Source organism: Planococcus citri, chromosome 2 (assembly GCF_950023065.1).
Source record: "Planococcus citri chromosome 2, ihPlaCitr1.1, whole genome shotgun sequence".
Taxonomy (NCBI): Eukaryota; Metazoa; Arthropoda; class Insecta; order Hemiptera; family Pseudococcidae; genus Planococcus; species Planococcus citri.
The window spans coordinates 24,967,526-25,111,704 of record NC_088678.1 but is presented as its reverse complement, the minus strand read 5'-3'; the positions used below and the strand labels follow the sequence as shown (position 1 = coordinate 25,111,704).

General features: G+C 33.9%; 9 protein-coding genes and 1 long non-coding RNA gene across 16 annotated transcripts; 7 read left to right on the top strand and 3 right to left on the bottom strand.

Moving 5' to 3' along the window:
- Positions 1-13,254: 13,254 nt before the first annotated feature.
- Positions 13,255-15,027, top strand: LOC135835155 (endocuticle structural glycoprotein SgAbd-2-like). Its single transcript, XM_065349298.1, has 3 exons — positions 13,255-13,413; positions 14,096-14,259; positions 14,646-15,027. Exons 1-3 carry the CDS (start codon positions 13,393-13,395, stop codon positions 14,887-14,889), a joined length of 429 nt encoding a protein of 142 aa, XP_065205370.1. The 5' UTR covers positions 13,255-13,392; the 3' UTR covers positions 14,890-15,027.
- An 8,999-nt stretch (positions 15,028-24,026) lies between these two features.
- LOC135835148 (speckle-type POZ protein-like) lies at positions 24,027-45,102 on the bottom strand. 3 transcript variants are annotated; one of them, XM_065349290.1, is made up of 4 exons: positions 44,962-45,102; positions 31,086-31,244; positions 28,268-28,370; positions 24,027-25,747 (listed from the first exon to the last, which is right to left on the bottom strand). In XM_065349290.1, exon 4 carries the CDS (start codon positions 25,573-25,575, stop codon positions 24,490-24,492), a length of 1,086 nt encoding a protein of 361 aa, XP_065205362.1. In that variant the 5' UTR covers positions 25,576-25,747; positions 28,268-28,370; positions 31,086-31,244; positions 44,962-45,102; the 3' UTR covers positions 24,027-24,489. The 3 variants fall into 3 exon arrangements, with proteins under 3 accessions (XP_065205362.1, XP_065205361.1, XP_065205363.1); XM_065349289.1 differs by lacking the exons at positions 28,268-28,370; positions 31,086-31,244; positions 44,962-45,102 and adding an exon at positions 25,986-26,541; XM_065349291.1 differs by lacking the exons at positions 28,268-28,370; positions 31,086-31,244; positions 44,962-45,102 and adding an exon at positions 25,873-25,989.
- Positions 31,740-34,304, top strand: LOC135835147 (uncharacterized). Its single transcript, XM_065349288.1, has 3 exons — positions 31,740-32,001; positions 32,442-33,172; positions 33,553-34,304. Exons 1-3 carry the CDS (start codon positions 31,987-31,989, stop codon positions 33,977-33,979), a joined length of 1,173 nt encoding a protein of 390 aa, XP_065205360.1. The 5' UTR covers positions 31,740-31,986; the 3' UTR covers positions 33,980-34,304.
- On the top strand, positions 42,301-46,108 carry LOC135835149 (uncharacterized). The gene is made up of 4 exons (XM_065349292.1): positions 42,301-42,639; positions 43,564-44,180; positions 44,981-45,236; positions 45,800-46,108. The coding sequence occupies exons 1-4, from the start codon at positions 42,631-42,633 to the stop codon at positions 45,905-45,907; spliced, it is 990 nt and encodes a 329-aa protein (XP_065205364.1). The 5' UTR covers positions 42,301-42,630; the 3' UTR covers positions 45,908-46,108.
- On the bottom strand, positions 45,301-90,216 carry LOC135835151 (uncharacterized). The gene is made up of 4 exons (XR_010556828.1): positions 89,921-90,216; positions 46,854-46,986; positions 45,762-45,989; positions 45,301-45,450 (listed from the first exon to the last, which is right to left on the bottom strand). It is a non-coding gene; the product is annotated as an uncharacterized LOC135835151 (long non-coding RNA).
- Positions 49,983-56,147, top strand: LOC135835146 (GATA zinc finger domain-containing protein 14-like). 3 transcript variants are annotated; one of them, XM_065349285.1, is made up of 6 exons: positions 49,983-50,248; positions 50,368-50,472; positions 50,644-50,747; positions 53,427-53,575; positions 53,663-55,260; positions 55,591-56,147. In XM_065349285.1, exons 4-6 carry the CDS (start codon positions 53,459-53,461, stop codon positions 55,901-55,903), a joined length of 2,028 nt encoding a protein of 675 aa, XP_065205357.1. In that variant the 5' UTR covers positions 49,983-50,248; positions 50,368-50,472; positions 50,644-50,747; positions 53,427-53,458; the 3' UTR covers positions 55,904-56,147. The 3 variants fall into 3 exon arrangements, with proteins under 3 accessions (XP_065205357.1, XP_065205359.1, XP_065205356.1); XM_065349287.1 differs by having other exon boundaries at positions 49,983-50,253; XM_065349284.1 differs by having other exon boundaries at positions 49,983-50,295.
- A 122-nt stretch (positions 90,217-90,338) lies between the features above and the next one.
- LOC135835150 (endocuticle structural glycoprotein SgAbd-8-like) lies at positions 90,339-111,870 on the top strand. The gene is made up of 3 exons (XM_065349293.1): positions 90,339-90,498; positions 95,852-95,994; positions 110,902-111,870. The coding sequence occupies exons 1-3, from the start codon at positions 90,481-90,483 to the stop codon at positions 111,215-111,217; spliced, it is 477 nt and encodes a 158-aa protein (XP_065205365.1). The 5' UTR covers positions 90,339-90,480; the 3' UTR covers positions 111,218-111,870.
- Positions 111,871-120,878: 9,008 nt separating this feature from the next.
- LOC135835145 (cuticle protein CP14.6-like) lies at positions 120,879-124,234 on the top strand. The gene is made up of 3 exons (XM_065349283.1): positions 120,879-121,039; positions 123,480-123,619; positions 123,711-124,234. Exons 1-3 carry the CDS (start codon positions 121,034-121,036, stop codon positions 124,012-124,014), a joined length of 450 nt encoding a protein of 149 aa, XP_065205355.1. The 5' UTR covers positions 120,879-121,033; the 3' UTR covers positions 124,015-124,234.
- A 1,589-nt stretch (positions 124,235-125,823) lies between these two features.
- On the top strand, positions 125,824-129,941 carry LOC135835143 (uncharacterized). Its single transcript, XM_065349282.1, has 3 exons — positions 125,824-125,981; positions 129,147-129,331; positions 129,449-129,941. Exons 1-3 carry the CDS (start codon positions 125,976-125,978, stop codon positions 129,666-129,668), a joined length of 411 nt encoding a protein of 136 aa, XP_065205354.1. The 5' UTR covers positions 125,824-125,975; the 3' UTR covers positions 129,669-129,941.
- A 7,706-nt stretch (positions 129,942-137,647) lies between these two features.
- Positions 137,648-139,796, bottom strand: LOC135835142 (speckle-type POZ protein-like). 3 transcript variants are annotated; one of them, XM_065349281.1, is made up of 3 exons: positions 139,231-139,796; positions 138,871-139,102; positions 137,648-138,800 (listed from the first exon to the last, which is right to left on the bottom strand). In XM_065349281.1, exon 3 carries the CDS (start codon positions 138,658-138,660, stop codon positions 137,866-137,868), a length of 795 nt encoding a protein of 264 aa, XP_065205353.1. In that variant the 5' UTR covers positions 138,661-138,800; positions 138,871-139,102; positions 139,231-139,796; the 3' UTR covers positions 137,648-137,865. The 3 variants fall into 3 exon arrangements, with proteins under 3 accessions (XP_065205353.1, XP_065205351.1, XP_065205352.1); XM_065349279.1 differs by having other exon boundaries at positions 137,648-139,102; XM_065349280.1 differs by having other exon boundaries at positions 137,648-139,102; positions 139,332-139,796.
- Between the last annotated feature and the right edge of the window lie 4,383 nt (positions 139,797-144,179).

Sequence of the window (144,179 nt, the reverse complement as noted above, 5' to 3'; positions counted from 1 at the left end):
ATGACAGTGACGGCGTAAATCAGAGATGTGTAAATGAAAATCAGAGATGTTTAAATGAAAATCAGAATAACGGTAAAAAGCAGCTGAGACGTTCGACCAGAAATGCTGCGAAAGATGCTGATTTTCGACGCCGAGAACAATTAGGAATTCAAAAAACACCTAAATCGAAGCCACCTAAAATTAGAGATCGAAAATTATTGCGCAGCTTGCACGAGAACATTTTGGATCAGAGAAGGGAATGGCGGAGTGCTGAAATTCGGATCGATTCCCAGGAATATCAGGAAGCACTCGAAGATGGTGATTTGGATTTTTTAAAAACTGACTTAGACGAAATAGATGCGAATGGTGCCGACGAAGCTATAGCTGGAAGCAGTGCACTGATGACAGGATTCGAAAATCCTGATGCATCGATAAACCAAAATGAACTGGAATATGAACTCGAAGATGAAATAAACCGATCAGAGAGATGTTTAAAAAATATTGCTGAATCCAAAATGGCCCAAATTTGCAGTTTTGACCCTGTGAATTTTGAGAAGAAAATTGATTTGAAAATTGAGAAAAAGCCTGATGAGCAATATCCAGCGCCATTATCTCAGGACGAGTTAATTTTTCGAAAATGGGCCTATGCTGCATCTGATAATCACGATAAAAATGAAGACACCATTAGTAGTCGAGTAGTTGACTCTGAAAAGGCGATTTCAAGAACCAGAGAGGATGTAGGTCACTTATATCTAGAGCTACGTGCTCAAATGGCCAGAATGAAATCAGATCTCAAAAAAGATCACGAGAAGAGGATCAATGACCTAAGATCAGAGATGAGAACAACCTTCAGAGCCTACAGGGAAACTACTGATCGAGTACTCACCTCTCACGTGCTCATTATAAACAAAATGAAAGAGAGAAATATGTACATGAGTAATTTAATGCATCAGATTCAAATGCAGTACTTAGAAGATCAAGAAAATATGCAGATCGAAAGAGCCGAGTATTTATCATGGAAAGATCACGTTGACGGTTTCATAGCAGAGCTTCATGATCCAGAAGAACCACCCTACCAGCCCCCTGTTGTGCCGACAGTTGTGCACAACGTAAACAGTAGCAATGCCGATAACACTGCCAGTCGCAGCAGTGTAAATCCAGGCAAAGGCGCAGATCTTTTCCGAGGAAGGAGAGGATCTAGAGATCGATCAAGGTCCCCCGCCCCCTACAGGGGCAACACCGATAACGACAGCCGCAGTAACGAGAGATGTGGCAACAATGGTAGCAGTAACAATAGCTATCGAACGCATGATAACAGACCTAATCGCGATAGATCATCGTCAAGAGAATCACGATCAAACAGAGATGATAGAAACAACGATCGAGACCATCGAAATGATCGAGATAGCAGAGATTACCGAAACAACGATCGAGATAACAGAGATAATAGAAACAACGATCGAGGCAGCCGTGATCGACGAGACAGCAGAAATGATCGAGATAACAGAGATGATCGAAATAGCGATCGAAGCAGTGATTATAACAACAACAATCGTAACAGCTTCGACGGCAGCAGTAATAGCAGTAACTATAATCGCGACAACAGAGATGATCGACGAGATGATCGACGCGATGATCGAGCGAATGATCGACACGGAAACGACGACGATCAAGAAGTGCAGATTGATCCTAGATGGATTCAGGCTGAACGTGAGCAGCAAAACAACCCCCCAGAACGTAAACTGAATTATAGAATCAGATTTGGGAATTCAAATTTCAACATAAGACCAGACAGATTGCGTGAATTTGGGGTAAGATATTCGGAAGATAATAAGTACCAAGTTTACAACTTCTTGCACCGATTTGAAAGACGTATGCAGCCATACCAAGTATCCCAAAGCCAGTATTGCGATGCCCTAATGGTCCTGATTGATGATAAGCTGATTCATATGGCACCTTGGAAAGATTTGCAAGAAAATAATACTGATTATTACCAATTGAGAAAAGATTTCATCGATTGTGCTTGGGGTCCTCAGAGACAAAATGAGGCTAGAAATCACTTCAGAAATATGCCAGTGTGCAAAACATCTTCGACCACACAATGCTCAGAATTGATGATATGGCTGAAAGTGCTCAAAACAACGAATTCACCATTCGAGGATATCATTATGATGATATACTACAAAATGACACCCAGTCTCAGACCACGTTTTACTGAGATTGAATTGCAAGATATCAACATTTTCGAGAAAAGACTGAATGGAATGACTCGTGTTGAAGAGTTTGCTCAGAGACCACCTGAACCAGAAAGGCCTGCTACTCAGACTCGAAATGTGCAACAAAGGTCAGAGAATCGCCGATCCAGTTTTGGCGGCACTGATAGGCGTTCCAATTCACAAACAGTGCGGAATAATATCAATGAAAACAAAGGCGAGCGCACAACTGACAAGTATAAAAAGCATACCTACGATAAAAACAAAAGTCAGACCAAATCAGAGACTGCCAAAACTTACCAAAAAGACAGAAAAGATGAGTCTAAGTATAAAAAACCGAAGGAAAAGACACATGGTGTTAATCAAATAAACAAGGAAGAAACACCATCAGAGAATGAAAGCTCAGAGGAGCAACAGTCCCCCCCCCTACCTCACCTGAGGGATCAATTGATTCAGCAGGATTGCCGTCGGGAAACGAGTAGCTGACGCGTGCAAATTAGCACAAGTGGAGCAATTCCATGAGCTACCACAAGAAGAGTTTGAACTCATTGGAGATTCACTCGCTGTATTTTTAGCAAATATAATACCACGACGAAGGCCTGAAATCACTCAGCCTTATCTCAAAGAACAGATCAACATCAGCGATCTGAAAACAGCCATCAGAGCAGCCACCTTTACGAAGAAAAAAGCCATTCTATCATTGGCTCAATATGAACTGAACTACTCAGACATGGCTTCGAGTGTTGTGAAAAATTATGCGAAGCAGATTATGGAGAATTTAAAGCAGAAAGGGTTCGAGAAAATTATTTTACTGTTTCCACTGGTAAAGCCAAAAACTTCTGCAAGTAATCCAGTATCAATGGACAAGTATTTTGCCTACAGAAGAGCGCTAGAGTCACTGGAAGACGATGTTGTGTCATTTTGGTGGTCTCCTGCTGCCTTATTTTTGGACTTGAAAAGAGACTCACAAGATCGATATAAGCGTCAATTTCGAGTTGATAAAGATTACAACATGATGCCAGTGATGCATAAATTCCATTTGAGCAGAAAAAATGGCAGATATTATCCAAGATTTGCACGCAAAACAGAGTTGTTCCAAGAGATGGATAAAATGTACAATTACGATTGGCATCAGAAGAAACCTCCTGAGAATGGCACTGAGCAACATGGCACTCAGACTGAAGAGAGTAGAGAAGTTATAACTGAGGAAGATGGCTTGCAATATGAAGTAGTAAAGAAGAAAACCCTGATCGAAAAGAAAAACTCAGACATTCCTAAAAACATCGAAAAGGAAGTCGCTGATGCTGTAAAGAAAATAGAGAAGTTAAAAAAGTTCATGAAACCTCAAGCGCTCCAAAAGCTACTCAACAAGATAGGAATCCCCTCCCCCCATGAGGAGGAACGAAACTTATCAGAGACGTTACAAACACCTGTTAAATCCGCTGGGGCATCAGAGAAGTTAAAAATAACAGTCAATCACGTGACTGGGGCAACGCCTAAGCCCCCCAACACAACATGTATATCTCAAAATTCAACACATGTGCCTCAAGACACAACTCAGAGTGCACAACCGACAGCAGGAACTTCAACGAATTCAATCCAGCAACCTCTTACACCTAAACCACCGCTACGCAGAGAGGAAATTGAGGCTCGAGTTAGAGAGCAAATCCTCAGAGAAAAAGATAAATTTGACACGTGTGTAGTGCCACTTACGATGGATGGCACCACCTACCCAGCGCAGCTCGATACCGGGGCAACCCCTAATGTAATATCAGAAGAAACTGCGAACATCCTGCTCAGAGATCACTATGACAGCGTTCAGTATATCATGCTGAAAAAACCTATTGTGTGCTGTTTGGCTGACGATTCAAAGGTAGAGACATACAGATATGTGATTGTGCCAAAACTCAAATTTGGAGAATGCGAGCTCAAAATTCCATTCTACATTATGAAAGGGTGTAACCAGACTTTTATAATTGGTACTAAAACCATGAAGGTACTTGGAATTAAGACTGATGTGGAAAATAAAAGAGCCACATGCTGCCCTCCAGGCCAAGAGAAGATTGAAACACTCAACTTTATGACTGAGGAGGAGTACAAAAAGAAGATTACACTCAGACGAATCAGAGTAAAGAAAAAGAGCGTTGAGCAAATTGATCACATATCCAAAAGAGCAAACACAGCTGATAAGTACCAGGAAATGGAGCCTGAAGATGTGGACGATGGTCCAGAAGTATTTTTGGAAACACTGAGATCGGATTTGGAGCAAGCTGTAAATGAAGAAACCATTACGAAGAAACAGGCTAAAAAAGCATTTGACATACTCAAAGAATTTGCCTGTGTGTTCAGCAAGTATCCGGGAAAATGGACAGGACCGCCGATGAAATTGAGATTCAAGGATCCCAAGAATATCAAAAGATTCCATGGTCCGAAGTATACTCCATCTAACAAACAGATGCCACTCGTGAGAGAAGCTCTCAGAGTGATGATAGCCAAAAAGATCGTTGAACCTTCGACCTCACCTTACATCAATGCGCTGGTAGCAAACATCAAGAAAAATGGCGAGGTGAGATTATGCTTGAATCCTATGGAATTGAACCCTATACTCGAAAATGACTACAATGAAGCTCCATTGCTTGATAGAATTATAACAACAGACGGACGTGCCAAAATGTACTGTTGCCTCGATTTTGTGGCAGGATTTTGGCAGATGGTACTACATGAAGCATATAGGAAGTATTGTGCTTTCATAGTAGATGGAGAAGTCCACCAGTTTATAAGGGTGCCATATGGATTGAAAGTGTCATCTGCGTTATTTGTGAAAATGATAAATACTATCATGAAAGCAAAAAAAGGCAGAACGAAGTACGTAGACGATGTGCTACTCAAGGCAATGACTTTCGAAGAGATGATGGAATTACTGGTTGATACACTGAAAATAATCAGAGACAATGGACTTAGGCTCAATCCAAGAAAATCAAAGTTTTTCAAGAAAAGTATCAACCATCTTGGTTTTCAACTCCAGCCTGGGGCAATTTTGAAGCAAAATAAAAAGCTCCAAAAGCTTGATGAATTCAAAAAGAAGCACACCAACAAGAAAGGCGAATTCAAACTCAAAAATGAAAAAGAAGTTATGGCATTTTTGGGAATTGTTGGATTCTACAAGCGCTTCATCGCAAATTATCAGCAGCTAGCAGTGCCACTTTATGAAGTGACTCGAAAAGAAAATTTCAAGTGGGGTGAAGAGCAGCAAAATGCATTAGAGATGTTGGAAACTGAGTATCGTAAAGAATTCAAATTAGCCACTCCCATTGATGGTGCAGATTTCTACCTAGAAACGAGTTTCACCCAAGATGCCATGAATGCGGTGGCATACCAGAAAGACAAAGATGGCGTAGATCACGTTGTGCTGTTTGTGAGCAACACATTTAAAGAGCACCAAAAGAAGTACACAATAATAGAGAAAGAGATGTACTCACTCGCGAATGCATTAAAAAAACTCGAAATGTGGCTTCATGGATATACTGTGCATGTCAGAAAGGACATAATGTCAGTTGTGCACCGATTTAACACATTGGCTCAAATACATCGCAAAGCAGCGGCGTGGATAACGCATTTTAACTGCCACGACCTTGTTTATGACCTGCCAAAAAGAGTTGGAAAATGGTGGGATAGACAAGCACCTGAATTGACCCTATACAGCACGAATTGGACTCATATGGTGCCACTTGGCGTTGTTTACAAAGATTTGGTCAAGGAGCAGTTGATTGATTGTCTTAAGAGGCTGGACTTGTACCAAAACAGAGATGAAAATTGGTCAAAAGTCATTCGGAGACTTCAAGCAGACGAGATTGACATGACTTCCAAGCAGAGAAAAGCGAAGAAACAGCTCGAGAAAAAATATGTCATTGTGGAAGAAGAAGAAGGTGTCAAAATACTGTATCGAATCAGAGAAGATGGATCTAAAGTGCCATGCATGCCTGATGAATTGTACAAAGATACCATAATGTACTTACATGAAGAATATGGTCATGTGGGAGCTGCCAAAATTGACTCGATATTTCGACGCATGTATTATTCGCCAAATGTGCCAAAATCTGCCAAATTGGCCACAAGCGAATGCCTCGATTGCAAGCACAATAAGAACTTTGGGCAGAAAAAGAAGCTAGAGTATGCTCAAATTGAGTCTTATGGCATAGCAGATGTCTTGTCAGCTGATTTAATTGGCTAAATCGCCAACAAAGCCAAGGACCCAAAATACATGCTAGTAGTAAAATGTGTATTTACTGCCAAAGTGTGGCTCAAAACCCTGATTGTGGCAACCAAAGAAGAGGTCTCAAAAGCGATGAAAGAGATACTCGAAGAGATAAAGAAACTGGGGCACAAGGTGCGCAAAGTAATCACTGATAATGGCACTCAGTTTGTGAGTGATACCTGGAATGATTTGCTCAAATCCTATGGTGTAAAAATAGGCCACACCACCAAGTACAATCCACAATCGAGCTTAGTGGAAAGAACAATGAGAATAATTGGCGACAGGCTGAGAGTAAAAATCAACCAATCAGCTGAGGACTTCGATTATACTCATCATGGATGGCACAAATATGCCAAACAGGTGGAAAATGAAATAAATAATACACCTACAGAGTTCGGAGTGAAGCCAAATGAAGTTTGGGGAATTCCTGATAACTTGGCTCAAGATTTGCCAGTGCCTAATACTGGAATAAATGCCAAATTCGAATTGAGTAAATTACGAGAAGAGCAACGTGCCAATAATGTTCCATCAATAACATCAGAAGAAGCTCTAAAACTCAAAATGGACCCAAAAAAGCTCATTGTTGACAAGAAAGGATTTATCTGGGTAGCTGTAGACGGAGCCTGTTCCCAAAATGGTACAGATGAAGCAATAGCGGGTATCGGAATCAGTTGGACACCTAGAGGAGACTTCAATGTTTCGGAAAGAGTTGTGCACCCAGAATATAAAAATTCGAATAATTTGGCAGAAATCATTGCACTGATAAAAGCGATGGAAATTGCCCTAAATAACCAGATAGAGAAGCTCAAAGTATTTTCGGATTCCAACTACTTGGTCACTGCAGTAAATCACAATTCAAAGAGATGGGTAGAAAATAACTGGAAAAATACCAACAAAAAACCAGTTCATCACAAAGCAGCATTCCAGCAGGTCATTGAACTCTCTAAAAAATTCAAGGAGTTCGAATTGAGACATGTAAGGGCGAGAAAACACGATCATAATAATTTCGTAGCTGATAAATTGGCCAGAAAGGCTGTATATACCCAAGAAGTGGTTGATGAGAATATTGAAAATATGACCCAGCAGCAGGCTTTAGTGAATTTCATTCGCGAAAAAAGAATGCAGCAGAGAATAAATAATGAGGTCGCTTTCAATAAATTACATGGGCCCCCTACCATTTTTGAAAATGGTGAATTGGTCATGTTAACTTCTCATCGTCTGTCATCATATGAAAAAGGACTTTCAAAAAAGCTATTTCAAAAACGCTATGGTCCATATACAGTTGAACAGCATGTAGGTAGCAATTGTTACATGGTCAAAAATGTAGCTGACCCTACCGACGAGCAGATTGTTAACACTCGCCAAATGACGTCATACCTCAATAAAAACCAGTTGGAAGAGCTCAAAAATGACCTAAAGCAGAGATCAAAATTCGACAACAGAGATTTGGTGGAAAAAATCAGAGATTTTTCGAAGAAAAAAACCACAAGTCAAAATGCTGAAATGGAAGAAGAAAATACTGATGAGGAGGAGGTCGATGACCCCAGAGATCCGGAATATTTACCAAGAGGTTCGCGAAAGCAGCCTGAAAAAACCCTGGAAAAAATTCGCCAAAATTGCGAAGCAGAGAGACCTAAAAGAGATGTTACAAAACACGATGCAGAGTTCCGCGAAATAAAAAAGAGATTACGAAAAAAGCTCCCCCCCCTCCTAGAGAAAAAGCTCGAAGATTGTCTCAAACAAACGTTTCCGGACGAAGATGAGTACAAAGAGAAGAGGGAAGCGGCGCGGGAGAGATATGAAACGCGTTCGAGAACGAAGCAGGTACCTACCAACGCTGAAAGCTCGAGCTTACGAGATAAAAATGCACCAGACGGCCATGATAATCCTCGTAACAAAAAGAAGCGAAAAAAGACAGTGAATTTTATTCACTTAGAGATGTTGGAAAGTTTTGAACGTGCATATTTTGTGAAAGCTTTCACAAGGTATTCATCCAAGGCCAAATTAAGTGAGAAATGAGCTTTTGTTGCGTTCAAGGCCAACTACTTTTAGCATATATGTAATTTAGGATATTTCTATCTCCGAGTGCAACATTTTTTTGATAAGATTACAATTGAGATAATTTAGGTACATTTAATCTAGATAATTCGCCATTTTGTAAGAACTCACCTATTGTTACGGAACTTTCGATGCACAACCGTTATGAGCCTGGTAATCATTCGTTGTATTGATGCTGTACTGTGCAGTGCGCTATTTGTTCGTCGTTCTTTAGCAGCAGAGAAGTTGAAAAACTTTCGTGTAATTTTTTCGTGAGTAACTGTAGAATTTTTCGTAATTTTTTCGTCGTAAGTTTTCTGAAATTAAGAAGCAGAATATGAGTAAGTTTGTAAATTAAAATTACAGTATAATTAAGCAGATTAGACGTGAGAATAGGTACTCACCTCGTGTTCGTCGTTTGAATTTATTTTTCAACAGAGATGGTAAAGATTTGTCCGGTATGTACCAAAGAGATGACTTATGGTGAACCGCTCGCCAAAACTTTAAGCTGTGAGCACCTGTATCATCGAGAGTGTTTCGTTTCGATGACGACGACGGTGGAAAAGAGCGGCGTGATCCCGATATGTATGACCGAAGGTTGCTTCCACCAACTCCATTCGAAAGAGTGGACCAAATTTAGCATCCTGGCACCGGTACATGCCATAGAGGAGAAAATGGCCGGTTTGGTGATCGAAAAAGGTTCCGAGAACCTGGAAATAACTGCACCGGTGGTCATCTCTTCCGACGACGAAGCCGAAAAAGAATCAACGTGGAAGCGAGCCAAGCCCCAGATGATGCTGAATGGTGAGGTCTCAATTACCTTGGTACCTGCGAAGCCGAAAACTGCACAATTAAAATCAAAGAAGAAAGTCAGTTTCGCTGCTGAATTAAAAATGGTGGAAAAGAAAATGGCGACGAAACTTCGGCTGGTAAGAAAAAAGAGATGTGTTAAAATAGCGAAGAAAAACGTACCTGATTCAGCTGTGAAGTTCGATCCAGCAAAGCAATATGGCGATAAGTGCACCGTCGTATTGCCAAAACTCGAGCCATCGGCGCCAGTCAAACTCGATAGGTCCAGCTTTCGAATCCCAAAGCTGAATAAAACGAACATCGAAGCTTCCAGTGGCGATAATCAGCAGTCCAGTTCTCCATTGGCTGAAACAGAAAAGAACAAAACGAGTTTAGAGACGATTAAAAATCGAGCAGAGATGCTGAAAAGGCTGATGCGAGAAAAGGAAGTACTTACCGAGGATCTTAAGAAGACCCAGCTTCAGCGTGAAAAGCCAATCGAAAAACCCCAGCATCCGGTTGTACAGGAGACTGGACCGCAGCCAGCAGCTCAACAGCGCCAAAGTGAACCAAGCCGCGACCCTCAGCATCCGACTCAGTCCATAGCTGGTCCATCTCCGGCGCAACGAGTGAGAGAGAAACGCGATCGTCGACATCAGGATACGAGAGATGAAGAAGCGCCGATCAGTCAGGTCTTGGATCTCCGCCCATGGTCTGTTCCAAACCGGAAGTACGAAAAGACCATCAAAACAGTTGCAGCTCCGGTTACCAAGGTCTACCTACCTGTGAACATTCATAACAAAACCAAATTAATTTTCCAAGAGAAGTTAAAAAGAAATTGGAGAATTCACGAAGACGACGTAAGGTTTATGAAGTATCAATACTATATTGGCCCGGTACAGGTATACAGATTCAAGGACACCGGAGAAATGGTGTTCGGGTTGAATGGATTTTGGTTATTAGGCGACGGCCTCAGCCACGGGGTGGTACGTGACAATGTATACCTCGAAACAGACGTCAGAAGAGCGGTAACACATTCGCGATTCTCGGGCACGACGATACCTGCTGGATACTTAGAGTCCACCATTAGAGAGATGAAAAGGGTACCGCGGTGGATGATTATGGCGATTGGCCAAGATGACGTAGCCCGGCGGACACTCGTTTCATGTCGAGAAGGAATAAAAGCGCTCCTGAGAACGATCGAAAAGAGAGGAGTCGAAAAATTGATTATTCTACCTATAGCGACGTACGAGGGCTGCAGTTCTAAAAGGAGAAAGGTGAACGAGTTTCTTCGATATGACGCGAACCGTTATTATAAAGGCGCCATTTACTACGTACGAGATGCAGAATCGATTGTGGCAAGATGTCCACCCAAGGGTGCCATTCGAGGAGCTCAATTTTTGTGCGAAGAGCAGCATTTCGAGCTGACGCTCAGTTTGTTAAAATTAACCAACGAAGTCAGAAGCAGTTGTCGATAAAAAGAGAGGTCGAGAAAGAGGGATTTATGGATATATTTTTGTTTATAGTTGTTATTGTTTACAATTTAATTTATTGACTTGTTTAGAACAGGCGAATTATCTATTTCTTTAATTTTTATGTGTTGTTGCACTCGGAATAAATTATTTTTTATGGTTACTTGTGACTAGAGTATTTATTTGACTTTTTGTAAATGTGTGTAAAATTTTTTTTTTCCAAGAGAGGTTGAAAAAATTCGCATGAGTGTGTGTTGAGGAATTTTGAACGAGTAATTATTTTCACGAAAAATAGAGAAGTTCAAAATTCAAGTTCGATAAAGGGTCGAGAAAGGCGTGAGAAGGTTTCCAGTTGCGAAAAAATGAGAGAAATCGCAACTTTCGAACTTGAAAAAATTTGCAACCGGCCAGCTGTCAGTGTACATAGACAGATGTCCCTAGCTGTCCGTGGGAATAGCCAAACGTTCCCAGCTGTGTGTGGGGATAGCAACGAGCGACCAGCTGTCCGTGACGATAACGCGGAACCAACGCAACACAACACGAGAGAAAACGAACACAACACGATCCAAAGCTAACGAGATCATTGAGTACGCGTAAACAGAGATGTAAAAACGAGGTACCTACTTCAGCAGAGATGAGATAAACAAGATGCCAGCTCCAGTCCCAAATAAACGACTTGAAAAAACCTCCAGATCGGAAAAAAGCACCAATTTACTGACAACAGAGAAAATAGAAAAGATCAATGGTGAAATCGATCAGAAAATAAAACGAAAAACCAACTCACCTGCGTCACGAAATGCTGGACAGTACAGTAAAGTACTTGATGGGCTCCGGAAAAACTGGACCAAGCTAGAAAGAAGAGAAACAAGTCACCTAATGTTACTGGATGTAATTTGTTCATCGCCGTTGTAAATCCACAACAAGGAATCAATGTAGAAAAGGAGAAAAAACTTACTATTTGCCATACGGTGGAATGACAACTTCACCGATTATGAGTAGGATTTGAGAACGGGAAACCTCTGGAACGTGACCGGAGCTGGTACAGGAACCTGGAACAGAAATAAATAGAGCTTGGCAATAGTCAACAAACGCTCAATTTTGGAAAATTTAGCAGAGAAGTTAGAAACTTACCTTGGCGTTGAGCTGAGTCAAAAATAGTCATCTCCGTCCGGTTCCGGTGAATTTATTTCGACGCCGATTGAATCCGGGAAAGTTGCTGCTGGAAAAGAAGAGTATCATCATTAGCTTAACATCTACAAATACGATATGGAACGCGTAATTAATTAAAAAGTACCTGTTAATTGCTCCAGAAGAAGAGTTCATTGACCTCGTGTTGGTAAACAAGCTGTTGGCACAAGTTGCGCAAAATTTTGGCCTCATGTCGAACCAGTTGACACACACCTCAACGTTTTTTTTTTATTATTTGTACACATTTTTCTGCTGTTTATGTAAATATTTCGTGTTTGTGAATTTTGTAGCACCTTAGCGACTAAGTTTTAACCTGTTTTAGTACTTAGATGACAAATTGTTTGCACCTAAGGTAATTTTAAGTCGCTAGTGCCGTGAAAGTTCAGCAGAGATGTTTCAAAATTGGAAATTTGACTTAGCGGAAGTCATGGATGGATGCCGAAGAACCTAGCTATTCAACATCTTGGAAGCTGCGGGTTCATAGAAGCGGGGCAGAGGGGCCCTACCGTCCGTTGTCCGATTGGCCAATTTTTGGCTTCAATGTACCAGCATCTCCGATGTCCACGCTGTTTCAATGGAAGCGGGGCATATGTACCGGTAGGGGATGCGCCCGCAGCTTCCACCTAGAGGGAAGTTGTGTTCCTGTCGGAGTGGCAGCACTGCTTACGAGTAGTGCACTCTGTCGAAGTAGTTCGAGACGCGCCACTCCGAGCTTTGAGCTTTGAAAGCTCGTTAGGTATATTTTCACTGGTGCTAGCGTAAGGTAGCAAGTTCAGAGCTTCCGCTTGTAGTCGATACTACAAGTGTATTTTATTCAATAATGTGTAGTGTGTTTTATTATAAATCTTCGCGTGTGTTATACCAGAGAAGTGAATAAATCATACGAACATTTAGCGGTCTTATGATCATTTATGAGGTGTCTCAACATCACTGCAATTTGATATCTTTCGCAAGGATATCGGGCAAGTTTAGGTTCCCTGGGCTTACTATATGCACGCTGGTCTTGCGGAGGTCTCCGTCAAAGTAAAGATCTCCCAAACCACCACAAATTACTCCCCAACCTTAAGCAAAATAATCACTAAATACGGGTAATACTTAGGTATCTACCTGCTACAAAATGATCATACTTATAGATGATCGAATTATAGAAAAAAACGAGTTTTTATTGGTTTTCATCCAAATCACACGGATTTAAAATTAAACCTGTATTTGTAAAAGTTTTTTTTTGCACGAATCCACGTGCACTTGTAAAGTAATTACATATACTTTTTAAACCGATGGTAAAAAGTAACCACAAAAAAAAATATATTAAAATGTCTGTCACTCATGGAAACGTTTTACGTTTTACTATTTAAGGAACCGAAATCACTTGCAAGAGAGTCAGTACGATTTAACGAACTTTACGTGAAGTTTCTTGTGATTTAATTGTGTTACGTTGTTTTCATAATCAATACAAAAAATGGCTTTCTTCAAATCATTGGTGAGTAGAATTTGTACTTATCAGTGCATTTAGTTTTGAAAATAAATCATTTCCTTTCCATTTTCATTCTTTAAAATAAAATAGGAATTTTTAAATAGGCATGTTGAATAAAAAAATTTTCTACGAAGAGAGGAAATTTGAAAAGCTTTAGACTCGAAATTGAAATATTAACAAATTAAATAAAGGCCTGACTATACTTGCAGGAGAATGAATGGAAAAGTTAGGTAGTTACAATTTCAAGCCAAATAGTTCATTTTCAGTTTGAAAAAATGCCAGAAATTCATTGCTCTCATTATCCATATTGAAAATCATCTGGTTCAAAATGGTTTTTTTGTTTTTTTGTTTTGCTTTCTCAGCACACTGGTACTTATCTTCAAGCTCAATTTTTTCCAGATAATTAGTTGACGTCGAGGTTTAATCTATTGGGATGATGCAAAATGAACTTTTATTCCTTTTTCACTAGTCTTTATATTCAAAAATCTGCCTAAAATATGAAATAGATGCTCTTTTTTTTTTACTTCTTATTCAGGTAAACATGGATTTTCAATCTTGATTACAATTTTTCAAATTTTCAGTTCATTAGTGCGTTTTTAATTTAGAAACCTCCATTTATCCAATTTATAGCAATATTAGTTTCCCTCTGTATGATGGTATACCAACTTGAAGTACCTATTATTTGCAGGTCCTCTTCGGATTAGTTTTCGGTATCGCTTCCGCTGCTCACTACAGAATGATGCCCAGACGAATTATTCGTGCCGCTCCCCAAAATATTCAAAACCCCAATGAAATCCTAGTACAAGGCTACTCCAACGAAATCGACCCATCCACTGGAAGCTTCCAATACGGGTAAATATTTGATTCAATATTATTTTTCTTAACTCTGTGGAGAATTGTTTGATTTTCATAATGTAATTGCAAGCATTCAGGTCTTTTGAAATTTGCCTGATTAGAAAATTCCTACTTTTGATTTTCGAAATGAAATTTTTAAAGCATCAAAAAATTTTCTTTTGAACAATGACTTGTCTTCAAAATTTCTGAAAAAATTATACTCAAGTACACCTCGGAGTAAGTTTTCCGATTTTTTAAAAATTACCTACGAATTTCTAAAAATTCAAATTTTTGAATGATTCGAGATGATCAGTATCAATAACTCTTCGCTTGGTTAAGATCCTACACTTTATTGTTAAAATAATACCTATTGATTTTAATTCATCGAATTAATTCGTTCACAGTTACCAACAATCCAACGGCGCCTCCGTCTCAGCTAAAGGATACCTCAACCAAGCCGGTAAACAAGTCATCGAAGGCAGCTACTCTTTCGTCGATGCCGCCGGAGTCCCAGTACAAATCCAATACGTAGCTGATGAAAACGGTTACCAAGCTGTTGGTGACTCTATCCCCCAACCAGACCCAGTTATCGCCAAGGCTGTCGCTTACTTGAAATCGTTACCACCTTCCAAAGAAGACCAACAATAAATCACTACGATCAGTCACTAACATGTTAAGAGTTTACCTATTTACTAGTTAAAATTTGCAGTTTTGTTAAAATATTCTTGTACTTAAATTAAAATCCAAAATAAAATTCCAAATATTCCAATAAATTCATTTTTTTTTCAATTGATTGATTAGATTGATTTCAAATTTTACAATGCACTCGAAACCTGGCGTGGGGGCATTGGAGAGGGAGGGAGTAGCTATAGCTTCCTGCGTTGAGGTCAAAACAAAACGGAAATTTTTGCCATGTGACATAATAATTTCTAGAGCATATACCTTAGAAAAAAACAAAAGCAGTTAATTTTTGTTTGAAACATGTTAGTATAAAATGATGGAAAAAATCGGATGTTTAAAACATGTGGGTATAAAAAGAAAAAAAAACAGGAGTAATGTAAAACAAAAAACTGAAAATTTTCTATTTTTATAAATTTGTTTTTCATGAAATTAATATTGAAATATGTACAAACGAAAACTGACTAAAAAATTTGAAAAAATGTGATTTTTGTAAAAAAAGAAAGTTGGTAGGTGTAAAAAAATCATGTTTTAAATAGTTTGTTTTAAAGGTCTTTTATTGTTTAAAACTGTTAGGTACCTATACTTATTATTATTTTTTTGTTTTGAACATGATTTAAACACCACGTTGTTTGAAACGTCCAAACTCTGAGCGTAACAGCTCTAGTCTTCAAACAAATCAAAAAATGTCCGCTTTTCTCACTTTTTTTGCCTTTATGGCTGGAACAAAATGAAACGAAATGAAACACAATCAAACAAAACAACTTTTAATAGCTTTAATGGAACATCAAAACATAAGGAAATAGTTAAATAATAAGTATAGATATCTTAGTTCAGAGAACGAAACGAAAATGGAAGAATAGACTGAGTACCTATACACAGTGCATATGCTGTAATGTATTATATTGTATGCAGTTGCACCTACAATGTACACTATCTATTGAAATTATTATGTATGTATTATATGCAATATTGTACATACGTATAAGTACATATAGGTACCAACATACATGTTCATAATGTATAATAATAAGTATTGAAAATCGTAGGTACCTACGATTTTAATCGTGTAAAATAAATGCAAAATAATAACGAAAAAAAAAAAAAAAATGAAACACCTTATACTTAACTACTTGTTTATTAATATTTTGAACTTCAAGTTTTTTATAGGTAAGTCATACGAATTACGAATCACGAATTGCGAGGTTGATATTATTTATCAACCATTATTATGCTCGTCCAGTACTCAACTGACTAAAGGACTTTTTTCTGGTCGAATCGTTCCTCGCGTAATGATCCCTGTGCTACCCCAATACTAGTATCGGGTAGTATACCTATCGTTGGAAGGCGCGAAGGTATTAAGGGTAGTTTAGCTGTAGCTAGCAGCTAGCTATCTACCTTGACATTATACGTAATTTTAAAAAAATAATAATTATAGTAAATAAAATTTTAGTTTTCCTCAATAGGAAGATTCTGTTTGCAGCCAAAAAATCGCTACGACAAGAAAGCTATGCTAGACTGAAATGTGACCATTTGCTCCCTTCTATTAGCCGAGATGAGCTCGCCATAACAATTTCAAAAGAATTATTCCATGGATAGAATTTAAGAAATTGGCCTCCAAATAGGTGGGTACAGCACTAAGTCGAAGACATGCGCGAAACTAAAATTTGACCATTGTGCTCCCTTCTACTACTTATAGTGAGGACTTCTCCATAAAAATTTCAAAAAAATCTCATGTATAGAATTCGAGTAATAGCCCCTTTGAATTTCAGAAGGGTCCAGCACTAAGTCGAAGATAATGAATTCAGCATACAGACCACTTTAGTTGCTTACTGCTGAACCCTTTGAAGGTTCTCTATAGGTTCCCATGTTGGAGAAACAAATCGCTTTAATGGGCGTAGTAGAGTATACCCTGCTCAATTGACCAAATCACGAAAAAGTTGAGCTTTCGAAGAAAAATCATGTTGGAAAATGAACGTTTTGAAAAAGCTCAAATAATTCATTTCCAACGAAACAAATTAATATAAATTGGAAATTGGAAATTTTTTTCAAAAATAATTCAACAACATGAGTTAAAAACATTACCCAAGATCACTTTTTGAAAATATTTTTAAAGAATTACCTAATTAGGAAAAAAATTGTAATCAGGATAAAAAAGTGCTTTTGGTTAGTATTTGTTACTCATGTTGTTGAACTATTTTTGAAAAAAAATTCCCTTTCATAAGTACTTATTAATTTGTTTTGTTGCAATTGAAGGATTTGAACTTTTTCAAGGCTTTCATTTTCCAACAAGATTTTTTCTTAGAAAGCTCAACTTGTTCGTGATTCGGTCAATTGGGTAGGGTACTCTATTACACCCTTTAGAGCAATTTGTTTCCCCTACATAGAAACGTTAAAGAACCTTCAAAGGGTTAATTTCAAATTTCAATCAAACTTAATTAAATATTATGTCAAATACATATTTAAAATATACAATCATTCCAATGCTGATAAGTGATAATGTGTAGGTACGAACTCGTGCTTCATTAATTATTTTCATGCTTGCCAACTGTCAATGACGCAAAAACGAAAAAAAAATCCATACCTCCTATTTATTAGACTGTGACAAGCTAGAAAAGTGTTTTTCAACTTAATTTTTGCTGAGAAGACAGTAACTGAGTAGACTGTAATATTTTATATTTTACATTTATGTTGGCTGAAAAACGCATGACATAGTTGCAAACATAATAGCCAAGTTCTCAAGGTTAATGTTATCCACCATTGACCTGATCGATTCAGATTCAAAGTACCTTTGCGGGATTGGCTTGGTAAGTGGTTAAGAATTTTCTGTGGTGTTTAAGAATATTTATCAGGTTGAATAAATAGGATACTTTTTCGATGGAGGAAAAAGTCCACCTTATACTTCCTAGAAATTTGTGGGTATAATTTATTAATTTATCTCAAATTCAACGACTGAAAATATTCAGAAGCCTGCCGAACAGTGGAGTGATGGGGGTGCCTCGACAGAAAAATACATATCATGCGAAAAGTTGAAAACTTTTGTAAAAAATTGGCTGAGTTGGAAAAAGTTGAGAAATTTGGGAATGTTGAGAACCAAAATTACAGAGTCGAAAAATTGACTTCTCACATCAAAAATTATGTTAGATATTTCACTTGAAATTTCCCAAAATAAAGGTACATTCCAATGCATTTCAGTCAAAACTGTCAGAAAGTCCCAACTTCTGCCTAAAATATCGAAAAATCACATATTTTTTGCCGAAAATTCGAAAACAATAATTTCTAATTTTTTGTTAAAATTTGTTGTTTTTGAAAATATAAAAGTTATGTCCTGAAAAAAGAAGCGAAGAATTGTGAATTATTTAGAGCCTCCGTCTTTGTCTCGCTTTGGGCAACATTTATATTATATTTAAAAATATTATAATTTCCTGAAAACTGAAAATGCTAAAGCCATGAAAACCAACTTTTTGCATTATCAAAAATTCAATAATTAAGTATGTTTCACGTTTTGAATTATCAATTTTCCTTTTCTCTTCTCTGACCAAATTTGGTGGGTTGGAAAATTGACTTTTCGCAACGAAAATATGTTATTTTATTTTTGAAAAATTATTCATTTTCGAACGCTTTTGACCTCGCTTCGCTCGGACTTTTATTTCTATTTTTGAGAATATTATACTTAATGAAAACTACCTATATACCTAGTGAAATCAATATAAGCAAAGTGAGGTCAAAAGCTTTGAAGACATAATTTGACAAAATAAAACATCATTCTCAATAGAAGTAAGTACCTACTCAGTTAATCAATATTCAGAAGATTTCAATATTTTCGAAAATGTACCTATAATACTTGGGTAAAAGCACGCTCGAAGTGAATGCAGAAGCTCTTGAAAATTGGCAATCCTGCAGAACGAAAACAACATTTTTCATTGAAATTATAGGTACCTATCGTGTATGTACATACGAATACGTATAGATTTCATTACAATGTTCATCTGAGTTTTCAATACTAACAGCAAGCTGTCACTTTTCAGGTTTAATTGTAGTTTTTAAATAGAAACTAGAGAGTAAGTGACTATAGTTCTTACGAATACATACATATAAAGAGAACTCACATACTGGTGAAGCTCAGAATCATATTGATTAATTGATTAATGTTTCCCAGTTGTTATTAATACTCCTTGTTGTCATCGCCGTTGTCAGCTCCGATGGGTAACCATAATTTGTTTTCCATCTTGATCGAATATAACTTGAAGAAGAATGAAATTTCACCGTATAATTCCGGATGTTCTGGAGGATGCAGTGAATCTTCTCCCACAACTACCTACATGGTACGTACCTACATGACATAACTTTTGAGTATTACAGATCATTATTATCCTAAATGCTTGGGAAACATTGATAATAATTTCAATTTGAAAATTATACCTACTACCCAACAATAAAAATGCATCATAATATGACATTTTTTAAATGAACTTTTGTGTTTCAAGAAGTGAAAAAACTATACATTTTTATAAGAGAAGTTTTCATTTTTTTGGGTTAAAAAATTGTAGAATTTACATACTAGGTATTTTTTTTTTTTAGAAATTGCGATAAAATAGAAAATTGAACAAGCTTGGGCAAAGTGAAGAGAAAAACTTATCTAATTGAAATTGATAATTTGTATTTCGATAAGTAAAAAAAATCTATACCTATTTTTGATGTGAGGATTTTATATTTTTTTGATTTTAAAATTCTAGTACCCTAAGTAGGTACCTATTTAAAAATTGAACGATGATTTTTCCCCAACAATTTTAATTTCAAAACAGGAAAGCAAACAGACCCGACTGAAGCGAGGGCAAAAGGTTTTGAAAATTTATATTTTGAGAAGTAGGTATAGAAGTAGGTATTTTATAAGTATGAGCAGTAAACATTTCTTTGGTTTCATAATTATAGTATTTGAACGATGTTTTTTTTCTCGTAGTAATTTTTCATTTTGAATCAGATAAGCGAACAAAATCGAGTCAAGCGAAGGCAATAGCTTTCGAAAATTTGTGTATTGAGAAGTAAAAAAACAATGTTTTTCACGAGGAGTCAATTTTTTAAAACTTCGAACTCGAACAGATCATTTTATAGGTATGTAGAGTAAAATTATCAATCTAATCAGTTTTACTCCAGTAAAATTTTCAACAAACCGAAATTTTCAAAAATTTATATCGAGTATAAATTTTTCTACTTTATCACATTGACAGTTTTTTTGAGTTTCTTCAATTTTTAAACATTTTTAAAAACATTACCTAACCCTAAACAGTTTTTCAAAATTTTGTTCAAATTATAAAAGTTGCTAATTTTTGCATATATGTAGTCAGTTTTTCAATTTTTCCAAAAAATTTCATGTTGTCAAAATTGTATCTATCTATTTTTTGTAGGTAGTCAATTTTTCCGTAAAATTTACCGATTTCAAGGAGATATGGTCAATTTATGGGAATCACTTCCAGTTTTTTTTAAAGCTACCCAGAAATTGATAAAATGTCAACTTTTCCTTAACTTTGCAGAGTTTTGCCAAAAAAGATGAATTTGCCAACTTTTTCAACTCTACAATCTAGTGTCAAATAAAAACAAAAATCGAGAAAATCACCAAACAGTTAGGGTTTGACGTAAAACAGAGGTGTTTAGGTGATGAAGAATACATCAAATTCCCTGCGTAAAAAACAATTCAGAGTGGTAACTAATCTCAAATATGCATTAATGTTGAATAGTAGGTAAGTAAGTATATATAAATTAATTACTTAGGTATAACGTCTATAGGTACTTAAGAAATAAACGATCGAATTGATTAATGTAAGTATAAGTAAATTACTTACTACGAGTAATCAGTAATCATTTTGAAAAAGTGACTTACCATGATCTGGAAGTATGAGCGTTGTACTTCTTCGTATGCATGTCACCAATATTAGGTAAGTAATTTTCAAATCAAAAATTTTGAAACTATATACTTACATAGCAAACTAGGTAAGCTCTTTTTTAGAAATCTGTTTAATGGGAATAAGCTAAATGAACTACTCGTTTATGGAATGAAATTGCTCCATATGAGAGGAAGAGTTTCAAACTTATACTTAGCTGAAGCCATCTGGTACTCTTGGAGGGGAATTTGGTTACACAAAGCATAGATATGATTGGTCCTAAAATTCTAAAATGCTGTACAAATAATGGCCACTATTTTACATTTACAGGCTAAAATAATTATGAGTAGGTAGGTACATTCATTTTCAAGTGTTCAACCAACGTCGTTTTTGTTACAATCATTTATTTACACTCATTATCAGAGTGGCAAGTGTTGAGAAATGACAAAAATAGGTAGTTATAGTAACACGTGTACTCACCTACCTATGCGTTCGTTAATGCCAGAACATTCATCACAATGGTTTACATTGACAATTGACATCATTTTCATTAGTATTTTCTATTGTATCAAACATTTGGGTCTGGCATGAGCCTTTTTATAAAATATACCTTTGAGAATATGCCATGTGCGAGTCGCTGCAGTAGTGCATCTCCTTTTTTAAAGTTAGGTACCTACTATGTACCTATATATCGGTGTGTTAATTTGTAATGCACATTTGTTCTTCTACTTGTGTTTTCTTCTTTTTTTTCTGCTTCCTTCCTTCTGTCGCCACCCTTCATTCGTTCTCTTTCTCTCTGCTTCTTTCCTCTGTATGGGTATTATCATTTATCAATTAACAATTATTATCAATCATGTCCATACGATAATCATTATTGCGGATTTCAAAAAACCGAAAAATTTTTAATCGTTTTATTTTTTTTTTCAGTTTTTTTCTAAACATGAAATAGACAATTGGAAAATTTTCTCATCAAAAGTTCACCAAATGGGATTTTATATCCATTTCAATATTACTCGTATGTGTTAGGAACTTGTTCAAAAAATGGCTTTAAAGAAAGTGAGAATTTCTCTTCGTCACGTGAAAAACAAAAGAAAAATTATCTATGTAATACAATTTCATCATAATGATCGACTCTTTGGTACCTGCTACATATGATATGCATCTGAATTTAATAAAATTCAATAAAATACGAGTATGTAGGTACTTAATAAAGTGCTTATTAATTATTATTGAGATAAATCCAAAAGAAAAATTATAATTAGTGCATGAGGGATAGACCTGCCGAATAACAAACAGGAACCACCAAATGACCTTGTAGTACGTACAATTATTACAAATGAAATTTACCCGTATGATTTCATTCATTATCAGCACCTGAAGAATCGCATCACTTCACATTTTGATGTGCAAAGTGGGTAATTGGTGGTAATTTTAGGGAATAACTGCACGTACCTACATATACATATAATAGAGATCTAGTATCTTGAAATTGGCAACAAAAAAAGGAAAAGGAAATGGGTAGGTGAGCATTAAACCATCATATGTACTTTCGAATTAAAATCATCATACCAGAATAATTCGATTGAAATCGTCTTTAAATTTTATGACTAGACTTCCCATCCGTTGGATAAATAACAATAAAATGTATTTAATTCGCGAATTTTTTATAAACAACAGCATACAAAAAATTATAGTAACTACGATGATCCTGTAGCATCCATAATTTATTTATAATTAATTTTTCTTTCAATGTACGTTATAAGAAGAGAAGTTCATTTTTGGCCCCTCCAAAGCGATTTGAAATTCCAGGAGAAAATTAAGAAATCACTGGGGGCTCCAGTGCTCCACAATTACCCAAAATTAGTGGTTTCGATTTGCGGAAGTTTATTATTGATATTGAAGGAGTTATTCACATTTGTTAATTTTTCTTTTAAAAAAATCAAATTTCACGAAAAAGTTTTAAAATTTCTCTTAAAACGGTTTTTTAACTTTTTTTACATTTTCAAAAAATTTTCCAAAAATTCAAAAATGAACTACAGGATTTAAAATTTTGGTTACGGGGGTCTTAAGACACGCTCTTTTGATCAACTTCGCTTGCATTAATTCAAATGGTGGAGTGTCACCTCAAAAAGGTCCCTTGATGAATTGCGTAAGAAAAATTCGGAGATTTTGCAGTTCGAACTCGCGGTGGATATTTGAGTCGATTGAAAGTTACACAAAAAAAGCTTCAAGTCAAGCTGTTCTGAGAGAATTTTTGAAAAAAAAAACGTGACTACATACTAACCTGTTTTAAGAAAAAAGGCCCGACGCTTATTTTCGGGTAAATTTGTGTTTTAAAAATATGTTCTAAAATTTCAAAAATTTGATAATTTTTACTGACCTTTCTAATTAAATGAATAGATTCATTCGCACATGATTCATTGATTCATTAACAATTGATCAATTCGTATTTCGTTCGTGTATAATTTACCAAAAATTAATCAAATAATTCGATTCGTTCGCGATTGATTTATTAACAATTGATTTATTTGTTCGTCAATTCAAATTCGTTCGTGAATGATTCACCAAAAATTGAATGAATGAATCGATTCGTTCGCGAATGATTCATCAAAAATTGAGTAAATGAATCGATTCGTTCGCGAACGAGTCACTTATACGAATCTATTCGTTCGCGAATGATTCATCAAAAATTGAGTGAACGAATCAATTTATTCACGAACGAGTCACTTATACGAATCGATTCGTTCGCGAATGATTCATCACAAATTGAGTAAATGAATCGATTCGTTCGCGAACGAGTCACTTGTACGAATCGATTCGTTCGCGAACGAGTCACTTGTACGAATTAATTCGTTCGCGAATGATTCACCTAGAAATCAATCAATTTGTTCAATCGCCGATCGATTGTAAATGATTCTATTCGATTGTAAACAAATCAATTGCTGTACAAGTGTTTCAAAAGAAGCGAATCAATTCGTTCGTAAAATATTTTTATTTAGAGAAAAGTCGGTCATCTCGATCACGCTAAATGCGTGAGTTTTTTTTTTATTTGTTATCACTTATCATTTTTCATTAGGTATTTATTTTATTATTCGTTATCCTGACCTTGTGATCTAGCTAAATTGATTCATTGAAATTTTGACAATTTACTCAGGAGAAGATAGGCTAATACAAGCATAGTTTGGAAAAAAAGTTTTTTTTTTTTTAGAAAAAAAGTAAAACGAATAGTTTTTCTATTTGAAACATGTATGTATTTTACAACAGATTTAAAATCTCCGTACGACTAAATTTTTCTCTTGATTTATGACAGAAACAATTCGAAATAAAAGTAAGTAGGTATTTGATCTCATACAATGCAGGTATCCTACTTTATTATTTATAGTCATTTAGTCAACTGTTAGGTTCTACACTACCCTGTCATTAATTTTCATCATCGGGCAAGTTGAAAGAACCACCAGAGACGAAACAAATCTAAATTTAATGTTCTAAAAAAACGCAATAATAAAAAAAAATGAAATAAAATTAAGTAATAAGCAATCGATACTTAGAATAGAAAACATGAACATAGCCTGTTGAGGAATAAACTAAGAAATACAACGAAATTGATTAATTTTAATCAAAATTATAACTTCAATGTACAGCGAACATGAAACTTCTGCTACCATGAGATCATAAATTTTCAATTCAATCATCAATTGGATGCTGCACGTAGTGATAACGCTTCATATACTTCATTCACCAAATTAGAATGCACAAGAACGATGTTTTTCCAAGCTGCGGAATTAAATACTTCAATAAAGTTAGCAACGATAAACTTGATCGATTCAGATTTCAGTTCTTTAACGCCATGCATATCCGCCAGTAGCAAAACATTCGCGGCATTTTCCACAGATAACGTCTTGTAAAGTTCTTCAGCACAAATCATTTTCAACCGATTCAAACCGTATTTATCAGCAGCTGCCAGCAAACCTTCCGCAACATTTTTCAAATGTTCACATTTTCCAGTATAAACATAATTTAAAAATTCGCCGACGATTTCTGCGTTCATATCTTCGATATCAATTCGATTCTTCTCATTTTCTTTCATATTGTGTTTAAACATAGCAGCAAATACTGGACATCGCGCAGACAAAATATTCTTGTGAGCTGGATACTCTTGACCATCTACTGCAAGTATGACATCTGCCAATTCACGGTGTTCCAGTAATTGTCCCAAGTTTTCGGAAAGATCGCAAAGAGAGGCGTTTGGGTATAGTTGAGTTGTTTTACACTGATGTAATGTGTTACTAATGGCATCGCGTACCGTAGAAAAACGTAGTTCAAATATGATCGTCAACGTGTTATCGATCAAATAGTTACGTTTGAAATAGTCGTTTTTCTTCAGAAATTCTTTACGGCCCCAACTAGAATTCTTACCATTTGTAAGCTCGTATTGATTCATCTGGCCCTTCGAAATAGATACTTTCTTATACTGGGAATCCGTAACGAAAGTATTAAATTTCGCGTACACTTTTTTAGTCCTAGGACTGCAAAGAGTCAGGTAGAGAGAAATTGTATCTTTGGCATCCGTTTCGCCATTTGGTTTCAGCTGCAGTTTCCATTTAATCTCAGTATTTCCAACCGCTGAGAATTCAGAAGAAAACAAACTTTCTCCTTCAGCTTCGTGAAAATCAAAATTATCAATCACCCATACATGATTTGCTTCATCGACGTGTACTTTAGTGGTATCCCATTCTTTGTACAATGTACAAATCGTGCCACAATTACTCGATGACATTTTGGCCGGAATGAATTCGTAAATTTATCGTAGTTTCGTCGTGAAAATGAAGGTTTGAATTCACAGCATGTAATTCTGCTCTAATGAATAATCTGAGGGCACCGGCGATACTAGATAATCGTTCTCTGTTGAGTTGTTTCTACTTCATTCAATAAAACAATAAAACTGAATTCTGAAATCAAAAGGAACGTACGGTTGAACTCGAATTAATAACATAGGTAGCCTATTTGTACTATTAGCATTACATATATGGTAGATAAATATATAGTAAGACTCATTCAAACGTGCGGAGCTAACATTGATTAATCGTATGCAGTTTCCTTGCATTAAATTTAATATCATATGACCATCAGCTGCATGAATTCACTTTGACTGGGAACAAAAAAAAAACAATCTGAAAAACATCGTACCTTTTGAAAGTTGAATGCGCCGATATTTACTCTACTGTTCTTGTTTTAATTTATTTTAGTAGTAAAGTCACTTCTCAGAAAATGAACAACCAAAATTAGACTTGGATTACAGAATTACAAGCAAAAAATCCCGAAAAATCTACCATTTCGCTTATCAGTTCATCAGTGATTACACGTCAGAAGACAAACTTCTCCTTGCTTCACGTGCAAATTCCTAAAGCTCTTTAATACAAGTATGGAAATAGATTATACTCTTAAGAAAGTCATAGGATTTTACGTAAGTTTTACGTACTGCGCAGTGCGCGAGCAAGCATCAAATCAGCTGTTCACGTACAACGTTGCACCGCAATGGTTGCTCCGCCCACCTCCACCGCGTGACGACACCAACCTGCCATGCGCAGTACGTAACACATACGTAAAATGCTATGACTTTCTTAAGAGCATACTCTATTTCCATACTTGTATTAAAGAGCTTTACAAATTCCCACAACCCACACACCATCCAGTGGTACCATAATACATATATAATAAAACGCTAATGACATGTATTTTTTTTAAAATTTTGATGAAGCCCATCAAAATTCAAAAAGGCAAGGCCCAATTCCGATTCCCCAAATGATTTCAAAAAGACGTGGAAAAAATTTCAGATTTTCAGGTCAATGCTTAGAAAATATTTATTATTTTTCGTTACACACATTTAAAAAATCATTTTACGTGACTTTTTGAGTTTTTGATGTCCACTCGTGTCCACTCCACTATGAACTATCTCAATATAGGAATTAGAAAATGTAAATTGAGGAGCTTGGAATCAAAACTCACTTTTGCCATCGGACAAAGTTTCGAGAAAATCGACAATAACTGATTTCGCCTAGTGCGTTGATGAAAAAAACGTCGCAAAGTGTGTCGAGCTCTTGAGTAAGACTACTAAATAGGATTCCATGAGAAAATTTTTTTTTCAAGTTGCCATATCGTTGCAGTATGGCTTTCAAGTTTGGCAAAAGTGAGTTTTGATTCCAAGGTGGGGTAATTTTACTTTTTTTTGCAAATATATCGAAAAATAAGCCTCCTAGAAAAAAACTATAACGACATTATGTCGATTGGAAATTTAATTCTCTACAATTTTCCTCGATTTAATTTTTCTGTAGAATGCTTCGTTCCGTCTCCAGACAGCTTTAAAAGTTTTGAGCGCTGAATTTTTCCAAAAATTATACTTTCTTTTGCAAATATATAGAAAACTAAGCACCCTAGAAAAAAACTAACGACATTACGTCGATTGGAAATTTAATTCTCTACAATTTTCCTCGACTACATTTTTCTGTAGAGTATTTTGTTCCGCCTCCATAGAGCTTTAAAAGTTTTGAGCGCTCAATACATCCAATTTTTTACCTCCTCAGTTGCATAACTTCCAAATTCAAAACTACCATTTTCGCTATTTTCACTATCAGAAAATGCTTCCGAAGTTGCAATTGAATCATTTTGGCTTTGTAGACTGCCATGCGACCTTGAAAATACAGTTTTTTTTTATAGCTTTGGCAAAAGTGAGTTTTGACTCCAAGGGCACTTTTTAACACGAAATTGTGAAGAACTGGGGCCGAATTCGGAAAAATGGATTCTGTAGGGTGATAGAGAAAGTGAAGAAGTATCCGAATCCGCAAAAAAACGCATATCGATTTTTGGTGGCAAAAGTGAGTTTTGATTCCAAGCTCCTCAATTAGTGGTTCAATGATTTGATTTCAATCTCAATAATTAGCACCGAATAAGTATATTTAGTAAAAATCATTTTGAATAAAAAAAAATAAATATGTAAAAATAAGTTCGAAACTCGTTCAAAAAATGCCTTTAAAAATAATGAGAATTTCTCATCGTCACATGAAAAACTAAATAAAAATTGTCTAATACTTAATATTTCTCATCATGATCGATTCTTTGGTACATATGATACCTATGCACCTGAATTTAATGAAATAACTTAATAATGTGCTTACTATTGAGATAAATTCAAAAGAAAAAATATAATTGGTGGATGTGGGATAGACTTGCCGAATATTAATAAACAGGAACCACCAAATGACCTTGTAGTACAATTATTACAAATGAAATTTACCCGTATGATTTCATTCATTATCAGCACCTGAAGAATCACATCACTTCAAATTTTGATGTGTGAAGTGGGTAAGTAATTGGTGGTAATTTTAGAGAAACTGTACATACGTACGAGTAATAGATTAGCTATCTTGAATTTGGCAACAAAAAAAAGGAAAAGGAAATGAGTAGGTAAGTACCTAATAAGTATTAAACCATCATACGCGTACTTGCGAATTAAAATCATCATACCAGAATAATTCGATTGAAATCGTCGTCTTATTTTATGACTCGAATTCTCATCTGTAAGAAAATTTGATCATGATAACTTCGAACCATTATGGATAAATAACAATAAAATTTATTTAATTCGCGAATTTTTTATAAACTACAGTACACAAAAAATTATTATAACTACAATGATTCTGTAGCATTTATAATTTATCTATTATTATTCTAAAAAGCTCATTTTTGGCCCCTCCAAAGGGATTTGAAATTCCCGGAGAAAATTAATAAATAACTAGAGAAGGTCCCAGAATTGAGAATTACCCAAAATTAGTGGTTTCGATTTGTGGAAGTTTAACTGAAGGAGTTATTCACATTTGTTAATTTTCTTATTTAAAAAAAATAATCATCTTTCACGAAAAAGTTTTAAAATTTCTCTTAAAATAGTGTTTTTTTTTTATTTTTTTTTACATTTTCAAAATTTTTCCAAAAATTCAAAAATGAACTCCAGGATTTAAAATTTTGGTTACGGGGGTCTTAAGACGACTTAAGACATGCTCTTTTGATCAACTTCGCTTGCATTAATTCAAATCGTGGAGTGTCAGCTCAAAAACGTCCCTTGTTAGGATGAATGGCGTAAAAAAAATCAGGGATTTTGTTCAAACTCGGTGGATATATTTTTGAGCCGATTGAAAGTTACACAAAAAATAGCTTCAAGTCGAGCTGTTCTGGAGAGGAGATATGGGTACAAAAAGAGAGAGCATTTTCGAAAAAAAAAACGTGACTACATAACCTGTTTTTAAGAAAAAAAGGCCCGAGCGACGCTTATTTTCGGGTGAATTTGTGTTTTGAAAATATGTTCTAAAATTTCAAAAATTTGATAATTTTTACCGACTTTTGACTTTTTTAATTAAATGATTAGATTCATTCACGAATGATTTATTAACAATTGATTTATTTGTTCGTCAATTCGTTCGCGAATGATTCACGAAAAATTATTACAATGAATGATTCATTGACAATTGATCAATAGGTTCGTCAATTCGTTCGCGAACAATTCACCAAAAATAAATTGAATAAATCGAGTCGTTCGCGAATGATTCACCAAAAATAATTCAATGAATTGAGTCATTCGCGAATAATTCATCAACAATATTCGTTCGGTAATGATTTACTAACAATAATTTATAAATTCGTTCGTGAATGATTTACCAAAAATTAATCATATGAATCGATTCGTTCGCCAATGATTCATTATTTGTGAATCAATTCGTTCGCGAATGATTCACAAAAAATAATTGAATTCGTTCATGAATGAATGATTCACCAAAAATTGAGTGAATGAATCGATTCGTTCGCGAACGAGTCACTTATACGAATCAATTCGTCCGCGAATGATTCACTAAAAATTATTCAATTTGTTCGCGAATGATTCATGATTCATCAAAAATTGAGTAAATAAATCGATTCGTTCGCGAACGAGTCACTTATACGAATCTATTCGTTCGCGAATGAGGAATGATTCATCAAAAATTGAGTAAATGAATCGATTCGTTCGTGAACGAGTCACTTATACGAACCAATTCGTTCGCGAATGATTCAGTAACTATTAATCAACTCGTTCGCGAATGATTCACCTAGAAATCATTCAATTTGTTCAATCGCCAATCGTTCGTAAATGATTCTATTCGATTGTAAACAGATCAATTTGCTGTACAAGATCAAAAAAAAACGAATCAATTTGTTCGTAAAATATTTTTATTTAGAGAAAAGTAGGTTTTCTCACGCTAAATGCGTGAGTGTTTTTTTGGGTGTAAATTGCTAACATTTTTTCTGGGTAGGTATCTTCAATTCAAAATGAAGGTGTTCACCAAGTTTGGTCTAAATCCTTCGACTTTTGTTTGTTTGTTCTTAGGGGAGTCACTTTATTGAGAAATATAATTAATAGGTACATGTATTGTGTTTTTTAAAATCAATTTTTGGAAAAGACGATGCAGAGTTCAGCTTTTACTGGTTTCATCAAACGAGTTCATTTTCAATGAATTTAAAATTTTTTTTGGTACCTATTTTTGATTTTCTCGAAAAATTGCCTCCTCTTTAGATAAAATAAAAAATACATATAATTTTTCATACACTTCCTAGAAAAGCAGAAATTCGTCTTACCTACTTTCATGGTTCATTTTCATGAAATTGAAAAAAAAATGCTTCCAAAATAATGAGCTTTTTCCAAAATTGAGGAGAGTTTGAGAACTGATCCAAAAAATCACCAATTTTTGCAATGTTTTTTCGATCAATTTAACCCACGACACTTTTTTTTTTTACCTGGCTGCTATAAAACACTTATGCAAATTATATTTCGACAATTCGACACGTCTTTCTCTTCTTCCTTCCTTCAAGCCCATTATGATGACGAATTCAAGTTCCTGTGAAGGCGTGTAAGAAAACTCACTTCTACAGTTCTACATCAACGTGAGTGCAACAACGAACACCATCAACACTAAACAATGCCTTTTTCATCACTACCTAATGTAGGTAATTCTATGAAAATTGAAAGGTTAATGAGCACGTGTACTTTCTAAAAAAAAACGGTCAACTCATCTCAAAATGATAGGTAGACGGTACTTTATGGAGAGTTGATGAATCACAATTTTTGTTTCATAAAATATCAATATTCGACCACAATAAAATTCCCCATTTCGATTTCCTCACCAAGACAGCATATTATCTCAAAAGTGTCATCAAACAAAACTATAATGCACCTATGATCAAATAACCATTCAATTTACATAATACCTCCAATTTTTAACTAGGTACACGAATAATGAAACAGCAAAGACAATCCATTCTCATTTCTTCGAAATATTTTGCAGCAGATGAGCAGTTCCATGTTTTGTTCCTTTTCTCCCCCAATGAAACGCCAATACGACTTCAATCCACACGTTTTCCATGACGCTAAAAAACACAATAAATTCGATTTTTAAACTATAATTTATACGAATTATACGATGGTAAACAAGCGTAGTAAATACACAATTAACATTAACTATGCGCATTTTACGAGTACCTACATATGTACTACCTAATATAAAAGTTCTATTCAACTCGTGTGCAATTATTATTGACGTTTTTCAAATGCGTTTTAGCAAAATGATCACTACTTAGATCAGTGATATGCACAACGTTTAGAATTTTACTTCGTGATAAATACACCGCTGTTTACTGCAAAAAAGAGAGAAAAAATTAATGCACATAAACAAATACGAGTACCTGGAAATACACTCTTTTTTCAGAGCATTGTGGTTTGAATTCCCCTATAGATTAATGAACCGTGCTTACACGTTTTAAAAATTCAATTTTTTACTGATTCACCTTTTTTTTTCTTCTTTAGGTAGGTACTCAAATGATAAACAATGTATACTCCACTTCCTGTATAAATATAAAACGAGTTTCATTGGTCAATTTCCAACAGTTTATCCTACGATTACATCTCGTGAGATTGATTTGTTTAGATTTATCGGTATACCTAAAAGAACACTTATGATGGTTTGAAAAGACTTTATAAATCAAGATAGCTGTACCTATACGAGTGACGGATAAAATTCTATGTACATTTACGTCAGTTCATTCGCGAGTAAATTTTCTTCCTGCGCGGTGTGTACGAGATTTGTGTGCTGTGCTTCGTCGCGAGATCATCATGTATAAAATTTTGGTGAGTTTTTTCTCTCTCATCTCGTTAATTATCGTACGTTTATTTAAAATAAAAAAAACTAAAAGTGAAAAAGTCATAGATGTGTATTCAAAAAAATTTATTTATTTAATTGGCGCCAACATTCGATATGAGTGATTTTTTTTTGTTCTCACGAGAATCTGTAGCTGAATACCTAATTAGTTGACAATTTTCTCGAATATGGGGGTAACTAAAACACACCCAGATAATTACCTATTTTTCGTCTTTAATCTCATTACCTACTTTCGCATTCGCCAATTTTTATTACTTCTTTCCTTTAATCGATAAAATGACTGATTAGGTGCCCATTATTGGTGAAAAAAATGCACTCGGTTTTTAAATTTGGTAATGCAATTTTGGATCACCTCCAATTAATTTTTTCTCATGATTCTCAAATAACCAGTGTGCAATCTGTTTTCCAGATCTTCTGCCTGTTTATCTACACCATCGATGCAGTACCACCACAAGCACCTTACTACGGTACGAAAATCTCACCAGATGTGGAAATATTCGATCCGAGATTCGTAACGAAAAAACCCAAAACTTACACACCAGTGAAACCAAATCGTAAACCAACGACAACGCCGAAAATTCCAACGTATCCGTCTAAAGAACCGTACACTCCACCGACCCAGTATCCGACGAAACCACCATCGAGTAGCAAAAAACCCTTCTTGACGACCAAAGTACCTCCTGTTTATTCTTGGACATCGAAAAAACCATTAAACTTCCCATCTCCTATTTTCCCATCGTTTTCGTTCAATAATACTCCAACGTTTTGGTCAACTTCATCGACTACGTATCAACCACCTCGTACTTTTACAACCCCTAATAGCATTTATCCTTCGTCTAGATGGCCTCCTAATCCACCCAAACCTTCGTTTTTCCCATCATCCTCTCAGGGCACTCAGGGTACAGTTTGGCAGCCGAAATACCCCAGCACTGTGGGGTCTGGCCCGACAGGTACTCCTGCTTGGATCTACCCTCCTCGACCATCTTGGCCACGATCGCGTCATAATGTGATTCCCAGTCTCAGTACGAATAATCGTGTCATCGAAGCTGCAGACGATGCAGAAGAAGGTGGTCATTCGATAACCGGTTCAATTTCCGAGTATCAAGCTTATAACGAAGAAGATGGAAGTTTCAAATTGGGGTGAGTATCTGCTCGTAATTCCTCTAGCTGTCGTCTTCTTATTACTCGAAATTAAATCCACAACCGTTGTTGCGCCTTCTCTGGCTTCGTATTCGGCAACTTATTCGACTCGTGGAAATTATGGAAATGAACCACAACGGTTACGTGATTGAACGATCATTCAATCTTCTTAAAAGTACCTATCATTAGTATATTTGGCCTGGAGGCGTTGTTATATTCTCTCGACTCATCCAATAATATGGTACCACTTTTACCGTTTGAATTCGTCCTACCGACAACAGAACACTGTCTATACCCAAGTCTGTAGTTTAAAAAAAAATACGACTAAATAAATATAAAACTAAGCCATGGGCATTTGCATTGACATTTCTCATCCATAGATTCGAACTTCGTAACGGCTTATCGGCCAAAGTACACGGTTACAAGAAGAATGGCAAACTTGTATTAGAAGGTTCGTACTCGATATTTACCGAAGATGGCAAACCAGTAAATATTGTTTACAAAACAGACGAAAACAACTATCGAGATAGCGAGCCGACTATCTTCCATTTAGATATACCTTCTTTCGACGACCAATCGAACCTTGATGACGAAAACGAAGACCAAAATGTGAATCTAGTTCCTACGTATGTTCCATATCATCTCAATAGCACTACTGACAGTAGTAGTGGAATTTTTAACGTTGATCAATCCGACGAAGATGAAGACGAAGACGACGACGAACGATTTTCTGATTTAATTTTGGTACCGACTACGCAACAATCTGACGATGAAGAAGTTATATCTACGACAGAAAATTTAAACTAGGTAATAGGTGTAATTCTAGCAGTTGCAAATTTGTTTTTCTAGTCTTCGCAAGAGTATGTCTATTGTCTATATATTTTCTTCAATATTTTGAAAGTTATTTTATTTTCTATGCACCACTATATCAAACCTAGATACATATGAACATGGTACAAACAACCATCCTAGTCAATTCAAAACTAAATCGTACAAATAAAAACAAGAATATCTACCTAAATTGATTTCATTATGATTGCTTTTAATTAATAATAGGTACCTAAACCTACTTTGTAATTTTTTACTTTTACTTGTGTAAACAAATGTAAAATAAATTAATTTATTGAAAATAGTAATTTTTTTTCTTTTTTCAACCGTATCAGATACAAATAGGTTTTGGTTAGTTGAGCAAATGACGAGGAAATGGAAAAGACTTATTCCCACATTTTGGCTCCAATTCAAAAAAATCTAGCATGCATAAGCACCTCGTATTTGAATAGATCAAGAAAAAGATACATTCCTTTTCCTACGTAAACCTTAAAATCAAGTTTAAAAAAATTGAGACCGAAAAATCCGAATTTAAAAATTGGAGAAAGATCTTAAAAATTGATAATAACACAATATTTTGCCAAAATGTAGGTAAGTACCTAGGTAAGTAAAATAAAATTAATTTTTATAATCCTCAGAAAAAAAATAGATCCTTAACACCGAAAAAATTCAACTAGGCGTAAACGAATTTTTTATTTTAAAATGTTGACGAGTCGAGCCTTTTTTTTTATTTTTTTGAAAAATGTTTTCAAAATGAAAGGTTGTACAAAAAGACCACCTGACATGAAGTCTTTGAATCAAGAGCGATTATTTCGAACTCCGACAGAGGTAAGAATGATGCAAAAACGAAGAAAAGTATACAAGAAAAGGTTTTTTTGAAGTCTGGTTTAAAAAGTTTTAATGCTGGGAAGTCAAAATCTTCAGCAGCGCATGTCACAGAGGGGTCATTCCACGTTTTTTGACATTTTTCCTGGGGAAATACCTTCCGAAGGAATGACCAATGGCGCAAATCGCAGCCCTCTAGCCCATTTTTAAAGGCAGCCATGGGGTGTCAAAGTTTTCAGTGATCCTAAGATATCATCCATTTCAGCAGTTGAGTACTCAATAACCGCGATACCTACCAAAATGGAACTTTTTCTCATAGTTAGGGGTTTTGAAAGGCTTTTTGGTGATATCATAAAAATCAGTATTGCCACTTTTTTTCGTAGAAAAAATTAGCCCCAAAAGTTTCGAAACGTATTTCATCCTGAACAAAAAAAAATTGAAAGCTTGCGAAAAAATGCGATTTTTTGATTTAAAACATCAAAAAAAGTTTTGATTGGTGAAGTTGACTCATTTGACCCATATTCTTACGTACCTATCAGTTGAAAAAGTTGAAAAAGCCCTTTCACTCGATGAAATGAACTCCTCACAAAAAAATCAAAATTCAAAAAAATTCAATTTTCAATTTCAAACATCAAAAAAAGTTTAAATTTATTCAGTTGTCTTAAGTATTTCGACCTCTTTCTGACGTATTTCATGGAAAAGTTGATAAAAATTACAATCACAACAAAAAAAAAATCGTTCATTTTTTGAATCTTTTCGAATTTTGATTTTTTTGTGAGGAGTTCATTTCATCGAGTGAAAGGGGTTTTTCATTTTTTTCAACAGAGACGTAAAAATAGGGGTCAAATGGGCCAACTTCACCTATCAAAACTTTTTACATAATTTTATTTTGAAAAAGACATATTTCTTGTGTTATTAGATATACGTAAAATGGTATCGCTACCTCTTACGTTAGCTACATTTTTAATAAGCATTTACCTACTTGTGGAGAGGCAAAAAAATAATTGATAATTTGCTGACTATTTAGTATTAATCTCGCGTTTCATTGTTTTTTTTTTTTAAATTGGCAACAATGACCAAAAATTGGCAACATTGCGTTCCAAAATATGCCCCCAAATTCAGAGATGATGGTTTTCGATGTTTCGAAATGCTTGATTAATGCAAAAATTTTAGAAAATTTTTTGTGCAGAACCCAGTGGTCTTGGATTTTTATGAAAATGACCTAGATCGACGTAAAATCTCAAATTCTATCTGTTGAAAATGGATCATTTTCCTTTAATTTTCCCAAAGCAAGTTAGGGTAGAAGCTATATAGAGCGAAAAAACTTTTCTTTGCGCACCCGTATCGATTCCTTTCCAGAAACGACTCCAGAGCTACGAGTATATTTTTTTATTTAACAAGGGAGGTATTTCAACTGGCAGAAAAATTGTTGAACCATACAAAGCTATAGATCGAAAGAGCATGCAAACATATTCCACCAGCCAAAATTTTAGGAGCTTATAAGTTCATTTTTCGACTTTTGGTGAATTTAAAAAAATCAAATTTGGGCCCAAATTTAAAAAAATCAAAATTCCGTCAAATTTACCGAGAAAGCTGAAATTTGATATACACCCTACCTATTTAAGACCCACAAAATCGATTGGAAACGGTTTCCAGCCGTTTTGAGCAGTTCTGGAGCCCCCAGCAGATTTTTGAAACTCGAAATTTTAACAGAATTTCACAAAATGAAGATAGAAAGCTGAATTGCACAATGTACCGTTTTTGCAATGTGCAGAGTCGGCTGGCAGTAGTTTCGAAGCGTTATGAAAAGGCTCCAGTATATAGGTAGTATTTCGAAAATTCCAGTTTTCCAAAAAATTCAAAGAATCTGTACAAATCAACTCCAGCACGTATGTTTGCAGTTTGTGCTTGTCAATGTGACCAATTACACGCCATTTTTCCAAAATCGACGTCTACCAGTTCGAAATCACATGTGTCCAGCAATTTCATATCTATAGGTACGAGTAAAATTGAAAATTTGAAAAATTCATAGTTTCTCTTCCGTTTGACGAAAAAAGTTGAAATTAAGTTTTTAATACCCTATTTTTGATTTTATTGCAGGTAGTTTCAAGCTGTTTTGAAAACTCCACAGCTTTTTTGAAAATCCAGTTTTCCAAAAAATGTCGTAGAATCTATCCAAATCAACTTTATAACCACATTTAGCACGTATGCTCACGGTTGGTGCTTGGTAGTGACCCACTTGATCGATTTCCCATCAGATTTCCAAAATCGGCGTCTGTCAGTTCAGATCCATATTATTGTCTAGCGATTTCATAATTGAAAATTTGAAAAAGTCACAATTCCTCTTCCATTTTTTAGAAAACTGAAATTTCCAAAATTCTACTTGAGCCCCCAAAACGGTTCGAAATCATTTCAAATCAATTTGGTGGTGTCTGAATAAAGTAGGCAGGTATATACCAAATTTCAGCTTTTCAAGACAATTTGATGGTGAGATTTTAATTTTTTTCCATTTTGGGCCCAAGATTGATTTTCAAAAATTCACCAGCAGTTGAAAAATGCACTTGAACACCGGAAATAATGGCTTGGGGCTGGTGGTATATTGCATACTGCTTGGATCTATAGGTACCTCTATACGATTCAAAAATAAATATATACCTACCTACGTAAAAGTAAAGATGACGATAATGGGAAATGGTTTCACGATGATAATTGCACTTCACTATAATGTATTTGATGAGTTTTTGTTCAAACTTCCTTCTTACCAAAGTACATACAATACGTCAGTATAAATTCATCCTCGTTAAAGTATAGGTATTTCAAGTTTGATTGATATATCAAACCTTCCATTAAACCCTTCATCAAATGGGTATTATTAAAAAATTAGTTATGTGTCCTTTGTTTAAAATACTGGTACCTAGCCTACCATATTTTAGATTTTAAACAGAATGTGATTGTAGGTAGGTATGTGTGAAATTTCTGTGACTGAAGGCTGTAATAAAATGGACTGTCTAGGTACTATAGGTTAGTAGGTATCTACTTTCAAAAAACCAAACAGCCATATCAAGTTTTTTTTTGTTTTCTTCTTAAAAATAGACTAAAATGAGTAATCTTGAACATTTTTTTGTTTCTGATTTTTCGAAATTGTAGAATGGTTTCAGATTCCACTTGGTACTTATCGCCTATTGAACGAAGTATATCTCAATAAACTCGTTCGATTTGTATTACAGATTATAACCATATAACTTATTAGATGAGTGCATTTATTTTTATTTACTAACGGAATAAATTCATCACCGCACGCGGCCATTCTGCTGTCACAGACGAGCTTCAATTATGTCCTATCATCGATACAGATGTCTTCGTTTAAATATCTACATATTCTATCCTCCCAAGTAAAGATCGTCTGTATCTCGTACTTACGCATCGTTAAACTATCTCCATCTCTCGTTACATAAGTTCGCGGCAAGTTGAAGCTGAGCTGAGAGGACGTCAATTATTTACTAGACTGTTCCGAAGATGTTCAAAGAAGATCACGTTGTCCACCTTGACCTATAGACAACTTTGCTACTGCAAAGTGCAAACCGGCACTATAAAAGTTCTAGATATACTCGTAGTTGCACATAAATACTCTCCATTGGTTTATTTTTGTTTCTACAAAAATATATTAAAATGCTAATGCAATTTATTTTTTCATCGTCGAAAAATAAAACGGTACTATTGCGGTGAAGTACCTACTCGATGGTTTTGTAAATGTTTCTACTCGTTTCATCTACAGTAGATGACTACCGTTTCTTGATCGTGATCGTTACAAATAGGTATCATCTACCTATCGGTATCTGCGAGTATATGAAAAACGGTACCCTACCTCTACCTGGCTAGATATTTTCCAATGATGATTAAACTCAAGTGAACTTTACAATATGCAATGATGAACAAATATTGAATCAATGTAATCCGAATGAGTCGTTTTTTATTGCATAATTATTATGTTGATGAAGACGATGAACCAACCCGAAGTATTTAAGATTCAGTTAGTTCAATAGTAGGATGATTTTTTCGATAAAAGTATTAGGTAGTGTTTGTGTTACTGTAATTTGAGAATGCGAAGCCCACGATGACTGGGGGATTAATTTGAAAGCATAAAACCTACGTCATGTTACAAAGTCATTAACCGGTTAAAGATTTGAGAATTGTTTTATTGTATGTAAGGTATTAACGGATGCTAGAACAGCGGAGTTTTCAAAATTATGCAATTGCATTTACGACTTGGGAATGAATAGGTACCAGATATGATTTCCTTTAGAGGAAAAATTTGTACAGGATTACTTCATCATTTTTGATGAAACATCTGGAAGTGCCTCATATTTTTCCCATCTTATAATTAAACATTTTCTTTTTCTTTGGGAAAGAGGGGAGGGGGTCATGGCCTTTTCGGAAAAAAATAGGTTACTCGTATTTAGGATACTCGTTCAACGTACAGAAATTTTCAGAAGGATCGTGTAAAAAATTCATTTCGCAATGTTCGTTTTCTCAAGTTACTTAAGTAAGGTCCAAAATTTCAAAAAAATAAAAAAATAATAGAAAAAACTTTCAAAATAAAAATAACTTGCATGGATTTTTACCAGTTTGAACTCAGTTTTTGAGTTAGATACCCTCTTTGTGCTTTTCAACATACAAAAGAAGCAATAAGTTAGTGGTAAAAATGATCTGATCTCACAAGTCACAATGAGAGGTTCTGCGATTCCAACTGGGGGAAAAATTTTCAAACCACATCAAAGCCAAATTGGATAAGCATTCAAAAATACATTACTAAGCCAAATTTCGAATGCTAAAGTGCATTTATCCATTTTTGGAAAAATTTTGAAAATCAAATTTATGAGACATCATAGAAGAAAAAATTTCAACTTTACCAAATCGACGTAGAAAGCTTTTAAATAATATTATGTACTTAGTTCTGAAGCCTCCAACAAATTTTTGATACATACTTGAAATTTCCAAAAAAATTTACCCAATGAAGTTGAAAAGCTAAAATTGTACCAGATTTTCAAAAAATGCCACATAGTCCGGCATATGACAATAGGAGTAATTGCACCCCCCCACCGCCGATCCTCCGGGACAGCTTTTTTCTTAAAGGGGGCATTTTAAAGCAAACTTGCCCAAAAAAAAGTTGGCCCTACTTACAAAATGGCGGCCATTTTGATTGACAGGTCAGCCGAAATCGCAGATTTTGCGTTTTAACATAGGACTTGCACGAAATTTTTCAAACTTTACAAAGGTAGATCGAAAGATCATGCTGACATTCAACACCTGTCAAAATTTCAAGTGCTAAAGTGCGTTTTTCGATTTTTGGTGAATTTTTGAAAATCGAATTTAGGCCAAAAATGAAGGAAAAAATCAAAATTTTACCAAATTAACCAAGAAAGCTGAAATTTGGGATATACCCTATTTTCGACATGCCAAATCAATTGGAAACTGTTTCAAACCGTTTTGAGCAGTTCTGGAGCCTCCAGCAGATTTTTGAAACTCGAAATTCCCACAAAATTCCATCAAATTGGAGTTGTAAAGCTAAAATTTATTCTAAAAACTAATTTCAATACGCTACGAAGTACTGCAGGTGAATTTCAAGTCGTTTTGTAGCCTCCAGCGACTTTTTGAAAATTCCTGAAGCCTCCAGCAGATTTTTGAAACTTTAAATTTTCACAAAATTTCATCGCAAATGGAGATGGAAAGCTGAAATTTACTCTACACTCCAATTTTAACACCCTCTGAAGACGACTTATGGTGGATTTCAAGTCATTTTAGGACCTCCAGCGACTTTTTTGAAAATTGCTGGAGCCTCCAGCGGATTTTTGAAACTTTAAATTTTCACAGAGGGTCGCAATTAGGGCCCCACATAATATTTCTATTTTTTAAGATCTGAGAAAATGACCTCTTTCATTGTCCAAAAACCAATTGAACATGATTATTGTTCAGAATATCACCTTTTCGGAATATTTTTTGATTTTTGTTTTTTGCTCATAATTTTTCATCTTTTGACTTAAACAGTGATGATTTTGATCTCATTCGCTTTTTCTGTGAAAAACAAATAAGATAAATTTTTTCCGCGAAAGCTTCGGCATTATTGGATGATTTAGGGTGGGGGTCGGATTTAGGAAACAGATCGATAATAGCTGGCCCTTTACCCTACGCTGAAGTTGATTTCGATAGATTTTAAGAAATTTTTTAGGACACTGAAATCCTCAAAAAATTGCTGGAGACTCCAAAAGCCTAAAACCATTTTCAGTCGATTTGGCACATCAAAATTGAGGATAAATTGAACTTCAAATTTTTTTTTCGTTGAAGGGCACGAGGTGAATTTTTCAAAATTTCAAAATTGTGAAATCTTTGGAAAATATAAGGGTACGGTTCTGTACAGGCAGAAACCAATTTTGGAAAAATGGGAGTAATCGGTGAGGTACATCACGAAATTTGATTTGGACAGTGGACAGTTTTTATGGCACTTTTTAAAAAATCTGGAATTTTAAAAATATGGCTGGAGGATCCAGAATGGCTCAATACCACTTCCAATCGACCCTGCAGAATGTTGAAATTGAGTTATAAAATAAATAGGTAAATTTTTTTTGGAAATTTCAATTATCAAAAATTTGTTGGAGACTCTACAACTGCTCAAAACGGTTCTAAGACGTTTATAATCGATTCGGGGGAAGGGGAGGGAGGGAGGGAAGGTGGTCAAAATCAGGGTACCCACCTACTTACCTACCTAATTTCAGCTTTCTAGGCCAACTTGGTAAAATGTTGATTTTTCCAATTTTTGTACCTACCAAAGATTTTCAAAAAATTGCCAAAAATCGAAAAATACACTTGAGTACCAGAACTTTTGTGATGTACGTTTGCAAGCTCTTTCAATTTAGCTCCACCTGGCTCAACAATTTTCTGTCAGTTGAGACACCTTTCTTTGTGTCATGTCAGGGTTATGCGAATTCTGTCATATTTTTGACATTCTTCCACTTCTCTTATAAACATCTCATCTTCCGCCAAATTCCAAATAAGAAACAAAAACTCGGTTCAATTCGGAAGCCAGCCCATATACATTAATTCATCTTCTAAAAAATTATGATAAATTAAAGATCTAATCCTGCGCGCCACTTATTACATAAGCACGTTGAAAAATAACTTTACGATTGATAGGCTCGCAGCTTCCACCAAATTCTATTAGCTGATCCGCTCGGATACTTCCTCCTTGTCGGTTTCGTTGAACCAAACTAAATACACCTAGAAAAGCTGGTATCATCTTTTTATCTAAGTGGTTTTGTCAATTAAAAATTACCAAACTGGGTGGGCGATTAAGATTACCTCTCGTATATAGTCAGTCGACAGTCGTCCACACTCTTGGGTAAGAAATTGGGTGTGTTTGTCACCGTTCTCATCTAGCAAGTAGTAGGTATATAGTCTGCAGAAGATGCACGGTGTATAAACTCGATTACGAAACCGGGAAGTAGGATAGCACCATGTGGGATGGTTATTGGATCTTCATCGGATTAATATGTACATGTGTATGTGCAACAGAATGAAGAGGGAATAAAAAAAGAGAATGGAATCACAAATTTCATGACTAATGATGGGACTCGTTTACAATGATTTGCATGTAATAGTATCGTGTCCGCGTTTCTTGAACTGAATTATAAATATGCAAAATGATTGGGCATTATGTTTGATCGTATAAAAACTCTTACTTTTGTTTTATCTCGCACAAACGCTTTGAATTGTTGCCGCGCTATATTCTCGTCCAGACTGAAGATAGGAAGATGAATACGGTACGTGTAGTTTACTATGTGTCTCTATCTTTATGTTTTATACACCTCTATTCGTTATGCTTACAATATTGGTATGTGGAATACGGGATCGTGTCTGCTTTTTTTTTATGTGTGAAGTTGAAAGATGATCGTTCGTTGACAACAAATCTTGCCATTTGACGGAGATGTCTTGTTTGGCCTTGAAAACATCTTTCGTTCGGAATTTTTAAACGCTTTCTTTCTTATGGTTTAAATTTAGAATTCACAAAGTACCCAAGGTGTCTAATACGATTTTCAAGTGGGTATTTAATTAGGTAGCAAGGTTAATCGGACAAATTTGGCGAGTAAAAAAAATCAAGTAAATATTTTTTAATCGAAATGGAGGCAAAAAATATAAATTGAAACGTGCAGGCTATTAACTTTTTCCTTTTTCTATTTCTTAAGTGGTGCTGGTCCTTGATAGGAAAGTGTCAATGTATTTATCGAAATCAAAATTATTGAAAAAAAATTCACCTATACATTTATCCACAATGTCATTTACTTTTTTTTCCTAATCTAAAATTGCAAAATCCAATCATTGAAATGTTTTCTAAAAATATCAGAAAAAAAATACTTACCTATCTACTTAAAAAATCATACATACGTTAATGGTATAAATTTCATAAAATATCTAGATTTTAATCTGGCAATTAAACCAGCCTCGAGATATTTTTTGCTCAAAATTAAGTATTCAATATTATGGAAAAATTTCCCTAACCATGGAAACGATCAACACTAAGAACTTGGCATGAAATTAATCCTCGATGCATTGATTTTGAAAAAATTAAGATCTTCAAGTTGCACCATCTCGTTACTTATTTTTAAATTCAACCTTGATAATTTCATACAACTTATTACACGCCCAAATGCAATTTATTTTCTAAATTAGTATAATTCATTCGACAGGCAATCACCTTGATCTTGATACTTTCTCCTTGTGTTCTATCACTGCCTCAATTCCAAGAGGATGCATACAGAAGGCAACTAGAAGAACAAGAAACCCCACAACTGGACGAAAATCCCCCACAGTTCCAAAGAGAACCCTCATCGCAGTTTCAAAGAAGAGTCCCAGTAGCTCGGGAAAGATTAGTTCGACCATTTGCCAGAGTTCAAAAGGTACCAGTACCTCAACCTCTACCAACTGCTGCTCCTCAGCCGGAACGATACACCAGGCCTGAACCTCAATTGATCACTCGTCAAGAGGAAGTTTACAGCAGACCTCAGCCACAACAACCTCAACTCATCAGTCGTCAAGATGAAGCTTACAGTAGGCCACAAGCTCAAGTACCATTGTTCACTCAGCCTCAATTCCAACAAACTGCAGCTCCGGTCGCTCCTCAAGCTCAAGAAGAAGAGTATAATAGTAGACCTTTATTGAGAGTGCAATCTATTCAGGCTGCTGCTGCTGCTGCTGCTCCTTCGCAAGAAGATAGATATAAAAATGTAGATAGCAGATACAGTACTCCTATTCCGATCATTAAGTACGATAAATCTCAGTCTTTGGATGGCAGTTATAAAACCAGGTATGGATTATTTGATATTGTTATTTGAAAAGGACAGTCTATTGTTGGGATGTTTTTGGCAAGGGCTGTAAAATATTTGGTTAATTGAAATATTATCGATTATTGGATTAATAGCGAGAACAGGTACTCAATTATTCGACTAACTGAAAAGTGAACTATCACGATTATTTAATTATTATCTAATTAAGAAAAAATTGATCGAAAAAATGATACACAAATTATTGATAATTCGGTTAATCAAAGCACAATTGATCATCAAAATAAAAATAATGAAAGGTCATCCATCATTCTATCAATCGAAAATGATCAACTTTTTGCCGAATTTATCAAAAATAGTTATTCAACAGATATCCCGATCAAAAATCGATCATGAGCAGAAATCGATTAATCAAATTCCAAAAATCGATAAATTTTTGATTTTATATGATCGATCATGTTCGAAATGAGACATCAATTTCAGTCTCAAAAATAAACTTCCTGATTCAAAATTGATCAAGAATGAAATAAATCCTCTAATAAAACTAGACAGGTACTTGAAAACTCTTTTTTTTTCTTCTGAAAACTAAATCCACGAATTGTTCAAGTCTTCCTTCAGAATGATGAATAAATTACCAAAATAACAACACCGCCATTCGAATCTCATTAGACAGCTCGATCAACTTGGAAGTGACAATAGTTGCATATAAAACCAACCGCAGGGGCCAATTTTAAAATAAATTAAAAATTAAAGACTCAAAAATACTTCTGATGTAAGAAAAAAAAACACTAATAAAATAATTACCTCTCTGTTCAATTTTCAGTTACGAAACCGGAAACAACATCGTAGCTGAGGAATCCGGATTCATCAAAAATATCGGAGTCAAAGACCAAGAAGCTTTAGTCCAACAAGGAACTTATTCTTACACAGCTCCCGATGGAACAGTCATCACCACATCTTACACAGCCGACGAAGGAGGATTCAGAGTCGAAGGATCTCACATTCCAACACCACCACCTATTCCAGAAGAAATCAGAAAAGCATTGGAAACCATCTACGAAGGAATAAGACAACAACAAGTACGTTATCATCACACATACATACCTAAGCATAATATTAAATAGCGAAGTTATTTATACCTACTTGATATTCTTCAAGAACATCTTAATCATCACTTCCAACATTGTATAATCTTCTCTTATCGAATACACCGCAATACAAAGCAATCTCAATACATCAATTTGATTTAGTACAATGCATGTACCAATACTCCAATAGGGTACGCTTATAGGCCTATAATACAGATCAGAATAATTCTATTTGAAAATTAACGAGTCGACGATTATGCTATTGTTATTGCTCATCGTTTAAAATACAATTAAGTACGTGTATTAACAATCGGTAATCTAGTTACGTTTGATTTATATATTCTTGTTCGAGAACATTTATACTCCGGCTCTGTTCTATACAAAATATAAGTACATACCAAGGTTTCGCAATAATAAATTAGAAGATATCGTTCATCGTCTCAAACTCGTTGTATATTCTTATTTATACCTATGCATGCACATTTCTATGTAGTTACTTATAGTAATTATAGGTACCTTAAAAACCTCATTAATAAAAATGTTTCATCTTCTAGGAAGCGGAAGCCAAAGATGCGAAATACGGTAAAACCAGGCCAGGGTCTGCCGAAGAAACCAATTCTATTTCGGACAATTACCCACAAAATTATCCAACGTTCGCGTAAATCAGCTTGAAATCGAGTAAATAGCATATCCGATGGAATACCAAAATTTTAAGACTGAACAGCTGCATTGTGGTGGAATTTCCTGCGCAGGAAAAAATTTATTTCATTAGGTATATGGATTATCATTAGGTACCTACCTACTGCATATTTATTAGTTTTCTTTTTCCACGAAAATTAATACAAAATGTTTGTTGTTTGTAATTTAGTATCGTGTATTCGTGTGAAAATGTGTATTTTGAATCAAGTTTTTCAAAGTCATTGATATTTTAGAAAATGGTCATTCATTTTGATGATTTTTACGAATCGAAAAATGTAAAATAAGATCGAGTGTGTTACTTTTCTCGCCTCTCGGAATCATTTCATAATGTTAAATAAAAAATTACGAATCAAAAAATGTAAAATAAGATCGAGTGTGTTACTTTTCTCGCCTCTCGGAATCATTTCATTTTTTTGCATCAACTTTTTTTTCTAAATTAAAAGATTGAGGGTTACAGAGTGCTCATTGTGATTTATTACCCTAACATAATCTTCAGTTCTCTAAAATACAATAAATAAATAAATAAAAAATATTAAAAAAAAAATAAACGATGGAAAAATATCTTCCCAGACTTATAAATCCAATCCAAAATATGGAAAAAATGAAGCGGAAACAAATAATTTTTGATTAGAAAATTTCATCCTTACTTAGGTGTGTACTTCTTTGATAATTATTATTTAGAAATCGATGCGACCTAAATAAATACCTCTACTTACTTTTTACGACTAGGTAATGATTAAGTATTTTCTTGCCCTTTTTCATAAATTTCCTCGAAAGAATTATTTTTGAAAAGAAAAATACGTGTGAATCTGTAGGTCCAAGTACAGTAATGGTACAACGAGCATCATTATTCTTCATTCGTACGTAAATTACAAATCTAAATGAACCGAATTTAGATTTACTACTTACGTTACAGATAAAAACTGAATCGTCTGAATCTTATCGTATTTGTGACATTTCTGCTCCAGCTTATCGCAATTTGAATTTGACCACGCTGATTAGACAAGCTTCTGCGTATTTTATTGGCATGCATGAAACGAACCTATATGTTAGATGATAAATAACAATGTGAGTTGAAATTCTCTCTAACATTGGTGGCAACTATCCTGTAGCCTGTGCAGCTTCTGCTACACACGAGGCGATTTCGTGTGTAGCATGCTACACATGACACAAAAATAAAAAGTCCAACTATGTAGTCAATAAAATAATTTTGGACATTCTAAAAAAAATTCTCAATTAAAAAATTTTCCATTGGGAAAAAAATTCATTTTCGCACAACTACTTTTTCTTTTCAAGAATAAGCTACTCGTCAAGCATTACGTATTCGTTTGATGGTTCGAGTTCGACATCCCTGAAGTTGATCCTCAATGAATGGATTTCCAAAAATGGAACAAGAAGTTCAACTTTTTAAATTAGAAAATAAATGAATAAATTTCGTTTTTTTTTCGTTCAAATTATTGACTTTTGCCGGTTTAACCAGGGGTGGGGGGGGGGTTTATATCACAGCAATTCTGTGTCAAAATTTTTATGCTACACACGGGGAAAATTCAAGTTGCCACCCCTGCTCTCTAAAATTATTCTTTTTAAATGAGGAATTAAAAATTAAACTTGAAAAGTACTTGATATGTAGATCCTGCACTTTATGATCACTCACAAATTCACAATCCTGTAAATACAAGATGAGAATTGTGAAGCTTTTCTTTTCAAATGTACATAAAAATAGGAAAATGTGCAGCTAAAAATTTTGTACTTTTAATTCAGTTTTATTTTTATTTTAAACTGTTTTCATTCAGACTGTTCTCAAAAATTCAATTTACTTACTTTTTTTTTGTAGAAAGCGATTTTATGATTGATTATTGTTCTACACCAATAAACGAATAAATTTAGCTTGTATGGCTATTTTCCCTCCTCCCCCCTTTCCGAGGACCCCCCCCCCCAACTTGAAAATCGCTCCATCTTCTTATCTATGGGCTGTACGAAAAAATGTTTCAAATAAAAGTTGTTCCTTGATGTTTTTTCTATAACTTTAGTTATTAACAAAATTCAATTTGAAACAACCCTTACCCCTCCAGAACTCAAAACTCATTTCTGAGAAATATTAAAATCACGTTTTTTCGGATTTTTATGGGAAAATATCGAAAAAATGAAAAACTGATGAATCACTTAATGTGTTCGGAATTGAATTTCCTTTGAAATGAGCTATATCAGGATAGATTTCACCCTCTCCCCCTCCTTGAGGATCTGGCCCTCTCTCCATTTTTCACCCCATCTACAATTGGACGATATGTGAACATTTTTCAAACAAAAGTTGTTCCTTGATAATTTTTCTATAACTTTTGTTATTTGCAAAATTGAGTTTGAAGCAATCTTCGCGCCTTAAAAAGTCTAAAAACTGAAAAAGTCAACATTTACCTGCAATTTTTGCATTTTCGATGAAAAATATTGACAATAATGAAAAATTTGAAATTGACAAAATTGTCCAAAATTGGATTTTGTTTCAAATAAACTATTACACGGCAGATTTTATTGCTTTTTTCTCACTCTTTAAGTTGCGTTCTCAACACAAAATTTATTCATATTTGCTAATTCTGATGAAAATAGGAGTAGGTGAGGTGTTTGTACTAAAAGACAAAAAAATGGGATGGGGAGAGTGAAGAACCATCACAAAACATCGAAAATTTTGTTGAATATTTTTCATACCTATACGAGTATGTGAAATGATCGAAAATGGGTGAAAACCCCCTCAAAAGGTCAGTTTTTTGGTTTTTTTACTTAGGTATTAAAAATGATGAAGGCTCAAGATCAACATTTTGGCAACAAATTACCTAGGTATAAGTAAACACGTTTATATACCTATAGGTCCAGAATCAGATACAGTTTGATCTTTTATTTTGGGCTTTCTGGCTGGAATGTAAGTATAGGTAATTCAATAAAATAACATTGAAAAAACACCCATAAAAATTAGTCCTTATTTTACATAAATTCCACAGAAATTTCAAAACTTTCACTCAATTTGATTTGATATAGGTAATAAATAACAATTTTTCATGCTAAAATCACAATTTTTCAAATAGTGAAATCTTTTGGCCTTTCAATTTTCTAAGCCTTCGATCGTGGTGGATAAATACACCTTAAAAGTTATTATTTTGGATTCATTTTTAAAAATTCATACTTACGGTTTATTCCTCATGAAAAAAATCAAAATTTTATTTAATCAAATTTGAAACTAAAATCTGGTTTTTGGACTGTTTTCAGCTCACTTTTCACACCATAAAATAAATTGAAAAGGCTTCCAAAGTTCTAAAGCCTTTCCAGTACCTCCAGAGAATTTTAAAAATTTCCCACATCAATTTTTTTTTGAAAGATTTTCATGAGTTCTTCTGCTTTGGGTCGGAAAATGGGGATGAGGCTAGATCCTCAAAGAAAGGGGAGAGGGTGAAATCTATCCTGATAATAGCTCATTTGAAAGGAAATTCAATTCCGAACACTTTGGTCTTTAAGTGATTATCAGTTTTTCATTTTTTCAATATTTTCCCATAAAAATTAGAAAAAACGTGATTTTGATATTTCTCAGAAATGAGTTTTGAGTTCTGGAGGGGGAAGGGTTGCTTCAAATTGAATTTTGTTAATAACTAAAGTGATAGAAAAGACATCAAGGAACAACTTTTATTTGAAAATTTTTTTCGTACAGCCCATAGATAAGGAGAAGGAGCGATTTTCAAGTTAGGGGGTGGATCCTCGGAAAGGGGGGGGAGGAAATAGGCATACAAGCTAAATTTATTCGTTTATGGGTGTAGACTGTAGAACAATAATCAATCATAAAATCGCTTTGAAAGTTTGAAACATTGATTCTGTTTATTGGGACCGTACTAACATATGTAATGTAAATAGGTACATAGACATACTTAAGTACATACTTAACTAACCTCTCTTAGTTTCAGTTTACATCTGACTCGCTCCTTTTTTTCATTTTTCTAAAAAATGATGACTTCGCATCTGGACTAAAAATGTCTACGAGCACATCCGATTCTATTATCTACGAAAGAACTGGCAACCCTGATAACTGTGATAACGCATTGTAAACGATTTTTACTTTACTGAGAATTATCTGACGCAATGTACGCGACACCGACATCTTATCGTGTGTATTTCGCTATTCTATGATTCATAGTTGAAACATGCAATAGAATGAACGAACTGTAATCAATTTTACCGTGCTGTAGTGGTTTTAAAACAGAATTTTCTATTAATATATTAACACGTGCTTGTTCAACATCCTATCAAACGTTCGAGTTCGATTCCAAGTAAAGTAACTAAGTATTTATTGAAATTTTGAATGAGTACTGTATATGTAAGTACATACACGAATTGTTTGTTGTTCTTTGAGAAAATACCTAATTTGTGTTTGACTGGCTTTGTTTAGATACTCTACATAAGTTATCGAAAAATCAAAACTGCATGTCTAATTATCGGATTTGACGTCTCTCACTCAATAATTCGTCGATGGATTGCATTTCCAGCCTTCCAGGTAAATTAGACCTCTGAATTATTAATTATTCAATGTTTCCCTTATCCAGACTAACGATGAGACAGATATTCGATAAATTTCTAATTGTTAATAATCAGATGAAGTTGGAACCATGCTATACCATTTTTATTTTGATAAGAGTATGCAAGTAAACAATTATTTTCATTTCAGGATTGCCATTTCGTATGACGTATAAAATTCTTCTGTAAATATCAATTCACTTGGAGAAAACAGACGGCGGATTCTTTCCTACAAGAAAGTTTTGGGATACTGAAGTACGTATGTTCAAAATATCTACCAACACCATACTTATCAAGTTATTACTATTAATTTTATGTAAAATAATCGTCAGGATTCATTTTGTACGCATTCAGTTTCGAAAAAATGAATGTAAAGTCTCCTCTTTGGGGAAAGTTTTGAATCATGGATGTGTTTTTTTGCTCAAATTAACTCGTCGTTTAGAATTCCAAATTTTAAAAAAGGTCTGGCATCAGAAAGTCTCTTTTGAAAGTTTAATAGGTACTTATAATTTTGGTATTCGTTGAATTTTCCTCAAGTCGCGGAATGTCTTGACTCTTGAAAGTTGAAATCACCAAGATTGTTTTCCCAAGTTTTTGAAAGTCCGACGTACCCAATGTCAGAAAGTCAAATGTTTTTTTTTTTCTGTTTTCGGAAGTCAACCTCATCACACAGATTGATCAGTTTTCTTCAAATTTTTTTTAAATCTACGAATAGAATAATGTCAGAACAGAAAGTCAACAATATTGTTATTTTATTTTTTTCGTTTTCAAATAGTCGGGCAGCCCGCTTAAGGATCTATTACACTCCCCCCCCCCGGTCGGTCCTCCGGGACAACTTTTTTCTTAAAGGGGGAGTCCTAAGGAACATTTCTAGCTCTTGTACTAAAGAAAGTGGCCCTACTTACAAAATGGCGGCCATTTTGATCGACAGGTCAGCCGAAATCGCTGATATTTTTCAAACTGTACAAAGGTAGATAAAAAAATCAAGTAAAAATGTATCACCTGTCAAAATTTCAACTGCTAAAGTGCGTTTTTCGATTTTTGGTGAATTTTTGAAAATCAAATTTTGGTCAAAAATATGGGAAAAAATCAAAATTATACTAACGTGATTAAGAAAGCTGAAATTTGGGAAACACCCTATTTTCGACATGCCAAATCGATTGGAAACTGTTTCAAACCGTTTTGAGCAGTTCTGGAGCCTCCAGCAGATTTTTGAAACTCGAAATTCCCACAAAATTTCATCAAACGGAGATGGAAAGCCAAAATTTACTCTGCAAACTAATTTCAATGCGCTACGAAGTACTGCAGGTGAATTTCAAGTCGTTTTGGAGCCTCCGGCGACTTTTTTAGAATTCTTGGAGCCTCCATCAGATTTTTGAAACTTTAAATTTACATAAAATTTCATCATAATAAAGATGGAAAGCTGAAATTTACTCGACACTCCAATTTTAACACCCTCTAAAGACAACTTCAGGTGGGTTCAAATCATTTTGGAGCCTCCAGCGACTTTTTGAAAATTACTGGAGCCTCCAGTAGGTAGATTTTTGAAACTTGAAATTCTCGCAACATTTCACCAAATGGAGTTGGGAAGCTGAAATTTACCTCGCAAGCTGATTTCAATACGATAAGAAGTCGACTACATGGAGGTTTCAAACGGTTTTAAATGGTTTTGAAGCTTCAAGCTACTTTTTGGAAATTTTCAATTTTCCAAAAAACACCATACGACCTCTCAAAAAGTCGCTGGAGGTTCCAAAACGACTTGAAATCCACCAGCAGACGACTTCGTAGCGTATTGAATTTAGTTTGCAGAATAAATTTTGACTTTCCATCTCCATTTCATGAAAATGTTTAGGAAATTTAAAAAGTTTCAAAAATCTACTGGAGGCTCCAGTAATTTTCAAAAAATCGCTGGATGCTCCAAAATGACTTGAAATGCCCCTGCAGTTGACTTCGTAGCGTATTGAAATTAGTTTGCAGAGTAAATTTCGGCTATCCAACTCCATTTGATGAAATTTTGTGGGAATTTCGAGTTTCAAAAATCTACTTATCACAATATTGAATTGATCGGAAATTTTTATAAAAAGTAACTAACTAGGAACTAGGTACTTGACTATCGTTTTTTGAATTTTTTGAAGTTAGGTAGGGCTACTTACTTTTTTTTGATCGTTGGAGGGTTACGTTTTTTTCAAACGTCATTTTTAATGGAGGAAAAAACATAAGAGCAATGCTTTTATTTAACGAGGTGTCTAAGAAATAAGTGAATCTGATCAAATTGGGACGCAATCTGGTATGAACAAGTTGCCTACTCTGGAAATTAAAGGAGTGAGAGGAACTAAAAGTTTATATCAATTCTTGAACATCACACGTTAACATTAAACAGCTCATAAAAAAGTGAGCAAAATTTGCTGAGGAAAGTTACTGCTTAGCTCGTAAATTGAGACAACTGAAATATGTTTCAAAAAACAATGGCTATCAAGTACCTAGTTGTTAGGAAAAAAAATCGGAATGGTTTAGAATGAAACGTCATGAAATGGACAAAAATTGTACAGAAACGAATATTTTTCTAAAGCTACAATTAAAAAAATTATCACCACTCAAACATATTGAATTTACAATGTTTTAAGAATTTTTTACTAGATAATTTTGAACACTAAGAACTGTTAAAATTTCATTTCAACCCTGAGTGAAAAGTTATTGAAATGAAAGTGCTATTTAGGTATTCTTTTAATAAATTTTTTTAGAATGGTCTTTGAGCGAGAAAAAGAGCCAAAAAAACTACGTCTGAAGCACAAATGTCAATGACCACTTGAACGCATTTCTTGCTAAATAATTGGAAATTTTTTGATTCGTTAAAAAGAGAATGAAATTAATTTAATTCTGACCGGTGCATCGGAATGATTTTATCTACTCACCTGATTTTTTTTTCCATTCCAGAAACAGTTTCCAAGGATCAGATTTTTCGAATCATGAGTCGAAGTAAACGCAAGAGTCGCGAAAAAAACAGATCTCAAGAAAAAGAAAAAAGCGAGAAAAAAATCAAACTCGATGCTGAGCATGATTCAGAAAATAGGACAAAATATTCAGTAAGTTATCTTAATATGCATTTGTTTTTTTTTTACAAAATTGTTGGTTTTCGAAATGTTTCATGATTTGTACCTGTTTACTTCCAGTTATCGAGTTCAACGGTTCCAGAAAAATCGTCAAAAGAAAATCGAGACGAGAAAAAGCCTAGCAAAGTTGACCAAAAACAGACCCAATCTCGTGTAAAAGATGCTTCAACAAATGAACATAAAAAAGATGATATTATGGAAGTGGATGACACGCCTCAAAATAAAGAAAATAAAAAGGAAAACCCTCAAGATCTCAGCCACGAAACCGAGAAACAAGAAAGTAAGCCCGTCGAAGACGCCACTTCTTCATCTTCACGTAAAAAAAAGAAAAAAAAGAAAAGGAAACATCGTCATGATTCCAACCTTGACACCGAGAAAAATGAAAAAAAAAGTAAAAAAAGTAAAAGTAGAGATCGTCAAGGTTCCTGCCATGATACCGAGAAAAACAAAAATAAACCCTCTGATGACGTCAAACATTCACAAAAAAATAAGAAAAAAAGTAAAAGTAGAGATCGTCAAGATTCCAACGGTAAAACCAAAAAACAGGAAAATAAATCCTCCGAAGGCGTGAAATCTTCGAGTAAAAAGAACAAAAAAAGTAAAAGCAAAGATCGTGAAGATTCCAGCCATGAAACTGAGAAAAACGAAGATAAACTCTTCGAAGATGTCAAATCTTCGCATGAAAATAAGAAAGAAAGTAAGAGTAAAGATCCTCGAAATACCGCTAGCCATGAAACCGTAAAACCGGAAAATAAACCGTGTAAAGACGTCAAACCCTCGAGTAAAAAGAAGAACAATAGTAAAACTCCCGAAGATACCAGTCATGATACTGAAAACCAGGAAAATAAACCCTCCGAGGATCTGATGGCTAAATCTAATCACGAAAACGAAACATCTCCAGGATGGAATGAATGTCGATCAAAAAGGAACAAGAATAAAGATAAATCGAAAACCCACCATGCAGATTTGAATCAACAGATAGAATTGCAAGATGTATCGAATACTCAGTCGAATAATGAAAATCAATCATCTAAAAGTGATTCTTCTAATCGAAGAAAAGATTCGAAACCCCTCGATCAAAATCATTCTCGTCAAAGGAATGATTTACCAGACCGTGATCGACATCTATCTCCTCATCGGGAATATGATTCACGAAAATATGATCGAGGTGATTTTTCACATCGGAAGGATAATCAACAAACAAGTCACAAAAGCTCTCCAAGTAATCATACTCGTTACGATAATCGCAAAAGTATGAGAGACGATGGTGATACTCGAAACAGAGGTTGGCGTAGTAATCATTTCGATGAAAAATCCCATGGTAATGATAGAAGACCGAACGAACCCCTGAACAGACGACTTGATAAAGATCAATTTAACCGGACGAATGGAAAAAATAACTACCAAAATGGAAATTATTATCAAAACCGTAATAATCAAAAATCTCCATTGGGTGAAAATTGGAATAATTTCTACAAAAACAAGCAATATTCAAAAAAGAAGAATAAACAGCCACTATTTGTTCCTAACGCTGAGAAATACGAACCAACCATTCGAGAAGTAGAAGGAGACTTATTCGAATGTAGCGATGAATACTCTCTTGCTCATTGCGTCGCTGAGGACTTTTCAATGGGTGCTGGAATCGCGATAGAATTCAAGTGAGTACTCACCCTCCACTTTTATGTTAATATTACATACATACTCTTATTGTTAGAAGTCTCTCATAGAAAATCTAGACTATCTTTCTCCTTCGCAACTTGAACTAGAAAATACATGTGCGTGATATGAGCACTAGTTGCCTACCCGTTACTTGAAAGGAGTATTAGGTTTATTTATGGAAGGCTGCCAGCTAAACAAATAACAATAATAATTCGGAAACATCCCAATTTGCATTTTTTTTTTTTTTTACAAGTGTTTTAATGAATCAATATTGAATGGCCCATTTTTAATTAGGTACCCATCTGATTACTTATTATTTCCATTTTTAGGCAGCGATTCAAAGGAGTCGATAAATTACTAGCCCAAGGCAAGAAAACCGGCGAAGTGGCGATTTTACAAAAGGACAAACGTTTTATATTTTATCTAGTTACAAAAACTAGAAGCAAAGGAAAACCAACTATTGAAAGTTTCACAAAATCCATCAAATCGCTTAAGCAAATCTGCATAGAAGAAAAAGTTAAGAAATTAGCCATTCCTAGAATTGGCTGTGGTTTAGATAGACTAGACTGGAACGAGGTAAAAGATATTTTATACGATGAATTTTCCAGCACTGATATTGAAATCGTTGTTTACGTTTTATAGTAGATTTTTCGAACATAAGTCCATGACCTATGAGTCAATTTTTAATGTGACGAAGCTGATGCATTAATTTTGTTCTTTGTCGGTGACTATTAAATGTGATCTTAAATCTATCATCTTAATATTTTATACTTTCGTAGTTTTTACTTTGAAAATACTTTCAATACGCTGTGGTTAGCCATATTTTATTTTGATATTTTTTTCTCATTCCTTAATAATTATTCATTTATATTTAATTTTACGTAATTTTCACAATTTTTTTTTTTAAATGAAAAGTCATTTTTTTTTAGTACTTATTGCATTATTATTTTGTTGTAATTTTTCTTTAATTATTTAGCAGTTGATAGGATTAAATCTGAGTTGAAAAGTAACAAAAATTTCAGTTTTTATTTATAACTCCACATCAATTTCATGAATAATAAAATAGAAATGATTAATCTCAAAAATCGTGAAATATCCACAGTTACCTTATCAATTTGAAATTTTATCCCATTATGATTTTTTCCAGCTGTGTGCTGTAAAATGCAAAAGTAATGAACGTAAACAAAAATCTGTTCAGGAGAATTGAATTGTTGAAGAAGAAGAAAAACAAAAATTGAAAAAATGAGCAAATGATTGATAAATAATTTTTAACGAATACTTAGTTTTGCGAAAAAATTAAATAATTGTGAATAATTAAAAAAATCGATAGTTCGGGAATTGCGAATAATTTTTAATTCAACATGTAATTTAAAATTTGTTTTGATCTTTTGAATAGAAGGGGTACGTTCAACGAACCATTTTGGAACTCCTGAAAGATGATTTACTTGAATGAAAATGAGAAAATCATAAATACGAGTATTAAAAATTGAACAGAAAAAAACGTCGAATGTTCATTTTAAAAATTGAATTTCTCTCACTTGGAAGGCAGAAGGGATGAGCTTATAAACAATCTATAATAATTATCAATTCAAATTCTTAATTTTTGACAGCTTTTAAAAATAAAAATCCAAGAAGACAGGAACTGTCTTTAGATTTACATTAGAATTGAAAATATCAATCAACTTGCATATTTTTGCTACACTTTTTTTTTAATCGTAAGGTAATCTCAAATTCAAGGTTAAATTCCATATTATTATGGCCAAAGAGATCTTAGCCACGTAAATACGAACAATATTGATTGAAAATTTATAACAAAATTATTATCTAATTCCAACATACGCATAATATTGTGTCAAGTACAAGGGTATTTTTAGATTTATTTATTTATCACGCAAAAAGGCTCACTTTTTTTTAAATAGAAACCTCTATATTGATACTTTTGAGACACCCGCCGCAATTAGTGTTATTTTGTATGTTGAATCATGAAGATAATGCACCTTTTTTATGAATTGTATGGAAAAAAATTGATGTAATTCGATACCTACGTCGACACATGGGTGATATGTAGGTATATATTTTCGCATACCTATATTAATTACATAGCGTTGTCGAAGCAAAGATGCAATAACAGGTTGCATAAAAAAAATGCTTTTTAAAATACGCTAACGTGATACAATGGTTTCATTTTTTAGATTAAATTTAAGCTACGCATATATTTCACATGATGATTGGTAATATTCTTGATGTCATTGTGATAGAGGAGGTCATCCGTATGGATAACGCGGATTATTTTTCATATCGCTTTGTTTCAGTTGGGTATTTGATGGGTTTTATAATTCGACTTGATGGATTGCACGAGACTGGGCTCGGTACGATCATCGTCGTCACTGCCGGTGCCATTTTTTTTTATCAAAGATACCGTACCTAATAATATATGACGAGAGTACTTTAGTACGTACGTATATATTGTACTGTACTGTATGTACTGGATAGTGACTATTGAGAGGTATTTAAAGATACATGTTTCTTAATTGCCAATTTTGCCATCTACACAAAGGGGGGCAATATTTTTTGGGGATTGGGATAACGTACATAATTCTAATTTGAAAATAATTGAGTGAGTATGAGAAGGTAAAGACTTTGCACGAATTCAAAAAGATTAAATCATCATCAACCTTTAAGCCAATTAGAAAATGTTCTTTCAGAATCCCTCGAGAAAAGGACATGACCGTGCAAAAAAATCCAGGCCCTGGGACAAAATGAGGATGAAAATCTCTTTAAACTTTGGGTTGTCATTTCAATTCATTATTTTATTTTCCCCCTAATATGGCTCGTCTTTTTATCTTACAAGGGAGGCATCCAACTGACGCAAAAGAAACTTTAACCGGACAATGCTAGATTGAAAGAGCATGCAAAAATATATCATAATCCAAAATTTCAAGTGCTAAAGTGCATTTTTGATTTTTGGCGATTTTTTAAAAAAGAAAAAATCAAAATGTTACCAAATTAACCTAGGAAGCTAAAATTTGGTGTATACTCTATTTTTGACCTCTCAAATTGATTAAAAATGGTTTCAAGCCATTTGGAGAAATTCTGAAGCCTCCAGCAGATTTTTGAAAACTGAAATATCCCCAAAATTTTACCAAATGAAGTTGATGGAAAGATAAAATCCACTCTAATGCCCTAATTTCAACATGCTGAATCAGTTGCAGGTGGTTTCAAGCTATTCTGGAGCTTCCAGTGACATATTGGAAACTCCAGTTTTTCAACAAAAAAAAAGGTCATAAAACCGTGTCTACATTAAAATTAAGCATTTGAGGAGCGTTTTTCCAAAGTCAGCTATGTTCATTTTGAAATTTTGTCGAGTTAGTTACGGTTTCGCGTAGTTTGGAAGTGTTTGCATCAGATTTCGCTAATGGATGGTCAGTCTCGTTCCTTTATATACTCCATGCAAAAGAAAAATGTATGCGCAAACACCGGTTTTCCAAATCCAGCTACGTACGATGGATTCACATCTATTGGTTTTTGGTGATTTGAAAAAGAACATAGCTGACTTTGGAAAAACGCTCCTCATTTATAGTAAAGCTTGTTGGTGACCTACTTGACCGATTTCACGCCATTTTTCCAAAATTATGTCTGCCAGCTCAGAACTGTACGTAGTCTATTTATTTTTCTCCAGCTATTTCAAATTGAAAATTTGAAAATTTTACTGTTCCTCTGCCACTTGACAAAAAAAGCTGGAATTCAGTTTACATTTTATTTTTGACGTGCCGATTACTGGAGGCTCCAGTACTGCATGGAGGTACAATACCATTCGAAAGTGTTTCCAACTGATTCGAGAGCACAAAAATTGGCCTCATACCTAATTTTAACGTTCTAGGTCGACTGGACAAAACTTTAATTTTTTCCCATTTTCGGCAGAAATTTGATTTTCAAAATGTCATCAAAAAAGCAAAAATTGCACTTCGCCTGCCATTTCAACAGGGGATGTATTCTAGTTTACTTTTTCAATTCAACGTTGCCCTGTTCAAATAAAATTATTTTGGAAATTCCAGTTTTTCAAAAATGTTCTAAAATCTGTCGAAATGAACCTCAGCTCTTGTAAATGGGTTCAGTGCATGTTATTGATTATACTCACTCTAATTTTCCAAAATCGTGTTTTTTTTTGTGTAGAGAAGTCACACGTATGGATTTTCAGGTGCTAAAGTTCATTTTGAAATTTCTGGATTCTGGAAGAAATTAAAAAATTATTGTTGGAGATTCCGATATGGCCCAAAACTAGTTTCTGTAGATAGTGTTGTATGTATTTGATTTTAATTTAAAGGTTTATTCACATTGGTCCATTTTCCTCAAAAATAATTTATGTTTCATGAAAACTAAAGAGAAGCTTTTTTAAGTTTCTTTCAGTATTTTTTGATCTTGAAAAGGCATTTGATAAAGCCTGGCGTTATAAAATTCTCCAAAAATTACATTCCATTGGAATTAGAGGACATTTGGCTTACTTTATTCAGAATTTCTTAACAAACCGTACTTTTAGAGTGAGAGTTGACAATACATACTCAGAGTTTTTTGAAATTGAAAATGGAGTCCCCCAAGGTTCAGTTCTTAGCACAGTCTTATTTATACTTTTGATTGATGACATTTCCAATGTTGTTTCTAGACCCATTTCTCTGAGAATCTTTGCTGATGATATAAACATTTCCTTTCGTTCAAATAATATTCAACTACCTCTTCAAGTAATCCAAGAAACCCTTGAAAAAATTGAATCATGGGCAGATTCAAACGGTCTAACCTTCTCTGACAAGGGAGGTGCCCCAGGTGACATGCACCGATTTAAATGATTCTTGCACCATTGGATAGAGGACATCGAACATAGTCTACCACAAAATTTTCAGCTGCTGAAGTTGATATTTCGATTTTTCAGAGCAATTTTTCGATTTTCACATAGCAATTGTGAAAATAGAAAAATCGCCTTGGAGGGCTCAAATATCAACTTCAGCAGCTGAAAATTTCACCGTGGGCTAGTCTCATCATATGTATTGAAATGCCCAAATAATATTAAAGGTTTCGGTATGCGACCTGCGCCGACTATATTCGGCCAATTTTTCAAAATTGCTATGTGAAAACCGAAAAATTGCTCTGAAAAATCGAAATATCAACTTCAGCAGCTGAAAATTTTGTGGTAGACTATGTTCGATGTCCTCTATCCAATGGTGCAAGAATCATTTAAATCGGTGCATGTCACCTGGGGCACCTCCCTTGTGAGTCAAAAACCCACTGTATACCTTTCACTAAAAAAAATAAGATTCCTCCAGATCTCATTCTCAACTTTAAAGGACACTCTTTATAACTTTTGATAGAAAACTAAATTGGACTCCTCATTTTCTAAAAGTAAAATCAGATATCATGAAACGCCTAAATCTGTTGAAAATAATCAAAAACACCAAATATAGACCATCTCGCAAACTCCTACTTCACTTGTATAAATCTCTAATTCGCAGTAAAATTGAGTATGGAAGCCCATGTTTTACAAATATCTCAAATAAAACTTCAAATATCCTAAAAACAATTCAAAATTCAGCCCTAAGGATCTGTTTAGGAGCCCTCTATTCCTCTCCAATAGATAGCCTATATTGTGAAGCAGCAGAATTACCCCCAGATTTCAGAAGAACTCTCATTACAAACAAATTCATCTCAAATGCATCCACCAACCCTTCCCATCCACTCCAAAACTCAATTAACCCACCCAACCCCCAACATTTTGATCATATAGAAGGACCCATTTCTAATTTCATCACAATGTTGAATGATCTTCAAATCAATCCTAAAACTCTCATCCAAAAACCAATATTATACCCCCCTTGGCTTCTAAAACCTCCTCAAGTCAACCTACAGCTTATTAACTACCCAAAAAATAGCCACTCTCCATTAGTAATAAAACAGAACTATCTTGAACTATTATCAGAATACAAAAAATTCAATCTTTGCTTTACAGATGGATCAAAAATACCAACACTTCACACAGGATATGCATACTCTATAAATGATAGAATTTCAAATTTTAAAATCCATAACTGTTCTTCAATCTACACTGTCGAACTCACAGCTATTTTCCACTGTCTCTGTGACATACTCACTTATGAATCAGAAAATAAGTCCTTCTTAATTCAAAGTGATTTTTATGTATCCGTTGAAAAAGTTGAAAACCCCTTTCACTCGATGAAAATAAACTCATCACAAAAAAATCAAAATTCTCAATGAATTGAAAAAATAAACGAATTTCTTTTTTTTGCTATGAGTGTAATTTTTATCAACTTTTTCATGAAATACGCCAGAAAGAGGTCAAAATAAGACAACTGAATAAATTTAAACTTTGTTTGATGTCTGAAATTGAAAATTGAATTTTTTCGAATTTTGATTTTTTTGTGAGTTCATTTCATCGAGTGAAAGGGTTTTTTCAACTTTTTCAACAGATACGTAAAAATAGGGGACAAATGGATCAACTTCACCTATCAAAACTTTTTTTCATGTTTTAAATCAAAAAATCACATTTTTTTCGCAAACTTTCAATTTTTTTAAATCGACTTTATGGAATAACGCCATCTCAATTTTTTAATATGTTGTTCAGCATGAAAAGTTGTCCATAATAATATATTTTTTTCAGAATTTTTGAGAGTTGGAACGATATGAAAACTACGCTTCGAAACTTTTTGAGCTAATTTTTTGTACGAAAAAAAGTGGCAACACTGATTTTTATGATATCACCTAAAGAGCTTTAATATCACCAAAAAGCCTCAAACCCCCTAACTATGGGAAAATGTTCTATTTTGGTAGGTATCGCGGCCATCGAGTAATCCACTGCTGAAATGGATGATATTTTAGGTTCACTGAAAACTTTTACACCCCCTGGCTGCCTCTAAAAATGAGCTGGAGGGCTGCGATTTGCGCCATTAGTCATCCGTTCGGAAGGTCTTTCCACAGGAAAGTTTTCTATAAAATCGCCAACCCTTCTTACCACTTCTTGGTCGAACTGATGTGGAATGACCCTAAAACACAATCGCACATGAAGACGAATGTGATTACCTCTGGACGAGGTTCCAGTAATACTTGAGTGAAATGAGTTTTGTGCCACTTCACAACTCATAAGTGCTCCTCTACGCTGGTCAACTTCCTATGTACAATAATGCTCCATGACCTGGTTTAGTGTTGCTGGATGATTCACGTATAGTATAAGTTAAAAATTTGTAGTAGTGCGTATGGAATTTTTTTGGTTTACGCGGGTGGTGACCTATTGCAATTTGAAAAAAAATCTAAGTACGGCCAAAACTACGTCCTTGACCTCTTCTAAACCACTTTCACTTCTCATCACCGCGTAATATGCCAATTCCGCGTAATCGAGCTTTACCATACCCAATACCAATACCATACTGTTCAATGTTCAGACTGCATCATGTGTATCGGTGATTTATTAAATTTATCCTCAGGTCATCGGAAGATCGGGGTATTTGGTAGATGATGGCCACCGCCGCGGCGCATCAATTTTTAAGACATTGCTATTTGCCATAGCTACGAGTATTAAGGCATTTGCGCATAGTGTAATATCACCCGAAGGCGTAGCTCGTTTCAATCTCTCACAAACCGAATAACCTTACAGTTGGAATAAAATCTAGGTACTCGCGTAATTTTTCTCGTATTAACCCGAAAACCTAAAAGGTTACGAATTTTTGGACGAAATTACTCGTTTATGCAAATAAACGCGTAATTTATTGAATTTGATGCGTCGATGATGTCTTTTTATAGTCATTTGCTTATTAGATAGGTACCTGTGTTTAGTATGCACACAGAACCGGTAATATTTATGAATTCTTATTTTCACGTCTCCTCTTCTATACTACATAATACATAATATTGACTGATGAAAACACAATCGAAATGTTAATAAGGGTTACGGTTAAATATTTCATTATTTTATTCAATTTGGAAAGATTAATATGCCGCCATCGATAATCTATTAGGTATTCGAAATGTATATGATGTAATAGTTTAACGCCAGAGTGGTTTGAATTTTTAATTTGACATCTCCAATGCAGGGTCATTTTAGCTTAGGATTAAAATTTAGAAAACAACGCTGATCTGAACGACACGATGTCAACACCTACGCTCGTTAAAAGGGAACATCCATGCATCATTCCTAATTTAGTGTTTATTCTTATAATATTATGCCTAACTCGAAAATTGAAGGCAGAGTTGTATTCATTGATTTAAAAACCTACATTTTATATAAAAATTGTCAGGTACATAGTATCTCGCTTCTGCTTCGACAGGTAAGAAAAATAATTTATTCTGAAATCGTATAGAGCGATTCGAATACCTGGAACTTGTTGACAGATACCTGTGAAACTGATTTGAACACAAATCGTGCAGTTTTCTGCTCGTTTCACTTTACTAATTAGTAAGCACGTTGCGCAAATTTTCTTCCACATGAATGTTTTTTTTTCTTTTTTCAAAAAGAAAAGAAGATAACCGAGTCAAAGTATCCAAGTGTAGGTACCTGGTTAGTGGATATCTTCTCTAATTAAATACCTTAGTTTTTATTCATTCGCTGCTAAAAACCTCTCGAAACTCTATTTTCTCTCTGCGGAAGTTCACATAATCGTTTCGAGTATCCGTTCTAATAACATTACACCGATCACGATGCGCTGCTCGCCACTTATTTAATATATTTTACAGCGTGTACTGTGTACATCTACACGAGTAAACACCAAACAAAAGTAAACATTATGGTGTGATTTTACGACAGATTTGCTTGCCTTGGTGGCCGCTGTGTAACAGGTTGCCGAACGAGACGGTTTCTTTTCTCTTCTGAATGTATGTAGGCAGCTAGGCACTAGGTACATAATCTAGGTACCTATGTGTTTTCAATCTAAATGCATTGACAGTGAATGTACATAAGAGTACGAGACCGTGTGGTTCATGGTTCGGTGAGAAAAATTCAATTATTAGCTCAACACAGGAGCAGACGTTTTAATGAATTCGTATTTCTGGGATGCAAGTACAATAGAAGTGGAATAAATCATAGCCTAGGTCAAGATTATTCCGTTTGACTGGATGACTGACGATTGAGAGAATATCTGAGATAAGTTGTGAGATGAGAAGAGGGTTCTTACTTCTAGTAGATCTGTCAACTGTGATCGAATATCATCAATTCGTTGATAAGTTTGTTTTAGATTAATTAATAATACTTACATGAAGTTTTCAGCTATTATAGATCGAAAGATCACGCAAAAATATATTTAAAAAATGCTGCACGAGACTCCAGAATAACAGCGTATAAAAATCTCAAAGGCTCGGCTTATTGAAAAAATGGTAAAAGCAAAATTTCAGATCTTTTGGTCAGTCAGTAAGGGTCACTAACCAGCACCAAATCGCGATCATGACACTCTGAATCTGATTTAGACAGATTTTATGGTGTTTTTTGGAAAACTGCAATTTTCAAAAAGTCGCTGAGTCTTCTAAACGACTCGAATCATTTTTGAAAATTGAACTTTCCGAAAAATTTACCCAATGAAGGAGGAAAGCTAAAATTCGTCTTGATTCCAATTTGTTGAGTCGATTGGAGATGGTTTCCAGTCATTCTGAAGCTTTCAGCTATATTTTGAAAATTCCAGAATTTTAAAAATGCAACGAGACCGTCCTTTGAATATGAAAATTTTACAAGTATTTTATCTACTTAGAGTTCTGAATCGGGGGAAACAAATTTCGGAAAATTGGAGTATGACTGGCCAAGGCCAAAGGGATCATCAACGTGCACCGAACCTATTTATTTTATAAGTGCTGAAGTTGATTTCTACATATTTTACGACATTTTTTGGCAAGGGCAAAACCGAAGAAGAGGGTTTGAGAGGAGGGGGGGGGTCATTGCCGAAAATACCATCTAAAAATGGTAAAAATTTCCAACTACGAGTTTTATTTCAATAGTACAATACTAGATCAGTAGTGTGGCCAGGATTTTGCCGAGGAGGGGGCGAAACCAGAATTTTAGGGAAAATCAAAATTTGAGGTAAGTATACCTACCAAAGATTTTCAAAAATTTGCTAAAAGTTGCAAAATTGACTTTTGATTTTAAATGACTGAGGATGAAAGTGTATGTGTAGAGATTTTTGAATGCTCTCTTTCAATTTTACTTCACCCACCTCGTTGAAAAATGTTTCTGACAGTAATGACGTTTTTAAATAGAGGCGAAAAGCTCGTTGACTTGACATGGAATAACCCATTTAAAGCAGAGATGGAAAACTTTTGCATTTCAGTTTCCGTTTTTTAATTTCAATTTTTGTTCCACTTATTTCGCAATCAAATTCATATCAAGTACATGGTTTGAAAATTTATTTTAAAAAATGAGCTACCAAAAATCACTTTTGCTTTTTACAGTTTTAATTTTCAGTTTTCAGTTAATTTTTGATTTTTTTCAGTTTTTAGTTTCTGTTTTGCTCATTTCAGTTTCAGTTTCAGTTTTAGTTCCAGTCTCACAAGGAAACCTCTTGAGGTGTCACACTCCGATTTGAACGGGACCTCGAATTTTGGAAAAAGCATAGTCTAAAACCCCCAAAACCAAATTTTCAGCTGCCGAAGTTCATTTTTCGATTTTTGGCGAATTTTTGAAAATTCGAAATTGAGTGTTTTTGGCGATTTATGTTTTTTTTTTAAAAGTACGTAATTGATCAATAAAAATGGCCAAAATAAGTCCTAAAACTAATATTATTTACCCAAATCCAAATTTCACCATTTCCAGCCATTCTGGAGCCTCCAGGGCGATTTTTCAATTTCTCCAGAATTTTGAATTTGCTCCAGAAGACGTGAATAAGAGGTTGGGCAGCTAAAAATCGAGTTGTATATTACACTCGACCTGTTTAACGAGTTTATCCATATTTGAGCTGATTTTGGGAGTGACACCTCAAGAGTTGTTTTTTGAGGTGTCCCTCTTGCTCCAAAACGACTGGAAATAGTAGAATTTGCGCTCCGGGGGTTAGTTCTTGAAGAAATACAGCGATTCGCACAAATTTAAAAAATTTTTTCACAAACGGTTATCTTTTGATTTTTTGGATTTTTTAATTTTGAAAAAAACTGGTCAAAAAGCCACTCTTGAGGTGTTACTTTCAAAATCGGCTCAAATGTAGATAAACTCGTTAAACAGGTTGAGTATAATACACAACTCGATTTTTAGCTGCCCAACTTCATATTCAAGCCTTCTGGGTAGCAAATTCAAAATTCTGGAGAAGTTGAAAAATCGCGCTGGAGGCTCCACAATGGCTGGAAATGGTAAAATTTGGATTTTAGGGGTTAGTTTTGGACAAAATACATCGGTTCGCGTGAATTTCGAAAATTTCCACACAAACGGGAAACTTATGATTTTTTGGATTTATTAATTTTGAAAAAACCTGGTCAAAAAGCCACTTTTGAGGTGTCACTCTCAAAATCGGTTCAAATGTGGATAAACTCGGTAAACAGGTCGAGTGTAATATACAACTCGATTTTTAGCTGCCCAACTTCTTATTCACGCCTTCTGGAGAAAATTCAAAATTCTGGAGAAATTGAAAAATCGCGCTGGAGGCTCCAGAATGGCTAGAAATGGTGAAATTTGAATTTGGGTAATTAATATTAGTTTTGGGACTTATTTTGACCATTGGTTTTGGGGGTTTTAGACTATGCTCTTTCCAAAAATCGCGGTCCCGTTCAAATCGGAGTGTGAACACCTCAGAGGTTCCCTTGTCAGTTTTTTTTATCGCTGATTTAAAGTGAAAGGTTCGCTATGCAAATGTCACCACATTTTCCAAATCATTTTATTGAACGATTTATATCAATATTATAAGAATATTCTCAATCTTCGGATGAATTTTCACATGGTCAAACATTGAGATGGATCGCGAAAAAAAACCAGATATACCCTGAATAATTATGACGTGATGAAAAAGTTCACTTTGAGTGAGAGATTCCTACACAGAACAATTTTGAACCCCCTAGCTCTTCAGAAGCTGAACGAGGAGTTTTGAAAGTTGGGCCATTTCTGAAAAAATCGTAGTCAGAAACTCAAATCGCAACTTATCAGTAGGGAGGGGGCCAAAAAAAGAAGAAACCACGAATTCGTCAAAAATTACCCTAATATTAAGAACACTTACAAAGTCTCCCACTTAAAGTAAACTTTCTCGCCAATTTTCGTCAAAATTCAGGACTTGGTTTTATTCGATCCACCTATAGCATCCTTCGATATATTTTTTTTGGCAGAGCCGGACCCTTTCTGTAGGTTTTTCTTTTATAGCAATACGTATTTGGATTCAGCAAATCACATTACCCCAATTTTCACTGTTTTTGAGGCTATTTTGCCAAATTTTTCTCCTTTTTTTTTTACTCTAAAATACACAGTTTTTCAATATTTTTTGCCAGATCACGTTTCATTACACTCGAACGAAGATTTAATCCAGACTTTACATCTTAAAAATTATTTAAAATGCATTCGAATGTTTGAAAAATAGGTCACTATTATAAAAACTGCATAACAATTAAAATTGAAAAATGATTAACTATCAGAAGACTCAAAACATTAAATTCGAATTTCCACTCCAAGCATACCATCGATCAATGATACGAATCACCTTCATCGTAACACCATTGTACAAATGCATGCCTAGGCAGGTACCTATTATAATAATGCTAAAATTTAAACAACTCCACGGTTAACGCAAGTTCGTTAATTAATGGTACGCGATGCTCACCTAATCTTTGAACCTGTTCGATAACTTCCGACAGAATATCAAAGTCGCGAAAACTCCAATTAAGTAATACTCATCAAAGTGGCCAATGTTAGCAGCACAATTGCAATCATGCAACTCGTCGTCGTCGTCGTCGCTTTGATTTCTCCAACTTGGCATAAGCCCTACCTAGTCTGTATGCTGAAAATATATCGCTGAAATAACAATCCCTAACGAGCAATGGTTCTGCTGTCTCGATCTCGCAGACTCGGGTCGCCTAAATATGGAACAATTTACAGCCCGAGGCAGGAATAAGGTTACTTACCGTTTTATTAATTTCGAACAATAATACATTTTTTTTTTAATGCTCGCGTCGCCGTCCGTCGTTAGAAAGTATTATGAAATATAATGTTTCCGGCCGACATTATCCTGTATTATAGCATGGTTGGCAAAAGTGGATAGGTAGGGGTACTTACTATAGGTACTAGTGCCCTCGAAATGTGTAGCAAATGTACCGGTATAATTTGTCACATATCGCCGTGTAATATAGGTACTTTTACGTGTACAAATTATCCGCATGCTGAGGTAGCAACGAGCAGCAAGCTGCGGCGCGATGACTCATTATCAGGAAACTTGCGGCAGGCTGGTTGCTGGTACACGCAGAGTGTAATAGATGACCGTATGGAGCGAGCAGAAACACTCGGACTCAGCGTTAGATAACGTGCTCCCTCAACTGGGCGGCATTACATGGTTTCTCGGCTCAATTAAAGGTACATGTGGCGAACGTGGCTGGTATTTGATCATCTGCGATAATCTTTGAACTTATAAGAATGTAGGTATATCTTCCATTAGACATTTGCGAATTGAAAACACAAATCTCGACGAGGCGTAGGTTAGGTACTCTTCCAACCAAACCGAAACCATCCACGAGGAAAGTACCATATACCTACACTTTGGGCGTGCATCTGCATTTGGAATCAACTCGCGTAGAATATCTCTTAACTTACCTAACGGAAATATTTTCGTTGAATTTTACTACTCGTACTTCGGAATATGGTACAGTATGAGATGAAAACTAGAGCAAATCGTCGACCGATTTCTCGACATTTTACCCTACATAATAATTTTCACGATTTAATAAACTTATAGGTAGATTAAGTAAGGTGACAACGTCGTGAATGCTTCGAGTACGAAAACGTCCACGAGAGTTGGTTCAAAACCGCTGATAAAGCTGCACATATAACTTTTCCTACTTTCACTTCTCTTTCTCGACGTTTTACGACCAGAGTCAAGTTTTTCGACGATGATTTTGAATCGAGATCAAATTAAGATTGTAAAAGAAAAAAAAATCGTAAAGCATGTACATTGTACCTACACCGAATACAAGTACAGCACAGTCAGGTTCAAGGTTGTGTTTGTACATAGGCCTAGCATATATTTTGTGTAGTTTTTTCCTCTGCGTCGTCGTCATCATAATGATGATCGAAAATACCAATTTGCCACAATCGAAGGATAGATTCACGACTTTGAATACCCAGTGCACCTACGTCCTACACGTGTTGCATAGGAATACAGAATTTATTCAAATTCATCTGTCGCACACGTACGATTAGTTGACATTTTTCAAAATTATACCTAATAAACTATAAGAAAGCATATATACCTATGCTTATGCTGTTTTTATCGAAATAACCATCATTCTACTTCTGTTTTATAATCAAATAAACGTCTTGATTAATGTCAACAGTTCAATAGCGGCCGCATAAAGCTCATTATGTATTCAAAACACGCGTCGGTGGCTTGCTGCATTGTAATGCATACGTATGCTCATAATATTTCACTTCACCCATCTTGCGATCGTATAATTTTGGAAATTTTATCCGCGAATAACTATACTCTTTATGATCTAATTTTCTCAGAATATGCGCAGGAAATGCCTTTTCTATTGACTGATGGTTGATATGAACTTTCTATCTTGGGTTTTTGGACTGAGTTCTGCACGTTTTGTCATCGATGGTTTTGCCAAAATGATGTTTTTCGTATCTTGATACTTATCAAAACAGGATAACCAACGCAACATACTCGAGTCGAGGAAATATGACCTACATAAAAATTTATAAACGTGGAAAAGATTTTGAAAATGTAGGTACATATAAGACATCAGAATATGTAGGTTCATGGATTAAGGTGGATCGAGGGAAAAAAAGTCAGCGGATTTTGATCAAATTCAGCAGAGACCTTCATTCTGAGTTGAAAAGTTATCAAAAAAAAATTGTACCTCAGAGGTGTTCCTGGAGGGGAGATTTGGGTCCTCAAACAGGGAGAATTTTCAAATCTGTTTTTTTTCTTTGCACTAGCCCATACCATAACTTGTTTTGGGAATAATGGCCCAGTCCAGAATGAAAATATTTGAGATTATTGTCGATGTTATAACCAGGGTTTGTTGAATCCGGTCCTTTTTCAAGGAGTTTTTGACCCTTTAACGCATCAGAGAAGAGTATTAGGTGTGATACAAATTGAAAAAAAAATTGAACTTGAGTCGTCAACCGCTTTGAAAATTAAGGCTAGATAATTTTTCATTTGATTTTTCCTGTAACTTTCATAATTGAGCTTTTTTGGGTCAAATTCTGAGATTTTACTGCGTTGAAAACCTTTGAAAAAATGTCAAAATCACGATTTCAACGAAGTAAAATCTCAGAATTTGACCCAAAAAAGCTCAATTACGAGTATGAACGTTACAGGAAAAATCAAATAAAATATTATCGAGCACTTGCTAGTGTGTTTCAAATGCAAATTATTCTAGTATTTAAGTATTTGAAAACATATGCATAAACGCCTTTTCTAGGGGTGCTTAAAGGGGATGGGCTCTAAAAAAAGGGTTCAAAATCACAAATATAGAGGGAGCTTAGTTAAACTTTTTCATCTAGATAATTGAATATATTCTTACATCAAAATCTTACGTTTGGCGCAAATCGCAGGTTTCTAGTTTTTTAGGTGCTCCCAAAAATATCTAAAATTACCTACGAAAAATTGAAAAATTGGATTTTTGAGTAAGAGCGGAAAATATTGAGCTCAAAATTTGGTTGGATGGAGGTCTTTTAGATATTTATGAACGGTGAAAAGCTTTATAGCGGGGTTCAAAGGAATAGGTTCAGAATGGTGGTTCCAAAATTTCCCAAAAAATTAACCACCTCCCCCATTTCTGCCCCCGAGGGTAGGGAATGGGTAAATCACCTCGCATAACGTTTATAGGTTTCAAACAGATATTTAGTTTAAAAAGTTTTTGAAAATAATACTCACAAGGTACGTGCTTGATCAGTAAAAATGGTCAAAATAAGTCCCAAAACTAATATTAATTACCCAAATCCAAATTTCAACATTTCCAGCCATTCTGGAGCCTCCAGCGCGATTTTCAATTTCTCCAGAATTTCGAATTTGCTCCAGAAGATGTGAATATGAAGTTGGGCAGCTAAAAATCGTGTTGTGTATTATACTCGATCTGTTTAACAAGTTTATCCACATTTGCGCCGAATTTGGGGAGATTTTGATTTTTGTATATTTTTATTATGAAAAAACTGGTCAAAAAACCACTCTTGAGGTGTCACTCCCAAAATAGGCGCAAATGTGGATAAATTCGTTAAACAGATCGAGTATAATACACAACTCGATTTTTAGCTGCCCAACTTCATATTCACGCCTTCTGGAGCGAATTCAAAATTCTGGAGAAATTGAAAAATCGCGCTGGAGGCTTCAGAATGGCTGGAAATCGTGAAATTTGCGTTCGTGGGGTTAGTTATGGACAAAATACAGCGATTCGCGCGAATTTCAAAAATTTTCACGCGAAGGGGAAACTTTTGATTTTTTGGATTTTTTAATTTTGAAAAAAGCTGGTCAAAAAACCACTTTGAGGTGTCACTCTCAAAATCGGCTCAAATGTGGATAAACTCGTTTAACAGGCCGATTATAATACACAACTCGATTTTTAGCTGTCCAACTTCATATTCACACCTTCTGGAGCAAATTCAAAATTCTGGAGAAATTAAAAAATCGCGTTGGAAGCTTTAGAATGGCTGGAAATAGTGAAATTTGGATTTGGGTAATTAATATTAGTTTTGGGACTTATTTTGACCATTTTTACTGATCAAGTACATACTTTTTTAAAAAAAGCATAAATCGCCAAAAACAGTCAATTTTGAATTTTCAAAAATTCGCCAAAAATCGAAAAATGAACTTGGGCAGCTGAAAATTTGGTTTTGGGGGTTTTAGACTATGCTCTTTCCAAAAACCGCGGTCCCGTTCCAATCGGAGTGTGACACTTCAAGAGTTTCCCTTGTCAGTGGTTCCTAAAATCAACTGTGGAAACCCCTGGAGCGAAAAAATGGTCATTTTGGGTTAACTAACCACAGATTCGTATTTGAGACATTTAGTACAACATTTTAAGAGTGGTCGAGTCGATATCTGCCTGGTGCCAAAAAATGGGCTTATCGATACTCTTTCTTTGCCAATCTTTTGTAAACAATGACAGAAAAAAGCAATGAGAGGCCATAGGACATACACCAAAGGTAAAAAAAATTGTGATTCGTGATTCGAAACGAACGATTCGCGATTCGAAAAATTCACACGATTCGCGATTTGTGATTTGAATCATATCACAAATGATTCTCCAGATTGGCGATTCAAAGAGATTCGAATCGCTAAAATTAAAGAAGATTTAAATCAATTTTCACGTGATTCTGCTCACTCCTGCCCCCTATAAAACCCATGCATTTTGAAAGAACTGCTTGAAATTCAAGTTATGTCGACTAGAAATTCATTAGGTTAGATTTCGTTGAACTTTTTTCCAAAAAGTACCTATCTACTCAAACAATACTTGAATATACAAGAAAAAATATGTCCCAACTTACGTAATTTGGGTACATAGTTGTAGAACCAGACACCTGTCTCGGAGTGTCCCGAAGTAGATTCTTCACCAAATAATTCCTCAATTTTTTGATCCAAAGGAAGCCTCATTCAAGGATTTCCTACTCAGCAAGGTGATTGAAATTTAAAACAAAGCTCCTCTCGTAGTTAATCCCTTCCCTTACCGAATATGATCCATTTCAAATGATTATCCATTAGGTACTTGGATCACCTGCCGGCTGCCTGTCTAGTGCCTACGACATCCAGTTCGTTATATTTTCAATTTAAGCCGCCAATTCTACAACTTTCTGATTTGCAATAGATAACTAATCACGTGCATTTCTCATTGATTAAAGTATTACTAACTATATAAATTCGTCGTTCGTACCTAAGATCTTTACACGTCTGATTTTCTCACAATACCAGTCGCGGATATCTAACTTTATAACGAGACTTTACACCGCCATTCTGCCAGCAATGCCAGCATCATCGCCAATCCCATTCAAATAAACGTGTCTGTGTTCACTGTTCACGTCCGGTTAAATCGCATTCATCTATCATTTCCATTAGCACAGTCAAATGTCATAAAGCTGTACACTATTGAACTTTGATTCAAATCGATCAAAGTGCGATATTGGCCGCAAACGATTGTTGTGTGTTTTTTGTTGTCTCGAAGTCGTCTTTGGAGTATGCGGAGGAAGGAGGGTAAGATGACTACAACGTATCAGTTATCCGCAGTATGGTTTACGCAGTTTCTGTTACATAATAAATAATAATACGTTTTAATTTGCGTTTTTGCTCGTTAAAAATGGCGCAGCCAGGCAGACTAAAGTGATAAATGAATTACGTTTGATTTACTTCTCTTCGTAGTGTATTACAACAAAAGGATCAAATGAATCGCCTATACGTAGGTACTTAGGTACCTATAGTCAACTATTTCAAAACATTTTGCAACCTCTGTACAAATATTTTCTACGAATTAAATTTAAAGAAAAAAAAATTGATACGAATAATCACGCTAAACATATCTATCGATTCGCGAAGAAATTATCGCTCGTTCATGAGAACGCGAGATTAAAATCTTGAGAAGAAATTTGCCTAAGAATGGGGTATTTTTATTGTTGTCTCAATTTATTTCACGTAGTTGGGTTTAATTTCGAAATAAGTATAGTTAATTTACCTATATCTAATCATCGGTCGAGGTCATATGTAGTTAGACACTCGAAGACTTAATTATGTAATTGCAGGGGATGATGATGATCCTCGCAGTTGAAAAAATTCTTTTCGATTGTGTCACACGAAGAGAAGCAATGGCACAGGTAGGTAGGTATCTCAAACAGAAGTTGAAAACTACATCATAAATAATATATGTGCCTATAGTCGAACGTAGCAGTACTCGTACATATACGTATGCGTATTGAATATTCCAAGAAAGTTAAATTTTTATAGCAATATTTCTACATACAGGCTATAAAATCATCGCAATTAGCACAACCCACCTTGTAATTGCATTTTAATAACCTTTACTATGCGATATTTCGATTATACCTATACTTACGAGTATCATATACCCATAGAGCGCTTTTAAGTAAAACGATGCCACCAAAACGACTCCTACTGTGTCATCCAAGTTATACCAACCACTGAGTATTCGACACACGTTGATTTATTCATCCACATTGCGCCTATTAATCATCGATCAAGATGATCAAGTCGAAATCTTATATGCTAAAGGTGTACGTATTTTTCCACCATATAGGTTTTGGTTTTTTGTAGATACTCCTACAATTTATGGTCGAATATTTCCGGCCAAATATGAACTGCATCGAACCATCCTACGCTATATCGAACAGGAAATCAATCCACACCACACGAGCAAAGGGTGCAGATTTAAAATGCGCATATTTGAATACACAAACGTAGATTACACCTGGATAGAAGGTTAGATATGTAGGCTTATCTGTCTAATTTTTTCCATTCTATTGTCAATACTGTACGACGATTCAATTTTCATCGATGGTGATAAGAAGAACGAAGAAGAAACTCGTTTATATAATGGCGGTTATATCATAGGGACTTTATACGTCGAGTTATAATTATTACTTTTCCAAGATGTTATTCATTCAATAAACAGCACATTTAAGTCACGTTTATATCCAATTACTTGCATGAGGAGTGCGAAAAGTCGTAGAAAATGCTTCAGTGTTACGCTCTAAGATTTAAAAGAAAAATTAATGTACCTTGTACCTACCTATTAATGATACCTAGATACTCTTACATTGTGCAGGCTGCAGGGCATCTAAAAAAAAAACTTTCGCATTTTTATTTCGCTCCCTATAAGGCTGAAAAATGTTTAAAAATTTAAAAACTATCCAAGTTTTGCAATATTTTAGTAGGAACAATTTTAATTGTTTGATTGCACCCTGTTTTTAAATTTGATTCAAAAACTAGGTAGGTACGATTACATTCCTGTTTAACACCCTCGAAAATTTATTAAGTAATTAATTCGTATGCGTCGATGTCGTATTGCTGAAATTTTGTTTAAATTTTCAACTTTTGACCCTATTGAAGGATGCTGAGATGGGATCCAATTGAATAATTAAGGCCATATTTGAGTACCTATGCCACTACATTTCGAAGTTGAGACTTTGAAATTTAATTCAAAAAATGAATAATTTGTGAACTCCATTGGTAAATATAGGTAGCATTTTAAAAGTAATTTTATCTTCTTTCTCCCAATAATAAAATTGCAAATAACAACATTAACGCACCAGTTTTCTCAGTATTTCAAATCCAATTTTAGATAATAAATTGTCATAATTACTACACCTAATTTTCAAACATTTGAAAAATCAGACAAAATATTATTGATTTTTGGTGAATTGTTGATCAATTTTTTAGAAAATTTACTAGTAATGTTTGGTAAATTACTGGTAACTTTTTAGTAAATATTGATTTTTGGTGAATCGTTGATCAATTTTTTTGGAAATTTACCATTGTTTGGTAAATTACTGGTAATTTTTTGGAAAATTACTAGTGGTAATTTTTTGGTAAAATACTAATGGTAATTTTTTGGTAAATTACTACTGGTAATTTTTTGGTAAATTACTACTGGTAATTTTTTGGTAAATTACTACTGGTAATCTTTTTGGTAAATTACTACTGGTAATTTTTTGGTAAATTACTAGTGGTAATTTTTTTGGTAAATTACTATACCTAGTGGTAATTTTTTGGTAAATTACCGGTGGTAATTTTTTAGTAAATACTGGTGGTAATTTTTTGGTAAATTACTAGTGGTAATTTTTTGGTAAATTACCAGTGGTAATTTTTTGGTAAATTACCGGTGGTAATTTTTTGGTAAATTACCGGTGGTAATTTTTTGGTAAATTACCGGTGGTAATTTTTTGGTAAATTACCGGTGGTAATTTTTTGGTAAATTACTTCACAAAATCAAAATTACGTATTTTAGACAAGGAATTTTTCATTTTGACTTTCGACTTTGAGACATTTTACAGCGCAGCAAATGAGAGTGAAATAAAATGTGAAAGTTTTCTGCCTCAGCCCACAGAGTCTACTTAGTACTTACCATTGCATTACCTATCTACCTATCTACCTGGTTTTAGATTCGCTGCATTTTGCACTAAATACCTTTCAGCTCGTCCGCAAGTGTAGAATCTCACGATTAATAAATCTTTTACCGATTTTAATTACCACAAGCTGGATCTTAGCGTAAATCTAAGTTATCACGTATTCGATACGCGTGTAAACAACCTTGTAGGCTGCTAAAATCATTATTTAGCAACGTACGAGTCTGCGAAATTTAATTTTTTTTTTTCTATTTAATCGTTCGAATCGTTACAAAATTTAAACTCGTATGGAACGTGCTCTTAGACGGTGGAAATTTTACCTATTCTAATTACGTAATTAATCGGACCCGAAGTAGGTATTAACGCGGCGAAACCCCCTATTCACCAATTTTATAATGTTCTCGAGGAGGGTCAAAGGTGCGCCGATGGTCTTACTTAAATAAAGAAATTAGAAATGCGCGCATTTCGATATTGTCTGGCGGACTAATTTTTGTTGTGGAAATGATAATGAAATGTCAAACATGTATGAATCCTGTACACTGGTAAATAATTTATAACCGCAGTAAAAAGTGCAACATGTTATAAAATGGTTACGTAGGTACCTACACAAGGCGGCGGCGCGGCATCTCACGTAATTTAATACTCGATAATTCAAATCGAGTAAGTACCGACGACGAGTAATTTTACCCCAAATTACATTCATTTTACGGATAGTTAATGGGTTTGCTTACTGTTTTTTTAGCTTACGTCAGGCTGAGTTGGATGTACGAGTATCGCCAAAAGCGTCTAAGTATCTCTAGATTTACCCTGTTTGCCATTTTGATGCTATAGCTTATAGCGGCGTAGCTAGCGTTGAAGAGTACCTTTCAACTGCCATATTGTCTTTAAATCATCTCCCATTGAAATGAGTCAAGGGTAATGCATAATACACAGGCCATAATTATATCCTATCTTATGCTGTGTGGTCTGTTATGTTGCGTGCTGCTGCCTTTTCACTTCCTTACTCAGTATGAAAAAGAAACTGAACTCTGTTTTTTAGGATCGTGATTTATGTCTGTCCCTGTATAGTTTATAGTGTAGGTACACTGAGACACGCGGTTAAACGGTAGTGATTTTCGAAAATCTAATCGATGGAGTATAAATCGTTGCCAAATATTGTCTTTGACGTGATAATAGGTATGGTGAAAATGCTAACTCGAGTCAACGTTCAACTCGAGTAACCTACTTTGAAATGAGAAACTATGAGAAAATGAGTTTACAAAAGTATGTATTAGTGCAGGGAGAGCAAAAAGGTGAGTGTTCATCTGTGTAGATACAAGTAATATGAGATTTATTCAAAAATTTTGCAGAAAAGAACCGGCACATCGAGGTTTATTTTTAACATTATGAGCATTATCAAATTCATCAAGTTTCTGAGCTTGCAGACAATTTATTCGAATTTCATCAGGTAAAAATATATGGATACTTAAAACCTTCTTTGTATATAGAAAAATTTGAAGTTATACTTGTATACTAGCAAGTGAAAAATAATGGTAATTTACCAAAAATTTTCAGTATACCTAATTCACCAAAAATTACCAGTAATTTACTAAAAAAATTACAAAATGCCAGTAATTTACCAAAAATTACTATAGGGCTATGTAGATAGTAACTTTCCAAAAAAATGGGCAACCATTCAACAAAAATCAATGTCAAATTTTGAAAAATAACTTTATGATCTGTCGTCTGATTTTTCAAATTTTTGAAAATTAGACATACCTATTGAGAATGATTTTTTCCAAGTTGAAAAATCACGTGATAATTACCATACCTAAAAGATCTTCTGGAAACTTCACTCAAAACATCAAGAATTAATCTATTGGTAACTAGGTATTTTTTTCAAAAGTTCCAAAAAATTTCGCATGATATTAGTACTTGTAGGTACCTACAGTTGAAGCCGCTTATTATTATCATCACATCATCACCGATAATGTTATCAATCGGCAGAGCTGTGGGACCAAAACGATTTTGGGATTGGATTTCGGTTTGGGGATCGAAATTTAAGGCCTTATTCATTTTGGGATTGGATTTGTTTTGGGATTCGTTCTTCTAAATTTTCATTTCAGTTTCAGGATTCGTTTCAGGATTGAAAAAATTGTTTCAGTTCTGGAATGAATCAGTTCCGGTTTGGGATTTCCATTTCAAACCATTGTAAGCCCAAATTGATCAATATTCAATGGACCCTGCATGGGGTCTAAAGAATGGGTCATTTTGACATGGGGATATGAATCCGACTGTGTAATTACTTACCTGTTACCTAGTTTAACGTTTTAAATGCATTTTGCTTAATTTGTCAAGTTAGGTAATTTTTATTATACTTAATCTGAATGAATGATGATAAATGATGTAAAATGATAATTTATCAAAATAAAATTGGGGGAAAAAGCCAAAAATTGAAATCCTGAAACTGAAATGATTTTGTTTCAGTTCCGGGATTATTTTGGGTTCAAAATTATATCAGTTCTGGGATTCTTTTGGCTTCAGCATCAAGAAAAATAATGATTTCAGTTTTGGGATTGGATTTGAATTGGGATTTAATCAATTCCAGTTTTGGGATCATTTTGGTCTCACAGCTCTGTCAATCCCTTAATGTTATTAAAATTGTTCAGTCCCAATCTTTTATACCTACCCCATTGGGTGAAAATCTGCCAATTATACAAGACAGGAATTGCAACACTTTCTGCCAATACTTTTCTGCTCATTAATTAGCGCGCATATTTTTCTATGTAATAAATTCTGCTAATGTCCAATATTCATGAAAAATTGTTTGGCTCCGCGGGGGGGGGGGGGGGGGGTTGAACCCAGGTCTCTGAGTTGGAGAGCGACTTTTCTACTTACCTAACCACTGGGACATGTGATGGAATAAATGCAAATATTTCTATACAATGCTAAAACATTCGTGTAAAATACCACATTTACGCGTGTTATTCAGCAAATATGCAAAAGAATGTGCCAAAAAACAGGCTGGTGGGGGTATTTTGTAGTTGGTTTCTTCCAGCGCAAAGAAACATACCACATAATTTGAAAGCACTGTAGCCTTACACGAGCAAAATAAGCTACCTACAAAATATTCATGTAGCGTATTTTTTAGCACATTTTTTTGGTGCGTACCAATCCACCTTCTGAACACCGCTTTTTCATTCAGAATATGTCGATAAACCAGCTGGTTTTGGTGTCTTCAGTGTATGGGCAGATTTTCCCCCAATGAGGTAATTACATAGAAATTCCATTGGTTATTGTGATTGAAGCATTGGATAATGACGATAATGTTATCATTTTAAACTGATTTTTAATGTTTTTTTTAGTGTGCATAGCACACTATTGGTTTCGCTTTGAGAAATTGAAATTTCAATTACAATGAATGTTCTCTTAAGCTATCCAACCGTTTTTCAGAGGGTATAGATTTATTTTCATTCAATTCGGATGGGTAATTGCTGAGTAATTGCAATTTTAGTTCATTATTTTAATGCATTAAATCCTAAAAAAGGGAGAAGGGGACTTGTAGAACACCTGCCGCTCATTGTACCCTGCTATACCCCCAGTCTATTCCATCACCAGCTGTGTTTCATTGTACCCTGTTACACCCCCAGTCTATTAGCTGTAAATTCCAAGTGGGAGTGGTTTGGTCCGTTTGGTGGGGCGTTTACCAAACAAATATATCATTTTAATGCCCTAACCCTCGTAGTGAATTTGTGGCTGAGTGGTTAGGGCATGTAGGTAGGAATAGGAAATTTAAGGGACCCAGGTTCGAATCCCCGTGAGGTAAGTAGGTAGGTGACAGATTTTTTGTAGGAAAATTGGATAGGTAAATGCTTTGGAGTTACCTATGTAGTACATGATAAAGGGGCAAAAATAATGCTGAAATTGAGTTATGAATTATGATATCATTTGCTAACTTGAAGAAGTTTGCACTCAGCAAGGTTATTTTTCCACAATTTGCACTTATTGAGGTAAACAATTCACAAAGGTTAAATTCTCCAGTGATTTCCATCACCTACGTAATTTTGCACTTAGAGGTGAAACGTACAACAACTTGCAGTTATAGAGGTTGGATTCACCTACAATTTCTATTGTTTAGGTAGGTTTTGCACTTATAGAGGCAAAACGAACAGCAACTTGCACTTATAGAGGTTAAATTCACCAACAATTTCTATTATGGAGGAAATTTTGCACTTATAGAGGTGAAATGTACAGCAACGTGCACTTTTAGAGCTAAAAGTGCTTTCTACTGCCGAAAAATTGTTGTACTTATCAAGGTTACTATTTGCACTTATGAAGGTGAATTTGCATGGTAAATTGACTGTAGGGACCGAGGATTTCATTTTTGTTGCACTTATTGAGGTTTTACTTTACTGTAATTGAAAATCAATAACAAACTACAGAACAATGTCCGTTGCCATCATAAGCGACTACGCTACAACTCCAGCTTTGATTTTTTGAGGAAACTTTACAGTTTTGTTCCGTGGCAAATATAAACCAGCCTTTAAGAAATTTTTCTAACACTTTTTCACACTGATTTTGCCTAATTTTTCTGAAATTTCAAACGTTTCTTTCTAATTGACATCATTTTCAATATTTTTTTCTAATTTTTTGAAGTTTTAACCTGTTTTTTACACCTTTTCTGGCAATTTTTTATAAAATGTTAGTTCAATAACTGTTAATGCACTTTTTAGAGGTAGAATGTGTTTGTAAACTAAGTACATATTATGTCAAAATAAACACTGTAAAAAGGTTTGTCAAAAAAAAGTCACTTCTTTTTCAATCGTGTTGTGTTATCAGCTGCTTGTAATGTTATCAAATTGGGCTGGGACAAACGTGATAACCAGGGCTCGGATTTTTATGCTGGAGCAAATTTTTTGTATGCATAGAGGATAGGGAATTTTTCAATTATCTCAACGATTCATGAAATTTCAAGTAAAATGAGCCTAATTTGTTAGAGCATATTTTGGCATATTTCATCATAAAAGCATATAAAAGCATATTTTGACATTTTTTAGGGAATATTTTGCGTTTTTAGAGCATATTTTACGTTTTTAGCGATTTTTAGGGAATATTTTGCTCAATTTCAAATTTTTGCATAAAATTAGTATTTGGCTATTTTTCATTTTTTCCCCTCAAAATTTGTGAAACGGGCAATAGTTCTGTTGTACCTTCTTATTTTTTTTTTGTTCATTTTATTTGTTTTTTATTCCTTTAATAAGGGAATTAGGATTACCTTTTTGTGATTTTAAGATGCTCTGTTTTGCATTTTTGTTCGTGAATTCTTGGTATTACACAACAATATTAGAAAAATCGTATAGGAATTGATTTTTCCTGTAAAACAATGCCCATATCGTTAGGGAATATTTTGACTTTTTAGAGCATATTTTGGCATTTTTTAGGGAATATTTAAGCGCATATTTTGGGTTTTTTAGGGAAAGAATATCCGAGCCCTGGTGATAACATTAAGTGGCTTTCACTGTAATTTTAATATTTTTTTTTCAAAGAATCGCTGATCAATTTTTTCCAACCCCCCTCCCCCTTCAGATGTTTACTAGGAAAGCTGGGAAATGCCTCAATTGTGAAAGCCAGAACTCGATTTAGCTATCCGAAAAGATTTTCGCGCCTTTTGGACAATTTTGAAATTGCACTAGAAGTTCCAGAATGACTGAAAAGTGATGAAATTCAGGCTGTGGGCATCATCAGTTTCAGAACTATTTCATCATTTCTGCTACCTACACAAGTAATGAAACACATTTTAAAAAGAAAAAAACTTATACCTACCTGTCCTATATGTCGAAAAACCGCATTTTTTGGATCTTTAAAAGTTCGCTAAAAATGACAAAATCATTTTGAGCCTTGAAAATTTTGATTAAAGTATGGATTTTTCTTCCTGAAGCGAGGTAGGCAGGAATTAGATCATAAGACACATTTTTTTTTTTTGAAAAAGCCCTATTCAGAAAGCGTTTGTTATACCATACCTATCTCTATTCCAGGAATACCCTTGGAGGTAAAATCTTTCTGGGTGACTTTCAACTCATATTAAAGCTCTAAACATAACACACAAAACAACTACCCAATGTTTATTTTCATCCTAACATCATGAACCTTTTAGTCAGAACAGTTTAAATTCAAGTATCCACATTCACAGGCTCGATGTAAAGAGTTCCAATTCCAACCATCATCCTCATCACGCTACTGAACCCAAGTCCCAAGCACTGCACCATACCTACATATGCAATTACATAACAGAACAGACCTCGTGCTCGTCGTACAATACAGTCGGACAAATTCCGTAAATCTCATAAGACCTCGTTTAATTGTGGGTACAAATTCCTCCAGCTCCAGCAGACGCGTTCCACGACTGAAACGCGAAACAGACTTCCGCTCGTGCTCTTATATCTCCAGCAACCTACCAACCCATCTACCTATACTTTTACGATCGAGTGTATTTTCGCATCGAAGTAGCACACCACGCGACGAAATATTCAATTATCTACTTAACGAAAAGCTAGCAAATTAAATTCAACGCTAATGAGATCGATCCAACAGTGGTGTTTCGTTCAAGATAATGATAATCGTCTTATTCTTAAATAATTATCGGTTCGGTATAATATAGCAATTACCAGTCGAAAATCGCGTTGCTAAAAAAAAAATCTCCATCGATCGTGACCACTTCTTAGAGACTTATAGGATACCTACTACTTATACCTTGAACCACTTCAATAAAATGTATTTTTTTCGACAAATTTTCAACACTTCACTTAGTTAATTTATCAATTTGATTCGAAAGTACCCATATCTTCTAGTAGGTACATAGGAACACTCGGAGAGAAGAAATCATGCAATGACTTATGCATACAATGTCTCGAAGAGTGTGTGACCTCTTCAAATGATGCAGTGCAGTTTGCTATGGCAAAAAAAAATTCCGAGTACAAAAGAAAACATTCGTTATATAACGTGTCGAATATGTTCGCGAAAACATTACACAATAAGCAATATTCAAATTGTCAGCAAAGTTTGTTTAGAATGGTGGCCGAATCTAAGTGGGTGCATATGATGCGTATTTACAATACGTTATAAAATATTATAATAGACCATTAGTGACCAGACCAATACGAATAAATGAAAGCTCGCGCAGACCTTTATCATTAGATAATTCCAAAGATATACTTTTACTTATAGTAATGGCTTACATGCCCATTACCCGTTTCTAATTCCATAATTTTAACACCCTTTTCCGTATTTTTTTTACGATTAAATCGCTTAAAATGGCGATTAATTATCCGTATTTATTAAACTATAATTTTTTAGCTCGATGTAAAAGATCAAGGCAATGGATACCTAATTCCATTTTAACCTATTAAAATTTCAATTCGAAATATTAGGTAAAATTTTTCAAGGATAGGATTGGAAATTAATCTAGGAATTTTTCATAAGTCATTAATATACTTTTCAACCTATATAAATGGAGAATGCTGTTGCAGGTACAGCTACGAGTAGATAGGTACTTTGAAAGGTGCGAAAATAAGGTGACACATGAAATTGTGAAATATGATCAATGATATTAAGAGTAAGGTGCAGGTCGATGATGGAGTATTTTTCATCGAAGTTAAGGTCACGTGTTTTGAGAAATTAGGAGTGGAAAGTTAGCTCGTACAAATTGATTTTTTCGTTCGTAATTTTCAAAAAAATTAACTCCAAAAATACCTGCCAGATTACTCATGTTGAAAGTGGTCTTCAAAATGACGAAAAAATTATTTCAGGGCTCATTCCAAGTCTTATGAAAGGCTCAGATCCATTAATTCAAAAATTCTGAAATGATTTCTCATTTTAAAAAATGTAATTTTTAGTAATCATATTTTGGGTTGAAATTGAATAAAAACACACTCTGCCATAAGGAAGTAAAAAATTAGGTACCCAAAATTTCAAAAAACTGTATTCAGTGATTCCCCAAACTTACATATAATTTACCAAACAAACATTTTGTAAATTTTTATCTCGATAAAAAAATCCTCTTGCACCAATCGTTCCTCTCATTACCAAATGAACATTCCCCCCTTCCCAACTCAATCTAAAGTAAGGCTACTATCTAAAGTCATACGATAACTGATAAGTACAGGAAGACCACATTGAAGAAGAAAAAAAAACGTGAGATAAAATCGATAATAGCGCACGTGCTGAGAAATTAATTATTCCGATTAGGCTAAATGGTGTGTATTAATTAGGCAAATAGATTGCTATAAGTGTACTCGCCGGCGCTTCATTCAACATAACTGAACTAGTTCACAGGCGGCTATATTAGCTCGACGATTATTGTTGCAGGCGATACATAACAGGTTACACCGAAAGACGTTTTCATTCATAAAAATACACGCGGAAATAATTCATCTATTTTGTATGTTTAATTCATGAAATACCTACCAGTCGCATTATCGAAGCCGGACCATATGATCAATGTGTAATTTTTTTTCCTCCAAATAAGAAACATACGTAGTATTCGATTTATGCAGTTTTACATACCACGAGTTCCTCGACTAGTAAAACTTTTTTTCTCTATATAGGTACTTATTTAAACGCCTACAACGAACCTTTTTTAATTTCATTGAAATACTTTCACTGTAAAATACATTGTGTGGAGGATTTCGACGTTGGTTGATGCAGTTTTTTGCATGTGAAATTAATCGATAGATGGAATGATAAGAGATCAAGATGCGGTTACGGACGATGACCTTGAACTTTTTTCATCTGCCTCGAGGATTAGTTACCTACCTGTTCTTTTTTTGAAAAGAATTCGTGTATTGTATTTTACTAGCCAAGATGGGTTTTATTTATGGGTATTCTTTTAATTTTTTCTATTTTTATCCAATTGATCTTCCTCCTTCCACTTCCCCTCTCTGTATGATAGGTAGGTTTCTATTTTTATAACAAATAGGATTTGCGTACCTATATCTAATTTTAAAAGTCAATAAAATAATATTAACGCATGTTCGAGCGACCAACCAGCAAGCTATAGCAAGGTAAAACATAACCTGTCTAAAAATACCTTCTCACGTAAAGAAACAAATTCATACAAGAGCCAACGAATTTTGAGTTTGAAAAAATGTCAATTTCATTAGGGAAAGGCTCAGAATAAAAACCCAACGAATTAGGGGTTCTGGCGTTGATTACACAAATTTTTCAATTTTTTGAAATTGGGAAGCTTTATCAATAACGCGAGGACTTGTACTCGTATTTCGAAATCAAAATAACCAAAAGATTTAACAAACGATATGTTACAGAATTTTCAATATTTCTTTAACCCAAAACTTGAAAAACATTGGTCACGCTCCTTTTGAATGAAGAAATCCTGGCATGAAACATATTAAAGTCATTAATTTAATGTAAAACAATAGGTAATTTTGGAATTTTTCTGTCCAACATTTTTCAAAACCACCAACACAACTAATTTATTTCACCTATTACTGATTTCATTTTGATTGACTTCAAAATGATGCTATCAAATCTACCCCCCCCCCTACTTTACGGATGTAATAATCTTGTAATTATAAACACCCCCCCCCCCCCAAACGAAAAATTTAAACTAGTACTTGAAAAAAAAGGCAGACTCCCCCATCAACCTCTGAACTGTGGTGCTGAAGGGAAGTCAGAAGTGAAATGATGATGGTTATTCTCTGTCATTTACCTAGCAGCAGTAGGTAACTCATAAGGGTAAGCCGGTAAGGGTACCAAATATCGACCGCCCCCTTAAATCCGGCCCCCCTCTAACTTGCCTGATAATGCCACAAAATTTTTGGAAAGACATTTTTCTTATTCTTTTTTACAGAAAAAGCGAATGAGACCAAAATCACCGCTGTAAAGCCAAATGGTGATAATTGATAAATGACAAGCAAAAAACGAAAATCAGAAAGTCAACATTAAATTTTAAATTTTGTTCGAGTGGGCTTGATGAAAATAGTTTTTGGTGGATATATTTCGTGTTAATTTTTATTTAAAGCTGACACTTGAACGAATAATTAGTGCTTATTACTTTTTGGATAATTTCAATAGTGAGTTTTCAAATTTCTGGTCAAATTTACTTTTATGAAGTGCCCTAAAATGGACCCCCCCCCCCCCCCATTGTTTTGGCAATTTCAAGACTTTGTTTTTTGCTACAGACATACCAAAAGATAAACCAAAATCGTAAGAAATGGGCCAAAGTTTCCATTCAGACTTTGATTTTGGTGTTTTTTTACTCATTTTTAAATTTTAACACGTTTTTTGAGGGGGTCGATAGTAGGGTCACTTTTTTTTTTGGTAAGTGACCACTTTTCATAATTTGTAAAAACGTTCTAAATACTTTATATTCAGGTATTAGGTAATAAATATTGGTTTTAAAGCATTTAGACTTTAATTTCGGTGTTTTTTCACTCATTTTTAACACGTTTTTTTAGGGAGTCGATATTTGGGACACTTTTTTTTTGTTGAATTTTTGAACTTTTTCGGAAAATGCAAAAAAAGGATAGTAAATGAAAATGTCGGGTCTTGGGGCTTTGGGATGTTGAAGTAGGCATGTCAAGCTATCGTTTAAGCCGTCACTGTCATTTCCAGCTCAATTTGGCTACGAGAAATTCAAACAAATAAACTAGGGGATCGATAATTGGTACTCTTACCCTTACTACGAGTATTTCAGGAATTTCCATTAAAATTTTTGAATTCTCATCGATTTTAATGAAGGAATTCGGGTTTTTTCATCTCAACATTTTTCAAATTCAATCACAGATTTTGTGAAATTGCGATTTCAAAAGTGGCCCGAGAGAAGCGAGGGCAAAAGATTTTGAAAATTTATAATTCAAAAAGTAGAAGTGTAGAACATCAATTCTAATTTAAAAATTAGATCTTTCCAATCTCAACTTTTTAAAAATTTCATCAAAGGTTTCTTGAAATTTTAAGCGGGAATGTAGAGAACCAAATTGGCTCGAGCGAAGCAAGGGCAAAAGTTTTTGAAAATTTGTAGTTTCAAGAAACAAAACAGTAGTAATTTTGATGTGAAATGTCTGTTTGAGAAATAGAAAACATTTTAGCCCTCGCATTGATAATTTTGAGGATAGTAAATTCATTTTTTCAGGGTTTCTGAGGGGGGGCGTCTCCAGCAACACCCCCCCCCCCGACAAAAAACATACAGACTCCCCCATCAATCTCTAATCTATGGTGCTGAAGGAGCAGAAGTAAATAATGAGGCAAATTTCTATTTGCTGTCACCTCACCTTCTCCCAAAAAAGGTCTCATGCAAAAGATAAAATTTTTTGATTGAACAGAAAAAATTTTAAAGAACATTCAACACACCACCAGATCAACTTTTCAGGGCAGAATTTCATTTATACCTAAATATTAAATTTTAGGCAAATTCCTAAACATTCTTTGGCCCAATTTCCACGGAAAAGTCGAAATTTAATAAAAATGGGATTAAGTTTTTTGGTCTATGGTTTTGAGCTCTTTTAGAACTTATACAGCAGATATTTGGGCGTTTCTGTGTTGAAAAGATGCTGAATTTCATTTTGATCCTCTGTATGTAATATGGTCATTTTTTCAAAACTGGAAAACGCAAAATTATCAGAAGGCTTCAAAAGAACCACTAATTAATTCAGAGATCAAAATCAAATTCCAGTTTTTTTTTGACAATTTTAACGAATTCTGATCTTATCAGAAAATGAAGCTTAATTATCTTCAAAAATGAAATTCAACATGTAAAACTTAATTTGATGATAAGATTTTGAGTGCTGTTTCAATTTTTCAGTTTTTTAGCTGAAAAATAATTCTTCTGTCAATTAGGACATCTCCGTTTCTTTCTTTTTTTTTAGTAAAAAATCTTCAAAATTGTATCATTTCAAGGCGTTTTGCTCAAAATTCTGGCATCCTTTCAATTTTGCTACCTAATTTAGACACGGTCCCAAACTCACATCCAAAAATACCTATTTACAGTACTTTTTAAGTCAAATGTCGTGGAGCTAAATTTCATTTTACGATATTTTTTTGAATATTTGAATCTTCGAATTTGATTAATTTTCAGGGTACAGAAAGCTGGTCTGCTGGATCTTGATTTGTGTCCATTTTGGAACCCTTCAAGTCGTTTCGTGGAGGTTTTGAGTTGTTCAGGAGCCTCTGGTGAACTTTCAGATCTTCCGTTTTTGAAAAAAATCACCGAAGTGAAATTCAGCAACTATAGAACTCAAATATACCATCATTTAATGACCCATTTGATCAATTTAAATATGAGCAAAAATTTTCATAAATCGTTGTGGGAGGGGAGGGGGCTCCAAACCAATTTTTGAGTAAATTTTTTCAAGAGGTAAAAAGTTCAAAAAATTGCTGAAGGCTCCATGAATAGGTAAACTCAACTCAAAAAGACCGGAAATCGTTTGGGGGGGGGGTAAAAAATAAAATGCTTACAAATAATTAGATTTTAACATTTCATGTTCATAATACGTTCGTCAACGAGAATTTTTCCATGTTTATTTTTTTTTCGAAAAAAATCTAGAATGGGAAACCGTAAAAATTTTCTGGGGGCACCAAACTGACTCGAAACCACCATTAATCAAATTGAGAGGTCAGAAATGGGGTAATGAAACACAGAAACAATAATTTCAATTCCATTTTTCAAAATGATCAAATTTTGATCCCCCTCCCTAAAAAATGGACTCAATTTGAATTTTTAACAATTAACTGAAAAATAAAAATCGAAAAAAGGAAACTGAATGACTGAAATTTAGTTTGGCGGTGTATTTTAGATCCTATCAAAAATTTCTGAGAAGACAAAAGAGGTAGGTATGTACTTTTTGTTCCACAAAAAAATGTAAAAATTTTTTTAAACAAATTTTAACAATGTTGGGAAAATTTTCAATTTTTAGCATGTCTATGAAAATTACCTTCTTTAATCCAACTTTCAGATAAGACCTTAAAAATCCACAATTTTATATCTAAATGCAAAAACTCATAATTTTGGCGGGGAATGAATTTTTGTGAGCACTCACATGATCTGAGTAGAAGGAATTTTTATCAAAAATCTGAATTTTCATAAAAAAAGACTGCTACCTACCTATAAACTTACTAGAAATCCCATAAGCCCTGTAATTTTATCCTACAGGCCATGGAAAAGTCGTGGTTTTGAATCAATAGCCATGAAAATCGCGATCTTTACCAAAAAAAAAAAAAAAAAAAAAAAGAGAAGAAATGAGTTTGAAAATATAAGTTGTGCACTCTATTGCCACAACCATTTTTTTTTTTTTTCGTAAATCGAATTCTGTAAGACAGAAGAGTATAAATCTTAGAAACTGATGCAAAATGTATTTTAAAAAAATTCTTTAAAAAAACTAAATAAAAAACTCACACCAAAAAACTAAAACTAAAAAATATTAGAAAAATCCTCATCTAACCTGATCACGACATCTTTCAGCATCAATCAGCTCATCTCCCGAACCGAAAATCCATAAACATCACAAAAACCAACAATTCCACCACCACGAGTAGGCCTACAACACGCTTACAATCGACCAACAAACAGCCACCAAAACCGATAAAATTCCAATCGATGAATTTCAACTAAATCATGCTAATGTCGCAAATAACACCTTCCAAAGATTCTAATTGTTACTTAACACCTTTGGAAATAAAATTAATTAATGGTTTAATGTTACATGGTCGCTTTCCCTCTATCCCCCACTAATCCCTTATGACTTCTCAAAGGATCGTTACATGTTGCAAGACACAAGAAGAAAAAAATAATACCGCACACGCGGGGAACTGGAAAGTGGGAACGAGGGCGGCAGCACGTATTTATATAGTTAAAAAGTATATAAGAAGGAAAGCTATGGAATAATGGAACCGTTGTTGTGAATAATATAAGTGTGCAAATAGTTGGAAGTGCTTGTTCCGTTGTTGTTGTGTTGGTATCGTACTCCATCTCGTAAAACCAGTGTTTTAATCAAGGTGCAAAATGTGTCGAATTACGTTGGTACGTTGAGTTCTGTTCTTTTTTTTTTGTTAATTTTTTTTAATTTGCTTACCTATGTCGATTTTATTGTGCGTATTTTGATTATCGTCTGGAAAATCATCGTGTTTTGTTGGTTACCTACTTATACAATTTCCAGCAATGATCATCAGGTTGTATAACTACTCTTCATAGTGATTTCGTGTTTTGTTATAACCGCTTGAATGGAATTTTCAAGAATAATTTTCAAACCATTTTGTCGATGCGATGATAGAATGATTCTTTGATTTTTTCGAAACTTTCGCGCAAACAAACATCGAAGATAACTTATAAAAGTGTAAATGTTCTAACTGTAGTGGTTTCTGTGTACCCGGTGGGCAAAAGTCCCGCATGTGATGAGTAAATTATGGCGTGTAAACTGCATTATAAATTCGTTTTATCATCGTTTATGATTTTTGAATCTACGTTCCTGTACTGTTAACGTCGTACTTGTCGGCTAGATTGGAAATTTATGTAGTCATTCTATTTAATGGCTTCGAGATAACACGACATTTTTTTTCTCAATATGCAGATGCTTATGTGTACATAAATGGTTTCATGAATGGTTTCCAAAGGATCTGTTATTTCGTAAAAACCAAACCAATTTGGGAAAGATGTTTCGAAGGAAATTGGTGAAATTGCATAAAAGTGATGCACTTTTGAATTAAATAGGAATAGGTACCTACCTAATGAATAAACGAAGTACTATAATTAAACAGCTAACTATTTGGTTAATAAGTTTGAAAAGAAAATGCTTTCATTCTCAAAATTTATTATGAGCCTGTCCTCAATTACCAGAAATGATGGTGGCCAATTATAATTAAATTTTGTTCATCTCCCTTGTGCTCAAAGGGATGATTTTCCAAACGTTTTTCTACCTATGTAACTTTAAAAACGAGCAAAAATTGTTTCTATAACAAAACATCCATAATCTTTAAAATTAAAAGTACCCATCAGCTAAAATTTTCAGGAGTACCTAAGTACCAAAAAATTCGATCATTTTATTGCATAAAGCTTCTTTATTTTCGAATATACAAATCCCTTCTTAGGTAGGTACCTATGTATTCAAATTTTCTTCTTTATTTTTATAAGTTACAATGGAATTTATTTTGAAAACCAAGAAGAATTCAGTTTCATATTTTTTTTAATGTTTAAAAATAATTCTAGGAAGAGGTACTTACTTCTTGTCGAAACGTAACTGTTTTATTTTGGAGATTAATTATTTTGATAGAGAACCTTTTTTGGATCTTTTCAAAAGTTGTGGTAGAATTCGTTCTCAAAATACCCATTTTTTGGACAATTCGAAAAAGTGGTTCCTTCAGTTTTGAATGTGGCAATTTCAGAAAACACGAACCTTAAACACAGCCAAAGGCAAATTTAGTGAAATCGACCATCACCCATTCTCATCATTCTCCTGTCAAGCCTTTTAATGGAGTTTGCATTTCTTTTGCAGTTTTTCAAGTCTGCAAAAGCAAAATAATAAACACCTTCTTACCTTTTCATTGATTTTTACATAGAAATAAAAAAAAATTTCTCATTTTGGAATCTTTCAAATCAATTTTTATTTTATTTTTATTTTTTTGATCTTGGTAATGAATCAGTATCCTATCATTGATATAAATAAACACTTTTTTAAAAAGACTATAGGAATCACATAGTAGGTAGTTGAAGCAATGCAAGGCTCTTGCTCGAAGGGAAGCATGCGCTTCCATGACCTTTATATTCCCATAACATTATTACTAAGTATCCAGTAGGTATATGTAAGGTAACCTAGGTATTTAAAAAATGCACAAAAACGAGTAATAAATATCATTCGCGTGTACTTACATTTAAATTTGAATAACATGCATTTAAAATTCCTATGAAAAACAACAGATGGAAAATACCAAATTTTTAGACATTGATATTTTATCAGATCAACTGGTCACGAATATCAATTAAATTAAAAATTAACGTCTACCTTGATGATAATTTTGCTATTTGGCTTAATCGATGAATCACTTTTGTTTGATGCGGAAATCAATAAATCCGATGTTACTTTGATGTTTTTACTATGGGGATGTTTTCAATATTTCGTGATATCTTGAAGCTGGAATCAATCTATAGCTTACAGTCGAGCTGTTGGAGAAGGGGCGAAGGAGAGGATTTTCTTCAGCTCAGATTTCTTACTTATTCTTATTAGTAGATGGTCCTAGATTGATTATTTTCAAAATTCACTAATAAATTCCTTCATTTTCGTTTTAATGAAAAATTGATTCATACTTTACGAATTAAGTAGGTGAAAAATTGTCCTACTTATTCAAAAGTCTTCATTCTTAACTTCGCAATTTATTAAGTATTTTTTTCTTGAATCAATTTTTCGTGAACTGGCCAAAATGACTCTTCTAATAGATGTTTTTTTCAATTTCTGACGAGGTGTAATAAGGAGTAAAATTGAATATCACTCCTCATGTGCAATTGTGATCTCCAGAATCCAACTTCGCCTCGTTTATTTTCAACTCAAAATGATTTTTTTTTTACATTTCCAACTCGATTTGTAATCATTTTAATTTTCCACCAATTTTTCTTGAAAATAATCATTTTTGAAAATTTTTGAAGCAAATTTCTATTTTTTCAACGTAAGAAGATAATTTTTGTCAGCTTTGGTTGGGGAAAAGGGGCAAGTTAGCCCTGATCTTCATATTGCCTTGCTTGCTTACAATAATTCAAAATTACTTGGGCATTCGATGCTTTTTTTCAATGAAACCAAAAATTGAACTATCAAGAATTCAAATTATGATGATGGCTGAAGTTTATTTTTTTTCAAAAATGAATCTTGGAAAAATGTGTCTAGATTATCAACTTCAGGGCCTACAAGCGGAGTATGAAGTGGTCAGTTGGCACCTTCCCCCCTCCTTGTTCAAAATTCAACTCAAAACACGTAAAAATGAATTTTTCCTCTAATTTTATCAAAAAACTTTCACTTTCGCTGCGCTCAAATTATAATTATATTTTAATTTTTGTAAAGAAAATCGTGTTCAACTTCTTCATGCTCTAAAATCTTGTTTGCTCTTCCTCTCAGAAAAATACTGTCTACGTCACTGATCATTGATCAAGATATCAAAACTTCAAATAATACGCCAAATTGAATATATTTTTTTCCCAATTTGTATTCTTAGGTAATTCTGAATTTACTAATTGCTTCATTCTTTAATCCTAGCTAATTCCCTCTCCAAAATTCTATAGAATCATTAGGAAGTATGGAGGTTTATGTCCCGTTCTTTTCATCTTACCCTCGTCCTAATTTGAAAAAAAAAACAAAAAAAAAATGAATTAGATGACTAACCAAAGCATAACACAATGATATTTTGTATTCTATTTTAAAATTTCAAAATTTTTATTTACTCAAGTGTCTCAAAAATTATTCAATGTGTTAAAAAGATGGAATTATATTTCATAAATAAAAATCCACAATATTTCTTCTCTTAAGAAAACTATTTTTTTCAATTTTTGCATAGATAATTAATATATGTAGTACTTACCTATTCAATACATTCTCATTTTTTTCAAAAAAAAAAAATTACTTAACTTCAAGTAGGTAAATGCTATAAAAATTTCTAACTTTTCAGAATTTTATTTTTATGATCTTGAAGTTCATTGCGTTTATAAAAGGAAGGAGGGAAGAGCAGCTTCCTCCATGTTTTTACTCGAAAATGGTATAAAAATGTTTTACAGGTATGATTTTATTTGATAGGTACCTAAGTAGTTCCCCACTTACCAAACTAAAGCTTTCAATTTTTGAAAAATATGCCAAAACTTGAGATGAAAAACATAGTTTGATTCGAGGTCGAGGAGTTTCAGTTCTTGCTTCAAAAAATCAAGTGCTTTTTCCTCCTGGACAGAGCTGAAGGAGAGATAGGGGAGTAAAGGACACAATTTGCCCCAGACCCCGATTTCCTGAAAGAGTCGAGAAATAAATTTCCTGAAAAAACAGTGAAGTATCATTTAGATGAACAAATTACCTATCAATCCATTTTTGCTTTCAAAGCTGATTCATTTTTCAAGTTATTCCTTACATTTATTTTTTATAGAGGGGAAAGGGGATTTCATTCGCTCTCGGTTGATTCTAAATCTCGATGACTCTACCTTTGTATAAAATTGGGCGAAAGAAGGCAGAGAGAACTGCTTATCAAAATGTGATTTTTTTGTTGAAAAAAGGTAAAAAGAAAATATTACTAATTACAAGTTGAAAAAAATGAAATTAAAAAATGTTGTAGGTAGGTACCTGTGACGTCGATTTATGACAAAATCCTGTCAATTTCAACTTTGTATGAATTTTTTTTTCTTCATGATTCCAACTTGTAGTTAGGTACTTGTATCTACTGAATTTTTATCACCAAACAGAAAATGATTAGATCTGATCAGATTCGGACGTTCCATGGATCCAATTTGACCAGGCCAGATCGGCCAGATCAGAATTTTTGATCTCGATTTGATCTGAGAATCATCTGAGTATGACTTGATCAGATCTGATTGATTTAGTTCAGATCAGACATGATCAAATTCGGACTTTCCTCTGGATCCAATTAGGTTTAACCAAATCAATTATCTACATCAGAGTTTTAATCTCATATCTGATCATATCCGATCATTTCCCTGCTTGTGGGCAATTTTTGAATGATTTTAGATTTAGAATGGACCTTTTGACTTGAGATTCAACTGGAAAAATACCGTTTCATATTAAATAGACCTAGATATTTTCATCTGAAAAATTTATTTATTTTTTTGAAATTTTTTTTCGAGTTTACCTCTACTTCCAGCTCCTCGAATTCGATCTTCTTGTATTTTTTAAAACAACAAACCGTTCCGTGATATAATTTTAACACTGGAGGATCTCCCACCTCCATTACTAAAATTACACCTGCAGCTTCCTCTTATTTCCTCGCAAATTAGGTATCCACCTACTTACTTTGGTAGGTAGTAGGTACATATTGCACGTAAACAATATTCACGTTACATAAAACATTGGATAAATGTTTAATAATAGCAGGAAGATACCTAATACCTACTTCATTTAATTCGAAAGGTTACGTTCAAGGTGGAGAAAAATTATTATTAACGAGAACGCTAGTTTTTTTTTTATAAATATATTTATACTCTTAAAGAGCCATGAAAAAAAATGAGATAAAAGAGTTTGTAACCTCACATCATGTTTTGGGTTTATTTTCATTCCCATTGAAATGAGTAATTAAATATACGTACAAAACATCGACATAGGTTTACCGCTGTTCATCGCTTTTTCCTTAACTCCATGAAGAAAAAAAACACCTCAAAATCAAAATTATTTATTGTGTTTCAGTTCTTATTAGCTTCTCTGCTAATCGTCCAAAGGATATCATCGCAATCGCCACCAGCAGCAGCCCCAGGACCCCAAACAACACCTATACCTATAATAAAATACGAAAATCCAGGAGTAAATTTCGACGGTTCTTATAAATGGAGGTAAGTAAGCGATCCGAGAAAAGCATTTTAGGTTATCTCGGGGTTAATTTAATTTCAAGGTTTAATTAAAATCAATTTTATCAACGCACAAAGATATAGCATCGCGTTTTTGCAGCAGAAAAAAATCATTATACGGCTATGTGCGCGATTTAAAAACAAACAATACTGAGAATGACGATTGTGATACTTTCACAACACCCATTCAATTACCTTCAACTTCAAACGACTAGACGCTAAGACGTCGACGGATCGTTGGATCAGTCACCGAATTTCCTTCACCTTCCCTTCCCCACTCTTTCGCATCCGCGATACTTTTAATTGAAAAAATCACGCCGTCGAATGGTTTTTTTTCTTACCTTACGGCGTGGCGGCAGCTCTAAATGAAAATATAAATCTGCCTCTGCCATCGCATCTTGTAACATTTCCATTTCTCTTTCTTCATCTTATAGGTATCTTTTACGTATCGCGAGTGTATATAAAACACGATGTAATTGATACATGTTTTCTTATAAGTAAACACGTTGTACCAATCAACGCTCCAGCTAAAAGTATTCACGATGATCTCGTGCCACCTGACCCTTTATAAAAGTATGGAAATTTACTTATACGATAGCATTACTATGGATCTTCGGCTATGTAAGAAAAATATGCTAAAATCGTGCCTGCTATTTTAAATATAATAATTACCGCATTTTCTCATCCCATTAGCGATGCATTTCAGACTGCAAATTGTTTAGGTACACATACGCCTAGCTATAAGAGATTTTGTAATACGACTCGTTCATCTGAATTGAATGAAAACTATCATAATAACTTCATAACTTCGAATCGTTACTTATAGGTACATATCTCATTAGGGCTTGTTTTTTCATAATTTTACATCTCTGTCTGGGTGCCTATTATCTCATCGTAGCCTATATAATTCGATGTTGCCAATCAATCTTTATGAAAATTGAAAAATTTGCAAGAAAATACTCTTCAGGAACATTAAGTTTTGAAAACATTGAAATTTTATGAACAGGAAGGATACGAGAGGTTGTTCTCCAGCTATGAGTATAAAATAATTATTTTCAAATTCAAAAAATTGGGTTCTATTAATTGTGCTTACAATTTTTAAAAAAAATCGAGTATTGTAAGTATTTTAGGGATTTTTGTAAAATTGGGTAAAATACCATTTTGGATCGAATACTTAATTCCAGAAAAATACATTTATGAGTAGGGGAGCAAAGGAGGAAGTTTGCCCTGGACCCAGATTTTCTGGAGGGTCCGGTGAATGAAGATTTTTTTTTAATTCTCGAAGCACGAAATTTCAAAATATTTTTCCCTCGCGAATTAGTTATTTTTTTAAATTAAAAGCAATCATCATTCAAATTCTAAATTTTGGAGTCAAAAAAATTAACTCCTCGCAAAAAAAATTGTTTTTATGCCTCTCAAAATGCGAATTTTCTAGAGCTTTTGCCCTCACTTCGCTCGAACCATCTTGTTTCCCTTTTTCAAAATGTAAGAATTCCATATTTTGACGCTACCAAAAATTCAAAAGGGAAAATAAGTATTTTTATGAGTCATGAATTTATACCTATAAATCAGGAAAATTGACATTTTTTCCTCATACCAGTCGGAAAATTTTCGGTCAACCCCCCATTCCCTTCAAAAGAAAACAAATCTCCAGTTTTGTCCCTATAAGGAGGGAGGGGGGGGGGTCAAATAATGTCTGCTACGGGGCCGCATTGGCTCTCAACAGCCTTCAGATAAAGAAATATGGTTTTTATGACTGGCCTGTTTTTATCTTAGAGCTTGATAAAAGCATCTAAATAATTCAAAAGCGATTGGTCTTGTGATAATTTTAATGAACTTTGAATTCGGGAGAAAATGTTGAAATTGAGAATTTTTGAAAATATAGGAAACGTAAAAAATCTCAATAGTCCTGCAAATTTTACAAAAGGTCTGGTTTCAATTCATGCAATTTTTCAAAAAATCTTGCAAAAATTCAGTCATTATTTTTTTAAGTGTTAATTTTTCATTAATTACGTACTTACCAAAAATTCCTGGTATTGTAAGTACATATTTAAAAATTTTATTTTGCTTTGAAAATCATATTGAAGTACAAATATTTTTATGTGAACCTACCTCGAATACGAGATTCTAAACTCTGCTTTGAGTTTTCATTTTTCAAGTTGAATATTTTCAATGTAAGGCTGCCTAACTTTTGACTGAGCTGGTTCAGTTTTTATTAATACGTTACAAGTAACTAAGCCATCAATTTTTGAGTTTCAATTCATGTTTTTGCCCTTCCATCCATTTCGAGATTTTATTGCATATCTTGATGAAAAAAAATGCAACAAAATTTTTTTTCTGCTGCATTTAAAAGAGAAGGAATGTGAAAGATAGGGAAAGAAAGAAAAATCAAAAAGACATTTTTTCCATTTTACTATCGAAACCCTTGAAAAACTTTATGGAAAGTTTTCCTTCGGTTCTTATAATTTTGAGATAATATTATTATTTTGCATTTTGAACATTTTCCATACAAATAATACTCACTCGTAAATAGAATAAATACACAGTAGATTAATTTTGGGGATAGGAGGGGAAAGTAGCTTCATAATTACTGCTGACCAGCTTGAAGAAGGAAAGAAATTCACTTCCACTGAAGGCATTTAACCCAAGCTTTTTTTTTGTTGAAAATCCCCATCCAAAACTTTTGATTTTCATGTTGAGAAAAAGTGAATAACTGAGAAGATCTAAATTTTTTTAGAAGTGTGGTACCGAAAGCAGATCAAGTCGAAAAAGAGTCTGACTCATTTCGAGTATACTCACTTCTGGAAATTTCACTACTTCTTAAGACTTAAAGCGAGGTCACTTCTAAAAAAAATGGGTTGATTTTCGAATACAATGCTCTTAATAGCCCAACAAATCCGATTTGTTCAGGTATTGACGATTTTCACCGAAGTTATTGAGATTTCAGAGGGGAAAGATGGGAATAAAATTGTCTGATAAGAATTCGAAATCACGTGTTTTAATTTTTTGTGGGGAAGTTTTGCTCAAAATTGAGGGCTCTTATGTTGAAGATCAGTTTGCTAAAAATAATGGGGAAATGTTCTCTGCATTTTCCCCCCTAATTTTCAGATACCTGGCAGGTAAATTTCAAATTTTGCTCATCTGAATGAGAAAAAATGAGATTTGACCATTGACTTGGAAAAGTCCATTTTTCTCGAGTTTTTCAAATTTTAATTACCAACTGATGACTGATCTTAAATTTTCTATATGATTATTCTTTTTAAACTCCCTCAGAGCAACTCTTTAGGCATTTTTTGCCAAATAATCGCGAATACCTCGCAATCTTCAGACATAATTTTCAAGACTACACAATCACAGCCTAACCACAACATGAAATTGCATTTCGATCCCTTCTTCTCTGACCCACAAGTTTACACATATCGCCTCATCCTAGCTAGGTACATACATAAGTCTTGCCAATATTTAAAGGGGGGAAAAGGGAAACAATACCATGTATTACGAATAGGTAGCCAAAACGGTAATTTATCATACTTCAACTCGTTATTGCTTTGTACTCTACGGTGCCATTTATAATTACGTAATGATTGGCGCGAGATGCGTATTAGCATAGAATAGCACCGCTACCACTCCTCACCAATCGTCGATGCTCTTCGACTGTCCGTTTTACTACGCTGCCTAATTATAGTTTGTTCGGATGGGCTAACTTGAACAAGCACGTTTACCAGATTTAATGACGATTATTGCGCCATCTAATTCGCACGACCTGAGATCTCTTATCCGGTAAATGCTCGATACCTATTCGATGTGTTGTGTCTGATCTCTTATACGTACAGCGTTTATAAAGGATGACCTGAAGTACATAAGTAGGTAAATGTTATGACCGATGGGTAAAAAACATTTGAGGGGATCCTCGAGGTCCACTGGTAGATGAATTATTTCGTCGTTATTTGATAATAAATCGATTATTCGGTTTCAATTTGGTAATTACGGTAGGTTAGGTAGTTTCATCGAGGAACAATTTGTAATACAGAGGAGTCGTAGAAATGACTAAGGTGATTTCGAGATACTCGTAAGTAGATAATTCGCGGTGATCAGTTTCAAAAGCAACTTAATCGTTTTATTTTGATGGTACCTATCGTGATGATTGATGGATTTTTGTTTGTTTGATTTCTGTTTGGAGGAGAGGGAATGATGTCAGGATGATCTTGATCCTAAAAAAAATGTTGAAGTGTTTGTTTTTACCTGACAAGAAGTAATAAATGTACTTAAAAGGATAGAATTTCAAATTACGATATGAAAAAATTTAGCTCGATGTGGGTAGAAATTGAAAATTTTTCTTCAAATTTCAGATTTTTTACTGGTCACTGCTTCCGCGGATTCTACTGATTATCTCGCTTCTCCTATTTCATTTTTTTGAGAGTCTCTTAAAGCCCACTACCTGTAACCCAAATCTGAACCATCAAAATTAAAGCAGCTATTACGACTTGAAAATGTTATCAATTTTCATACTGATGGTCAAAAATCTTACAGAATTTATAATTTGTACCTAGATAAAGTTTTTTTCTTCTGCAGTTGAAAAAAATTATAGAGCACTTGACTGCTCAAAACCCACACTTTGGAAAATTTTAAAAAATGAAAATTTGATTGCAAATATCAAAAAATTGTAACTAGGACATTTTGTCGCAAGGCCCAAATCATAAATGAAAAAAAATGTTTAGGCTAAATTAGACAAACGAAAATCAAAAAAGCATTCAGTGCTTAATTTTATTTTTCGGTTTCTATCAAATTTTAGAAACTCACTAGCCGATTTATCATGAAAAAAATCTTGATAGGTACACTGACATAGAACACGGGAATTTGGTATCCATCACATTTTAAACTCCCCCCCTCCCCGGAGAATGGGAGAGAGCACATTCAAATAGAAATGCGCAAAAATCTCCATACACCAAAATGAAAAAGGTGTATGAACTAAGAACACCAAAAAGCTCCATTTGTTCACACGGAACCTTCAAGAGAAATTCCAAGGTGCTTGTGTAGATGTCCCTAGTAAGCAAGCGGGAACCTACTAGTGGAAGCTCTAAAATAAATTTCCATGAGATACGTAATCAACGCAATAGAGGCAACACCAACATAAAGTGGCATAAGGGTATGAGTTGATTTGTACACGATAGGGATTTGACCTGACAACTGTTGCACTCTAGGAAATAGTAGTCAAAAACGCCGGAACTAACAAAAGTTACTGTTGTTATCAGCAATTTTCGGCAATTTTGACAACATTACATCCAATGTTTATACTGGGACCTTTCATCAGCCAATCAGAAACAAGGCGACACTAGCGCGGTGCACCTCTGTCAAGTTCCTATCAGGGATGAAAAGCCTTAAAATGAAACTTCAGCTTTTGGCTTTTAGCTTGAAATTTCAAAATTGAAACTTTTAGCTTTAGCTTTTAGCTATCTCGATTTTTAAGGCTTGCTTTAGCCAAACTCTTGGCTTCCAATGGCTTTCCCTTATAGGTATTTTAAATTCAACAGCTTTCAGCTAAATTTCATTAAGCTTTTAGCTTTAAACTTTTGGCTTTAAGCTTTTGACTTTGAACTTTTAACTGATACACTACCAATATACAAAAAAACGGGATTAAAAATTAGATCCGGTACATTGATTTCATAATTAATTAGTGATAGTGGAGAATATTCATTGCTAGAATTATTTTCTTTTTTTATTTTTTCATTTCATTGAATCACATTAAAATGAAATTGTATGAAATTTTTTTCATTTTTTTTTGTTTCTTCTGAATTTAGAGAATTCAATTCTGCAAAAAAGCCTATGAAAAAGCCAAAAAAATGAAACTTTTGGCTAGCTTTTGGCTGGGAAAAAATGAAACTTGCAAACTTTTAGCTTTTGGCTCAGTGTGAAAATCTGCTCGGCTTTCAGCTTTCGGCTAACTTTTCATCCCTGGTTCCTATACCACCTTGAGCGGTTACATGACTCGATGATGATGATGATGATGATGATAGAAAAAGGCAAGGAACCAAAAATGGTAGAAAAATCAGAAGATGATAAAACTTCTCAACCCAAAAAGAAAACTCTGTTTGAAGATTTCAGATATATGTGTGACAATCCTCATTGTTTACGAGATCAAACTTGTTGTATGATGCCAGAAGAGCATTATGAAACTTGAAACAAGAGCTAGGAAATATGCATGCAGCTCAAGATGACAAGTCAATACGAGAACTTGATGTCAAATGTAATAATACTAGAGGATCTAGATTCCAGAACTCATACTAAACGAAGTTGTTTTTACTGGTTCAAATTCAAAATTTTCTCAGTAATTCTTGAAAAAAAGATGAAAAATTTAAAGCTGAGCTATCTATTTCCTACTTTTGACTTCCAAAACAATAATTACCTATTGATTTTTGTAAATTATTCTGAAGCTTCTAGCATAATTTTGGATTTTTGAATTTTAGAAAAGTTGTTATCAAAGTAGTCAAGCACTTATGAACTCGAATTCGCCATCTTTGTGACCCTTTCGATCAATTTAGGCAAAACTTTAAAAATTCATTGAAAAGATCTAACTAAATCCGTATTTATCTACCTATATACTTGCTTTTTTTCAAGAACTTGGAAATTCAAAAATTCTTTGAGAGTTTCAAAAAAATCCCATTTTTTCTATCTCAATTTTATCAGATTTTGATTTTTTTTATGAGGAAAATGCCAAATTTAATTATAAAAAATTTGACAAAAATCGAAAAATGAAAGCCAGCTTTTAAAATTTGGTCTGATGTCGTACTTTTGGATGCTTTTTCAATTTTTTTCAGTCCATTCCGAAACCTTTTCCAATTTTTGAAATCCCTCTGTAAGGCCTAGATTCGAACCCAAAATCTTATTCTTCAAAAATCGAAAGTTCCAGACACAAATACCGAAAAAAATCGTATTTGGGTCTAGTTCTTTCACCCTTGGCTTTGAAATTAGAAAAATGGTACGAACATTTCATTTCATTTCTCATCATACACAGAACTTTGCCATGCCATTGTCTCAAGATGAGATTTTAATAAAAATTTCTCATCTCTGATTTTTACCTCGTGGTTTTTCGGCATCATTCAAGTATAGGTCCTATAAGTATTTTTTACAACAACCCCCCCCCCACTTCGGTAAAAAATTCAACTCTCAAATCAGCTCAATAATTAGGTAGCTAATACAGGTATCTGCTGAAAATATCTACGCGTACCTAAGTAACAAATTTTTTATTCATATTCCCCTTCAAATTCATGAATAAAAATACGATTTCAAAATTTTACACGAGGAGCAAAAAATATTCACATTTCCTGGTTTTTTCTATTTCTAATTTTTTTTTTCAAGGACCTTGTAAAATGTATCATTTTTTTATTGCATAAAAATCAGTCTCGTAATAACTCTAATTAAACTGTAAATTACGTCATTTGCAACTTTTTCGATCTTTAACGTAAAATAGACTCAAATAGGTACCTCTACCTACCTACGTACATAATCGATTGCACCTTTACACGTGCACAATTTTTTTATCTTCATTTTTTTTCAAAAATTTCGCTCTTCATCGGAAAGGAATAACATAACATCCAAGTATACAAACTTGCAACCTAAAACACCTCCTTTCAAGGTACCACTTATAAGATTTCAGTTTCACCGCATGCACGTTGTACAAAAAAAAGGAAATTCTTAAAAAATGTTGAAATTATTATGCATCTTTTCACGCTCTACTGCCTTCGAGAACATAAATCATCCTAATAATTTCATAATAATTAACATGCACGTCTTCAAAAAAAAACAAAAAAAACAACTACATGCACATACCAAACAGGAAGTACTTTAACAGCACATCGAACCATTTGGATCCCAAAGCCTTCCAAATTCTTTTCAAGGTCGTCGTGAAAACCAGGCCATCGATTTATTTCGCACCATTCCATTGTACCTGGCAATCAAATCAAGAAAAAACCTAAACCGATTGCAGTTCGAATTCTCAAAAATTATTGAGGTTACGTTGCTCAATTTTTTGACATCCTTGAGTACCTATCGTATTGTAATGTCGATTTCGTGAATTTCTCCAATCGTCCTTATTGACTTGTTGTGTGAGTCGAGGATATCTTACATTGTGGAGTATTTGGCTAGGTACCTTATGTGATATCTTGAGGCGTAGTTATTGAAGACGACATGTAGTTACTTGTGGTACCTAGATAAGTTATCGACACTTTATGGGTATTCCTTATATTGCATCATTAATTTACATTTGCATAATGACAGATAGCGTGCTAAACGCTAAATGGACATTCAATACATTCTGCGCGTATTTATTACCACCAGTGTGTATTTATTAGGCATAGTTGTTGTAGATATAACGGTGTAAAATCTAATTATAATTTAATGTGCCAGCCTACCTGTGTACATTAGCGAATAACGCGAGTTTTAATCACTGTGTGTGTGTGTTTAAGACACCTTATGGTTTTGTGCATGGCCTTTATAGAAACGACTCGACGTCGAGTCAGGCGACCGTAAATAACAAGTTTTGTGATTTGGTTCTATTCACTATTTAATTACTTGCGTATGCCTACTTACTGGGAGCGCAGCATCTTCATACCTCAGTATTTTATATAATGTTTACATTAGGTACTATTTTGGAAATTAGTTGACTACCTATCCATATAGATAGGTACAATGAGAGATAATAGAAATAGTCTTCAAGACCATCCAGCATTATAAACTTCAACTTGTTACAATTTCTCCACCATTTGTAACCTTGAAACACTGCACTAGTTCACATCCTCGATATCATATTCCGAAATTCGATTCCAAAACACTATATGAAAGAAAGATCAACCTAGTGAAGCGTAACAGTGCAAATACGTACGCAGCTATAACGCACCAAGAGGAAACAGCCAAGGTTGTAATGCATCGAAAAGTTCGTCTCAGTATGACTTTCACTCTCGAAAATAATGCGCGGATATTCCAGCTGATTGTTATCAATCGGCGTACACGGTCAATTGATAATGAACCATCGCCAGCCATCGACGAAGAAAAAAAATTCCTCTTGACCCTTACACAATCGCACAGGTCTCCCTAAATTGATCGATGTAAGCGAATGAAACTTAATCGAGCTGTCAGTCATCGCCTCGAGCTAGAAATTTCGAAGCTATTAGTTACAACATAACGCACAAACATTGTGGTTGCAGTTTTTTTCCTCTTCTTCTTTTAAACATTACCATCTTGATTTCTGCGTAAAAATTACCAAATATTACCGCTATTAACTAGTTTTATTTGCGGTGTGAGGTGCGTAGGATGATGGCAATGTATAGTACTTTACCATTAAAAAAATTATTATTTACATTTTTATAGGTTTTATTTTTAATTTTCTTTTCCCCTAGTAATCGAGTACCTACCTAATTAATAGACGAGTATTTTATTTTATTCGAGTAGGTATTTTGAAATTACATATAGTTACCTACTTGAAAGATGCGGCATTTTTCCATCATATTTCTTCGCAACGATTTGACCAACTGTGCATGTGATTTTTATGTCATAAAGACGTGCGAATCCGCGTGTCCACTTTGTAGTCAAACGAGCGTGAAAATACTGTCATTAATTATCCCTCGGTGCTATAAAATATTTAAACGGCAGGCGGCTAAGATTTATTATAAACTGGTTCCTGCTGTTCTACTGTTGTGTTTATGTACTTACCAGCGGTTAGCCACTTAGTCTGTTGCGATATGAATAGGTAATATTCGATAATTTTTATCGATTGCTTCGTTTTGTTTGCAATCGTAAATGCAGATGTTGAACAACAACCTGAGTTGGCATTTTGCAATTTTTTTTGCCTCGAAATGAGGGTATTTAATTGCACATAGGCAGGCTGGTTAGCATTTCAAAATTTCCAGGAGTCGATGGAGTGGGTAATTGGGTAGTCAAGGAAAAGTTAAATAGGGGTTGTGCTGAAAAAAAAGCTCCAAGATAGGTATGGGTGTTTGTTTATTACTCACATCCTTTCTAAATGGGCTTAAGAAATGTAAAAAAAAATTGATAGTAAAATTACATATCAGAATTAAGTATAGGTTTAGATAAGTATAATTGAGTACTTCATTTCACATTCCTCCCACTACGAAGAAAATTTCAAAAAATCCATTCCCTCTCTCCTGCTCCCATTTTTCTGGGGTAAAAAAAAGTGGAATTTAGGACTTGCAACATGAATTTTAAAATCACTTTCAGTCAATAAAAAGTCTTATTTTTTCTGTAAAATTCTAGGTACATTTAAAATAATCAAATTTTTTTATACTTACTTACAATTCTGAATTTTTATAACAAAAATTGGAATTTGAAAACATTTTATTTCTTAATAAGAATTAAAGTCTTAGGTACTTATTGTTTTCTCAAATTCAAGTTTTGTATATTATGTACTTCGTTGCTTTATTAGGAAAAGGTCGTAACTACATGAAAGTTGATTTCTCAGAAAACGAATTTTAATTTTTAAAGAGCATTCTATCAAGTACACTTGATAGTTTTAGATGAGGTAAGAGAACATTTGGTTATTGCAATCATTTTCCTGCTAATTTTTAAAATAAACATCCTGGTAGCACTGATTTTTCATTTTTTTATTTGAGGAACTCTGAACTGAAAAAAGTAAAATTCGACAAAGGAACTTTCACCTTAAGTCAAGCTTTTTTCATCAAAAGCCCATAAGAAATACACAGGAAAGATATCCTTAAGGTGATGAGGTTAATTTTCTGCAATTAGGTACTCAGTGAAATTACATGAAATTATGTGTTTATAATGACTTTTCTTACCAACAAATAACAAAAATCGAAAGAAATAGGTTCAATCTGAGAAACAATATCATTTAGAACCTTTTCATTGTAACGGTTTTGAAAACGTGTATTTAAAACCATTTGTTTTCGGCTATTACGAGAACAAAAAACATCGAAATTCAATTTCAAGTGTTGCATCATGTAGAGGACAAAATTCTCTTTCCAATGATACCACTATCTCATTTTTTATAAAAATTGTAGTTACGACCTTTTCCTAATAAAGCAACGACTTATTAGTTCGAAATTCCTCACGATTCGGGGAATTTTCGGCAAAAACTATTTCATTTTATTCCAATACGAGTAGATTACCTGACGACGACGTTTGACGTTTCTAATTTCCAATATTTTAGTTACAAGATTTATTTTTCAATTTTTTATGAATTTTCAAATATTCTAGTTTGTTTTGATTTCCTTGAAAAAAATCAAAATTTGATCAAATTGAGCTGTAAAAAGCCAAGATGAGGTCTATTATCTTGTTTTGACCTCCCAAATTAATTGGTGATAGTTTCGGACCGTTCATGGAGCTTCTACAAAATTTTTGAGTCCCCAGTTTTAAAAAAAAATGCCATAAAGAAAGGCTAAAATTAAATTCATCAGCACTTTTAATTTTGAACCTTTCTCATCCTCAAGACTTTTTTGATCAATTTGATGCATAGCTTCACATATTTTCAAAATTCGTATCTGCAGACTCATATTCAACATTTTTCCAACGATTATTTTCGAAAGAAATGAAAAATTTCCAGCTTTGACGACAACGTAAAAAACTGAAATTTGGTTTGTAACTCATTCGAGAAGGTTTTCAAGCTGGATTTACCCTGTTTTCGGCCTCTTCAAATTCTTGGTGGTCATTTTCACTTTCTCAAAAGAAGATAAAAATATTGATTTGAACCATGCACTAGAAATTTATTTTAAAAACTTGTACTTAAACTGGTCAAAGAGGATCCAAAACTAAAAAATCCAAAGTCTCACTGGTGGCTCCAGAACGGCTCGACACCATTGCACCACAAAACGATTTATTGGAAGGTCGAAAATAGAGAATAGGTGGACCAAGTTTCTGTTTTAATTAAATTTCGATTTTTTTCATGAAAAATCAGCCTAATTGAAGTATGAAAAAATTCACAAAAAATTGTGAAATCAATTTTCAGAACCTAAAATTTTTTCTGGCATCGTATATTTTTGGATTTTTTTTTGATTTTTCTGCATTCAGAACAAATTTTTGTGCTGTAGGTGGTCAATTTGCATTAAAAATTTTTTCCTGACTATGTTTTGTTAGCTCTATAGGTAGTAAATATTTTTTGGTTGGAAGATAATAATTTTAAAACATGCAGTTTCGATGTTTATTATCTGGGTAAGAGAAAAAGTTTTTTTTTTCAAGGTAAAAAAAATTCGTCTCGATGTACTTGTTGCCTTTGCCATCGAGGGCCAAATTTCATCAAAGTGTTTCTAAAAAGTGCGTTCAACTTATTCACTCTTCAAACTTGCTTTTTGGAATTTCATCATGAAAATTTTTCGTTCAATATAATTCCTTCAATTCTCAACATGAACTGGATTCCCTAATTGAGAATGTAGATTTTAGAAATTCTAAATTATGAAGTGTCAGTTTCTTGATTCAACTTGGGAATTGCGATTCCTTCAACTTGAACTCTAAAACATGTTTTCAAAAAATGAGATCATTGAACTTTCATTTACTTTTCAAAAATATAAAATTACTTAATCAAGAAATGAAAAATGCTGACAACTGAATGATTTACATTTGAATCCTCGAATAAAAATCTGAATATTGATTGATAAGTATGTTATATGAAGTTGCCCTCCCCACTCCTTCCCAATTAATTTCAACCAGTTTCAAGCTGATCTGGAGCCTTCTGAAAAAGTGGACCTTTCCTCAACATACGTATCACTCGAATTGTCCCAAGAAATGAATTAATTGAAACCGGATTTGAGTATTTTCTGCTCTAAGCAAACTTTTTTTCGACTCTCCCCCCATCATATTTTGTAAAATATCCCGAACAGCAGACAATTTTTGAATCAAAAAGTTGAAAACATTTCACAAAAATACTCCACTAACAATAAGAGAAATTTTAGTGATTGAATTTCATTTTTCAATTTTTGGTCAGCTTTTATGAATCCAAAGCAACCCAGATTTTTATGGAAAAATCAAAATTTGATAAAATTCAGATAGGAAGCTAAAATTTAGTTCATATTTTATTTTATGACCTTTTGAATCGATTGGTGAGTCGTATGTAGTTTCGAGTTATTTTAAAGGCTCCAGCAAATTTTTACGTTATTCCTGTCTCGGTCGTGTTCTTTTTACAATTTTCCAAAACTGGACAGTTTGAAAATCTGTTGGAGGAGGCTCCAGATGAGCTCGATTCGAGATATCAAAAAAAAAGACATAAGCTGGACGTCAATTTTAGTACCTAAATAATTTAAATTTTGAAAAATTCCTCAAAAATTGAAAAATGAAATTCAGATCCTGAAATTTGACTTGATGGTGTATTTTTGGGACGCCCTGTTGATTTGGCATTTTTTTCGAATGATATTTTTTAGCTGTAAAAATGTAGATACACTTTTCAACCTTTCACTAATCAGTGCTGGCGGTTTCTTTCAGAAATAATTTCATTTTGCTGGGGAGAATTCAACTCGTAGCACAGACGTCCAATTTACTTGAAAAACGTTGCAATTGATTCGGGGAGGGGAGGGGAAGAGAAGGGGCGGGATTCAACATATTTGATCCAATTTTTTAATTTCCATATCAAGGTTTACTCACTTGTAAAATTCCACTGCCAAAAGTCAGAAAATCAGCTTTGACTGTTCCAACATTGATTCTGAGAAAAATGCTCTTTTATTAGGTCACATTTTATCTCAACCGAAGTGTCTTGCAAAAGTTCTCTATTCAGACCTCGACTTGAAAATCAGTCTGTAAATCCAAACAGGAAATCATCGATGCATTACAAATACCTACCAATGAAACACTATGCATTCGACCCATTTATTTGTCAACTTGTATCAAGATAGCCAGACTAATAAAATAACTTCATATAATATTCCCAATATTTTTGTAATCTTACTACGTACCTAATTTCAACACCTTGGTACATCTATAAGAAAAATTCAAACCCTCATAAACATAATCATTTTCTCGCCAAACAACAGAAAAAAAGTAAGTACCTAGTTATGAGTTCTAGGTATAAACCTTATGGTACTTATTACAACAGAAAAATCCCACCTTCCTAGAAATCTCATTGCAATACTTACGTAGGTACCTATATAGAGAAAAAGAAATGATACAAGATGTTGATCAGGTCATTAAATTTAAAATAATATATCATAAATATATATACAAAAAGATCATTAATTTTACGACCGTGTTTACCGCATCTCAGCATCATCCATTCCTCGATTCGCATTCGTCCTGTGTTAGGGTGGTTTATCGGTCATTAGTGCAGATAATCATTTCTGTAAAGATACCTACACTCTATAGCATTTATTTGAATTATGTAATTTCCATTTTTTTTTTTTTTTTTTTTTTTTTACATCATCGTGTGTGTTTCATTTCGGTCGTCGCATAAAAAAAAAGAACTGATGAAAATACGACGACTAACGTAGTAGGTATGTTTAGTATTGTGTACATATATAAAATTAAGTTACGTTGAAGCAGAAAATATGTACATATTTTTCCTTCCGACTTTCTTTTATTAAATGTGCCCAATATGAAGAAAATATAACACAGACAGACTAACACTTTCATTATCTTTGTCGTCTGCAGTATGTGTACCAGCTCGAGATTCATCGCTGTGTACTCCTTCTGGCTGATCAACATTAAACGTATTTTTATGTTTTATTCGGAAGTTGTTGATAATGTCTGCGGAGATGAAGGTGAAAGTGTCAATTTAGGGCCACACATTATGGTGTAATATTAGTAATTATACCTTATACGAGTCAGTTTTCCAAACACGAGTTCCCTTCGTGGCCTAATTATTAATAAGAAAATCTGTAGGAAATATAGACCATCTAATAAGTGATCGATTTCGATACCCTAATGGCACATGTTTTTATTCCTCAGTTACGAAACTGGCAACTCGATCGTAGCCGAAGAATCAGGCTACCTATTGAACCCCGGCAGTGACCAAGAAGCCCAACACGCCGAAGGATCGTACTCGTACACCGCTCCAGACGGTACCCTCATCTCAGTAACTTATGTCGCCGGTCCAGAAGGTTTCGTACCCCAAGGAGCTCATTTACCGACACCACCACCGGTCCCAGAAGCCATCGCTAAAGCTCTAGAATACATCCGCTCCCTACCACCATCGCCAGAAGATAACCCAACCGAACAATCATCGTCTCCTGCCCCAAAAACCAGAAGGCATTATAGAAAATAGACTATACGACTTCATCTCTTTTATTGCCAATATTTATTTTTATTTTTGTATCAAATTTTTTTTAAAAGGAAAATCTCAATCGATGCGAGTGTACTTGAGGAATTTTATCGTATACCTACCTATTGAGTACATCGTGTTTGTGTGTGTTTTTTCTCGCGATAATGGAGCTTATTGAAATAGATGCGTTACCGAAATCATTATTGTCATGTAAGGCAGATATGCATTTATTGTTACCGTATTATTTTTTACCTATACATACATTTTTACTATAAGCAAATTCAAATCCTATCTACAAATTGGCTCCATTTATCTCAAAATCGAGTGCCATCGTTATTATACCTGTCTATCCCTGAACATATTATTTACTTATTTACTATACCTACCCTATCTAGACTCTATATGACCCTAGACAAAATAGCCCGTCTTGTAGCCTATGGTTAGAAATTATAATTATTATTTTAATTGCTCATGTTTTTATGATAAGATTTGTTGCTGCGTTTATGCCTATATCTTATGTGTATAATAATTATACATAAATGACCAACATAATCAAAATTTTTATTCTTATAAACGTGTAGTTTAACAAATATTGTAAAAACGGTTCCTTGTATACTTTTTTTTATACAATAAAATTTATTTATGATTGTTTTAAACCTTCTTGAATGATTTTTTCACTGATTTGATTAATTGCAGAGCTTTATTATTCGAGGTTGAAAAAAATTTGAAGCTTTATAATTCAATGAGGAGATGTTTTTAGATCTAAATTTTTGGTGAATTAGTGAGAGAGAAAGAAGAACTGTATTTTCAACTCATTTTCATCTCATTTCAACACCTTTAGAAAGTAAGTAAGCCAATTTCTCATCACGAGTCAGAATTCCACTTAAAATTGTAAATTCATGTGCTAAAAATAATTTGAGATTTTTCTAGTCAGTAGGAAGGTACAGGTAGCATTTACCCTCCTTTTGGTAAAATCTCAAAAATGCTGAATTTTTGTTTTTATTATTATTTTTTTTTATACCCAAGTCATAGGTAAAGAATGAACCAAAACTAAGGAATTCAGAATAACAAAATTTTTATGAAAAACTAAGTAGTGCAATAATATTGGAAAAGGAAAACTCTCTCCTTATTTTTCAAGCTTTATTATTGCAAAGATCTTTTCAAAAAGTACAACTTTTCATCATCAGGCAAGAGCACTTGCGTCAGCTTCTCTGAGTTGTGATTGGTCCTAAAACTAGGGTGTGGTCACTATCACAGGATGGGTGTGTCTGTTTGTTGGAGTATGTATGTGACTGGTTCTATGTAGGCATTTGAGCAGGTCAATGTCCAAAGGTCCCAAGTCATCATTGAGGAGTTTTTCTCTATTGTTTTTGTGCATGGCTATTGCTTCCCTAATGATAGTTCTGATATTCTAGTAACTGGTTTTTCTAGGGTCAAGTTTAGTTCAGTTATTGTGTGTCCAGTTGCTACGAGCATAATGTGGTCTCCTATTGCTGATTTTCCTTCAATATTGTACGAGTATTTAGCTTTGTGCATGTGTTCCTTGTATCTGGTTATGATGTTTCTCTTACCCTATTGACAAAAATTATGGGATAGCATGCTAAAACGCATGCTTTTATGCATAGCACAAGCATGCGTGAATTTCGTTACCTTATTGCCAAATCCGAGTATGTCCATCCAAAAAAAAACATTGTCGTTTTGCGTCACTGATAAGACTCTGGGAAGCCCTGAATTGAAAAATTTGCATCTGAGTACAGTTAAAATGCACCACCGAAGATGCACAAAGCTGACTGATGTTCAATCAGAACTCAACAAACCCTTCCGAGCATATCCGAACCTTACCAGTGATGCGTAAAATCGTACTTTTTTTATATGGACATACTCGGATTTGGCATTAAGGTAACGATTTGGACTTTTATCAAAAAAATCATGCGATTCAGCCTGCGAATATCATGTGTAAATGTTAAAGCATGTAAAATTAAATAAAAATTGAAAAAAAATTTGCCCTGGATGGGGATCAAACCCAGGACTTGAAGTTTCTATTTTTCTGCATTACCTAACCCACTCGACCACTTTGCTGCTTACAAAGAGTAGAGTTATTTCCCCATAAATGTTTGCACTTTTTGGACTTGGGCGAAAAATTTAAAAATTTAATAAGTTCAGGGCGAAAAATTTAAAAATTTAATAAGTTCACAACGCACAAGCAATGCAGAAATAACTTCACTCTTCCCAGTCTTCGCAAGCGGCGAAGTGGCAGAGTGGGCTACGGCTAGGTAACGCGGAAAAATAGAAACCACAAGTCCCAGGTTCAATTCCCACCCAGGGTAGAAGTTTTTTTCAATTTTTCTTTTATTTTACATGTTTTAACATTACTTTTATGCAGGCTGAATCACATGTTTTTCTTTTTGAAAAAAGTCCAAATTCACGCATTATGTATCTACACGCCTGTTTTTATGCATAATTTTGTCAATAGGGTAGTTTGTCCTAGAGCCCTGCGCCGACATTAAAATGATTGGCAGTGGCTGTGGTATGCAGAACACTGTGGCTGGCAATGGAGCTGATTACAGTCGTAGTTTTTGGCGGGCTGCAAACATTTTACTCTGCGGCTCAGCTGGCTACAAAGTTAAATTTTGCGGTAATTTTTAGTAGATTATAAAATTACCCCAAAATATAAGTTTGTACGCAAAATTAAATTCAACTTCTTAAAATACCTATTCATTTTCGAGCTGAGAAGAGAGGGCTTTTTAGTATTGTGTGGCAATAACAAAAAGTAGTGCCACTTTTGCCACTTGAAAAAACCAAAATATGTGAAAAATCTCTCTGAAATTTGCCATTTGAGTGAGTTGAGCCAGCTCAGCCTGGCGGATTACTCAGCAGGGGCGATGGTGGCTGAAATAATTTTTGAAACGGCTGTGGTGGCTCAAAAAATATTTGAAAAATTGGTGGTGGCAGTGGTGGCATGGTGGCGCAGGGCTCTAGTTTGTCCTATATAAAGTTTGTAACAGCCAGAGCATGTGATCTTATAAATACCTGGTTGGTCAGTTTTTGGGTCCTTGTCCTTGAGGCTTCCTAGTAGTGTTTTCAGTTTATGTTGATTAGTTGTGACTGGTTCTAAATCGTTTTTCCTAAAGATCTGGCAAAGTTTGTCGGTTATGATTATGACTGGGTAGTGGGTCAACTTGATTCTTCTATTGTCTGGTTTATCTCTTTGGAATGTGGTGATCTCTTTCAATCTTTGTTTGCTTATATGGTTTTTGATAAGAGTGTCTATAGCTTGCCTGATGATGATAAGTTGTACTTTTTGAAAAGATCTTTGCAATAATAAAGCTTGAAAAATGGAGAGAGTTTTTCTTTTCCAATACATATACCTACCTAAGTCATCAACACATTATGTTTTTTTATTTTCCTCTCCAGTCTCCCCATCACTTATTCTCTATTTTGAGCACATGTAAATTGATATGTAGGCATATACTTAAAGGGGTTTCCCGTTACCTGCTCCTTTTTTTGGACGTGCACACATTTTCTTTGGTGGGTAAGAATAAGTTAAATTTTTTAATCAAAGTAGGTATGTAGTTTCAACGTCCCAAGAATACCAGGCTTCCAATGTAGGCTGCAATCTGTGGCTTCAAAATTGAAAAAAAAAAGGTTCATTTTTGACATGGGTAAACTTATTTTAAAAATTTTTTCTTCGTAAATAACTATTAATACCCTCTTCCTCTCCTCACCACCCTAAAAAATGTAAAAATAATCGAAAAACGTCAAATAAAAATGCTTTCAATAGTTCCAAACATTTGCCCGACTGTTACAAAAATTTCGAAACGTGTCCCTTTTTATGTAGGTACTTATTTTTTTGGCCATATTTAGTTTTTTGAGGGTTAGAGGGGGAGAGAGGTTCATTCTTTAACCTAAATATCATTTGAAATATTTTTTTTAAATGAAAAAACAAATTTTTTCAAAATTTTGAAGCTGCATAACCACAGCTTTATAAAGGGATGGCGGTCTAAAATTTCCAACTCGTTCATATGACCTCATTTTTTCGCCATTGAGACCTCCATACTTCGTCCATGATCCGAAAAAATACAAAAATGGTCTACCTCAAGAAGGTGTCTTAAAAAAAGGAAACAGAATGCTCAAAAACCTCTAAATTAACCATCCTGTAGATTGAAATTTTTATTAAAAATAATTACCCTCCCCCCCTCCCAAATAATATACGACCTATCATCGAGCAAAATGAATCGAATTTAATAATTTGGTCACTGGAAGACAATAAGACTACTCCAACAAATGTTTCCAAAACAACTTGAAAAAAAATCTAATTTAATACCTAGCATGTAATCCAAAGCCTTACTTATTAGAACACGTCTTAAAGATTCATTTTATGGAAGTTTTTCAGGCTCAGCAGTAAGTCTAGCCATTCATTGATGTGATGACGATTCCTCTACCAAAAAATTATTTTCTTTTCAGACAAACAATTCATTCTACCGTAGGATGATTTTCTCACGTGTCTCTTATTAGGTTCAAGGTTGCCAGTTTACAGTCTCCAATGGCACATTCTAGACCATTCATTTCACAGCTTTCGTCACCCATCAATCGTCAAATCGCCTGAAAAAACCACTCGTAAGCTCATTTCAGTCAATCGATATCGGAACTATAACGGCAAATTCCATCGCTCATCCAGGTATCCCAGTAATCTATAGCAGTAGGTATGAATGTGACAAACTTGACCATCGCGTCGCTACCGTTGAAGCGTGTTAATTAAAGGTAAGTACGCGCGTGTTTCGCAATGTAAAATGCATCGGATTTTGCGCCAGTCTATCAGCAGTAGCTAATCTAGCCTTGGGCGTCATATTTGATTTCAGAGATTTACGATAACCGAGAAATCTATCATTAAAATTATAGCCTCTTTGAGAGAATAGTTCATGGGAATACGCAAAACCGGTAGGCTTTATAAGAAATAAATTAAAAAAATTATCGTATTAATATGGCTAAAAAAAAACTCGTTTTTTTATTAGCCTACATTGTGCTAATAAGTTAAGGTGAGAAAAACGAGTAACGATCGTATTAGCATCGTAAAAAAGACACATAGCACCGTACACCTACTTATATGTATTGATGTACTGATGAATTCTTAATGGTAAATTTTTTATCACTCGTTTTGCTACACTACTTGATGCGACTTTTTTTCTTTTTACTTATTTCGACTAGTTTATTAATTTTAAATCATTAGTATTGCCAGTATTGGCGGTGCTGAGAAGATTAAAATGTTTATCGATATTAATTGATTAGATATGAAGGCGTTATGGGTAGACAACTTATTTCACGCTTGGATATTGCGAGTTGCGATATTGATGGCGACGAGCCTTTCAACCCACGCAGTATGTGCCAGCTACCAGATGACATGCACTTTTGCTTGTGGTATGTGTGCCTTTGGGTTTTAGGTTAGCGACGTTAATTTCGTAATATTGGAATGAAATGCAACCGGGGAATTTATTTTTGCCTCGAGGAGTTAGTTGTGCAGTTATTTCCAAGATATTTTATAGAAAAAAGTATGTACTCTTTTCTTCACTTTGATGCTAAAATATTTCTTTCACTGCAAAATGAGCATTTTTGGTGCAAGTGTCATAATTTTTTGACAAAAAATGGGTAATATTTGACAACAAGACATAACTAATTTTGCAACAAAAAAAAAAAGTGAAAAAATGGAAAAAACTGAGCATTTTTTGAGAAAAATGAGTAGGTAATTTTTTGATGAATGGTTACCTACCTTTTTTTTTGGAAAAAAATTACTATCCTAACAAGAGAACCTCTTGAGGTGTCACACTCCGATTTGAACGGGACTGCGATTTTTGGAAAGAGCATAGTCTAAAACCCCCTTAACCAAATTTTCAGCTGCCCAAGTTCATTTTTCGATTTTTGGCGAATTTTCGAAAATTCAAAATTGATTGTTTTTGGCGATTTATGCTTTTTTTTTTTAAAAAGCACGTAGGTACTTGATCAATAAAAATGGTCAAAATAAGTCCCAAAACTAATATTAATTACCCAAATCCAAATTTCACCATTTCCGGTCATTCTGGAGCCTCCAGCGCGATTTTTCAATTTCTCCAGAATTTTGATTGCTCCAGAAGGCATGAATATGCAGTTGGGCAGCTAAAAATCGAGTTGTATATTACACTCGACCTGTTTAACGAGTTTATTTACATTTGAGCCGATTTTGAGAGTGACACCTCAAAAGTGGCTTTTTGGCCAGCTTTTTTCAAAATTAAAAAATCAAAAAAATCAAAAGTTTCCCTTTTGAGTGGAAATTTTTGAAATTCACGCGAATCGCTGTATTTTGTCCAAAACTAACCCCCCAAATCCAAATTTCCCAATTTCCAGCCATTCTGGAGCCTCCAGCGCAATTTTTCAATTTCTCCACAGTTTTGAATTTGCTCCAGAAGGCGTAATATGCAGTTGGGCAGCTAAAAATCGAGTTGTATATTACACTCGACCTGTTTAACGAGTTTATCTACATTTGACCCGATTTTATGAGTGACACCTCAAGAGTGGTTTTTTGACCAGCTTTTTTCAAAATTAAAAAATCAAAAAAATCAAAAGTTTCCCTTTTGTGTGGAAATTTTTGAAATTTGCGCGAATCGCTGTATTTCTTCAAGAACTAACCCTCGGAGCGCAAATTCTACCATTTCCAGCCGTTTTGGAGCGAAAATGACACCTCAAAAAACCACTCTTGAGGTGTCACTCTCCAATTCGGCTCAAATGTGGATAAACTCGTTAAACAGGTCGAGTGTAATATAGAACTCGATTTTTAGCTGCCCAACTGCATATTCACGCCTTCTGGAGCAAATTCAAAATTCTGGAGAAATTGAAAAATCGCGCTGGAGGATCCAGAATGGCTGGAAATGGTGAAATTTGGATTCGGATAATTAATATTAGTTTTGGGACATATTTTGACCATTTGTACTGATCAAGTACATACCTACTTTTTAAAAAAAGCATAAGTCACCAAAAACAGTCAATTTTGAATTTTCAAAAATTCGCCAAAAATCGAAAAATGAAGTTAGGCAGCTGAAAATTTGGTTTTGGGTTTTTAGACTATGCTCTTTCTAAAAATCGCAGTCCCGTTCAAATCGGAGTGTGACACCTCAAGAGGTTCCCTTGTAAGTTTACAAAAATGGTTTTTATGAAAAAAAAAATATATCAGGTATTTTTGTTGAAAACTGATTATTTTGAGAAAAAAGGATCAATGTAAAAATGGTTCTTTATTGGCAAAACTTGATTATTTGGGCAGAAAATGATTTCTCAAGTAGGTACTTAAGTATTTATTTGGCAAAAAATCAATATATTATGTATTTTCCAAAAGTGACTATTTTGGTAGAAATGACTAAAAAAATGAATACGTCATTAATTTTTTGGAAAAAATGAAGTACAAATCAAAACTGTTTTCCTTTTTTATTTTATTGATTATTTTTTTTGTTGCAAAAAATTGGCACGTGATCATTTTTGAGAAAAACTACCTAAGTAAGTATTACATACAAAAATAATTACCTAATACCTACCTTCAAATATTGCAAAAAGTTATTATTTCTCACAAAAATTATTTACTTGGAAAACTAATTATGTATTTGTACTTTCAGAAAAACAAACACTAATTTTGCAAAAAATTGTTATTTTTGGCAAAAAAAATTATCATTTTGACAAAAATAAATATTTGGCGAAAATGGCCAATTTTAGAAAAAAAATGACTTACCTTACTTAAAAACATGGCTAGGTATTTTAAGCGAAAAAAAAATGAAAAAAAAACACTACTTTTGATACAAATTGATATTGTAAAAGAGCATTTTTGGAAAATTTGTTCTAGATGTGATCACTGTTTATTCAAGTATGTACTATGTATTATTAAGTATGTACCTGTATACTACCAACTGCAAGTGGAAGTCGTTTACTCGTCAGTCGTGAGTCGTGCAACTGCTGGTTCGTCAACTTTGATGTCATCCAAATCTCAGAATCAAATTTTAGACTGTCAAAACTGATTTTTCAATTTTCTTTGCAAATTTTTAAGAATAGAGAAAGCTATTGGTGTATCAAATTTTTACAAAAAGTTTGGGTCAATTTTGAGATGAAAATAAACCTCCTTAAAAGTTGGAATTCTTCATTCAGTTAACGTTGTTTTTCAATAAATACCTGGAATAAACATTTATAACTTGATTTTTTTTTTAGAAAAATCAGACGTTGTAAGAAAACGATAAAGAGCAACAAAACTGCCGAATATTTCGTAAAAAATGTTTTCAAGTAAGTACTTGAGTCTATATACATTTCTAACAAAAAAATGATTTATAATCTTTGTCTCCTAGTAGTCAATAAAGGTGTACTAACGTGAGTGAAATTTTCCAACTTCTTTATGCAAAGAAAGAATAGGCACTCTACATGAGGATTTTTTGTGGTTTTCATGAAATCCTTACGTAATGAAATTTATACCACTTTCTTGTTTTTTTTTTTCATCAAAAACTACTAGTTCGTGGAAAATTTTCTAAATAATTTTTTACAAAAATAAAAAAAAAAAAATGAAACGTGGGCTCTTATTTTTAGAAATGATTTCATGTCTAGTTATGAATGATCTAAAAGAAGTAGTGTATCCACCTTATTCGCACATGTTTGATCAAGAGCAACGCTTGAGCTGTCAGACGGATCTTGCTGGATGCTTAATAATTAGGTATGATATGTAAGTAGGTATTTAAATTGTACGTGCCGCTGAATACGTGTTACTTAACCAAACGAATACTTCAAATTCTTATTCTTTAGGCAAGAAAACAACAACTCGAAGATTTCAGTTGAAGAATTTCTGGGCGAATTTTCAATACTTCGACTATGACCATCAAAGTAATTAGGTAATTATGGTAAATGAAAGTGCCAAATCGAGTTGAATATTATACTTACTCGATCATTCATTAAAAATAAAATACAGTACTTAAACAAAATATTCAAATGCTTAATATCAATTTGTATTTTTAAAGTATTACATATTTACTAATCATAAAAATGAAACTTGCAAATTTATCAACAAATGCAGTTCTCAAGTAAACTTGCACCGTATACTCACCGAGCAAAAAATTCAATCACCAGACTAACCTCGTATCCATTTTTTGCATTCGTAAACTCGTTTCCCACCATTATACTCTACATAAAATAAATCAACCATCCAAATACAAAATTTCGCTTTTAGATTATCAAAGTATTGGAACCGAACGGAAATTACCATTAAAAATTCGATTGAACATGTACCTAATTGCTATTTGTACTCAGGTTCAAATTTATTTATAAAACTAATTTTAAATTTAAATGTACTTAATATATACCTACTTCTTAGTACACGTCCAAGTACACACCGAGAGAATGCGATTCTCGGTTCAATCTTCGAAAATATTTTAACATAATTTAATCATCAGAGAGCATAATTAAGATTTTCAGCATTTCTCAACACAACACAGAGAAAAAATTTGGCTTATGATGGATTTTTTTTTCTCACGTGCCGAGTATAGGTAGCTACTGGATGGAAATCTTTACGATCCCGTATTGCGATTACTTTCACCTAAATTTTTAAAATAAAATCCGCATTTGCCAGACACTTGTTATAAAAAACCCATCCTGTATGTCTCGTAGGTACTTGTACATGTACAACACCCTCTTAACTCATACCAACGGTATAATCTACTTAGCTATTCGCATTATATAAAGACATTTTGCAACTCAAAAATTTCAATTCGTGTTTTCGTGAGTTTTGTGATTGTTTACTTTACTCTTTGTTTCATTAAAACAATATTCAACATGCATGTAAGTTGATTGTGATACAGAATACAAATACATTTTGTAATAATAATACAATTTTTTCAAATTCTTTTTTTGGTTTCGGTTCCTTGTGAAGAAAAAGTGCATCGGAATTAATTAATTTAATAAAGTGCATTTTTTTTTTTTTTTTTTTTTTAATAGATCATGCTTAACATTACTTATGTGCTTATTATAAATGTGATTGATGTGATCGAAAAAAACGCAGTAGACGTACAAGTTTGAATATTTGAAACATTATTTTCATTGTTTTTTTTTATCTCATTCAATTTCTTCTTCAATCAATATTTTTTACAATAAGGGACGGAGAGTTTCACCTATTGTATATGTCGACTCAAAAATGACCTTCTGCGTGGATTTATGTGTTTCTCATTGCTTGTTTATAAAATTAATTTTGCAATTTGTCATGAGAAAAGTGGAAATATTTTTACTTACTTTTTAACTAAATATGCAAATCAGTTATTAATTGAAATCGTGAAATCTCAAAATTCAAATCTTTAATATTTGAATTTTTTTTACTCAATGATATTATTATTTTGTACAGGTGTTTATTTGTGCACCTGGAGCTCTAATCAGACCAGTTGTATTGAAATAGAATTCCCAAATTTTGACTTGTTTTTGGTGATGATTTTTGTTCAAAATGAATTTTGAAAAATTACCAAATATTTTTCAAGACTGTCACCTCTCTCTTTTTTCCTCCCCCCTCCCCTATACCGCTAGTCCGCTAATTGAAGAGAAAAGTAGAAGTTTTGAACTATGGATGAAATCATTTTTAAAATTTAGATAAATAATACCTACTTATGTGGGCAGATATTTTCAATCTTATATTTTATTTTTTTCTCAATTAAATTCTAAAATTTCAGCAAGAAGTTTTTAGATCAAGATTAATTTGTAATATTTTGTATTTTTGCCTTTATTTTATTGAAAAGTCGACGAAGTAAATTCTTCCTGTCCAATAATTATAAATAAATAGACCATATTGGTCAAAAGGAATCCTGACTTGAAAATTATCATGAATCTTCAATTATTGAACTTTGATGAATTTTTTTTCTTTTGTTAAATCCAAATTATAAAACTGAAAAACATTAACGATATTTGGAGTGTTATAAGAACAAAAAACTTTAAATATATTGCAAATAAATGAATAGCATTACCTACTCTTTGAGCTTTTTTCTTCCATATTTCTGGAAAATGCAAAACAAGGTCATCAGAAGCTATTTTGCTTCGCTTTTTCCATCGTTCTAAAAATTTTCATTCTGAATACTTACTTACGCAAATTTTTCAAATGTTGACGACGTTGACGTCATGAATAAAAAAGGCTCCATCACACCCCCCCCCCCCCCCTTTGTCTTCTTCCTCAATTCAATTTTTTCCAAAAAAAAAATAATGTTGACGATTTTTTAAAAAAAATCTTTTTCAGAACACTCCTGGGTCAAATTTGAAAAAATCAAAATGTAGGTATATTTTGCAATTTTTGGTCGTTGGAGGCAATACTTATCCTTGCAATAAATTTTGAAATAAACATTTTATAAAATGTTTGTGCCAAGTTTTAAGATCACTGATCGAGTTAAAAAAATTGAAATTTTTAGCAATTACCTTACGTTTGAAAAAAAAAAACACCGAAAAACCGTCGTTTTTAAACTAATTTTTTGAAAAATTTTTGTTTTTGCTTCGTTTGTGCAATAGTTTTTCTTTCACGAAGTAATCATGCATGCATTATGAAGGTTTTTCAGAAAATTATCTCAAATTTTGATTTTTCATGCCTGAAAGTCTGATAAGAAATCCTTGCTTCGCCACTGCAATTCTTCATTCTAACACATTTTTTCAAATTTTTCAATCCGATCTGAGCGAAAAATTTCCTTTAGTGGTCCTAAAATTAGAAAAAAATTTTTATAAGATGCTCATTTCGAATTTTATCGCAAGTATATTGCAAAGTAGGTCTATTCTTTTTATTTTTTTTTTATTTGCCCAGAGGTGCTCAAGAATTTGTTCTTTTTTTCAATGTTGATGTAAGTAGGCAAAAAAGTACTTAACTCAAAAATTCTGTGTAATTTTCATAACAGGCTCACCATCAATTTTTCCAACATGATATCCATTTCTTTAAAAAAAATAATTTTCAACTACTTTGAAGTTAAAATAACCTGGCAAGCGAATAAAATGTACCATTATTCTTAGTGAATATTTCATGAGCTGTATTTTTTAAGATATGAAAATGGCTTCAATTTGGTTTCAAGTTCTCGTATAGGTACTTAATTTTTACGTAAGAATAACTAATTAGATACATAAGTACCTAGCTAGAAAATACCCGTATAAATTTTCGAACCGAAACGTTACTTAATTCATTCAATCTGCAATAATTTATTCCTCAAATATATGTATTCGTAGAATCTCACACAGTTCGTCACTAAAAAAAAATTATACATTTCAGATGAAAATCGCCATTATCTCTGCCTTAATCGCAGTCGCCGTCGCTGCTCCAGCACAACTCTCAAACTCAGCATCCAATAATTTCATCCCGATCGTTGCCTTTGTTCAAGATCAAAACCCAGACGGTTCCTACTCCTACAAGTGAGACAATTTTTTCTTCAAAACTCAACTAAATATGGCATAAAAGTTGCATTTAAAATTTTATATTTCTAAAAAAAAAATTCCATTATAGATACGAAACCGGAAACGGTATCGCTGTCCAAGCCCAAGCTGCCTTCCCAGTTCAAGGTGATGGACCAGCTCCAGCTGAACAAGGCTCGTACGCTTACACCGGACCCGATGGTGTCCAATATGCCGTAAGCTACGTTGCTGACAGCAATGGATTCCAAGCCCAAGGTGCTCATTTGCCAACTCCTCCCCCAATGCCAGAAGAATTAGCCAGAGCTTTCGCTGCTGCTCCTCAAGATGAAGGTTTATACGACGAAAGAGGATTCCTCATTGTCCAAAAGAGCATCGTCCCTGGTAAAGCTCAGTGAAACTAGACTATCATCGATTCAACTCTCAGGTGTAAATGTTTCCAGAAAATTCTTCAAAAACAATAGAATGTTACCACTTGATAAATTATTGATTGATTAAATCCCACTCTGAAATATTGTTAACATTTTTTAAATGAACTTGGTTGTATTTTCAAACACGTGTTGTGTCAAACTACTTAATTTATTAAAATAAATAAATAAATTTTCCATCATAATATTACCTATTCGTTGTTAATGATTTCGAATATATGGCAATGGACGATTTTTTCAGGCACTTTTACAGCTAACGAAATGGAGAAATAGCTTTTCAGGAAAATCCTATCATAAAACATCGATTTTTGATATTGGCAGTGATGATTGCCTTTCTAAGATCAGCCTCTTCCTCAACGCTTTTGAACTAGACACCTATACTACCCATCAAAGTGATAACTATAGACCTGAGGTGTGGTTAATGCTGCTAAATATTACAAAAATCAGCCAGATATTTGACTAAAAAAATTTCAAAAAACCTGTTTAGTACGAATAAATACCACTAATAAGAATCTACGAGCAGTTATAGGACTATTCAAGTTCTATGTCAAAATTTAGAACTAACGTAAGTGTTTTCGAATTCAATCTTGATACCTATCTAGATGATTTACCTAACTGGATGCAAACTGCCAGAAGCATAATTATTTCTTTCAATCATTTAAATATTAAGAGGTGATTTAAATGCGTCCACTATTTTTATTAGAATTTAATTCAAATCTCTTGGAACCTGATATTCAATTAGCTCGAAATGGAGGGGCACATAAACGTACCTATAGTAGATTATACTACCTATAATTGTACCCCATAAGGAGCTGAAAATTTGATTAAAAGTTAACGAGTTAATATTGTTGTATTTTGCCAAAAGAAAGCAAAGTAGGGAAGTCAAATTGGAGCATTTCCTCTGGCAACGTGGGAAATTATTTGATTAAAATATTGAACCAGTTTTTACCATCAGCCAATAAAATTATTCATTTCGTCAATTTTTTTTTTTTAGTTCTTCTTACAAGTATGATTTTTGGATATTTTCAGCGCGGTAAGTTCATTCAAGTACATATTATTTTAATTAAATGGAAATTCAACGATAAAATTAATTTAAATTATTAAAAAAAAAAACAAAAAAAAAAACGTGCGAATCAAAGGAACCGTCAGGCACCTATATTTCAATACATAGATATCACAAGAATTGCATACATCGAAATCATCAGGCATTTCTAGCTCGAGAACCGCCTCATGTAATAATTCTCGAACACATCGAACCAAATTTTACTCACCATCATTACACATCATCTTACTCTTAGTCGTCGTAAAACTTTCAAGGATTTGTAAAAAAAAAAAAAAAAAAAAAAAACGTCAAAACTGAAAGAAAAAAGAGAAGAAAAAACGGAAAATTTTCACATATCAGGTTTTACTGACTTTTACCGCTTTTCTGAGAGCGATGCTGTAGATAAGACATAATTGTCCTATGATTTAATTCGTTCGCTGGTAAAACTAATTTGAAATTTAAATAAGTAAATTCGTAAAAACGTGTAAGTACAATACGAGATCGGTTAAAGTGCTCATAAAAAACCGTCAACGTGTGATTTTTTTATATATGGGTTTAATTAAAATTTCGAACCAACTCGAAGGATTATAATAAATTCATAAATCTGAGTTTAAAACAGGTGTGCTCGTTTTTTTTCCTAAAGAGAAAAATTGTCTTTTATGATCTAACTTGTAACGATGACTCTTAAAGAGATTTTCGAGCAACATTTGCCCTAAAGAAGCATAAAAAATTCAGCCATCTGGTGTATTGGATTACGCAACAGTGTCTTTTTCCCATATTTCGATTATTGGGAAGAATATATATAAAAGCGCTGGGTATTAAGGAAATTCAACCAGTGCTTGTGTGAATTTTGCTGCAGAGCTGAAATCAAATTTTTGGATTTATCATCATGAATGTAAGTATATACTTTAGTTAACGAATTGGCGATTGAGGGAAAGTTAATGCTGTTGTGTAATTTTTCTTTTCTTTTCTTTTATGTCCATATTTTGGGTGTTGTTCATCATTTCAATTAAAGGGATTTATTTTATTTTATTTTATATATTTCTTGTTTTACATAAACTTATACGATACCTACAATACTTACCGATACTTTTTTGAGATTTTTTTTTGTTTTCTAAATTGAAAACTAGGTTTTATAACAATTATTACTTGATGTCAAACAAGCTAAAACAAAAATGATAAAATATGCTATCACTTTTAATAAATTATTTTGTTATTTGCCTCAACCTTTTAAAATTATCATTGGAAAAAAAATGAAAAATATTTCTTATGCTTTTAAATGGACGAGCTTTAAATGCGGTGCCTACTTTTTCATAAGTGCTAACATATTTTCATTTCAATTAAATGTAGGAAGGGAGAACAGGAAAGTGAGGTAACCAATACTCGCGATGTTCTCTATAAAACAAAACAGTGGTTTTATCATTCTTAGGTACCTACCTACCTGCATTCGAGTTTTTTCATTCGATGGGTTACTTTTTTGAAAAAATGCTGCGGGCGTAAAATACTCTAGAGAGACAATTCAGGGTGAAATAATATTCATGTTGATCCATTTTTATTCAAATTTAACGATTTTTGGAATTTTTAACGAATTGAATTCGCTTAGGTACCGTGTTTTCTTTGAAATTGAAAATTTTTAAATAAAAAAAAAATACAACATTTTCACTTCTTACAATTTTAAAAAATTTAAATAGGTATTGAATACTTTTCGGTCGTGCTAGAGCTAGATTCACCGACTACCAGTCCAAAAGAGTCGATTCACTTTGATTCATGATTCTTTTCATGACTCTTCAATCCGGCTCACTCTCTCAACTTTTTTTGCTTGATAAGTTGATTGATAAACGATAATTAATTAATTAAATAAATAATTAATTAATTGATCATACTTTATTTTTTCGTCCCATAATATTGATTTTCCTTGTAAAGCAATATCCGTATCGTTGGAGAATAAATATTTTTACGTTTTAGCCTTTTAGGGCATATTTTGGCATTTTTTAGGGAATATTTCAGCGCCTATTTAGGGTTTCTTAGGGAAAGAATATCTGAGCTCTGATTATAAAATAAGTAGTTGTTGACTTTTTCCTGGAAAAAATGTCCAGAAGTTCCAACAATTAATTCAACGAAATGGCAAATGGATTTCAGTTTTCAACTCGTCGTAATTCATAATTGTTGTATGAATGATTATTGATTATTTAGCTATAGGTAAATTAAATTTTAAAATTTTCAGTTTTGTACCAAGACGTAAGCCGAATTTATTGGAGCTCGAAATTGATTCCATTTTCTGGGAATCCGTTCCAAGTTTCGATTTCGAACTTGGATTGGTTTTTCTTTCAAAATTAAAAATAAAATTGCTCCAATTAAATCGATAGTAATTTTATTTTCAAAAACGATTGGAATTGAATTAATTATACCGTGGTGTAGGACGTTGGTATGTGACAGGACTTGGAAAATTTTTCATTCAAAATAAATTAAATATGATACCGAATGAGTGAAAAACTGATACTGAAAACTGAAAAGTGATGATTTGATGAACGACTGACTGATTCATTTCAAGTTTGGACTGAGAGTCGGTGAATCCAGCAAGACCCAATACTTTTGCATGTAATTTGAGTGGTTATTTTTTATACACATCAGAGACAATTATTGTTTTCTTGCTAAATGTGGTTTCAAGACTCTTGAATGTTGCATAACTTGACTCTCAAGACAAAAGTTTAGATTTTTAGTCAATTTTTGAAAAATTTAAAAATTCAAAAAAGTTGTTTCAAGGGTTTTTTTAAAACTTTTTTACGAAATAATATGTTTTTTTGAAGTAAAGTTAACCTATAGGTGAAAAATACCTACCCTTCAATTCAACTCCCATAAATCAACAACCACTAGTTTCAGGCCCATTCATGGAGCTTCCAGTGATTTTTCATTTTTTTCAGAACCTTTAGATCACTTTTCAAAAGCCAAACCCTTGAATTTTAGCACCAAAACTTTGGTGGGTGCTTATTGAAGACCCTCTCGACTGTTTTATGCAGCTACTGAAAAATTCCAAGAGTGCTCAGAAGTGAATTTTTGACCAATTTGAAAATTTAAAAAAAAAAACTGAAAAAATCAAATTTTCAAAGAAGGTGTGTAACGAGTGAGGTTTTCAGCAAGATATCGTCTGGTGTACGTGTCTACACGATCAGTCGATCACCTGACCAGAAAACCACATATTTTAATTTCACTTTGATCTTTTTGGAGTCAGCAACAAGCTTTCAAATTTCCCTAGAAAAATTCACTTTTGAACTTACACTCGTGGAATTTCTCAAAAACGACCTAAAACGGCCACGATGGTGGTAAATAAGCATCAACCAAAGTTATAGATGCCAAAGTTAATTTTTGCCCTTTTCAGAGTATGTAATTTGATGTTTTTGAAGAAAATTGAAAAGTTGCAGGAGACTCCAGAATCTAGTAGTTTTCGATGTACGAGTATAAAAGTTGATGAATTGAAGGAATTATTCACATTGGTTCACTTTGCTTGAAAAAAATTATATTTCCAAGGAAGGTTTAAAAATTGCCCTTAGAACAAGTTTTCATTTGATTTTTTTTCAAAAATTCGTTAATTTAAAAATGAGCTTTTGCACCTGAAATTTTAGTTACGAGATTTTAGTACATGCTCTTTCAATTAAACTTGATTTCGTTCAAATCGAATACTGTCAGCTTAAAATATTCCCTGGTAAGACCATAAAGATATTTTAAATGCTTGCAGTTTTTCAAATGTAATAAAGTGTGCCTACTTTCAATAAGTATACGAACTTGATAATAGAACTTCCCTTAGGTACCTTTTGTAAAAAATATTAGCTTATCATTTTATGAAATTTATCGTAAAAAATACTTTTAAGATATGAAGTATTCAGCAAGATCTAAGAAAAAAAAAGTTTCTTGAAAAAATCATTTTCATGCAGAAAATATCTACTTATGTAAGTAAGCCTAAAAACTTCAAAATTGGCAAAAATGAACACACCGAACATATTTTAGCGTTATTTTAACCCTGCAAGTGCAATGATGTAAATATTAATGAAATATAATTTTTCAGATGCAAATTGCTACTGTAGCCGCCTTATTCGCGGTACTTACCGCCATCCCACAAACTGTTCTTGGCCAAAGCCAATTCAACTCAATTTCCAGCAACACAATTCCCAGCAACTCATTCGCCGCAGCTCCTCAACAACCACAATACGAACCATACAACCCAGCTTACTACAATGGTTTCCAAGCCCCGTAAGATTTCTCTTTTCTTATTTCTTAATGTGTACCTATGTACTTACTTCACGAATTCACCATCATCCATTTCGCAACCCTCTATCTAATCTCTAATATTCGAACTTATTATTCCAGCGAACAATATTATCAAAACGGCATTTCTGCTCAAGACCCCGCCGCCAATTTCCAAGGTTATTATCCAAGCACTGAAAATTTTCAAAACCAGTATGCAGCGTACCCTGCTTATGATGGCCAATACGGTGGTGCATCTTATGCTGATAGTGGAGCTTACCCGTCCGCATTGCCATACCCATACCAATATCAACCACAAGAACAACTGCAACAACAAGTCTAACTTTATCGAACATTTTCTCCCAATTTTGCCTTTGGTATATTAATTACCATGACACTTATCGAAGTTCTCAATATTACAGTTATTTCTCTTGAGAACGCATTACTTAAAATATTAATTTTGTTTTCGTCTGAAAAATAATTTGAACAATCAACGTTGAATAAAAAGTAAAATCATGTAGGTATATATTTCAAACAAATACTTTCAGTATTTCATTAGATGTATTCAAAATAACTTTATTTCACGTGTTATTAAATACAAATAATTCCTTTTTTACTGCGAGTAATTATTTCATTCGATGTGAACTTTAAATACAATACTGTTTTTTCACGAGTCATCCACAGGAGAATTAAGAACTATAGGTTTAGGTACTTACAAAATGCCTTCAAAAGAATTTCGAAGTACCTTCATGCGAATTAAATTGCATAACTTGTTAATTGAAGGAGAATAACTAAATGTCGGTGTATTATCCTAAAATCAGCTCTTTTTTCAAAACTATTCAACTTTTAAATCGCACCAAATATACCTAAGGAATGAAGTACCTACTTAAGTACTATGAAATACTTACGCAAGTTTGAAAATGATGTCGGAAATTGCAATTGGTTCTATGAAATAAAATGATGAGTTGTCTAACCCAGGGCCCAGTCTACGGTTTCCTATAGCTTGAAGTTTACGTACAAGTTTGTATGTATAAGCCTGTCATGATAGATACCCATTATGGGTTAACGAACCCATGTATTTTAAAAATAATCTGCGATGGTAACGAACACCGCTAGTAACCTTTTTCATCATCATCACTAATGTGGCTAGATGGAAAACGCATCTTTAAGGTCCAAGAGTTCGTTTTTAGATTTTTGGTTCAACTTTTTAAAATATAAAAAATGTAAGGTACCTATTAAAAAAAGCTGATAAGTATAAGGGCAATTTTGAAACTTTTCTATGAAGTATATATACATTTTTTGAGCAAAGTGAATCAATGCTAATAATTTCTTTAAATACCTAAACTAGGTACCATATTGATAACTACGCGTAAACCCATTCTGGAGCCTCCAGCGATTTTTCAATTTTCTCCAGAAACTTCAAGTGACTCGTGAGGAAAATGGTCAAAATTGAACCAATTTGCAAATTCCACAAAAAGTGAAAAAAATCAAATTTCCAAAAAAGGTTATAACGAGCATTTTTTTTCGGCAAGATACCTTCAGGCGTGTCTATACAGTCGTCCGATTCAGAAACAATCGCAATTCATTCATAAAACACAAAGAGCATTCATCCAACTTCCATAAAAAAATACGAGGTCTGCTTTGTCATCAAAAAGAAGCACGAAAAAGACCTCAAAACTGGAAAAACAAGCTCAACAAATGCATGCATTAAATTTTTACTCCAAAAGATAAACATTGGATTTTTTTTTTATTACAAATCGCCACAGCAGCTATTTTATCTGCAAGTATTGGCCATATAATTCTTCAAAAATGTTTGCAATCAAAATGACCAAAGATCAAATTCCCAAGAACCTCCTAAACTTTCAAGGATCAGTCAAATAATCAAGGTGCTGAACTCTGCAATTTTAGGAGTTTTGGAATTTTGGAATTTTGGAATTGACTGTTCGGTGAAAATTTTCGTAAATTTATCAACTTTTAAACTCGTAAATCTTTTTAAATTTCAGAATGATGCAAAATTGGATCATAACAACATTTGTTCATTTTTAGAAGAGTTATCTACTTATTTTCGCGATTATTTTTTTGATTGCTGTTTTTTAAAATTAAAATTTATTTGTAGCTCCTTCAATTTGTAAATTGGGCAAAAAGTTATAATAATATGATTTTGTTTGGTTTTTAATGTTCAACCCATTCCCAAGATCAAAAATGGATCTTGTCTGTTGGTTTCGAAGAACGAAACTAATTGCCCCTTCAAATTTAAAAATAGGCAACACCTTCAACTATTTTTTAAAATCAGTCATTTAAAATTTTTTACTGCTGACCACTGTAGTCTTTGATTGATCGATCGAGGTGTCTAACAGGCCTTACTGGTCCTACTAGTCCGTTTCTTAATTAAAATAAGGCTACCTACCATTCACAAATATCAGATATAGCTACTTACTTTAGGGAAAATTGCCCTAGAAAAAGGTTGTCGGGTTTTGATCAAATTCAGCAGAGACCTTCATTTCAAATTGAGCGTTACTCAGAAATTTTTTTAGCTTCAGAGCTGCCCCTGAAAGGGAGAATATGAAGCCTCAAAGAAGGGGTATCCTAAAAAAAAAAAAAAAAAAAAAAAAAGAGGTCTTTTCACTCCTGTTCATATATGTACACAACCCATTTTAGGGAAAATGGCCCAGTCCCAAATTTCACATTATTAAATTTATGCCAAAATATTTTAAAAAATCGCATTCCTGAAACTGGAGAAATATTTTAGAACGCAGTGGTGCCAATTTTTTGGTCGTTATAGTCAATTTAAAAAAAAATCGAAAAAAATGTCTCAGGTTTTTGGCTATTTTTCTCAATTTATTGAAATTGACCATTACGACTAAAAAATTGGCACCAATGTTTTCCAAAATATTTCCCCAGTTTCAGAAATGGTATCTTTCAATATTTTGGCATAATTAATGGGAAATATTTGCCAAGAAAAAATTTTCAAAAAAACGAATTTATCCGAAAATAGGCGATTTCCTAATTTTTAAACGCTCAGGAGAATCCTAAAAGTGGTAGGTATTGGATTTTGAGAGCAATAGCACAGACTGAGGCAGGTACTTTCATTAGAGATTGGGCCATTTTTCTCAAAACGGGTTTGCGAAACTACAGTATTTTCAAAACATTTTTGGAGGCTCCTAAACGGTCTAAAACCATATCCAATCAACTCGACATGTTAAAATTTTGCTATAAAAGTGAATTTCAGCATTGGATATAATTTCAAAAATCTTCTGAAGGCTCCAAAACTGCTAAAAAAGATTCGAAACCGTTTACGATGGGATTGGGAAGTCATGGAGTAAGTATACTCACCAAACTTCAGCTTTCTGTATTAATTTGGTAAAATTTCGATTTTCTTCCTCAATTTTTGGCACAAATTGGGTTATAAAAAATTCATCAAAAAATGCACTTCTTGGCATTTAATATTTTTACTGGTGATGTATTTTTCTGTGTCTTTTCAATTTTTCTCTGCCCAATTCATTTCAGTAAAAAAGAATTTGATCAATTTGGAAAAATTTTGAGCCCGAAAATTGACAAATGAATTTTTGAAGAAGTGTCTCATGGCCAATAAAAATGAGTCAAAATTTAATGAGACATTCAAAATATTTCAACGAAAATAATTTTAAAGAAATTTCAAGGAATTTTAAGCCCATAATTTGGTCATGATATTCATGATTTTGGAAAAAGTGTCTCGTGACCTATTGCTCAATATGTAAATGAATCTTATCTTATCCATAGGCTCAGCCTGAGTCTATTTATCGTAATTTTACATCAACATGGGAATTTCACTCATGCCTAGGCAAACCTTGAAAATGAAAATGATAATAAATTTACATCATTTTTCACTGGAAATAAATTGTAGGTATGTAGGTACCCATTTGAACAAATCATTCCAACACTCAAATTTACATCAAAAAATTCTTTAGGAAATTTTTCAAAAAACCCGTTACTCCTCGAAGACATAAGCTGCATATCTTAATAAACCGCAAACGTAACCTACACCTATAACGAATCATTTTCCAGAACCTGTTGCATCATCATCGCATCAGCGGATAAAATTGTGTAACATCTTCGGACCATACCCGTACATTTTCAGATAACAATTTTTTTATAATTAACCGCAAAAATTCAATGTTAAATAACCATCTAAAAAATCCGTATTGGCAAAATTCTTACTTAGGCTGCTCGTAAAATGCGGCGGCGGCGACGACGCAACGAAGGTTGAAAAAATTTCATAATTAAAAACCAATCGGTTGTAAAATTGCATATCCAGATACAAAGCCGGTAATTTGTAAAAGGCTTTAGTCAATAATTTACATCGTTTCGGTATCACGATTAACTTGGAGCCATTTTACAAGTAGATATAAATGGCATTCACTAAAAATCTAACTACTTATTCGAATAGAATGCCTAATTTTTAAATCTGTCGCTTTACAATTTATTGTTACCTATAGAGTATCCTCCTCTTGGGCATACCTACCTATAGATCTACCTACCATCTCTCATTTGTGACTCCATTTAGCGCCGAGGAGGTACTCGTCAGATTGCATCTTTGTCGCATATCTCGTAAAATTTAAATCAATTAGAGCCCCATCTTGATATTTTTAGTGTACGATTCGAAAGACTATAAGGTACCATTGAAATGCACACGAAAATAATCGCGACATTAGCATATGACCATTAGAAACTTGGTAATGAAGCAACACACTTTGACCAAACTGTTAATACCATATTCCGTATTGGAAACTCGTATACCACATCCAGTTTTTTTTTTCGACAACTCTACGAGAGTTAATTAACTGAAGTCTTATACAGAATTGCGAATGATGTAATACAAATAAAGACATAGTGTGCACTAATGCATTTTTCCTCCTTATATTTTGGACATTAGCACGTCTGTAAATTTATTCCAAAAGTGTTTAAAAGTTATTCCTCCTAACGGTGCATCTATTGCAATTCGCGAGACAAAAAACAGTGGTATTATTTTCTTAAAACGTAAGAAATAATTTTTAAAAATTTACACGAATTTTAAACGCTATTGCCAGCAACTAAGGTCATGTAGGTAAACTAGTTTTATTTTTCGTATTCTTCGTTAATAAATAATAAGTTTACTTCAGGTACTCGCAGGTACAGAATACGAATCGAAAAAGGGAAGTTATAAATCTAGGATTTATTAAAGATCGTGTTACTATGATCACTCTACGTGTACCTACTGATACATCATCGATCGACAGATTGAGGTTTTGCGTTCGTTGCAAACCTGGCGAAGTGGCGAATGAACTTGACATTTCCCCTTTTCCCAACATTTTGTCCATTTTCACCATAATTTTTACTGACTGACCGAATAATCGCGAGTGAATTCATTTTTCATATCTAGCTATCGTATCAACGGTCAAGGTCGGTGCATTAATCAATGAACCTGAGCTCGTGTTACTTATTATTTAACGTTAAAACGATTGCAGTTTGTTAGCGTGGATGTTGAAGAACTGGATAATGTGGTAGATAGTAGATACCTAGTTTTGCCAACGTGATATCGTTGATAATTTCTTTAATGAAAATTTAGATCAAACGAGTGTAGGTAATTACCATCTGTCCTTTGATTTGAAATGGTGATAGGAAACGGTGAAATATTTTTCAAATTATTTTAGTCGCCTTGAGTTTCGAGTGTTTCTAGACGTGTTTTTGAGATGATCATTTACGTAAAGATCACCTAATTTTTTCCAATGTAGTGATCACTACATTGAAAAAAATTAGGTGATTTCCTTTCTAATAAATCTCGAGATTAATTAGAAAGGGAAATGTATCGTCAATGCTCGTAAATGGGTGATTTTTATCCGTTCTGTTTTTTTTTTAACTTTTTAAAATATTTGTTTTAATGTGCTGGTCGGGAAGTCCACTTAAGGATAAATTTCACCCCCCCCCCCGTCGATCCTCTGGGACAACTTTTTTCTTAAAGAGGGAGTTCTAAGGAACATTTCTAGCCCTTGTACTAAAAAAAAAGTGGCCCTACTTACAAAATGGCGGCCATTTTGATTGACAGGTCAGCCAAAATCACAGATTTTGCGTTCCAACATAGAACACGCACAAAATTTTTCAAACCGTACAATTGTAGATCGAAAGATCAAGCACAAATTTATCACCTGTAAAAATTTCAAGTGCTATAGTGCGTTTTTCGATTTTTGGGGAATTTTTGAAAATCAAATTTAGGCCAAAAATGAGGGAAAAAATCAAAATTTTACCAAATTGACCAAGAAAGCTGAAATTTGGGATAGGTATACCCTATTTTCGACATGCCAAATCGATTGGGAACAGTTTCAAACCGTATTGAGCAGTTCTGGAGCCTCCAACAGATTTTTGGAACTCGAAATTCCCACAAAATTTCATCAAATGGAGTTGGATAGCCGAAATTTACTCTGCAAACTAATTTCAATACGCTACGAAGTCAACTGCAGGGGGATTTCAAGTCGTTTTGGAGCCTCCGGCGACTTTTTGAAAATTCCTGGAGCCTCCAGTAGATTTTTGAAATTTTGAATTTCCTAAAAATTTCATCAAACGGTGATGGAAAGACAAAATTCATTCTGCAAACTAATTTTAATACGCTACGAAGTCGTCTGCTGGTGGATTTCAAGTCGTTTTGGAGCCTCCAGCCACTTCTTGAGAGGTCGTATGGTGTTTTTTGGAAAATTGAAATTTCCAAAAAGTAGCTGAAAGCTTCAAAACCATTTAAAACCATTTGAAACCAGCATGTAGTCGACTTCATATCGTATAAATTTCAGCTTGCCAACTCCATTTGGTGAAATGTTGCGGGAATTTCAAGTTTCAAAAATCAACTGGAGGCTCCAGTAATTTTCAAAAAGTCGCTGGAGGCTCCAAAATGATTTGAACCCACCTGAAGTCGTCTTCAGAGGCCGAGGGTGTTAAAACTGGAGTGTAGAGTAAATTTCAGCTTTCCATCTCCATTTGATGAAATTTTGTGAAAATTTAAAGTTTCAGAAATCTGATAGAGGCTCCAGGAATTTTCAAAAACCCGCCGGAGGCTCCAAAACGACTTGAAATCCCCCTGCAGTTGACTTCTTGGCGTATTGAAATCAGTTTGCAGAGTAAATTTCAGCTTTCCAACTCCATTTTGGTGAAATTTTGTAGGAATTTAGAGTTTCAAAAATCTGCTGGAGGCTCCAAAACTGCTCAAAACGGTTTGAAACAGTTTCTAATCGATTTGGCATGTCGAAAATAGGGTGTATCCCAAATTTCAGCTTTCTTGGTCAATTTGGTAAAATTTTGATTTTCCCCTCATTTTTGGCCTAAATTTGATTTTCAAAAATTCACCAAAAATCGAAAAACGCACTTTAGCACTTGAAATTTTGACAGGTGATAAATTTGTGCTTGATCTTTCGATCTGCCTTTGTACAGTTTGCAAAATTTTGTGCAGGTCCTATGTCGGAACGCGAAATCCGCGATTTTGGCTGATCTGTCAATCAAAATGGCCGCCATTTTGTAAGTAGGTACAAGGGCTAGAAAATGTTTCTTAGGACTTTCCTTAAGAAAAAAGTTGTCCCGTAGGATCGACCGGGGGGGGGGGGGTGCAATTTATCCTTAAGTGGGCTTCCCGACTAGCATATTAAAACAAAAATTTTAAAAATTAAAAAAAAAAACAGAATGGATAAAAATCACCCATTTACGAGCATTTACGACACATTTCCCTTTCTAATAAATCTCGAGATTTATTAAATTAAATTTTGTCTATAGTTATTATTAAATGATTCACTGTAGGTATGTATCTTCAAACTCATAGAATATTGAGTTCAAGTGAAAGAAAGTTCGTGTAGAGAATTCCCGTAAAGGTTGAGCCTCATGCTTCTTTACAAAAATGGGTATAAATGAAGCTACCTAGGTATTGACTATGTTCAAGGGATTTTTGAGAAATTCTTAAAACAGGTATAGGTACTCAAAAGGAGAGTATCTTAACTGGCACAACAATGAACAATTTTTGAACCCAACTAAAAGGAATCGAAAATTTCAAGTAATAATAATAATTTTTTATAAATTAAAGGTACGGAAATCCATTTGAGATTTAGATAGTTATTACCTTTCACTACAGATCTAAAATCTCCGTGCGACTAAATTTTTCTCTTGATTTATGGCAGAAACAATTCGAAATAAAGGTATTTGATTTCATACAATGCAGGTATCCTACTTTATTATTGATTCACATAATCAACAGAAAACATAGTTAACTGTAAGGTTCTACACTATACCCTGTCGTTCATTTTCATCATGGGGCAAGTTGAAAGAACCACCAGAGACGAAACAAATCTAAATTTAATGGTAATAAAATTAAGTAATAAGAAATCGATACATAGAATAGAAAACATGAACATAGCCTGTTGAGGAATAAACTAAGAAATACAACGAAATTGATTAATTTTAATCAAAATTATAACTTCCAATGTATGCAGAGAAACATGAAACTTCTGCTACGTCTTCAGAATACTTCATGAGATTGTGAATTTTCAATTCAATCACCCATTGGATGCTGTACGTAGTGATAACGCTTCATACACTTCATTCACCAAATTAGAATGCACAAGAACGATGTTTTTCCAAGCTGTGGAATTGAACACTTCGATAAATTTAGCAACGATAAACTTGATCGATTCAGATTTCAGTTCTTTAACGCCATGCATATCCGCTAGCAACAAAATATTCGCAGCATTTTCCACAGATAACGTCTTGTAAAGTTCTTCTGCACAAATCATTTTTAATCGATTTAAACCGTATTTATCAGCAGCTGCCAGCAAACCTTCCGCTATATTTTTCAAATTATCACATTTTCCGGTATAAACGTACTTCAAAAATTCGACGACCGTTTCTGCATTCATATCTTCGATATCAATTCGATTTTGTCCATTTTCTTTCATATCGTGTTTGAACATAGCAGCGAATACTGGACATCGCGCAGACAAAATAACCTTGTGAGCTGGAAACTCTTGACCATCTACAGAAAGTGTGACATCTGCCAATTCACGGTGTTCTAGTAATTGTCCAAAGTTTTCGGAAAGATCGCAAAGAGGAGTGTTTGGATACAGTTGAGTTGTTTTACAATGATGCAATGTGTTACTAATGGCATCGCGTATTGTAGAAAAACGTACTTCACACACGATCGTCAACGTGTTATCGATCAAAAAGTTCTGTTTGAAATTGTCGTCTTTCGTTAGAAATTCTTTCCGGCCCCAACCAGGTTTCGTTTCACTCGTAAAATCGTATGCATTCATCTCACCCTTCGAAATAGGTACTTTTTTATACTGGGAATCCATAACGAAAGCATCAAATTTCGCGTACACTTTTTTAGTCCTAGGACTGCAGAGGTTCAAGTAGAGAGAAATTGTATCCTTGGCATCCGTTCCTCCATTTGGTTTTAGCCTCAGTCGCCATGTAATCTCATCATTTCCAACAGCTGAGAATTCAGAAGAATATAAAGTTCCTCCTTCAAATTCGTGGAGATAAAAGTTATTAATCACCCATACATGATTTGCTTCATCAAAGTGAACTTCAGTGGTATCCCATTCTTTGTACAATGTACAAATCGCGCTACAATTACTCGATGACATTTTGGCAGGAACAAAATCACTTATCGTCGTGAAAATGAAGGCTTGAATTCACAGCATATTATAATTCTGTTCTGATGAATAATAAGAGTGCACCAACGACCCTAGATACTCGTTCTCTCTTGAGTTGTTTCTAGTTTGATCACTAAAACTGAAATCAAAAGGAACGTACGGTTGAACTAAGAACTTGAATTAATTACATATCTGTACTATTAGCATTACATAAGATAAATACAGATAGTAAGGCCTGTTTTAAGGCATAATTCGTGCAGAGCTTACTTAAGTTTCAATCGTATGCAGTTTCCTTGCATTTATTATCACATGACAATCTGCATGAATTCATTTTGACTGAGAACAAAAAAACAATCTGAAAAACATACCTTCTGAACGTCGAATGCACCAATATTTACTCTACTGTTCTTGTTTTAATTTATTTCAGTAGTAAAGTCACTTTTCAGAAAATGAACAACCAAAATTAGTCTTGAATTACAAGTAAAAAATCTTGAAAAAATGAAAAAAAACCACCATATTTTCGCTTATCAGCGTCGACCGTATATAATGGACGAATAATTCAACGGTGAAAAAATGACAAAATGTGAAGCCTAGATTTTGGATGCAGAATCCTGGAAATCTTCTGCTCATGCGCCAAACATGACGCTTACGGTGCTGGTGGAGAGAGAGACGGTTTACTGGTTGAACGTGGGTTGAACCAGGGAACCGTCTCTCTCTCCGCCAGCACCGTAAGCATCATGTTTGGCGCATGTGCAGAACGTTTCCAGGATTCTGCATCCAAAATGTGGGCGTCATTTCCTGCCATTTGAATTATTCGTCCATTATATACGGTCGACGCTTATCAGTTTAATTGTCGTGATTAAAGCTCTTTAATACAAGTATGGAAATAGATTATGCTCTCAAGAAAGTCTTAGCATTTTACGTATGTATTACGTACTGCGCATGGCAGGTTGGTGTCGTCACGCGGTGGAGGTGGGTGGAGCAACCAATGGGGTGCAACGTTGTACGTGAACAGCTGATTTGATGCTTGCTCGCGCACTGCGCAGTACGTAAAACTTACGTAAAATCCTATGACTTTCTTAAGAGTATAATCTATTTCCATACTTGTATTAAAGAGCTTTAGTCGCAGGGATTTCCAGCCAATCATCGATTAGCTTTTGGCTATCAGCTTTTAGCTTGATTTTCATTAGCTTAAATAAAGCTGGCTATTGGCTGGCAAAATTTCATTGGCTGGCGATTGGCTGGCTTTTGGCTTACGAAAACAAAAATACATGTGACCCCTCAAAATACTCGTTATGATGTGTAGACGATTATTAAAAGGACAATTTTCATTTCTGTGGTGTCAGTGAGTGTAAGACGTGAGTCACGAGTGAAAAAAAAATAAAATCTGAGAAAAAAATTTTTAAAAATTGAAAAATTTGAAAATCACTCCCAAGTTCATTAGCTTTTGGCTATTAGCTATTGGCTGGCAATTTTTCATTAAGCCAGCTTTTGGCTATTGGCTTAAATACCATTAGCTTGCATTAGCTATTGGCTTTTGGCTTTTAGCTATTGGCTGGCTGGAAATCCCTGTTTAGTCGTGATTGCAGCATCAGTGTGCATTACACGTCAGAAGACAAACTTCTCCTTTCTTCACGCGGAAATTCCCACACGCCATCCAATGGTACCATATATGAAACGCTAATGACATGTATGTTTTTTTAAATTTTTATGAAGCTCATCAAAATCGTCGACTACGGTCGACGATCAAAATTCAAAAAGACAAAGCCCAATTCCCCAAATGATCTCAAAAAGACGAAGAAAAAATTTCAGATTTTCAGGTCAATACCAATAGGTCAATAGGCTCAATAAGTCAATAATCAAGCTCAATCCTCCCTTCTACGGTGCAAGTGCGAGCTAAAAGTTTGAAAACTTGGAAAATATTTTTCGTTACACTGTACACATTACACATGACATAAAAAAAATAATTAAAAAACCATTTTACATGACTTTTTGATGTCTACTTCACTATGAACTATCTCAATACCTATTTGAACTTTTTTCACGTCTTGTACTTGGGGATGAATATTTAGTGTTTTTTTTCATACCCACACCCAGTACCGTAATTAAATAATACTTGGGGACAATAATTGAACAGGAGGAACAAAATACAGAATCGATAACCTCATGTTAAAATAAAATGTTAGCCAGGCAACTACCTACATATTTTGAATTTAAATTCTTTAAATACCTACTTTGGTACTTATGTAACTCTTTTTTGTGCCAGAAATTTTTTATCAAAAATATTAAAATAATAATCACTCCATGTGCACAGATATCTAACAACTAATTTGTATTTATGTATTTAGAATAGGTACTATACCTAATCGTAAGAACATAGATTGTACGTACTAAAATGGGGACTAATCCATAAAAATATCAAAAGTACATATCTTGTACATAAAACCAAAAAAATAACTTCACCACCGAGACTAAACTAAATCAACTTATAAATAATAAGGAACTAGATTGAGATAAAAAATGACCATTATATAAAAAAATAGAATACTCAATTAAAAAAATTCATAAACGCTCGTGTCTTAATTTTAAACATACCTACCTAACTACCTAATTAATCGAACAGATACGAAATTCAGTCAGCAGCTCGACGTTCATCTTGAGGCTAAAATTAAAAAAATGTCATCGATTAGGTAGATTGAAATTTGACCTACTCTTAGGTTTGGTTTACTTTGGTCAAAAAAATTTATACTCTTGAAAAAGTTTAAAAATCACCTTTTAAACAGCTTACCTACTTGAATTTTTTTAATTCTCAAAAATTCGCCGAAACCCTAAAATTTCCCTCCTTTTGCAAAGGCTCAAATTTTGAAAAATTTTCATAATTATGATTGAAAAAAAAATAAATTTGCGTATTTTCGACAAGTGATTGTTTGTTGTCCACAATCGCGTATAGGTAGTATTCTTACTTAGTTATTATTCCTAAATGTAATAATTATGTAGTTGTTCGGTTTCGATTATACCACCTAAAAATGATAAAAGAGTCACAAACGTACCGTATTTTGAAGGGAATGACTACAATTTTGAGAACTCCTTTGAACTTGATAAAAATGAACTTCGATCTTTTCGAAAGGGTTAAACGTGTTGATCTCTTGAACAAACAAAAAAGTCAAAGAAAAAAACGTCAAGTGAATTTTTGAAAATCTAAAGGGTCAAAATTGGGAAAAAAATAAAAATTTCAGCAAATGGACTTAGAAAATTGAAATTTGGCTTCTACATACGTACCATATTTTTGATCTCTCGAGTGGATTGGTAATAGTTTCGAATCATTCTGGAGCCTCCAGCAGATTTCCAGTTTCTCCAGTTCTCAAAAAAAAAAAAAAAAAAAAAAAACGCTGCAAATAGGGTGAAAATGAAAATCATCAATTATAAACTCGGATTACCATCTTTGCGACCCTTTTGATCGATTTAGAAAGGCATTATTAAAATCTTTTTGTGCTTGTTCTAGTCCATAATTTTCTTCAGTGATTTTTTTTTAAAAAATGAAAAAAATGAAAAAACCATCATTTGCGAACGTGTGACGAAAAAAACTAAAATTACGTTTGAACCCTATTTTCGACTAGCGAAGTCGATTGCTGATAAAATATTGGAACTTACAAAAAAAAAAGAACCGTCTACTTCCCATGAACGAATCTAAGTAATATTTATGCACATACCTACCTAACCCATAAAGTTGCATAGCTTGCATTTCTTAAATACCAAAATCCAGGAACAATGAATACGTAGGTGGTTAGGTATATGCACGCTTATGCCTTATAGTAAGTAAGTTAGATAATTGAACACATCACGTTGAACATTCAACTGGTCCAAGAGAAGTAGAGCGAAGTATAGTGTTAAGTACAGGTAACACTCTCACGAAAAATTATGTACCATGTGCCATACAATGTTAGCGCAAAAATGTTATTTTTGATTGATGCGATCGATAACGTTGATTTTCTTCCTTCCGTTTGTAATTAGACAGCTGAAGAAAGGGAATCCAGATTTTGAATATTTTTATATCTATAGGTAGGTACTCGTACATAACTAATGTAGGAATGTACTTCCTTGCCATAAGAAATACATATCTTTGGATAGGTACCTATAACTTATTAACTTACATACATATTTACTAATACATAGATCATACTAATACATAGATCATACGTGAATCGAGTTTTGAGCAGTTGAACTTTAAACAGAGATGATCCAACTGGTTCGTCAATTATGACACAGATTGAACGTTTTTGACTGTTTCAAGGTTAGCATGGATGCGCAATTACGCACTTACATTTCAGTTCGATCGAAAAACATTTGTCTGAATTGCATATTTGCCAAAAGGATGAGGTTTAGGTTTTTATTGATATACCTATGTAGAGGTAGACATCAACTACAGGTAGATATACAGAATTTACAGATTAGCTAATACCTACTTGAAACAAATATGTTTTTATATAAAGTAGTTAGTTAGGTGCCTAATGCTGCGTAAAAAATTGAAAAAAATTAAACTGTATTTTGAGGTCAGAATAGCATTAAAAAACTAGTTTTACAATTCAGTTCAACGGAGTAGCCATTATTTTTAGAGAAAAATAAATCATGATAGGTATTTTGAAAACATCATATATTTTTCAGGAAATAGCATCGTAATGATTCGGCACTTTTTTATGATCGGAATTTAAATAAATCGATCAGAAGCATGCTCGATTTTCAATAAAACCAATTTTATAGAAAAAAAAAAGAAAACATGCAGCCACAATTTCTTGGAAATACTCGACACTTATTCAAGTGAGACATCCATCAAAAAATACTTCAAGTATATTATGTACAAATTTTCTTCCAATTTCATTTTTTTTTTTGAAAGTTTTCCTGTGAAAAATTTTCCTTTGATAATTTTTTTTCTGAAAATTTGGTTGTAAAAAGGTACCTAGTGAAAAAAGTAGTAATTTTTTCAAGGGTCATTTCACGTCAATTCAACCAAGAAGTGGTAGAGGGGTTCGCCGATTTTTTTGAAATTTTTCCTGTGGAAAGACCTTTTGAAGGGATGACCAATGGCGCAAATCAGAGCCCTCTAGCCCATTTTTAAAGGCAGCCAGGGAGTGTCAAATTTTTCAGTAAACCTAAAATATCATCCATTTCAGCAGAGGATTACTCGATAACCGCGATACCTACCAAAATGGAACTTTTTC

Excerpts from the sequence above, each read along its gene's own strand:
- LOC135835147 (XM_065349288.1), top strand. Across the intron at positions 33,173-33,552 it reads GATGGAAGTTTCAAATTGGG|ATTCGAACTTCGTAACGGCT; the intron begins GTGAGTATCTGC and ends TCTCATCCATAG.
- LOC135835148 (XM_065349290.1), bottom strand. The coding sequence starts at position 25,575 with ATGTCATCGAGTAATTGTGGCACGATTTGTACATTGTACAAAGAATGG.
- LOC135835145 (XM_065349283.1), top strand. Across the intron at positions 123,620-123,710 it reads GACGGTTCCTACTCCTACAA|ATACGAAACCGGAAACGGTA; the intron begins GTGAGACAATTT and ends ATTCCATTATAG.
- LOC135835155 (XM_065349298.1), top strand. The coding sequence starts at position 13,393 with ATGGCTTTCTTCAAATCATTG. Across the intron at positions 13,414-14,095 it reads TGGCTTTCTTCAAATCATTG|GTCCTCTTCGGATTAGTTTT; the intron begins GTGAGTAGAATT and ends TATTATTTGCAG. Across the intron at positions 14,260-14,645 it reads ACTGGAAGCTTCCAATACGG|TTACCAACAATCCAACGGCG; the intron begins GTAAATATTTGA and ends ATTCGTTCACAG.
- LOC135835143 (XM_065349282.1), top strand. Across the intron at positions 129,332-129,448 it reads TACAATGGTTTCCAAGCCCC|CGAACAATATTATCAAAACG; the intron begins GTAAGATTTCTC and ends TTATTATTCCAG.
- LOC135835146 (XM_065349285.1), top strand. The coding sequence starts at position 53,459 with ATGAGTCGAAGTAAACGCAAGAGTCGCGAAAAAAACAGATCTCAAGAA. Across the intron at positions 53,576-53,662 it reads AAAATAGGACAAAATATTCA|TTATCGAGTTCAACGGTTCC; the intron begins GTAAGTTATCTT and ends GTTTACTTCCAG. Across the intron at positions 55,261-55,590 it reads GGAATCGCGATAGAATTCAA|GCAGCGATTCAAAGGAGTCG; the intron begins GTGAGTACTCAC and ends TTCCATTTTTAG.
- LOC135835150 (XM_065349293.1), top strand. Across the intron at positions 95,995-110,901 it reads GACGGTTCTTATAAATGGAG|TTACGAAACTGGCAACTCGA; the intron begins GTAAGTAAGCGA and ends TTTATTCCTCAG.
- LOC135835142 (XM_065349279.1), bottom strand. The coding sequence starts at position 138,954 with ATGTCATCGAGTAATTGTAGCGCGATTTGTACATTGTACAAAGAATGG.
- LOC135835149 (XM_065349292.1), top strand. Across the intron at positions 44,181-44,980 it reads GATGGCAGTTATAAAACCAG|TTACGAAACCGGAAACAACA; the intron begins GTATGGATTATT and ends TTCAATTTTCAG. Across the intron at positions 45,237-45,799 it reads AAGGAATAAGACAACAACAA|GAAGCGGAAGCCAAAGATGC; the intron begins GTACGTTATCAT and ends TTCATCTTCTAG.